Genomic DNA, 144,179 nt, shown 5'->3' with positions numbered 1-144,179 from the left:
TTTTAATTAAAAATCAATAAAATAAGATATACGATTGTTTATGGCCTGTCTCTTATACACATAAATTTCAGACTTGTATCTTATTTAGGAGGAGAGTTATTGGTTGCCTTCATTGTTAAGAACCCTCATAGGGATTAACGCGCCTGGCGGCCGCTCCACCGGCCTCTTAAAGTGAAACTCTTACCTTCTTAAAGTGAAACTCTTACCTTCTTTTTAAAGTGAAACACTCTTAAAGAGTGTTTCACTCTTAAACTTTTTACCTATTATACCTACTTTGAGAAGATCCACCTAATACTTCGCAATGACAACGATCAAGCATGTTTCGAAAATACTCAAGAATGTTCGATCAATCAACTTCCTGTAGATATTTTCAGTACTAGCTGCAGTTCAGTCTGTGCTGCTAATCCTTTCCCGAGACTGTATGTCCTGATTACAACACCTGCCAGGTGTTGTTCAGTGTCCTCTTCTATTATATCATATCACAATATACAATCCATCGTTCTATCATTTCATACCTTTATTATCAGCTAAATTGGACCCCAACTTATGCAATTACCTCGTGAAATTAATGGGAATTATATTTACGCTTTTTAACTATAGAAAGAATTCACTAGCTGTTATCATTTTCTTCGAACCGCCTAAAAGTTGTTTGCCTCGTGTATGATCTGGAATAGTTAAATTTTTTCACGCTATTTTCCATATGCTACGAAAATTTTAGGTGGTCTGGTTGAACATTATCGATATCACCGTAAATGCTACAAGAATTTCACGAGTACCAGTTCAGTCGTTCGTGGGTTCATTTTGCTTTCCATAACTTTTGTAATTCAACTCGAAATTTCCTCCTTACCCTGGATATGTATTCACTTGACAACGGAGAAAATGCCGTATGAATTTCAAAAGTGTCAGTTCAGTAGTTTCAGGATCTTTTTCATTTTCAATAATTGTGGAGTTCAACTCGAAATTTTCCCCGAACCAAACAAATGCATTCATTAATAAAATTCAATGAGATTTTTTCTCTGTTCCTAATAGATAAAATTTATAAAACATTTATCATTTGTTAACTTAAAGCTTGAACGACATTCTAAAAACTCTTACAAATGTTAAATGCTGACTGATTTTACCCATGATTCAGCGATGTCCCACTCAGAAACCATGCTCGATAATAAATAGGTTTCAGATTGTCCGAATATACCTTTCGCCATCGTAGGTAGCTCTGGACCCGGAAGAGACAAAGGGAAATCTCTTACAAATGTACAAGTCCGGAAGAGAAACAGTTAATCTATTGCCTCAACATGAGTTTTATGTAACGCACAATTAATTACTTAATTTATAGCGGCAGAGGCAATGGCAAACTCCAGTCTCAGACAAGATACGCAAGGCTTTTAAATTCTTGCATGCAAAATTTAAACTTTATCTTCATAATTATGTGACCTTTTCCATGTGGACGACAAAATATCAAGTTAATGCATTTAACACTTCAAAATGCGCGGCACGACATTATGAAAAATTTTCTGCTAAATGTATGAACTATTTTTCTTCGATCACTGAATGTACTAAGTAAAATTGCGAGTGAGTATTTACAGAAGACTCAACTACTCAAGTAATTCATCGCTTTCAAACACTAGTATGACTGTTACGAAGCATAAATTTATTCTGAATCAAAATCTTACTTGTACTGTTCATTTAGAACAAATGACAAGTATCTGTGCTAAAATTCAATTGTAGGTGAAAAGTACGTCCAAATTCCCGTCATTAGTTCAGCTACCAGGAGAGAGACGAGAGAAACCCATGCAATCAGTGGTGATCATTATGTTGAGATAATGATGCCTGAAATCAGTTGAATGGAAGCCTCCTTCGTTGGAACGTTGCTTCGTTCAGAGCATTATAAAACAACAGTTTGATTTTTCTACAGTGCCTAATTTAATCCTGATTAATTTGAATTAACCGTAACATCGGTTACAGCTTTTATAATTACTAGGAAGTTTCGACTTTGCTTCGGTTCAAGTTTCAATAGGAAGGATAAAAATAAATCAGAAAAATGTGCGACAACAATGTTCTTAACTTCTTTCTTACTATATTGTGTTTTCCTGTGCTTGGGCACCAAAACGCGAGAAAATCTCTTTAAAATCGGTGCACAAAAACTAACAAAGCACAAATAACGATGCGATTATTTCTTAACACACATAAATATATACTATGAGATGAATGTAACAGTATATAATGGCGTTTGATTTGTTTGTTCATCAGCGGCAGCGTAAAGCAGTTGTACACGGCCATTTTACATTCTTTGTACTCGCGCCTGGAGCTTCTCTAACTCTTCCCAAATTTCGTTGGGAAGATCTTCGCCGACTTGCTCAGTGAAATATTTGCTGATTTGTTTAACTTCTTGCAGCCAGAACTCCTTGGGGAGGCTGAAGAGCTCGTCCATGTCGACTTTCTCTTTCAGACCACTGAGAGGGATTGCACCGGGTTTTGGAATGAACCCTACGGCGCTCTCCACAGCTGAATCTTGTCTGTCAACCCTTTGCAAAATCCAGTCAACAACTCGAACGTTGTCACCGAAGCCTGGCCACAGGAAGCCACCATTTTCACTCTTACGGAACCAGTTAACATGGAAAATTTTAGGCATTGGTTTGGTAGTTCGTTCTTCCATACTCAACCAGTGTTGAAGATAGTGGCCAAAGTTGTAACCGAAGAAAGGCCTCATTGCAAAAGGATCGTGCATGATTTCCTTGCCTTTGTGTTCAGCAGCGGCCGTGGCTTCTGACCGCATTGCAGCTCCAACCATGACTCCGTGCTTCCAGTCAAAAGATTCATAAATCAGCGGCACTCCTTCAGTCTTTGCCAGATAACAGTTGCGGTACTTGGGCAGGTACTCGATCATCCCGCATTGCTGCATGACGTTCAGCAGGTTGCGCATCTCCCGCTCTGAGCCGTCGACGAAGTGCACTTTGCTTGGCTTACACAACGCAATGCCTTGATTGACGAACAATCGGACCTGTTGTAATAAAACTTTGTTAGGATTGTTTATGGCAATCAAACATATATACTAAATATTTGTTTAATAGGCAGGTAATCACCTGGACAGATGATTTTTACAGTGCACCCGATGATTTTTCACTGCCATAAGTGTTATTTGACCAATATCACATACCTATTTGTATCCTACATTTTATATCCTTATTATTGATTCAATTAGTCGGAAATCAAGTAACGGATGTTTTTATAGAATTCAAATTTGTCACTAACTTTTTCTGGAAGGTCGTCCAGCTTTCCGTTGATGCAGGGGGGCTGCACGACTTGAGCTTCCTTCTCCTCCAGGCAGGCAGCCTTGCGGGCTGCATACACATCAGTGACTGCCTCATGCATCATACTGAAAATTGAGAATCCAATCAATCATATGTTCAAAAAATATTCCGAATGAATATAAAAGAGGCTAATTAAGAATCGCAGATGTTGTCCTCCCATTTGCAAAGCGTGTTAGCCTAGTTCAGATTTTTTTAAAGTTCATGAAAACGCAGTAAAAATGCAGATGAAAACAGATATATAAACACTGCTCAAACAAGAGACAAACCAGACTTATGATTCTCAAAGGATAAATTAGCTAATCGTTATGAAAACTATCGCTATATATAAGCATGGTAAAACATATAATAAATACGAGGATTTTTAAGAAATCAACAATGAAAACTTGTTGACCTAACTAAGCACTTGTTGACAACTTGTTGATAGTAACGTTCAAGACCATGCAGGTGCAAAAGTGATAGAGAGTTAAAATAATCCTGAAAGTTTATGGCATCGGATAGCTTTTGAATCATCTAAGCCACATTCGATCTCTTAACTACTTTATTTCTAGCATCAAAAATAGAGTTGATCTAGAATTGAATCACGTTCACAACAGGTATTGATACAGTTTTTTACATCATCATATGAAGAAATTTTTGCGATGCCAACAACAATTACGCACGCATGAAAATTTCAAATTGCCATTGAATTAAAAAAAAAACACGAAAACGTTAACGTGGAAATTTGTATAACTGAACAAAATTACTTTACAAAGAAAAATATATAATAAAATAAATAGCCCCCCAAAAAAGAATTCGATATTCACGTGAAATCGTCAATAAAAGTTACGACATCGTAGGTACATAAGATATAATATTCTCACCTTTTTGTCGCCACAGGCGACGATTGATTGTCAAAAGTGATGATGCCCATGTTGATGGTTTTTGAATAGTGTTATTAAAGCGAGTCTGGGCATTCAAACTACGTGCGAGAGTTGCTAGAGCAATAATAAGGAACGAGCCTCGGCTTGGCTCTCTTTTATACCTCCAGCCTACGTCATCGAAGGTGAAGGGTAGAGGTGAGAAGTTGAGCTTGTTTTTTAGAGTCTGCAACGCATATGCCATACATGCACGTGTGGTTTGGCCCTCTCGACATATACTGCGCAGGTGATCCTGTCGTGCAGCATGCAGTGCTTTGTTTTCCTCGGCAACATTTGGTATACGTTCCTTGTTAAAATCTAGAATCGCTGCATTAAACACGTTTCCGATGAATATAAAATTGATTTAATTGGCTTTTGCTTGCTAGTATATTCATGTTGAACTTGCGATTTAAGCAGATTATTGATATTAGTAGGTAAAATACTCATATGTGTTTGGCTCTCATAATCTCAATTATTAGGCTAGACAAATCAATTGCTACGAGTGTTAATGAAGTTCCAATTTTTTGTCTACGGATACCTAAAGCGTAGACAATGCCTATTGGAATTTAGGGGCCTGTTAACAAGTGTTCCGTAGGTATAGAACAAGTTAAAGTCTGTTACTTAGCAGGATCGTGAAAGGGTAATGATCAAGCCATAACATTTTAATACTTGCAATACATGGAAGTTGATTTTTTAATTTGTTTAAAAAATAATTGGCTAAAGTTTGCTGAACGCCCATTTCATTTCAAATTTATATTGTCGCATTCTGGAGTTGGATTGAATCAATAAAACAATCATTGCACACCATAATTTCATTATTTCATAAAAAATATAGCTCTAAATTTACTGTATGATCATTCAGGCCTCTTTTAGATTGTAATATAGGCTCGGCAGAGGACAATCGTAAGGGAGGAAATTGATTGATTGATTGATTTGTCTTGCCTCTTGTTGATCGACAGCCAGTGATTAATTTGCAGATAGCGCATGTACAATATACTAATGCGCATATTGTTTTTCCATAGTAAACGTTTTCCAACGTGCCGAGAAATATAAAAGTAAATAAACAAACGACATGATTTATATCTTGGCGAAGATTTCTTTTAACTTATATATGTTAAGATATTGTCACCGATCACGTATTTTAGCTACTGCAACGGTATTTGAAATGGTTTGAAGGTTATTGAATAACTTTCTCGTTAAGAAGGTTATTGAAAATAACTGAATGTTCACAAAAGGAACTTCAATGCTTCTCCACAATCCTTTGGCGACGAAGATCAACCACAGAGACAGGCGGATAATAACAAAGTAGGAGCACGTGTCGAAACTTCAAAAGAGGTCTGACCGTTGCGAGCTTCAAGACAAAAATTGAGCAACTGTTGCCAAGGCTTGCAATGAATTATTACAGGCTGCTGGTTTACCGGATTTTTTCGGCCAATTTACTTCTCCAAGCCATGATGTGAGAGGAACATAGTTAGAAATGTCTTTTTCCACGACTTCCAGGCTGGTACTACACTAGCTTTAAGTTAACGTACGAAAAAGAGAAAAAAAGGCATATCTAATTTTGAAGTATACAAATATGAGTACCCGATAAATAATATAGTATTCTGTTAAAACACAAATTTTGTAACAAAGACTATAATTCAAAACATTATGTTTCAATTGAAGAAAGGATGCAAGGCATTTTACCCCGTGCATCTAACGACCTCTTTGTGTCATGTGCACATTGCTCCTTATTACGTGCAGGCTACAATCGTTTATCGCTAGTCTGAGATGATGCCTGATAAGCAGCCTTGCACTACGTAATATGGTAAAAGAAATTAGCGACTTTCTGTTTTTATGCTAGCTGAGGGTTTAAAGATCTGCTGAAAACGCGTCTTGATATTTGGTTTCGGCAAAGATTCAAATGCTATCAGGCTGAATGATCATGATCATGGAGAACAGGCAGCTCAAAAAACTGGTTAATATTTGCGGGTTGATTTTTCAAAAAGCTTAGACCTAATTTAGTTTTTTGATCAATTTGGATAAACTTCTGCGGCGTACAAAGTAAAATACGTAAATTTTTCTCTTCAGTTAACAAAGCTAAGGGCAGCAGTTAACAAAGCTAAGGGCAGCCGTTGTCATTCAAGTCTCACTCGGGAAGCCTGCACCACGACATCCAATGGAGGTTAGGTAAGCTATCAGCGAGCCAATCAAGCGAACGGATTGAGGAAGGTGTGTCGCCTGACGACAGCCAATAAGAAGATCTGAATTCACTTGGTAACCAAACATATATAACGGAAATTTTTAGTGATCATGCTTGGGCCTGCCTGCTGGCCTCCGCGATGATTCCGTTCAGGGTTGGTGCCGGAGCATCGCTGAGAGCTGACTGTGAAAATTAATTAACCAAGAAGTAAGCGTCAAGCTTACCAGTACCCTAACAAGATAATGATGTGCACAAAGTGCCCACAGCTATAAGTCTGTATTATTCATTAAAAATATTACTAAGTGCCGCAGATTCATCAGCAAGTTGATGTTGGCATCCTTCATCAAAGAAGCAAGGAAGAAGTGCTTCTTTCATCAGCGTTATAACATAATTCAGAAGCTAGCGATGACCCCTACGACCCGCCGCCTGAGGTGATGTGGCCTCCATACGGGCTGCCAGCTAGTAACGCGCTTGATAAGCCCCAGGACCTGCCACAGTAACGCAGTTCCGACAGTCTGTAGGAATCAAATTGTAGGAATTATAGACAATCTTGTGGGAAGGTTGTTGAAGTTCGATCGGTTGCCGAGGAATAGGAGAAACCTTTAGATTGGTAACAGTGTTACTGCGCTGTGAATTCAGTTAAAGTAGTTCATTATATATATATATATATATATATATATATACACCTTACAAAGGGCCTATTTTTTCAATGCCGACACTTCTATTCTATTGAAATTGAAGGTCCTAATCTCATAAGATTACTACATTGCGTTGTAGCGATCATGGAATATTCAAATTCATTGTTCGAATCTCGTAAAATCTTGTCGTAAATTATTGGTTAAAAATTACAATGACTTAAGTTATCAACAAAGAAATTAATGTCGATTTCGTCTGATTATTTTACAGTATCAACAGTTTTCAAGGTATCATTCAACTCAAGATTATGTTACAAGTCGTTAAAATAGCCTGGCAACACATATATGTAGGGTCAATTGGGGCGCTTTTCCAGGATACTAATCGTGTTGGAATATCTGAAATTTTAATCCTCATTGGGATAATAGAAAGGGATTGGATCATTTAATTAAATTTAATATGGAATTTGGTAAATGCAATTTTAATTTAAATGAAGCCAAACCCTTCTTGGCGCATTTTCTCATTTATAAAAAAAAAACGCTGTTATGCTCGTCATGTTCGTCCGTGATTCACGGACGGGCGGACGAGAAAATGCGCTCTCTGTCACTCACGGCAGTGAGTACTGATCTAATTTTTTCGTGTTTAGATATGAGAGTAAAATTTCAGTTCTATCTTCAATGTAAAATATGGGTTTGAAAATGTTTTTTATAATAAGAACACATAACATTTATTATTATCAACAGGCTAAAGGATTACGGGAACAGAGGGTTTGGGATATTAAAATTGAAGAAATTATCAAGCTCGGATAGCGCCAGCCTAACCATTTCATTATTGACAAGCCTTATATATTATGCACTTGCAAAATATATTTACATAACAATGACAATTTTATGACACTGAAGCGCACAGCACAAAATAAGGGAGTACTGTGTTGTATTAATTAAATTCGGCATGATCGCAGATAGAGTTTAAGAGTGTGCTCAACATGTCTGCTCTAACAATGTTTTGAAAATGTAGGCACTTCACTACTACAAGTACTTAACAAATGAACTAGAAAATACTTAGAAAACTGATTCAATAGCAGTAACTGTTCTATTTTTCATATAACTCTGAACGTTAACGAGGATGATCAAAGAATTAATTAGAATGTTGTTCAAATCATTATGACTGAGAATTTAGCACTCCTTTTAAAAAAATATCATATTATCAACCAACATTCAAGGTTTAATTTAGCTTAAAAACGCAAACTAGAAAAACATTTTTTTAATAAAAGAAGTTAATATTGAATGTAAATTATGCTTCCAAGAGTAAACGAATTTATTTATATATCAAAGACATTCTAAATAAATTTTAAAACATTTTTAATTATTATTTTACGACAAATCATTAAGAATAGGATATTCTGTCCGACGAAAATGGCATCAACACCTGAATTGCCTGGAGCAACAAGACCGAGAGGAAGATTAGCCCTAACAACAAAGAAGTCTTAACGAGCACACAGCAGTGTCGATATTTGCGGTCACCTCACCTGTTCAGACGAGAACATTCTGAAAAAAATGACAGTGTTCTTTTGCTAGGCTTTTTTTCTGAGCATAAAGCTTACCGCTGAGAGAAAGCTTACTCGTGAGCACAAAACCCACTCATGAGCATAAAATTTGTCTCACTTCTGCCATAGTTGAATTAATACATTCAACCATGACTTCTGCGTTCTGGGCATATAGCACACCTCACCGAAATGCTCTCTTCCGAGCAGAAATATGACGTCTCACCCGAAATTACACATCTTATTTAAAGGAAACGTTTTATATGCTAGGTTTTTACAGGTTACTAATAATAATTTCTGCAACGTATGTGTTTTTCCGTTATATTGCCGTAGGGACGGAAACAAAATCCATTAAATTCTCAGTTGCTCCCCGAGACGCGACGCTGTGGTAAATCGTTTTGCTCGAGCTATAACGAATGAGTCTCAACTCTCAACAGCTATCATAGCGGAGATTTTTGGGCAAAGACAGTCGGTTACAGTACACAAGTACTGAAAAAAATCTGCTATTGCCAGCACGTAATCAATTGCGCCAGAAGGGTGGGAAATGCGTGTTTGAAATTACGTACATTCAGGTTCCATATAACACAGATTATGCCTGCCTTATTTGCTGGAAATAAATTAATATAAATTTAGAACAGAATATGTAAAACATTATCTGAAGATACTTGCCGAGCTAAAATATGGATTTAAGTGGGCTCGTCGTTTTCATTTAAATTTGATCAAAGTTGTTATTACGAAGCGCTCGCCACCTGGATGCAAAGTCGATTGTTTCCATGTCTTGAAGTATATTTAAGATAAACTCTATTTTACCAGAAAATACAATTCTTTTATATCAGCATAAATATTTTAAAAGCTAAATTTTCTGTAAAAAAAACTTGATAGAACACAAGACTCGAGAACTTCGGGCTAAGGTTCGACGAGTTGAGATTTAAAGTTCGGCCAGCTTAGAGGGCTTGTTTCAGCTAAATATCAAGTGATTATATATAATACATTTCTTGCAGATGTGTGCAAATCCGTCCACATTGCTGCATTTAATGCAGAGTGAAATATGAAAACCAGACTGCATATGGCCCATGTACGCCGAGAAATGAAATCAGTAACTGAAACGTTCGTCGATTATAATTTTCATTTAATACGCGATTTATCGTCTCGGAATTCTTACGGCAGCCACATTTGTGAAACACCGTCTGGAGGCATGAAAATTCATCAATATAATCATTTCAAGATGCGTATTGCCTTGCAATAAGACGACACCCATGATTTTTGGGGGTAATCATAGTGAATTATGTCGCATGCTGCAACTACTAACTTTTAAGGTTAACTGGTCACTCGAACTAATTGAATGACGTGATCGTCTTTTTCAGTACGACACTTCTCCGACATTAGATGATTTTTGAGGCAACTACTCTATTAGCAAGTACCAATATTTGATAATTCCATTATCTGTATATACCTGAACAATCGGAAAAAAGTGTGACAAGACGGAATTGTTCACGGTAGTAAGGTTATATGGGACAGGAATCCCGCATGGTCAGTGAGTGACTCCCTGCTTCCAGTTCCTCATTTTGTTAGTGATTGGACTCTAGTCAAGTGGAGTGGTCGTGCACGAATAGCGAGTGCGCGATTCTATGTTTGCAAGGTGAAATCTCAGTGCTTTGGTGAAAATCGGCACATAAACCGGACCAACTACTGTCAATCTCGCACACGCTGCGGCGAGATCCTCTTTATGTTTTTGTTATCGTAAAAATATTGGGATAATAAATTAATTAGCTAGTTAAACCTTGACCTTATTACACATTGGTGTTGTTTAATAAAATTTGAGTATTGCTCATTTCTCAAATCGGCTTAGTGTAAAAAGGAATTTATTTTCTTTACTACTTGTTTCTCACCATCTTTTCTTTATACTTTATTGGAAGGGAAATAATTTATGGTTTAATAATCAGAAGCAATTTTTCTTTGTTTTTCTATCGTATACATTTTTAGTTAGGAAGATCCTCACGATTTCAAGGAAGAATGCTGTGCGCACATCGTGCAGTCACAAGCAGGTGAGCATTGTGCGAATTCATTATACAAGAGGTTTTGTACAATGTAAATTGTAAAGCTTTGCAAATTTGTCGCATAGCTATAAATTGTGTCCTTTCAACCAGAAAAGTTCACTTAGCCTATTAGAATGGCAATGAAGGGCAAGAAGTAAATTTCGAACTAAGAATCTTTATCCAGTGCTTTTTCATTAATCTTGACAGCTAAATTAGAATTGGAATTATGCAAATTTCATATTCAGAAGGCGTTAGTAATTATTGACCTAATAACCGTGGCAGACCAATAAAAGGGCAATATCACGACTTGGGTAAATCGATAACCGGATAAGGTATCCTTTAAACGCTTCTTAATAGTTTATTATTAACTAGTGACTAGGTGATAATATTAGAATTAGCCTGATGCTGGTGCCTGGTGGTAAAATGCGTTATGTGCGCGCGGATGCTAAATTTCTGCAGCAAAACAACTGTAGCTGGAGTCTCTAGAGATAATATTAGAATTAGCCTGGTGCTGGTGCCTGGTGGTGAAATGCGTTTATAGTGCGCACAGATACTAAATTTTTGCAGCAAAACCACTGTAGCCTCTGTACATCAAACAGAGGCAACATTTTTCTCAAACTGTAGTATCACCAATTTAATTTAAGAGTCAATCAGGCATCTTACCTTCTGTCATTTTAACGTTGAGCTGTCTGTCTACTTGAGCTTAGTGACGATTTCCGAGCCTTACCATAAATCGGCCGCCACACCCAAATCTGATTGGCGACAAATAATAGCGTTTTTGGACAGACAAAGATCTTAGAAAATTTCAAATGTTCTTATTTTAGATTCTTGTTTTATCAGCTATTATATCCAATGAAAGAAGTCTGTTACCAATGTTGTCGCGTTAAGGCCACTGAGATTTGATATTTACGGCGCGCTTAGCACATTAGTATTCTGAACTTTTCTTGATTATGCCACTACAGACCGGCCATTGGGAGCAATGCATGGCTCACGTAGCTTGCCTTGTCGACTTGAGGGTGTTTTGATGACGCAGCTCCCTGGTGCCGCCTGAATCTAGTTATATGCATCCTGTCAGTGATGGAGAAATTTTGAGTCCTGCATACGTGCACGGCTAGCATTACATTACTAATAATCTCACGTGGCTGCTATAAATGAGCGATATCATTATTCCAGTCACTCCTTGCTTCTGGAGATAAGTTATTTTGTACGGTAGGTACTGGTGTTATTATGATTGAACGATTGTTGCGCATGTGTAAGTTATAGCACATCTGCGTCGCGTAAAAAGAGAACTTTTTTCAGAGATGACCTAAATTACTTTAAACTGTTTGGATTCGGCATAAATATCTTGAACGATGGTTAGACTGTACTGAAATGATGTATATACTTATACATTTGTGCAATCTTCATGATGTCGAAACATGAATGAAGAAAATATCGTACAAAATCGAATTTACTAGTATTAGAACATCGACTGTGAGGACGGAGTATAACGTAGATAATGATTACGCAATTAATTTCCTTTGTTCAGAACAAATTAAACGAAAATTATTCGATTAATGCTGGTGTAGCGGTCCAGTTTAATATTTAAGATTTTGTATGAATATAATAAAAATATTTAGAAATTTAGAATTAGATTTAATTGTAATATTAAAATTTGTTTATATCTGAACGTAACCACAGCTGAATACGACAATATAGCCAACTTTATTCCAGCTTTTAGTATTTTTGATACCTTGGGCCAGAACCTCATATTAGAGTAAGTACTAAAGTGTTGCAACAGTCATCCTGTACCAATTACTTTAATAGCTAATTTGATTTATAGTGTTTATAATCGTTTTACATGTATTTGTATTTATGTAACTTGTAACAATCTGTTATTTTTACAGGGTTCTATACTGAGACCAGAAAAAGCGTCTATCATTTCCCCCTCTATCCTGATCGTGAGATGCTTTACTGGTTGAACAAAAATATTAATTTTTTAATGAATCGCTGGCTAGTGGCATGTATATAGATGGAAATTTATGAAGAATTATCCTTTGTAGACCGCTTGTAAGTTAGGCGAATTGATTCCGTTTATTGTGTCGAAATTTAACTTCTGATCATGAGTGGAATGTAAGAATTTGCCATGCACTCTATACTATAATCGTTTAAGTTTCATTATAAGGAATGAAGTAATTGTTAATTTATGCTATTAGTAGTTAATTATTTGTATCACGTACCTGGAGTTTGTTCCCAAGTCATCGGTGTCTATAATAATTTGGTATGCTGGTCCAGTACGAATTGACTTGGTGCCCCTCAAAATTTGAACTTTCTCGACTGCAATGCACTTGCCGCGTGGACGGCGTGGTGGCATTTCCAGAAGCCTTTCCTAGACACCTTTGATTTATCATGCAGGCATCGAAAAGTCACCTGCCTCCTTCAACACGGAGGTTTGGCCTTTTAAGAAATGCTGGCAACTGGATTAACTTGTTTACGACGGAATACATTTGTGCCGCATTGGCTTGCAGAATAATCTCCCAGCGAATGACGAGTGCCACGAGTTTGAATTCGACAAAACAATATTACCATTTAAAATTTGCTGAATGAAAACAAAATAATCCTTGTAATTATTTGTTTCTTCCGTGTGTATTCAATTTTACGCGTCCACAGCATGTTGAAAAAATATTACGCAAACATGGTCATTTTTCAAGTACAATTTAATATATATTTTAAAATAAAACTGAGGCTAAACAATTGAAACTTTTGCACCCTTATTCTTGATTCTTGCGGCGACGGTCATGCGAGCCGGCAGAAAGAGGGTGGTCACGAAGGCAACCACAAACACAGCACGGTCCCACATAGATAAGACCCTGAGGATCGCGGGAATGGAGGGGCTTGCAAAATAATGCCAGGCGGACTGACAATATAATGCCGGGTGAATTGGAAGGGTCTCCGCACTTGGAGCAGGCGACGCTTGGTGAGCTACGAGTGTGCCACCCAAAATATGTTAAGATACCGGTATCGGTGAACTGCAATAGCTAGCGCTGAACAGTATGACCGAGGGAACGAGGTCTCCTCAAGAGTAATCGGAGGTCAGCCCTATTGATTTCGATGGTATCGTAGATTTGGGCGGAAGGTCAACGATTCACATCTCCGTGGGCCGTAAGATCGGGCGAACTGAATACCGCTCATCATGAGTGATGCCACAATGTACGGGAAACCTGGACAATAACGCAGCCTCCACATGCCTGGGTCCTACGAGGCTGCGGGGGCAGAGACGAAGGAAAAGGTGGGAGGGCTGAAGGGCAGTGACAAGAAATATATAGTGGGCATGCTAGGGCATTTTTCTTAGGTATGGGGATGGTCATTGAGGCCCTAAGACAGTGACCTCCAGGATTTTTGGACTTGTATACAAGGAGGATGAGATGAGGCCATTTCAGACTGTAGCGGAAGAATAGGTGTTTAGGTTATTGATAGGTGTTTAAGTGTGAAGAGCGTGACATGATTTGGCAAGGTCTACTGTCGATTACTGGGCAGCAATGATGCCTATAAGACAAGCAGTGCAAGGTGCTTATCGAACCCTGTTCCCTGAGTTTTCTGGGGTTGATGCTAGGGATAATTATTTAGATACGAAGACAAAAGTGCGATATGAAGCAGTGAAGACAGATTGAACTGTTTTCACTGCCTCTGTATAGCCAGGCTTAAGGCAGTGAAGACAGAAATGTTTAAAGAGAGGTTCAAGTGATATCCTGGATGCCGGGGGTTCAGGTGTTCGAGATGAAAGCCGTTGGGTCTTGTGTTAGGATGAGGTAGAGCGGTGTACTTAAACTGTATATGCTGGTTTTGGCGCTGCCGGGGTTGGCGGCGGGAGCGCTTTCTATCTAGGGAACTAAAGAGGCTGCAAAGCGTTGACGGGTGAGTGCGTCTGTTTCACGATACGCCCAGCAGTTTCCCTGAAATGGGACTGTTAGAACAAGGTGATTACCCAGCTAAGATTTGGAAGCTGGGATTATTAGGTTAGCACTCTTTGATATCTCTTTGCTCAACAAGTAGCCTAGTGAGCTAGGGTTGGCGGAGAGGAAAGAGTCCTTCCTGAAGCTGAAGGGAATAGGATGTTTGGCTGCCGTCTCGAACGACGCTCAAACCGCGGCTGTGAAGGCAGGCCATTTGGCTTTCTCAATAAACAGCTGGCCGTGGGGCGGGCTAGGAAAGTGGAGTAGATGGAATCCTATATAGAGACGCTCAGTGATAATAGATCATAATACGGAGGTGGTTGGAGTTCAAGAATACTTAAGAGGCGAGTATCGTGTCAAAAAGATGCTCGCTGATAATGGTGTGATTTGTCGCAGTGAGAAGTCCATGGGAGGGAAAGCAGGAGGAGAGTCCTTGTTGAGGATTCCGAAGTGGGTGGCGGATATCTAATCACCAATGATGACCTCTCTCGCCGCAGTGCTCTGATCATCTGATAACAAGAACATGTATGTGTGGCGTTAGCAGTCAGCCATCCACTTATTGAGTGGTTGGCCGTGATTTGGTATCTGCAGTCGACTGAGTGTAGGCTTGGGCCACCGAAGCTAGCAGGATGACAAGGAAGTCGATGACGGCATAAATTAGTATAGATTACCGCCTTAGAGGTAATCTAGACTATACCTCATTTATTAGTATAGATTACCTCCTTCATTCAACAGTCGCCATAAATGACTAGGGAACGCGCTTGGTTTTATCCCAGAATTAGGTGCCAAATCTTGACCAATTTCAAGCAAGAATTCAGTTGGCCGCAATTTTTTTTTTTTTTGTATTGTATATTTGGGTTCTAAATCATTTTTGATTTATCATTGCATAGTTTTAGTTTCCATAATATTGTTCAGTATGAATGCATTGAATACCATGCTTCACACCATCGTATGTTATCCCTGATCACTCCGTTTAGAGTAAAACCCCTTAATTTCAAATGAAATTCGTGATCCTCAAATTAAGGCTATTTAAAGTCAAGGATCAATAATATTTTTACCGTGTTCTAAATTTATAGTCAGTTATTGATTATGCAAAAGTCTTGTACACTTATCCATTATATATTAATCATATACGGTATCAAGTGTACTAAGTCAGGGTATCGCTAGCTTCCAACAAGTGAAGTCGAAACCATACCTCGTGATGGCAATGACTTGCTGCCTGAAGTCTCCGCAGCTTCGTCATCAGTAACTTTGCAGCCAAAATGACACGGGGTTGATTTAGTCAGACTGTTCTGATGGAACAGCGGTTACAGAATAAAAAATCATGTATATAAATGTTCTACTTATTTAGAAAACTTCGAAGTCGATAGGTAAACCGTACTTGGAATACTAGTTTGACAAGAACAATCATCATTGATATTCCGTAAATTTGTTGCATCAGTAGGGATAGTAAAAGCATTGACGGTAATTATTTTGTTTTTAATGGCAAAATTGTTATTCGAAGTTGAAGCGTGCTGAAATATGACAGCTTTGTGCAGGGCTGTTGCCTCTGGGCTTGTGCTGCGTCAGGGCGTGAGATGTCTCGGCTCCATGATACCCACGCTGCAGCGAGATGCTGACATCGCAGCAAGCCGCGCGCTCGCTCAGCTGCCACCCAAGGTATGATACTTCATTGCAATCGCGGTGACTTTAGAATAACTATCTTCGTAAATGTAAACACTTTTTAGAGTTGGGAAATGGGAAACCTGTAATAATAGCAAACGTTGCATGGTAGTGTCTATGAATGATATGCACTAAAGGAATATTTGTGTGTCCCATTAATTGTCCTTCACCCCAATGAGAAACTTTTTGATTTTCTAATTAATATTATATTGCGAACTTTTTGTATCGTAAAATTACTGCTCATAATGTTTTTTTTCGTTCCATGGCGTTCATATTAATTAAACGTTACCGAGTGTAATTAAATCATTGCCGTCAACCTTGAGTGTCCAAATCTTGATTTAAAATATAAACTGATTTCGTAAAGATATGGAAAAATTATTGTTTTTCAGGTAGCTTCATTCGTGGAGCGCTCTGCCATACTCTGCAAACCAAAAGCAATCCATGTTTGTGATGGATCAGAGGCAGAGATGAAGAAATTTAAAGCAGAAATGTGCCGAACAGGGATGCTCGAGAAGCTGGACAAATATCACGAATGTTATCTCGCTAGGACTGATCCTAATGACGTGGCAAGAGTTGAGAAAAAAACGTTTGTTGTCACGGAGAAAAAAACAGACGCCGTGCCTGAACCTCAACCAGGTGTGGAGGGCATGTTGGGGAACTGGATGTCCAAGGAAAAACTTTTGGAGATCGTGCGCGATAGATTCCTTGGATGCATGGCGGGACGAACCATGTACGTGATACCATTTAGCATGGGACCGATCGGCTCGCCTATCTCTAAAATTGGGATTCAGCTCACCGACTCGCCTTACGTAGTGGCGTCCATGAAAATCATGACAAGGATGGGCGGAGCTGTTCTTGGAACGTTGGATGAAGAAGACTTTGTTCGGTGTTTGCACAGCGTTGGCTGTCCGTTACCAAGCATGCACCATTACAGAGAAACATGGCCATGCAATCCTGATCAAACAATCATTGCACAAGTACCAGACAGCAAAGAAATAATTTCATTCGGTTCAGGTTATGGGGGGAACTCCCTTCTTGGTAAGAAATGCTTTGCTTTGAGAATTGGCTCTGCTTTAGCTTATCAAGAAGGTTGGTTAGCGGAACACATGCTCATTCTTGGAATTACAAATCCCGCCGGTGTAAAGCGTTACATCGCCGCTGCTTTTCCCTCTGCGTGTGGAAAAACAAATTTGGCCATGATGACTCCTTCTTTGCCTGGTTACAAAGTGGAGTGTGTTGGTGATGACATAGCGTGGATGAAATTCGATGACGAAGGCGTTCTCCGAGCAATCAACCCGGAAAACGGTTTCTTTGGAGTAGCTCCGGGGACATCTACGAAAACTAATCCTGTTGCAATGAAGACAATCGCGTCGAATACTTTGTTCACAAATGTCGCGAAGACAGACGACGGCGGAGTTTTTTGGGAAGGTCTCGAAGAAGAAACGGACTTCAGTTACGACATAACTTCGTGGAGAAACGTTCACCCGTGGAGGAAAGAAACTGGAGGTCTCGCTGCTCACCCAAACTCGCGGTTTTGTACACCAGCGTCTCAATGTCCCACAATGGACCCTTCCTGGGAGGATCCTCGAGGAGTGCCTATATCTGCAATTCTCTTCGGCAGTAGAAGGCCTGAAGGAGTTCCCATGGTTTACGAGTCTCTTGACTGGAAGCACGGGGTTATGATTGGTGCAGCAATGCGTTCTGAAGCAACAGCAGCTGCTGAATACAGCAAGAAAGAAATCATGCACGATCCTTTTGCAATGCGGCCATTTTTCGGCTACAACTTTGGCCTCTATTTGAAGCACTGGTTGAGTATGGACGAACCTAACAGAAAACTACCCAAAATTTTCCACGTCAATTGGTTCCGGAAAGGTTCAGATGGAAAGTTTCTCTGGCCAGGGTTTGGACAAAATATTCGCGTTTTAGATTGGATTTTTAGACGATTGGATGGGAAAGATATCGCCATGAATTCTCCCATTGGATTGCTACCTAAACCTGGAACGATTGACCTCGTGGGCATTGCACACTTGAACATTAAGATCGATGAACTCTTTCATATTCCCAAGGACTTCTGGCAGAAGGAAGTGAGAGATGTTAAGTGCTACTTGGAAGGACAACTCGGAAATGATTTGCCTGAAGAGATCAGGAATGAACTTGAAAAACTGCAACAAAGGGTTGAGAACATGCAATAGTCCCAATACACAAGGCTTTCGACTTGCGTGCTCACGGAACACAAGTTAATAAACTTGATGTATTACGTCACATGCGTTGATCTACGAGTGTGCTGAGACTCGTTTTAAATATAGTTGTTCCATTCTAGGAAATAATATATGAATTTACAGAGATCTATGAACTTTTTATACGATTTCCGATTACATTAATAATTTTACAATACTCCATTTATTGGTCACGTATTTTCTTTGCGTAAATATGGGCAAAGTATTTCACAATCCGTCGACCTTTCTCAGTGCATTGCTGACTTCAACGTTTTGGTTGATTCGTTTGAATCCCACAGGTGGTTTTTAATTGCAGCTTATCGGCTGAGCATGATGGCCGTTGCATACATTGGGTTGGTAATTGGGAAAATTTTGATTGACATTTTATTAGGTATTGATGCAGCGATCAGGGCTAAGTTTATTTCACATATGGGATTCATAAGTCTTAATTTAATACATTTTAATCAAGAATGGTCTCGTAAAATTTGTAATTTTGAATAGAAGTGACTTCATAATTTAAGAGCCGCCTATAATGAAAACATCGTAATTTACTAATGGAGTGTTAATTAGTTAAAGCAGGATCACTTTAAAATGGATACGATCCATGTTGTGAAAGACTCAAATTATAAACAATTTGCTTTTAAACATCAAAATAAATGTTAGATTACTACCATGGAAATTCAATATTGTAACCGAACTTAAAATCAGCGCGGTTTATAACCCTTTTAACCTTAGCACGTTTGTGTTTTTTTTTTATCCAAGCTTGTAGTGGTATGTCATGCCGCTTCTGAGAGGATTAAATGAAAATTCACATCCACACGTAATAGTTTGAACACCCGTCTTTTATTTCTTCCCTTGAAATAGAAATTAAGAGTGCAGACTCGTGATATCTTTTCAAAGATTAGCCGAGAATGAAGGCTGGTCGGCCTTATGCTGATTTTTTCGACAGCGGTCCAACCACAACACAAGTGCGTACCTAGAAAACAAAGAAAATATGAGCATCTGTTTAAGATTATATACCTTTGTAACCTCAATAAAATCCCACTTGAATATTTGAGTGCATCTCACCGTGTTCCAGAGGTGATCCGGGGGCCTTCAGTTTCATTAGCCACTGGCTGGCGAAACCTGAGCGTATTTACTTCACCCGGGACGCTTTCTGAAGAAAATTAGATTTTAACAATTTTGTGAAAACGCTAAAATAAGTATCACTAAGAAGACTAGGATCGATCACCTTGTAATTAACGAGGCAACGTGGAATTTCCAAAAAAAAAAATTGAAAACTTCTTAGTTCTGAGTACATAAAGTATTAATGGCGATGACATGTTTGCTACAACACGACATGGGACTAGAGACAACGAACCTCCCGCCTTGTTGACAACGATAGCAGGCAGAGTTTGTGCAGTAGTTGAAGGCATCGTTTCTTTTTCTCCTCTATGCAACATCAAGGAAACTTGTTCACAGTTCAGCCAGACTCCGGCATCCACCTCCTTAGCTTGTAACTGGAAGTTAAATACACCAGTTCAATAACAATAAGTTGTGATTTAAATTATACTTTCCTATAAATGACATTCATTCACTTTATTTTTTGCGATTGTTTCCACTAAATAATTCAAAGTGTGAGAGGTATCATATAAATCATTTCATGTTCATTTGTTCTTAATATTTGTTTTTAACACGTTGACTGGGAAGTGGTACTTATGCGTATCACGAATTGTATTTCTCCAGGACGTACCTTACTTCATATATACTAGTACATTTGTAGGTCCCGGTGAAAAAATTCCATTTTTTTGCAGTTTTCACATTTAATTAGGGAGTACCCATCCATATCATAAATTTTAGCTGGCCAACGCAATAACCCAATTCAATTATTTCGACACTTATTTTTCAAATAGGTTTTACCATACTAGTTTGGATTTATTAATACATTATACATATTATTCCGGTAGTAGAATGCATATGACCAATGGAAAATCAATTTAAATCCTCAATTTCTGTACTTCCTGATCGTACAAAAAGCAAATAATAGTACAAGATGAAGCAATCGGAGTCAACGTTTTTAATGAAAATATCCAAATAATATAAATAGCAATGAAGTTGAAAGAGATAGAAAGATAAGAATTAATTTTAAACTAGCTATACTTCAGTGAAAAATTTGAGTTCTGTTGAGATTGCCTACAATCCTACATCATCACCAACCTGGACCTGAATGGAGTCAGCAGGTAAGGGCAGCAATGCCAACAGGTAGACCACAAGATGTTGACGGACAGGGTGGCCTAAGCCAAGAACTGGAGGGTAAACTGACTCCCACATCCCCAAAACCTGCAACAGCAATTTGAACACAAATGTCACTAAATAATGGATCAAATATGATAATGCAAAAATTTCAAGTCTATCAGTGCTCAAATTTTTTAAAAGTGTGATGGCATCAAGTTTCAAGCCATTTTACAATTTTATATCTCTTCAATTTACAGTTTTATCATTCACACATCAAGTTAAACAACCTGCAATTAAATATCAAGAGACAAATACAGATTAAAAATAATTTATAGATTAATTCACTATGCTAATTACCGGAAAATTTTACTAATTAAATGAATGGAGTAACCTCCAATGTTGACCTCCAAGTAACCTCCAATAATGAAAGGAGTAATTTCCAATGATTGTTTTGAAAATGAGAAATAAAAAAAAGGTAAACTTGGAAAAAATAAAAAAAAAATAAAAATTTTTTCATTGAAACCATAAACCATTATCACTATAGTGTGTGGGCTATGACCAAATTAATTGGTTCTTATTTCTACCATGATAAATAATTATACAACTAACTTCAACAGGGTTTCCAGGGCTTAGAGCCACTCCAGTTTCTTCCAACAGCTCTCTGGATCCCGCTGCTTCCATGCTCTCACCCACCTCTCAACACAACCCAAGTCATGCACTTAGATTCTCATTTAAAACATATTCACATACTTCCACTTCAATATTGCAGAAAGTTCATTTAGATTTGATAAATTAATTGTTAATTTGTTCCAGGATATGAGTATTGAGTACCATAAAAAATTATATTGTACATTAAAATCTTAAGGGAAACAGCATCATAAATATTTCTGGTCAGCTGGGTGATAGATAAATTCATAAGCACTTGAGGCCTTTAGAAAAATCAAAATTTTGTTTTTGAACATCACATCGTACAAAAAACTTGAATATGTAAGCATCAAAATAATGATAAGTTGCTCAGCTGCACACTCACCAACATGGCCTCCAGGTGGCACCCAAGCTCCTGGAAATGTCCTCATGTGTTTAGCACGTCTTGTGAGCAGCACCTTGCCATCTTTAGACTGTACCAAAACACTCACACCAACAGCAATGCCCTGGGAAATTTTATCATTGTTACTTGAAGTGTGACTGGTATTTCCTCTGTCTGTTAAATCTTCAGTCTCCAATCCATTATCATGCTCAGGGTGCTGCCTATCCTGCTGATGCTGCAGTCTTGCAGGACAGAATTCAGAGTGCTGAAAAACAAATAGATAAGAATTAACCTTTACATCAACAATGTAATGTTTAGCAAATTAATGAATAATAATTAAAATTTGATACAAATTATTGCTGGTTACACCTACTCTAGTTTAGAGACACCAACATTATTTTACATGATACAACAATGGGTACAATGGGCACAATTGCACAAATACTATGGTAACTTATCAGTAATTGACAGGCAGTACAAACAGCAAACCTTGAAAATCAAGCAGAAGACAACCATTGAACTGATAAGCCAAAACCACACAAGCCTGTGAACAATGGCTAATTTCTGTTAACAAATTTATAGATCAGCATAAATTAAAATAGTAATAGAACAGCATAAGTTCACAAGTGTTTTATTCTAGATAAAATTCCCATAACACTTGTAATCTTTTTCAACCTACCCAATATTGCAAATTAGGGTTTTGGAGACACTTGATGGCAAACAAGATTTTTTCTTTTGACATTCCCTACTACAGTACTACACTAGTAGAAAATTCAGCAAAAGCCACCTATAAATCAGACAACTATGTCCAATTATTGCCCATGAATCTGGCCAATTTCACCCATTCCTAGTACTTTCTCCCAATTTCTTCAGCAAAAAATAAAAAAACAGCCAATTTTCACCTGAAATTTGAGAAATTTAACTGTGAAACAATATTTCCTCTCATGATGATAGGAAAATTCTGCCCAAAATTCCAAAAAGGCCCTAGTAAATACTTGTATGTAGACTGTAGTTGTATATAAATGGGTTATGGAAGAATAATTATCATAACCCCGGCATTCACCTCAATTAGGCTCCATAGGGATAAGATAATGAATGAAATTTTGATCTAGATCAGACAAATAGAATTTAGAAACAAAGTGATTCTAAAAAAAAATCCCCCATTCGACAGTTTCCACTATGTTGGGACTTGGGAACATAACTTTTATTCCGAAGCTCAGGATTGTAGCAGTTAGCTTACCTTCTTGTGCTTGGTGCTTGCTGTGCCATAAGCTGATAAAAAACAAAAACAACAGAACAAAAAATAACAAGAATATCTATTAAAAACTTAAATAAAAAGTAACAGAACAAATTACATATAGGCTTTCAAAGACATGTTGCTTTCCCACCATATAAAAATATTATTAATATGTATAATGTAACTATAAAAATGTTATCAATATGTATAATGTAACATGCAAGAATTTAAGAAAGAGAGTTTTTTAGTCTTCACAAGTTCTACTATTAACACATCATCAAGTATTCAAGTTTAGGTCAAACTCATGGTTAACAGTTTCATTTTGTACACCAAGTACAGACCAAAGTCATAAGGCAATAAATTACTCACCCTCAAAGTGTAAGTTGCCTCATTTTGGATCTTGACAGATTTGTGAGCAATATTCATCAATGTTATAAAGTTTGTCTCCCAGCTCAATTTTATACTACATGCGTGAGGGTCAAGCAATGTTTGGGGCACAATATTGTTAACATCTTGATAGAGGCCCTTCTTTTCAACTCCCAGCACGTTTATTTCTTTTTTAGAGTTCGTAGAAGGATCGTTGAAGAAATTTTCTCCGAGTGATTGTGATATATTTGAAGTTAGTTCCTCGCATTTACGGTCACTCAACTCAGTCAGCTGATCTAGGAGGCAGTTTCCAAATCGAGCTGGCACACTGGCGCCTTCTCGATTCATCAAATGAACCAAAAATTTTGTATGTTGGTACATATTTCATCAGAACGATAATCAATACAGATAAAAAACTGTCTGACCACATTACCATTCAGACAAGACAAGAAAATTGTCAATTACTAGGCACTCAAATTGGCAAGAAATTAAGACGGGTTACCATGAAATGCTCGTGTCAACTCGACAATGATTACGGTAGTCATTACGCCAGTTTAGGGTCGAGAGTTGCATGAGAAAACGGCCATATACGCTCACAAAAGCAAACAAGCACCTAAATTTTATACATTTCAAAAACTATGTAAAACCGGTACCGGGTACGTGGAGCAACCATTCAATTCTTAGGAAGTTAGGTATATGTATGCCCCAACAATTACTTTAATGTTAAGGAGCTCCTAGATTTTTATTGCTGCCAACTCAGTGAACTCACTATTCACTATGCCAACTCACCCTAATCAACGAATTTCGCCGGCAAATGCAAAATCTGTCACATATTTGTACATGAGATTCTGCAGAGCATGGTTGAACTAATACAACTTATACAAGGGTTGACCTACGCGCAGCAGCGCCTTGCGGATGCCATTTGTTATTCTATCCGTGATGTCACCTTGGTCGTTGTGACGTCACAGTGTGATTCAAACTGATTTGCAACACCAGTTTGGCTTAAAATGAGACTAGTAGCAGTAAATAAATTCTTTTGGGCCATTTTAATGAGATAAATTTTTTTATGGTTGAACTAATACACGGTTTTCCTCACGTGCAGCTGCGCCTTGCGGATGTCATTTGCTATTTCAACTGTGACGTCAACTATGCTCTTGTGACGTCACTTCGTGACGTAAAACTGATTTGTAACACTGGTTTTACTTGAAATACGACTAGTTGCATACAGTAAATAATTTTTTTGGGCCATTTTGATGAGGTCAATTTTTTAAATACTTTCAAAGATGACATACGAACAATTTGTTGATCTACATTATTTACATTATGTGCCCACAGTGACGTCACTCTAGAGATGCGCAGAACGGCGAAAAATCGTCATCGCCGTGGGTCAATCTTATTCAACCATGCTGCAGAGCACAGCTCGTCACCTGCAACGATAGCGATTGACAATAAATGTACGAATAAACGTTTAACGATTTAATCTCTTCTTGTCTGTCAAATTCTGTAGATGATAGATGAGTTAATTCACTACGGAGGTTTTCCGTCTTGAATCAAAATAGTTGCGTAAAGGTGCCTGTACACGGGGACAGTACTGGCCGCCAGTTTATCCGCCGCCATTTTGGCGGCCTCATGCATAGAGAGGTTCAGCCGCTTCAGAGGTATGTGCCGGCTGCCGGCATGTGCTCGGTACGCGGCCGAGAGGGACAACGATGTGTTGATTTATTCGCTGGAGAAGCGGCCAGTAGCGCTGATTCAGCCATAGTGAGAGTAGCTGTGTCACTCTTGTGAAGTATCTTGGGTCAAGTGAATCATGGCTTGTTTGCACGATAATTGTTCTAAGAAGAACCCAACAAAGTTAAGTCTAGACGATATTCAATTGTTCTTTGAGATATTCCAGAAATATGAATTACTGTGGAATGTTTGCCATGATGGTTACTCCAACAAAATGAAGAGAGAATCGAGTACTTGCCGGATAGTCACCAAGCGACCGACATTTGCCAGATCTACTTGCCGCCTGCACTGTCCCCTTGTACAAGCACCTTAACCTTTAATATAATATACGACTAACTTTACCGGTTTGTAGTGTGATGTAATATACAGTAATGTAAAAGTGTTATCCGCATTTAGTAGGACAAATATGGCCTGTCGCCGACTCATGTCATCGCAAAATTCAGGGATTGTGGGGCTATAAACCAGCAACTCACCGAAACCGAAACTCCCTGCCCCAATCATGGGTTTCAACTTTAACCCCTGGGCCCTGTCTGAGCTTTTCAACGTAAGTAACATTTACATGTGTATATAAACTGGGACGAATTCAAGTTTTAACAAATTTTATGTATAACGAACCGATTTAATTCGCAAATGGGAAATAAAACGAGAGAAACGTTCAAGTTTATTAAATATTTTCTTAATCTCAATACATTTTTACATCATTTTCTGGTGAATATTTTAGAATTAGTAAATTAACTCTCGCTTAACTTGAAATAATTTGCTTTTGAAGCTTATCTTGGACGTGGTTATTGTAGTGCACTTTTACTTGCAAATTTGGACCACAGATGTTTTATATTTCACTTCTTTGTTTGCGTTGCTTGTTTGATGATTCCTTCAAGCTTTTTCTGAAGAGTTTGAAAGAAAAATTCGTTAACGAAAAATAAAATAAAACCGTTGAATGATGATCATGAACATAATATAAAACTTTCTAGGTTCACCATATTGTATGAAAACAATGTGGTCTCACCTTAAGAATTTCTATAGTTGATTGTTGGGCCTGCCTCGCTTCGAGGTGCCTTTCGCTCTCCTCTTGCCTGACTTGCTGCTCCTCTTGCCGCAGCTGCTCGATCTCACCCCTCAGCTGCTCCGCTCTCTCCTGTAACTGTTGCAGTTGCTGTCGCTTCTCTTCGCATGCGCTGCTAAGGCGCACCTTGTGCTCTTCTGCCTGCGTGAAACAAAACAAAACTTTTTCACAGTTACTGCTAAACGCAATGCGTGTTGACCCCGTTTTCGGAATACGTCGCGTTTTCACTTTTATATGTTATGAGATTACATGCGATTAAATGTTTAATATTTCGTGTAAGCTCATACAACTAATACAGTATGATAGGAAGCCCCGCATTGAAAATTAATATATTAGTAGTTAGTTGCATTATACGTCAATCAATGTGCTTATAATTAGCAAATAATGTAATGTAACACCACATGCCTAGAAATACTTGCGTATGCCTAGAATGCCCACTTGTACCAGTGATAGTTAGAAAACTACAGTTTGGGAATCACTGATTTAGAGGAAGATGAATCCTGATGACAAGATGGAAATGATGATACGTGGGGTTGTTGGAACACACGTGGGGTTGTTGGAACACACGCGGGGTTGTAGGAACACACGTGGGGTTGTTGGAACACACGGGAACACACGTGGGGTTGTTGGAACACACGCGGGGTTGTAGGAACACACGTGGGGTTGTTGGAACACACGTGGGGTTTGATACGTGGGGTTGTTGGTGTTAGCGTCTTTAGACATTTGGGACGAGCTAGTCGGGTTCAAGGCGAGGGGAGGACGAGCCACTGCCACTAAGAAAGAGTGGGAAAACATGAGGTGGCGCAGAGTGCCAAAAAGAGGAAACAGAAACGGAGAAGACAGTTAAATATGAAGAATAGATGCTTCTCCTATATTCTGCATAATTGTAAGAATAGGGAGTTGGGGTTGGGGGAGGTCTCGAAACTGGGGAGTGAAGCCTCTCGATTTAATCCTTGATTCTATCGTTATTACCATGAGCGCCTTGCGCACCCCATAGGCGCATGCCGAGGTGTAGAGGCGCTGGTAGGCGTGCAGCTCAGCGCTGAGTTGGTGGCGCACGCGGTACAGCAGCACGCCGCGCTCTGAGCAGTTGATGGTCACTTGTCGGATGAGTTCATCTGGCAACACATCCCTCAACCATTATATTGGTCTTCCATTTTCATGTTGTCTAAAATAGAGGCTAATTTATTTTAACAACATGAAAAATTGAAATAATTTTTAAATACATAGGAATACAGTACATTCTGGTTTCCGCAGCGTTACGACAAAAATATTGTTAGTGATATTAGGTTATATACTGGAAAATACAATACCGTATATAAACGATAAACAAGATAGTCGATTAATTCAAGGTTAATTACGCCCCAAAGTCAATCAAGAGTAAATTATTTACTTACCGAAGCACTGAGTGTACAACTCTCTTCTGACAGGACAGATGCCATTCTCGTAAGCTGCGAGCTGCTGCAGACGTAAGTCTAGCTGCTCCTGCAGCTGCTGCACGTCTACAGATGTGGCAGGAGTTGTTGACACTGACTGAACCCATAACTGACCTTCAGACGAAAAAATAATGTACTGTAGTGTACGGGTACGCTTAATGCTGTGTTATCTTTAGACTAGTAGAATAGTACTGTACGTACTACTACTACTGGACCCTCAACTACAGATGAGTAATGTCTTCATGACATGTGATATATAGAGCGTGAGAATAAAAAAAGGTTGATCTTTCATGTGGATATAAACGATCCCGAGTTCAATACAAAAGGAAAAACAAATAATACAAGAAAAGCTTCTTACAAAACTGGGTACAAAAAATTCTGAGGTAAAATAACGAGTCAAGCAATCCCATGATAATTGGTAATATCTGGTCTAACCTTCCTGCTCCCACTGCCGAGGAGGTAGGATGAGCTTGGTAATATCTGGTCTAACCTTCCTGCTCCCACTGCCGAGGAGGTAGGATGAGCCTTAGGACCTCTTCAGTTTCCATGTTCCTGAGCTCCTGCAGCCCCGGGACCCTGGGCTGATCCTCCGCGTCTGTCGTGCCCAGCGCCCCGCCTGCCGGGACGCTGCCAGTCATGCCTGGCGCGCTCGTCATGCTGCTCTCTGCCGCCATAGAAATGAGTATTATAATGCACGATGAATAAAATTTTTATAGTACACAGATAAAAAACATTCTATTATATGTGACTAGAATGGTACTGCTCGAAATGATGAATTATAATGTTAGAAATTCGGTCATCGGTTAGGAAATTGTTTAGGTTGTGGTCTGAGCACCTACTAAAATGTCACTCAGATTTTTATCATAAAGGTAGAATTACACTGTAGAACTGTCATAGATTGGAACAATCTTAAGCATAGACATCAGATTTTACATCGTCAGTTAGTTAAATGTTCAAATAGTGATCATTGAAAGGCACATGAGTATATATTATGAAATATTAATCAAAGATCGAAATCATACCGGGTAACATAAAATGTGGCACAATATACGAACACTGGGAATATTTTCAATTAAAATAGGTGGATATTTTTCAATAAGAATATTTTTTCTTTCTTTTGACTTTTGGCTACAAATGATACCATTGCAAAATGATACATTGGTAAAATTTCTTCGTTGATAGGCAAATGGCGTTCTCACCTGAAACATCCGTGGGTTGACTGGGATCAGTGGCTGAGGTCTGCCGTAAAAGCATAACACTTTTATTTATTCACAAATTCGGCTTAGGACGTTACGTATTACTTTCAAGACAATAGTTAGAGGTATAATCTAGTTATATATTTTCCAGTTGTGCGTTTCCGGACTAATTTTAAGCGGTAAATCGCGAAGTGTGTGAAATATTCCGAATATTATAAGTGTGAAATATTCGGAAAATAGATAATCACCTTGATTCTTCCAGAGCCTTTCTTCTTGGTTGTCACGAGCAGAGGTGTGTCGTACTTCACCAGAGAAGCTTGCCTGTTCTGAGCCATTTTTTCTACAGGAGCGTCACTTATTCTCTATAGGTACGTCTCGTATATACCCTTTATGTATAGAAAGGTCTCGTATCTTTTACGAAAACGTCGCGTACCTTCTTCAGGTAGGTCGCATAACCTTTATAGGGATGCCCTATACCCTTAATAGGAACGTCGCGTAACCTCTACTGGAGCCCTCGCGTGCCCTTTGTAGGAACGAATAACGATATCTTCAGTTTTTGTATAAAGTTGATGCAGATGTTGAATAGATATACAACAAAGTAAGTTACAAGATCATACTCGTTAAACTGTTAAAGACTACGTGAAGGAACTGAGTTGATTTTTGTGCAATTTGAAAACATTCGCTAGTATGAGGTCGGAGCAGAGGAGGCTGACCATGCATGGTCGTAATCTGTGCGCGCCGTAACCTAGGCACATATTGTCGCCATGGTAACAGCGTTGCTTCGACTAATCTAACTGCTGCTGTCGTTACGGAGAAATCAATACTTTATTCATTCGGCTACCTCTACAAGAATTGGGTGGGAATGTTAGTTGTCAGTATCGGTTTCTAAAAATCATTTCTTTCATCAATAATATTTTGATATCGATGATATATTAATACCTACATAGATATTTGCATCTATTGTTTTCTTATATTCATACCAAAACAAAATTATTGGTTGCCGTTTAATGGCTCGTTCATAAAAATTTAACTTTTAACTTTTTAACTATAGTATAATTAATGGAATTGTTGACTAGCTTTCAAAAGAAACTGGCGCACAGAGCAGGGGTCGAACCCGCACCTCTGTCCCGACCCTGTTAATCTGAACTGCAACCACTGGGACACCCTGAAACCCAGAGGTGGGCAGTAGCGCGCTACATGTAGCGGCCGCTACTAGAGGGCGCTACATTTTCAGTAGCAGTAGCGGCGCTACATTTAAGCAAATGTAGCGGCAGCGGTAGCGCCCGCTACACATTTAAGTAGCGATACGAGGTTTTGCCGCTACAGCGCTACCGCTACATTTATAGATAAAGCCTTTAGAGTTTACTTAATAGTATTAAATATTATATAAAAACCAGCATGATACATACATAATATAAATTACAGAATAAAACTGTACGAAAGATTTCGGTGTAATGTTGTCAACCTCAGCCTGTTACTAGTGTCAACTGTCAACATGTTAGTTGTTACAAGTTAAGTTGTTACCAAGGTACTTTTTCATGTTTCAGTTTGGTTACAGTTATTTTTACACAGTTATTTTTATGTTTCACCTTCCCTACATGGATGTCTACTTTAATCTATCAATCTCAAAAATAATCCACATACATATATACAAAAAATATAACTCAGTACTCACTGCAGTGAGTTACAGAGAGCGCATTTTCTCGTCGACGAAAACTTGAAGTCACGGACAGACAGACGGACATGGCGAGCACAATAGTGCTTTTTTTCCATAAATGAGAAAATGCGCTAATAAAAGACTGATTTTTATATGTATATGTGGATAATTTTTGAGATAGGTATATTAAAGTAGACATCCATGTAGTGAAACCACCTTATGATGTTCAAACCATAAGGACTTTCAGGGTAGAATAAACCATTCAATATTTACCATTTTTATACCTTAACAGAATATATTTATCAATTTTTTTTACAAACGAAGAAATTTCACATACGAATCAATATTAATTGCATTTATGATGCGAAATTGATGTAATTCCATCAATCACCTGTTTTACATTTTACGAGCAATGTTTTTCATTTAAATATGAGAAATAAATTTTCTGTACTACATACAAATCGTAAGTGAATATATGTGAATATTTTTTTATTTATCCTTTACTTGACAGTAGCTTAACAGATTTGGTTGAACTAAATAATGACAATTGGCGCTCATCTCATACTGACACGGGCGGTACACTGGCGCTATCGTCTGCCTCGTCATTTATCGAGATCACGTCATATGTATTCGTGTCGACGCCATCGTCTTCTCCGTTATCTTCCTCCGCGTCCGGAGACTTTGACACGTGATCGGGGTGAGGCGTGCCGCGACGTGTTGGTGAACGAATTTCTTCTTCTTCTTCATCGTCATCGCCGTCACGGTCGGAGACCACGACGCTCGAAGGTGCAGGGGACGAATGCTTCTGATGTTTGCCGGTCTTGGGATATGCGGTGGAGGGGAGTGCGCGCATGCTTCTTGACCGGCGCATGGACTCCTCCGGGGCGTGGCTAACGTTGCGCTGACTCTGGGACCTGCGCAGACGACGGGACTCCGAACGCTGCCTGGTGCACACGTTACGGAAAAAAAATTTACGGATGAATGTTTCATTCATAGAATTGTTTCAGAAATGTTTCACTAATGCACAAAATTAAGATTGGACGATAGATTTTCATGCATAAAATAAACGTTTTCTCAGGATATATTGAACCAAGTATGACCATTGTATTGCTTGACACGAACTTTGAGTTGAATATAGTACAAGAATTTCCGCATCTGAATATTTTATATTGGGTTAAATATTATGCAATGAACTGAATAAAAAAGTAACCTGCCCTGTTAGTGACAATGTAAACTTATCACTGCTTTCGAGAACACACGATATTATCTCCAATTCACTCGCCGGAATTGTGAACATAAAGAAATAAGTTACACAAAGAAAGCTTCGATGTTAGTTTGAACTCTCTGACACACCTTCTGCTGACTGGGAGCGCCTTGACTGGCGACTCCTGGACGAGTCGCTTCTTCATGCGCAGCTCAGAGGATCTGTTCTGGCGGGGCTTGCTGATCTCCACAGGCACCTCGAGCTGAAGCCACATCGTTCATGTTAAGCGCGTACAGAGTGCGCGGAACTAGTATTGGCGGCCACTGCAACTTTCAAATACTAACCGCGACTAATAATTTTGCTTCACGCCATGTTTAAATGATTAATTGGTCCTTCCCTACCAGGAGCGCTCAAATACGGTGCCAATAACACCGTAAATAATTGTGATTAGCATTCGAAAGTTGCACTGGCTGCCACTACTGTGTCCTTGTACAAGCGCCTTTATGAAGGCAAAGATGGCGCAGATGTTAAGTATGAAGAAGGCAAAAAAAGGGCCATGCTTGGTCAATTATTCAGCGTCGACATTATCATAATAGATGTTGATGATTACATATTACCTCAAAATTATCTAAAGTATTCTTGAGTTACACGGTAACGAAATAACAAGTGAAACATTTTAAAATTCTAGAATAATTCTGAGATTCGCAACTCTTTTTATTAAGGTTTCTTATTAGTACTTTATTGGTCAGGATTTTTTCAAAGAATACGAACGTAAACCAGATTAAAATTCCTTCGAACGCCTGAAAATTCACGGGAGCATTTGATTGTATTTTTTCTAAGCTTCTGAAGCACTTTTCTCTGAATATTCTTCATCTATCAAATAATTTATCTTCTGCAGACATTTCAAACTACAAATTTCACATTTTCACTATTGTCAATAGTCTTCCACCGCGTGAGAAAAAAACCATCTTTATCTGTTAAATAAAGTCCTGAATAATTATTAACAGTGCATGCATTTCATTCAGTCAGTGCATTAGCTCGGGTTGGCCGAGTAGTAAGGTAGTTAAGATCAACAATGAAGGTAAAAGCGAGTGGTGGGTTTGAAACCTTTAGCTCGCTATGAAATTATGGTTGAAATTTGCAAGAATCGGCTACAGGCCAACCTGGCCCAAATAAAACTGACACCTCAATGTTAAGTTATGTGCTACTTCACCTTGTCTCTCCTAACTGGGTGATGTGAAATGCTCGGCAACCTGCTCTTTGTCTTACGCCTGTACCTGTGGGGGCATAACAAGTTAAGCGCAATAACCGGTAATTAAGCGCCCTAACAGGTCCATGGTAGCTTTTGCAACCTCTCTGAATGTTAGATACCATGGCTTCCTATCTGTAATCTTTATATATTTTTCCAATTCCCGTGCATTGATAACATGAGGAATGTAAAGTCATACCACGGAAGTCGACGTTAATTCATGTCAATGAGAGTGTCGACTGAAACTAAGTTCGTTGATGTTATGAAGACAAAAATGTCGCTGACATCGACGTTTATTTCTCAACGGTCAACTTTCGGACCAATTAGAGCGTAAAATTACGCGAAATACGCAAGAGAAGCAGAGTCAGAAAAAGTTATTAAACCGATGAATTACACACAATGTCGGATGAGTGAAAAAGAACGGAACAAACTCGCGTAGGTCGCGGGGTTTCGACATCGGGATTTCCGTTGAATTCTGCGTAAAAGTATTTAACTTCCGATTCCGAATTCATTTCAACTTTGAATTATTTTGAATTCACTTTCCCGGATTCTGAACTGTATTTAAACTCACCGAAATTGTCTTGAAACATACCGCTGCTTATAGGATTACACAAGAGAAAGTTTTGGGATTTGCTATCGAAATGTTTATGCCTCAACGACGAGAAAATCTAGAACAGCACACGCTTAACATTTGCCATGACAAATTTGTTTTTATTTAGAAATTTGAGAACTACCCTTTATGGGATAATAAGTTATTAATGGCAAATTTAAATATATGAAAAACTATTTGCTTATATTGAACCTGTTATGATTTTAATAAGTATGCTTTGATTTTTGATGAAAAGTCCACTATATCTGGCCTAAAATATTTTTCACTCGCACCGCTGCATAAAAAGAAAAAAGTAAAATTATCTTCAATATTCAAAAAATTATATAACTTTTGCAAAATATCGAATAATTACGGGCGATGCCAAGAAAAGTGTAATCAATAAAATTGTTATTCACCTCTCGGGTAAAATGCTGTTGAAGAGAGAAGGCTTAGGTTGGGCGGGGACAACCTTTTCTTCTTTCTTGCGTTTGGACTTTTCGAGACGCTGCTGCCAGATGCCGTTCAGGCGCGGCTTGAACGTCTTCTCTTTTCCTTTGCCTTGCAACGCGCGGGAAGGATCTTTTTCCTGACAAATATCATAATTCGGTTTAAATACTAAATCACAAGAGTTCCTTCAATGTTCGTAATGGAAAATATTCGAAATTAATTGCTCGCAGTTACGTTCAGCTCTTCATTTCCATATCAACTCCAGGGGATTAGAAGTCGATTTAAAATATCCGCCCGAATAATAGATAAAATGTTTGTCACGTTGGTGTGTATAATTTTCCAATAATTTTTGTTCGCCTCGAAGATTTAAAACATAAAATAAAACAATAATCCACTGACGAGTACTCACCCAACGAGAGAAATGACCTCCCCTCTGCTTTGGATAGTCGCCCTGCACGATAATAATGCTGAGAAATCTTAACATGGCGTGCATACATCATATATACTCAATTTAATATATCGATTGAGTTAATATAGCATGCCATGCATCGTTTATACTCAACTTAATCTAGCGGCCGGGTTAACATGGCATGCATACATCATTTGTACTCAATATAATCTATCGACCAGACTTAACATGGCATGCATACATCATTTATACTCAATAATCTCTCAACCGGGTGTACTTCGCATGTACAAATAATTCATGTAAATTATTGACTGAATCACCTAAACCCGAGGGAAGTGAGGCCACAATACACCGTACGTTTCGAGTAACCAATAAATTAATCGAATTGCTCGATTAATGGTTGGAATTATTATAGCCAAAGTTGAATCAATATCAATTTGATATTATGTCTTACTTCTGCTTCAAGACATATGGATCCTGTATCTGAGTACGCCTCGTCTTCGTCCCCATGTTCGCTTCGATTTTCTTCCCCATGTTCTTCTTCTGCAATTTCGTCATGTTCTAGTCCTTCTTCTGCTGCATTATCATAATTTTCTTCTCCTTCTTCATTTACTTCTTCTCCGTCTCCTGTCATACTCGTCCGTTCCATTTCCAGTTCGTCTAAAAGATAAAAGAACTTTTAAAAGCGCCAGAATTAGTGACGCAACCTAAACAGTAATAAAAATAATAAAAATTATTAATTAATTCTCTCTAGGCTTTTACTTCTTCAGATCTGAATTTAAAACACCTTATCATGCTTGTTTGTATGAAAAAAGTTAGAAGGATCGAATGAACATCTATGTGGTCCTGAAAAATGTTCAGGCATGAATTTAGGCGCAAGTAAGAACTAATTTAATCGTTGTACTTATTGTAATAAATATCACAGCTTCCAACGCTGGCAACAGAAGCAGGAACCAATACACCACCAGGATCATCGCCGGCAGGACCGCCCTCGGCGCTCGCCATGTCAGCAAACATGGCCTCTAGGCGCGCTCGGTCGAGGTCGGAGAGCTCAAAATTTTCGTCGTTTGGGTCTTTGGTTTGGTTGACCAAGGACGACCAGGGTACCGTTTCAGCTGCCTCCTGCGAGAAAGGACTAGAATTCAGGGTATGTGTACTGAATCTAGGGTAAGAAATATTGTCATAATGTAACCATTATGTGCAGTGAATTTTTAGAAAGATAACATCAGCAGATGTCTTCAATTTATAATAAACTCTTAGTCTTCATGCTGTAATAAGTTTTCCCGGCATGAAATACCGATGATTTAATTTATAACCTCGGTAATGTCACGATTTTGAGAAACCATTAAGTGGCAAAGTGTCTTAAGATGTCAGGCGAGCGATAAAGTTTAAAAAATGTAAATTAAAGTACTGGTAAATCGCTTTAACATCAACTACCAACCTCAAGCAGGTCGGGATGATACTTCAAGTGGAACCGCGGTAGTTGTTCTGTTCGTAGAGTTTCCCGGAGCTCCTGCAACTCCCGAAGTCGGTCGGGATCTTCAACTGACAAAGTCGAGCTTTCGGTATCCAAGAGCTCGAGCACTTCAGCCTGAGAAAATTAAAATAGCGTCGGATAATCAGAAGCTTTTTATTTTAACAATGCAGTGGGTAGTTATTAGGTTAAGATCACCAAAATTGGAGCAGTGAGTTTGGGGTTCGAAATCCGTTATTAACTTATTAGTTGTTAAAATTATTGTAAAAAATCGGCAAGAAGGCCAAGTGGTTAAAAATCGGAAACACGACAACAAGGCCAAATATAAGCTAACACAAAGACACATAATGCGACTAACAGAGAAAACCAACTAACTTGTGCGATCTCAAACTGACATTTAATCAAACGAAATAAGAACGGTCAGATCAGCTTTATTTTCACAATTAGTTCTCCGCGAGTTAACCAAATAGCGCCCTTGTATATTATCATGGCAGTAGATCTTATCATTAATTAATCAACAATCGAGTTACTGATAATATTTGAATCCTTAGGAGGTATTCTAGTTTATGAAATAAATAATTATAAAAGTAGGGTAAAAATGGATTTTAACCTCTGCCACAGTGAACTCACTTCTTGCTTGCGTTTCAGCAGGTATGCTCCCAGTGTCGTGCCGTCGAAGAAAGCAGCGCACTTGGAAGGACGGCCTCTCTTCTCGATCAAATCTTCCCCGGAGTACACAAGCACCACCTGACGCATGGAACATCGCAACTTATATATTTAGCAAATAAGTCCGTATCAGCTCGAGATTAAGTTTATTCAATATGTTTGACATGCAAAGTTCATGCACCTCAATCAGAGCAAAATCAAATGCACAATTAAGGCTTATATTAAGTATACTCATGATACAAGGAAAAAAATGAACGAGTTTTGCACAGAGATTTTCATTATTAATATTTTTATTCGTACGTTTGCTAATCATTCAAGAATAGAGAAAAGTTCATGGTAATAATTTCACATAGCAAATTACAATGATTTCCTAGAATATTCGAAGTATGACAATGAAACTCACTTTTTCCTGCTTGCGTCTCGAGTTGCCCAGCGACTCGTCGAGCTGTTGAGGCATGAGTGCGGCTGGCGGTAGCGGAGCCTGGCTGGCGACTGCACCTGCTGTGCCCGCCTCACGCCGCAACCCTCGATCGCTCCAAACATCTTGTGCGGCGGAGTAATTTTGTGCGCTGGCAGCAGGCGAACAAACGGTGATTTGTTATCAGGAATGCAATCTTCTCTGGACCATGACGATCGAACGGTCAAATTCGTACGGAAAAATTGTTCGCCCTAACAATGGAATAAAGGAAAGTGTCTTTCTGTACGTGAACTGCTGTTTCTTATCATGGAATAAGTGAGTGGTAAGAGGCGGTCGAAATGAATTGATCGAATTAAAAAATTCCTGAATAATACGGCAAGTTCAAACACGAAAATTTATAAATATTACCTGAGGGGGTACCTTCTGAACTCGAGGAGTAGCGTGCAAGAGAAATCAATCAATAATGTCCGGTCCCCTTTCATGGAATTAGAATCTCATAAGGAGCTTAGACTAATGAAATAAATATGAATGATCGAAATACCAGCAATAGTTAAATAGTAAAGACTCATCATCTGATGCAAGGACTGATGTTCACTTCATTTCACTTGGTCTTAGACTGAAGCGCACCGAATTCCTGCAATAGGAAGCCAAAGGTGATGCACATGATCACAGGGGTGAAATGATAAAAGAAATGATTAACACTCTGAAAGAAGGAAATATTTTGCACTTATAACATGTTCTGTAATTCAGCTTGTCAGGAAAAAAATGCCAGCACCAAAACGCAAAAAGGTTAAACAGGCATTTAGGTACTCAAAATAAAAATGTCAGCTATATCAGAGGAATGAAACAGAACCAATTTCAATTGACTGTCTAATGTGGCACAGTGGCAGTTACCAATTACGTAGGCAAAAAAAAAAGCGAGAAATTTAGTCAAACTGTTCTGAGCGGAGGAAATTAAGAAAGTTGTTAACCCTCTGTCAAGTCATGTCGACTAGACTCTATTTGCGATTGTTATTGAAAACTGCTAACGTATCAGTGGACGAAATTTAAGCAAATACAATGCGTGGTTAGATTATTTTCAACTGAACGCAGGTGCAAAGGAGCCCTGGCAGGTGCAGGGCAACTAGATTGAAGTCCGATAGCGCAGTATTTCAGGCCTCTCTTACTAGAACTATTGATCATCTGCAACAGATCAAGCCTTTAATCTGGTCAATGTCACCCCGTGGAGAAAACATGTTAGTCTTGTAACTTCAAGCAGAGGATATATGTACCAAACATGTCTATTTATTAGAAAATCTAAATAATACCTATATAGTAAAAAATTCACCATAATTATGAACGAGGACACTTTCCAAACTAAATCCCGGACGCAGTGAGCCCTGGATGAGAAAAACCTACAAAATATCGTAAAATGAAGACAGGCCAGAGAAACTTGCGCTCAGGAATCTATTCGTGAATATTTCTCAACGACATCGGAGACAACTTTCAAACGAGTGATGGGGACAGATCAATGGACAATGCCGCTCAATATACTTTATTTACAAACCATAACAGTTCACAGTAGTTGCAGTCTAAGAGGTCAACATAGTGGACAAAACAGGACACAACATTTACCATTATCGAATACACGATAGCACAATTTCCATTATGAAATGAAAATTATTTTTTCGATGTCCCTTTACAGTGATTTACGAAGATGGGTAATTTCTTCCATCTGCCATCAGCCATACTGCAATGATACCCAACAACAATGATGAAACCTAGCCAGGATAAATGCAGTTATCAACAAAATTGTAACGAGCTTCGATTGTACACCGCCGAGATAACTCTGCATCAGAACATGGGAACCTTAGCCAATTAATCGGAGAAAATCTCATAAATCTCAAGAAATCGGAGCCTAACATACTAAGCTCAATAGGAGGGACAATTTTGGCCACATAATCCAAAACTCATCCTACCAACACTAAATTTTGCTATGATCGCAATACAAGCTTTCAATAAAGGTGATCGACTTCCATGCATGAACATTTGAATCTGGCGGTAAAATAAGAACAATTATAACTAATGTGGTTTTAAAATTTGAGACCGAGACGACGCTCACATAAAAATGAGACATTTTTTATGGAAATTTTATGATATTCGTAGTACTGCAGTACTGCAGGGAGTTGACGCTACACTTAACTAAGAATTTCCTCAATTACTCTAACGAGAGAATTGGTTGGGTTTGTTATCTGACATCTGATCTAGCTTCTACTTCAGCTTCGTCAGGAGGCTTCTTGACGCCACCGTCTTCTTTGAGTTTCATCTCAGCATCGATGCGTTCCTTAGCCCGAAATACCTAGGAGAAGAAGATCAAATTTGAGGAAATGTTGAGCTTGCTATAAGGTTTCTTGAAATGTCGAGTTCATCGATCAAATCGAGTAAATAGAAATAAAACTTGTTGTATATTGCAATAGAACTTGATTGTATAGAACAACCTATCATGAATAAATATTCTTAGAAACAGAGATACTAAATCAATTAAAGACTCATTTACACGTCTCATGACTCATGGGGCATTAAATTACTGATAATTAAAAAATTGGTATAATTGCACGTGATTTCGATTACAATTGATTTGAATAAAATACCATAGACCATCGTCAACCAGGACAAAAATAAACTATCAATAAAATAGAAACTCCCAAATAAAACTAATTGCGACAGACTCTGGTAATATATACTGCAGAAAACCCACAACCAGGACCAAAAACATCCAAGTATTAACATAATTAAGTTTAAAAGAAAAGACATAATACATTAAATAAAACCATCATTCAACAGCAGAAACTATTAAATAAAATATGGTTAAGATAAAAATAAAATACGACTCGAATTATAACCGATTCCTATTATCTCTCTCAGACAATCCCAGCATGATTTAATGCTGTACAGGCTGAAAGAAAGCATTTTGACAAGTGCGGTCGTTCGCACGCATTGCTGACTACGGATAACACGGTAGCAATTTGGTATTCAATTTACGCACAAAGTTCTTCTACTGCAGTGATAGATTATTTTGATGCAATGCATCTCCAGAACATGAATGCAACCTAAATAAGTACTCTACTTCGCAGCCTTTAGGGCACTAAGAAATTGCATAATTAGTAATTTCAGTTGCAATTTTACACAAAACATTAAAATTGTAGTCGTCGCTTTCAACTGTCCCGGAACACAATGATTAGTATTTAACATTTAAATAAAACATTAAATATTGAAAGAGAGCAACTGAGGTAACATTCGCAGATCACGCTTTTAATCTGCCCGAAATCATGAAGATTGGATAAAATAAATTATTCCGATTACGCGATCAGATAACAGATATGAACGGCATGCTTTTCAGGAGCGTCTAGAGCTCATAGCTGGCGAATGTATCTAAGTTCATGTTTATAGAGTCCAGGCAGCAAGACTTTGAGGGTCATGTGCGTGAACATGGCGGTGAGACCCCACACTTTAGCATCCTTAGTGAAGAACACAGGAAGAGCATAGCCACTGCCGTACATCGAAGGAGCTCGAAACTGAGTCTGTCCAAAATTTTCAGGACTACAGAGATGCTTGAGGGACACTGCGAACACTTTGCTCACTTCATCCTTGCTGAGCACAAGACGATTAAGGTCGATATGTCCAAGGTAACCCAAGACCCCTAACACATCTCCCTCATTTCTTCGACGAGGCACAAGCGGGGTTGGCCCCCATATGTCTATTTTAGAGGAGTCGATCCCTATTTCTTCATGAGCTTCTCTGAGAGCCGTCTTGACGAGGTCATTTCCATCACACTCATCCATCATACCACCAGGAAAGCTCACCTCTCCTCCGTGATTAATCAAACTATTTGATCTCACAGTGTAGAGCAATGACAGCTCCCCAGCAACGTGACACAGAGCAATAAGAACAGCACTTTGACGTAAATCTCTTTTCTTTTGATCGCTTGTGTTGAAACCAGCTGAAACTTCGTCCATTTTCTGTCTTGCTCTTGGCGGAATAGCTTTTGCTATCTTTTCAATATAACGCTGTTTGTTGCTCTCGGATAAAACCGTGTCAAAAGTTAGTCCAGGAGAAAGTTGACTAGTAGAAAAAAGACATTTTGGCAACGCCTTCTCAACATGACTGATGCTCTGTGTATCAGTGAAGCAACGGCCGTGGTACAATGTTGACATATTGAGGGCTAAGGAGGCAGAATCATTGGACTGAGGAGAAGCTGCTTGTAGGGCTGCAAGAGACGATGCGACACAAGAGGTGAAGTTAGCAGCAGGGACATGTTGAGCGGAAGATGTGTCCAGTAACTGAAGAACGAGAGGTGCCGTCGTGCGGTCTAAGCTCCAGAGCCCTCGTCCAATAATCTAGGGGCAGACAATGGTAACCTCAGCCTTCTTCGAATCTCACAAACTTACATCAACTTGGTAGATTTTTTGCCACATTTTCTTCATCTTCATGTGGAGCCTTCCTCAAATATTTTATTCTCCTTTGCTACCATGCAAAGTTTGACTCATCTCTTGATTATCAGCAGATTATTATTCACATTATATTCCGATTTACGGTAATTTATTATTATTAATTAAGAACAAAGATCAAAATAAGAGACAAATGTAAGAAAATTAAGGGGAGGTTACAAATTACAATTTGTGAATGGAACGCAATACATTTACCTATCATCTACAAGCATACAAGAAAGAGATAGGGAATGTAAAAGAACACTTTCATCTGACCATGAAGAAATCAACAAGGCAGCTTCATGACACACTTGAATCGAAAATGTCCAGCTTCATGAGTATAATTAATTATAGAATATTTAAAAAGTACAGCGCAAAACATTTTAACAGGAAACCACTGACAGACATTTTATATAATAAGAACAAACTATTGTTCTTGTTTCTGCATAATACAACACAGTCAATACCTCCAAAATTGCCAGAACAAACAGAACTTTTATTGCAAAGTTATCAAAAATTGTAGAACAAATAAACTAACCACCACCTTTCAGATGTACAACTGCTTCTCGTTTTTAAGTTCAAAGTTTTCAAGTTGAAAAATAATTCAGCTTTTATTACTTTGCATCAAGAAATTGGTTCTTATTTGACGGATTGCACATTCAGCACACAGAAATCAGAGCAGAACCAGTGGTGATCAGTGAGAGTCACATTCAGAATATTTTATATTTCAAATAAAAAAGTTAACTATAAAATCTATGGATGAATATGTATAGTTTAAATTTCAACATTTGAAGGTGAATAAATCATTTAAAATGCCTAATTTTATTCAAGCAGGAGACATTTGACTAGTTTAGAATAACAAAATTCACAGCTACAGATTTTGCCAACTCAGTGACTCATAAACTTTAGACAGAGAATTGTAAGCTAAAATTATCATCCAGATAAAATGCTATTCTATTAGCAGTACATACCATACTGTTTGATATTACTAAGTGATTTACTACTACTACTACCAAGTGATTTATTTCAAGAATTAAATTAAATGACAAAACATATTTTTTGAAAAACTTCAACTTTATTTTATACTAGATGAGAAAATTTTAGAGTGATCAGTTCTTGCTCATTAGCTCCCATTATTATTGTTATTATTATAAACTTGGAAATAAGAATTCATATTTCCCAACACAGCAATCAACCATTTGAAAAAAAAATGACACTACAAAACTTCAAGCACTGCTTACCTTACTTTGAAGATATAAAGATCCACCTTTGGCTTTATCATTGATGTTGAAGAGGTATTCATAATTTTTTTGAACTTGTTCTTTAGAGAGTTCCTTAACATTTAGTATTTGTTTAGCTTCATCTAGTGTCATGCCAAGCTTAGAATTGGTGGCGGAGTGCTCAGCTCCCTGTCTGCCTCCGCCATGACGAGCAGCAGCAGCCTGAGATGCTGCAAAAAATAACTCAATTAAGCTATAGTCAGGGGAAAAAATGTGAAAATCTTCCCACAACTTTTAATAAAATATACCTACCTTACGAGAAGCCAAAAATGTTAAAAATGATGCATATCATATATACATGCCATAGACAAGCTCTTGAGTATTTCAAGCAGTTTTACTAGAAAAAGATTGATATACAGATTTAAGTTATAGTAAATAAGTAGAGATAAAAAAAATTAAATAAATTTAAATTCAACATTGAAAACTTACTTATTGCCAAGATATTGTGGTTATAAGTCACTTATTTTCACTAAATTTTATATTGATCATGAAATTTTGTTGACACTTATATGGGAGACAATTTTATCTACCATCATTACACATTATTCACTACTCAGCAGACATATACAGCACTTGTCATCTTACAACTTGCTACTAAAAACCATAGAATACTGGTCAGGACTCAGAACTACACTCTGTAAGATGCCAGTGTTTGTGGTTAATTTAGTGTGCTCTAATAAATCCTATGACGGTATGACCCTAAACAACTTCTTTACAAAAATTCAATAAAAATCATATTTTGGCTTGTTGTTTTCAAAAATCCCCTATGAAATGGTCAATTTTAAATGCAATTTTTGGACAATTTTACCAGATATTCTATACGTATTGGATTACTGGAAAACATTTTCTAACCAACCAAATTCTGTCTCTGTAGACTTTGAATATAATAAGTTCAAATCAAGCTTTAATGAAAACTTGAGCCATACACTAAAGCCAATTCAGAATATTGAGCAGAAGTTTCCTAAAATAGTGTAAGTTGTTTCACAGGCAACTTTCAGCAATTATGGGCAAATATAGGCAATTTTTCTCATTTTTTTACAGAAGAAACTAGGAAAAGGCTATAGATATAGGTGAAACTGGCTAGATTCTTGAGCCTTTTTGATAGTAAAAAGCCTCCAGTGAACTGGACAAACTGGACAAATGCTTTTGTCCAGTTCACTGGAGGCTCTTGCCCAATTTTTGAATTTAGCCAAATAGGGTAAACCCGGTATATTCCGACATCGTGGGTAATTCCAACACCTCTCTAATTTTTCCTTTATATTAAGCTTTGTCTTAGTTCCACGCATTTGTTGATGGTTGAAATAGTGACGTCGTACCTTTGCGCGCCAAACTATTGCCAAAACACTAGGTTTGGGCCGTCTGGTGGGAAAATGTTGAGATCCAAAGAGAGACAGTGCATGCCACCCAGTGAGATCATCAAAAAATGTGTCAAAGTTGATAGTTGACCTTGCTCTACCAAATAGTGATAAACTGTTTGTGTAGAAAGAATATTATGGCTTGAGACTTTTAAATACATCTGTGCAGTGAATATACGGTATTAGGAATCCTTTAAGCAGGTATACTTGTATTTGCTTATTTCAAGTGGTTAAATAAATTAATAGATGATTAAGTTAAGAAACGGAATTAGACACATAAAAACTAATTACGACACAACTTGAATTGGACACACACAGCTCGTTCCAAGCTGTGTGCAAAAATTAAAATTTTTTCAATTAAAAGCTTAATAGCTGTTAATTAAAAGCCTAATTAAATAGTGTTCAATATTCAATAGTGTTCTAATTCAAAGCCCTGTCATATTCCAATACAGCTCACACAGCGATCGGAATTCGAACACAAGGATGTCAGAATTACGTATCAGTAGAGTTTGAAGCCCGGCCGTAATTTGTCTCACAACTTGCCATATTTAGTCACACACAGCGTCGGAATATAGGGATTTGGTAGGTTTGCATTCTAAAGGCTTTTAATAAATATGGCAACACTTTGTGACGTTTCATTGTTGCTGGCGCATAGTGTGGTGTTTTGAGAGTCACGTAAAGCAAACAGAACTTGAGTAATGCATACGGTTATTTTTTTTATTTTTTCATTTCTCAATGCATCCTTAAAAGTTAATGTGTTGGAATATACCGCGTTTACCCTATTACAGCATACCATACATAAATTTTATGGGAATGTATTGTATGGCTAGGTATGGTTCAATCAGAAATTTAGGATCAATATTTTTTAATATTAATGCATACCTAGCTAATATATGATGAAGCTGTTTAGAGTGAGAGGATTTTAATATAAAGTTAATTTTACCTGCAATTTCTTGACGGACAGCCTTCACAAAAGCTCTTCCAACAACTTGTACAGCAGCAAGGGCAGCTTGTACTAAATGCTTTGCCTGAAAAAAAATGGAGCAAATTTTATCATCAAATCAAGAATATAACATATCAAATTCATATAGGCCATCATATAATCAGAAAAAGTCAAGTCATCAATTATAAATAGGCCTACATTGATCAATTACAGATTTCTCATTAGGCTAGTTAGGGTATGAGCCTATGAGGCAACACTCACCATAATCTAAAATTATTTTCAGAGTATCTATAAATAAATTAAAGCCAAAATTAGTATTCTTCCGTTTAAAATTGCCCCATCATTCAGCCAAGATGGGGATATCAAATATCAGCGCTGAAACGCTAATGGTTCGACAACTTTCCAGCCGGCATCTGTTAAGTGTTCACATTTATTACTTCACAACTTGTTCTTGATGTCGCCGGCTTGAAGGTGCGGAAGTAGCTGAGTGCTGACCACTGATCACAACTTACTTCATACACACGTTTCTTAGGTACGACCGTACACACGTTTCTCCGTACAAGGAACGAGTGGGGATTTAAAACCTTGGAACAAAACGTCGGAATTGATTTGGTCAACAGTGAATCGACATTACAGTCAAAAAATTAATTTTATCACCTAAAAATGCTAACAAACTAACAATTTTTTATTTGAAATTTATTTCAGAAAATAACTGGACCTATTTTCATAGGAGTGCTGGAGCTGCAGTGACTGCCAGTTTTCCGCAATAACGGATTTATTGATAACACGTTATCTGGCTGTTGATTGCTGTTCTCGTTTTTGTGGAGAATGTGACATTCGTATTTCGTATGAATATCCAGTGGCATTGGCAAAAGTCATCTGATAAAATTTAAAATATGGATGATAACGATCCATTTGAAGAGGACATTGTATTCGACCAAGCTGGCCTACTTGGAGGGAAGAACACCAGAAACCGTCATCATTATAATGCAACTGGTTTTCTGCCAACATTTATGCTCTTCAGCCGGACGCTGTTTTTGTGCGTGGCCTTTATTGGACTGGTGAGTTTACATTAATTACTAAATCTGTTTCTTTCTGAAATATATCACTGTATTTTAAATTTTATTTGCCTATCTCAATCTGCAATGTAAATTCTAAAAATTTTGCTTTAGAGAATCCATGGTCAGGAAGGTGCAGCGTGTACGCCGGAGGTTCGTTTTCGGATGTACGCCAGTACGCCAGGATCCAAGGCAAGCCAGATGCGGACGTACGGTACGTCAGGACAAGCCAGATCACCCAGATGCAAACGTACACCAAGGCAAGCCAGATGCGGACGTACGGTACGTCAGGACAAGCCAGATCGCCCAGATGCAGACGTACGTCGAGGTCGAGACAAGCCAGATGCGGACGTACGCCGGGCGTGTGCGCCAATAACGTTATTTTAGCTTTTTGTACGCCGCGTTGTACGCCAGTAGAAGGGCTTGGAGTCTCGTTTACGCCGGATTAATCCGCGGAAAACGGCACCATCCTGGGTATGGTAGAGAATGAATGTTCTCAATTTTATCTCTAATTTCAAAATTTATAACTCAATGTAGGCCTTCAGCAGGGCTGGAAAAGTCCAATTTTTTCTGAAATATTGCAGCTCTAATATTGCAGCTCTCAACTTCTGCAATCTGCATTAGGTACTTTACCCTTCGTCCCTTCCCACCAAAATATGCAGAACATAATCATCGTAATGTTAACAAAATAACCTTAAACCTTTTGTTGAAGATCGCACATAGTTGCAGTCAATTCAGAGTTCAGAGGGGTCAGAGCGTCAGACTGCATTAACACAAGACTGAAAAACATCTATCTTTAGGGCCTTGAGCCCGTGACTAGAGGTTTCCTGCCATTTCTGGAACTGCGAGATATCCACCATATGAATTACCGTAAAATGGGGTAACTTAGACCGGCGGAGTAACTTAGACCACTTTTTGTTTTTTTTAACAAAAACCCCACCCAAAACTCAAAAACTATTTGACATAGAAAAATTTTGTCAATGGGCCTGAAAGGCCAAATACTGAGGCTACATAACACAATAGAAAGATTTAAAAATTTTGCATATCTAATAGGTTAAAAAATTAAAAATGTGACCCAAGAAAATAAGCTATTATTTAAAGCCTGTCAGATTACCCCCTCCAATTTTTTTATTTTTTGGTTAAATAACTCCAGGTTTTGATGCATTGTAGTAGAACTCTTCTAACTGATTGAGGTCTCAAAAATGAACAAAACATCGATGTAATTCAGAGTCCGCCGCAGCTAATGAAGGGTTCTAGTTACATATGCAAATGACAAATTTTAGGAAAGTATCATAGTTTGCGAATGGGAGGTGCCGCCCCCAAATGGGAGAACTTAGACCACCTAATGTCAGCCCTGACGGGGTAACATAGACCGGCTTGGAAGATAATATAAAATTACCATATATAACATATTTTATGTTTGACAGCCTATTTATGTTTTTTCTTAGTTATGTTTATCTTCTTTCAGAGTCTTATATATGGTAATTTTAACTTAATTTCCAAGCCAGTCAATATTTACCCCATCAGGGCTGCCATTAGGTAGTCACATTTCCCCCATTATGGGGCAGTGCCCCCCATTTGCAAACTATGACACTTTCCTCAAGTTTGTCATTTGCATATGTAACTAGAAGAGTTCTACTACAATGCACCAAAACCTGGAGTTATTTGGAGTTATTTTACCAAAAAATATAATTGATTTTACCACCCGGTCTAAGATACCCCAAAAGCTGGGGTAACAAAGACCATCACTTTTTTGAAATTACATAAAGACTATGAGAGGCAGGAGCCAGCAATTTATGGTGAGTGAAGCTAGAGTATAGACCTGTATTTTGCGTGTTTCAATTCAAGTTTAATTTAGCTAGTAAAAAAATGGCATCATTTATAAAAAAAGTGGCCTAAGTTACCCCATTTTACGGTACCTCATATCCAATTGTTAACAAAAGTGCATGATTCCAATTGTATTAAAAATTTGTCACGTCAGAGCCACAAAATTTCAAAAACAAGTTGGAAAATTCCAATCTTGCATTAACACATGTTCAGCTAACAGTAAAGACAAACGTTATTGTTTCCATTTGACTGTTATAAGGTAAAATTAGAGATTTGGGGTAACATGTGCATGGACTTTGTCAATAAATTTGTGCCTCGTAAATGGCTTTCCATGGCCAAGATATGGAATTCACGGCTGAAAAAATGGAATCACGGCTGGCAAATCCATAAAACCACGGCTCAAAAAATTCAGTCGCGGCTTGCCAAGTAGATATATTCCATGCCTGGCTCCTTCCCGAATTCGGTTCCCAGTTCATATATTGATAATTAGGAAAATGATAATTAATTTATTGTAAATGCTGCTCAATGTACCAGAGCTCTCATGTTTCTAGCTCTGAGCCTGAGTTCTCTATGGAAATGATCTATTTAATAAATAAATTTGCAACAATTTTCTAGTGTAATGTCAAAGCAGAGACTTTTTTCAGACTCTTTCTGCAGTTCATTTTTGAGTCCTGTAAGTAAACTAGTAAAGTATCATGAATACCAGCACTATCATACACAAGAAATTATTTTAAATGATGAGTAGATGGGGGAATTGAAAATGAAATTATTCTAAAAAATTTCTAGTTCGTCACTATGCTCTAGTGCTCAGAATTCCTAAATCAGAAAGTAGATATTTTCCTCTTAACAAACCTGCTTCAGCACCAGCATTCTTTGAAATAGGCAGCAGCCCAAATAAGTAAAAAATCTCCATGCTTGTCAGTTGTCACCACTTAATTCTACCCATTATCATGGTCTTTGCATAATTTATTTTGTAAAAAATAAAAAAATGGCTCAATTCCAATTTTTCTTTTAATTTTATCTAATATTTAATATTCCGCATTAGCCATATGATAGCCAGCTTATTAGTCACTATTGACCAATTGGCAGAGGTCAATAATATATTTATTATGAATAGGTATTTAAGCTCTTTGAAAATTCAAGCTTCTAAAGGGACATGTATATAAATCAATCAATTTGTGTTTAATGTAGAATCTTGGCTTCCTAGCAATCCTTTTCTGTGTTATGCTCAAATTAACAGTTTGGAATAGTGTATAAACATTGATTCTTAAATGAATGTCTAGCAAAGCCAATCAAATTCTGAAAATTCCTACTTATTACTATATAGAAAGGCTTTAAAGTCATATATGGTATTTTTGAGAAATTTCAAATTGCATACCCAATTATGCTTTTTGTGAATATTTAGGAAATATTACATCTAGTGGGATTCCCATGGCTACATAGTAGTAAAAAAAGCTCAAATCATGGCTTGGAGAGTAGAGACATTTGATGCCTGAAGCCAAGCTGTTATGGTAATTGGCCATCTTTTGTGCAGATTTGCTATCATTTTTTAGTTTTGTAAATTTTAATTAAAAAACCTACAGTTGTAGGGTTTATATAGGTACCGTACTTGATGTTAGCTGGAATTTTAATGTGTATGAGCAATCTGGTGTACATAGCATATTGAAATTAATGAGCTATTTATTTGTTCCAATACAATCAACACTGAAAAGTGTGCACAAGAACTCTTGAATTTGTGTATAATTGCAATGCTCAGTCATGAAATTAAATGTAAGGACAGGATTATCATTTTATAATTACTGTAATGATGAAATTATTCTCAAATCAAGTATATACCATGTAAAACTGCTGATTTTGTAAATTATTAACTTATTGCTCTTATATATGCAGGGTTTGTGTGGCTCCATCAGTCGAGGTCCTGTAATCAAAGTGCAAGAATGGCTGGGAGTTAAAGAGTGGGAAGCACTGCACACCTTCACTGCTCACAGCATTGGAGCATTGTGTGGAGGCTTGCTTGGTATGTTCATGTCAGAAATAGGTAGGGTTCAATCACACGAGAAAATAAGTTCATATTCATCATTAGTACCTACCTACCTATTAATTACTTATGATTTATGTTATGTTGTCTATTTAGCAACAAATCCTTGTATTTATATTTAAGAAATAAAAATCAAGCACAATTTATGGAGACATCTATAAATAATTTTAATTCTCTTCTTTATGTTTTGATTTCTTACTTGCAGGCTCCAAGTTATTTGACCGGTACAACCGTCAGTTCCTAGTGTTTGTGTCACTTGTGTGGGTTAGTGTGAGTGTCTCTATCCTGCCCTTCACTATCCCTGTGAGCCTCTGGTGGATGCGGTCTACACTTGTGGCCATCAGTGCAGGAATTGCTTTCCTCTTCACTGGTAAGCACTTTTCACCATTATTGAAATTCCTGTGCAAACCAAGGACCTTTCACTATTACCAAAATATCCAGGAAAATAAATGATTTCCCCATAAAAATACCATATCAAGACTTTTTTTGCCACACAATCTATGCTATATGTAGTACATCTATTTAGTCACAATTCTATTCATTTTGTACTTAAACAATGAGTCGAATTGTTTACTGTCATAAATGAATCATTTATTTTTATTTAAGCATTTAATTTTAATATTCAGTTGCATATAAAGGAATATTATGAGAGAGCTTGTTTGTAACTAACAAATTTATGCATAGAATTGAACTACTTTTTCAAATGTTGAAGGTCAAGCCAATGTCATTCAGTCTGATGTGACTAATAATGTTTATATAATTTTCAAACCTCCTTCTTCTGTTTTCAGGAGGCAACGTCCTTTGCTTGGACCTGTGGGGACGTCAAGGAGGTGGAGCTTCTCTGCAAGCTCTGCATTTCAGTTATGCTTTAGGCGCCTTCATTGCACCGGTTATCATCCATCCTTTTTTTGCTGGCCAGCATCTGCCGGTGTTGAACAACAGTGTTGCTCTTGCCACCACCACCACCACCACCACCAGCACCAGCACCATTATGCCATTCACTTTGCCCTCAGGCGGACCAGCGACCACCAGCCTTCACAGCACCAATAACTTGCTGCCTTTTGAACCGAGCTCACATGCCGCCTTGCAGCACACTGCTCAGGATCTCGATGTAATCCCAGACGCCAGAAGTGATGTTTATGAGGATGAAAATCTTGTTCGCGTTCCGAGGACTCTCGTTCCAATTCGAAGAATAAGGGAAGCTGATCTTATGACATATAGTCAAAATGATCTATTGAAACTTACTCTACCACCTGTGCAAAACCATTCTGGAGTTGTTCAAAATTCAACTTTTACCACATCTCAGAATTTGAATAGCACGTCCAACAGCACAGACGGGACTCTCTCTAGTTCTAGAAGTGTGGACTTAGCTGTTGCCACTGCATCTACGGTCGCAGCTCCTATCAATAATAGCACCAAACCTGTGAGACCGAAGCCTTCTCACACAGGCGCCAGTGTCAAGAACGAAGACACTTCCCAATGGAAGAAACCTGCACCAGGTGCACAGTCTGGCGACGCTCCTGCTGCCGTCTCTATCGCCGTTACCACTGAGGTGTCCATTGCATCTAACGAATCTCAAATCTTAACGAAAAATGAGAGTTTGCTTCCTGGTCCTATAGTCAACGGTTCTTCTTCAGGAACTAAGCCTGAAACTGGAAATTTTAGTGCACCAAACAATACAAAATTTGAGGCCTTAATGGCTCTTAATGACACCGCAAATAAATCAGTATCTATTGATCCGGTGCAATCACTGGAAAGTTCTACAACGCCTCGCACTGCGGTTGTCATTGAAAATCAAATGCATCCGAAGTTCCTTAGCACTACTCCACTGCCATCCCGTGTAGACGTTACGTCTCCAGCTGCTGTCGACGATTCTCCTTACGGTGCTGTTGATGCCCTTTATAAACTTCAAATGTCCAGTAAGTTGTCACCTTCCGATCTCCAATTGAACAATGCCGTATCCGAGTCTATGAGTTCAACGGCTGAAACTGACCGAAAACGCGTTTCTATCAGCCTATCGCCGTCCCGCTTGCCTGACGCTGTTAGTGTTAGTAACCATTTGTTTGAGAAGCCTATGAATCAACAAAATGTTTTCTCGGACGAACAAATGTCGATCTCGGTTCAAGGTCCTGAAGTGCTTGACTTGAAAGAACCTGAAACCGAAATGTCGGTCAGCCTTCCTCTTGAAACTAATGATACGAAACCACTAAATGATACAGAATCAAATGGAAGTAAAATAATTCATTCAATTGTTCGATTGCTAAAAAAGCCTGGAACTTTCAGTAACATCACTGATGACAACAAATTTATAGAGACAATTGCTCAAAAATTCAAACGATACGGAGTTACTAAAATTCATCTTGCATTTATTTGCATTGGCGTGTTTGTGTTGATCAACTCCATGATCTTCGTGGTAATACTTTGCCACAACCCACGAGAACCGCGATCTAAACAAGAGGAGGGCAGTCTTGACAGGTCCTCTCACTCGCGCTACGCCTTCTTCATGGTGCTCTTCTCCTTGTTCATGTTCACTGCCGAGGCTTTGGAAGGAGCCATTCACCACTTGTTGGCATCCAACTCGGAAGGAAGCGGTCTGGGAATTTTAGACAAGGGCATCGATGGACCAGCTTTGTTTTGGGGCTTAGTCTGCATCGTAAGATTTTTGTGTATTTTGTTTTCCGGCTGCCTTCGTCTCAAGCCAGGCAAGTTGCTTGGTATTTCCATCTTCTTAGAAACATTAGGAACAATTTTCTTGTGTGTTGGATCGTTCGGTAAAGAAGACTTTCTTTGGTCCGGCATCATCCTTTCTGCGCTTGGCCTCGCTCCTATTCTTCCTACTAGCCTGCTATGGATGGCCCAATACATGCACGTCACCCACAAAATGTGCGCAATTATGATCATTTTGACATCATTCGGCAACTCGTTGACTCATGGAGGCCTGACTCATATCGCTGCCAATTCACATCTCTACTCCTACATCTTGGTGATCATGAGCCTTGCTTCGATGTTGTTGCTCCTGGTCTCGTGGTGCCTGATTTACTTCAATGGAGGCAATAGCAGCACAGGAGGACCTGGCAGCACCAGGCGTGCTGCAGGCAGCATGACCACTGACCCATCCAGTGATGGGTACCACCTCGCACGTCAGCACGAGGAGGAGGACGAAGACATCGACTTGCACGACCGACTGGAGATGTCACGTCAGGGAATGCGACGAGCGTCGTCACTTGCTGGGAGTTTCGATGACGATTATGGAGCTGAGAAGCCCGCGTTGGATCGTAGTCAGCACCGTCAGCTTCATCACATGCACAGCCTCGAGCACGAGGAAGCTGGCCAGTCGCTCCTCATTGACTAAATGCCACCGCATGGTTCTTGCGCAAATACGCCCACTATTTTTAGTGATCATAATCGTGTCTAATACAATGTAGCTGTGCTATGTCGTTATTGTACAATGGCTTGTTCGTAAGTCGTTGATTTGATTTACGAACGTTGATTACGTTGATTTGTTTCGCGAGCTATACCAGTTATACCACTCATTGTTGCTCAATGGTAATAAACTTTCCATCTTCTTAGCCTTTCGAAAAGAAGCGTGAATTATTCAGGTCAAGCCTGTAATTTTTTAAATTCTTATTCCAAAGCAAGCTGCTCAGTTCTTTCGCAAGATTCACTCACAGTAACAAAGCCAAGATATTAAACTTACTTGATCTCTGTTAGTTTTTACCCGAGAAAATGTTAATTTGCCATCAAATTTTTGCCTGCTGAGCTCATGGCCTCTGTTATTATCATTATGTTTGTCCTAGCATGAACGCTTGGAAGTACGCAGCTTGCGCAAATGTAATACGTTGTTGATAAAAAGCGTTCATCACGATTGTTTCATGGTGCGATAGACACCACAAAAATGGCGAAATCTTCTCATAATCCAACTGGTCCTTGATTTTTATTAAAATTGTCTGAAAAAATTACTGGATTGCAAGACCGCATATTGTTTCTGTTAGCTTTACGTTCAGATTTTTATTGACTTACGGTACTCATGTGTAACTTGCTATATTTTATCTGTGATTAGATTATTATGACGAAAAGGTGTACGTTTCTAATTTGATATTTTTATTTATTTTTCTCGTATTGCAGCGTATATTACTTGCTTCTTATTATTTTATGGCTATTGCATACGCTCCATGGTTCGCGCTGCAGACTTGTGCATATTTTTCTCTGCGCATTTATTTAGTTAAATTTCTGTGGTTCCAGGAGGTTGTATTCAGGATACAGGATCGTAGCGCTGAACATCTGTTTGCTGTTTGCGTTGATATTCACTCTGAAAATTTCCGTTCTTCTGTTCTGGAAAGTCGGCATGTCAGTATAATTCCTGCGTTTAAAAATTACACTGATTTTTCTTCGAATTTGAGTTTGGGACGAAATTAAAAAATTGACTGCTGTAGTTACTGCAATCACCATCGCCATTTATTACGCGGCAATATGCTTTTATTCATGAATTATCTGAAGAAAGGGACGATACTGCCAATGCTATTCTTTTTTATATCAGTTTTAGTTTTTTACTAATTAATTTTTGGGATTTGGTTTTACTTATTTTTCCTTTTTTTACTTATTTGGCAAGTCTTTTCGCTTCTGCGTCACAATTAGCGAGCTCTGTTCTAAACAATATCGTTTTTTTCTATTTTGGTCGATATAATGTCTGTATAGTACCTTTGTATTAAGACCTAAGCCACTAGTCAGTTGTCATTATATAAGCCTTGAGGTAGCGATGTCCTTTATACTCTCATGTTAGCAATAAATGTTCAGTGTAGAAGACCCACATACTTTGTGTAGATATGCTCTATAGGTCTGCATGCACGAGTATTTAAGACCTATGTACTTTAAATAACATGTCCTACATGCCTTTCCTGAATATGGAAAGCCTGTATACTTGACATAAAAAGAACCTGATGGCCTACACTGAGTATATAAAATCAAGATACTTGGTATTATATGTCTCCTGCAGACCTATATTATTTACCCTCCTCTTGTCTTCATTCCTGGTATACGCCTCATGCCTCCTGGGCATAGTGTTGGAATTGCGGGTCATTTTGATGCCAAGACAACAGGAGGGTTAAGTATACATGGGCCATAAATACTTGCAATATTAGAGTCGTCTCTAGAATCGTAGTAATGTGCTGTACACTTCGTAAGCATTATTTTGTCGAGGTTTTGTTTGCCTCTTCAAAGTAAGGAAGAAACTTGCGTGTGTTGCTGGGGGAACGGAGCTGCGGAGGCGGGAGGTGCGTGCGAGCGCTGAGCTTCCTAAAGACAATTCAGGCGTGGCAGATTTGCTGTAAATTATAGCACATTTTATTTGTAAATTATAGTACATTTCTAACGATAAAATGTAAGCTTTCATATTATTGTTGCATTTATTTATTTCTTAGTAAGTTTTAAGTGCGCTTTTATTTTGTTGTCTCTATTCTATGAAATGAGTTTTGCTCATAGATTTATTGAATTTCTATCTTCATTTATTGTAAAACAAGTTTCACATACTTTTTGTATGTGTCTATGCTACCTAAGGGGGTTCGTTAATCAATTTATTGTATTTGTTACCAACATTTTTTGTAGTATAAGTTTTTCGACTCTATCTACATAAGGGGAGATAATGTAAACCTAGAAATAAGGTTTACAGTTATATTTTTATTATTCCATGTCGTAGTTTCAAAGCCTGCCTCTTAGTTTCTTAGAACATTTCAACTTTCCATTAAATTTTTCGGATCAGTTAGAAGTTTTCTGTAAATTTTAATGGGGCATGAATTCATAACGTTCTGAATCAGGGGTAGACAAACTTCACGAGCTGCCTTCCGTTCATTTAACAGGTTGATGTATCATTTTCATTGCGTTCGTATAACATGTTGATGTATAAACTTCATTGCGTTCACATAATATGTTGATGTATCAACTTAATTTCACTAATTTCTCTTCTGGATCAGAACGACGAAAAGTAAGACGAGGCTCAGCTAATCAGTGCGCATCAATGGGTGTTTGATATTGTCTTCACAAGATCAATTGTACCATCATTGTCTTCGGTATATCTATTATACCATCCTTTTGTTCAATATAACAATTGTACCCATCATTGTCTTCGATATAGCTGTGGTACGCAACGTTAATGTCATCGTAGTTTAAATGTAAGTGTTGAATGATTTTTTTCAGTAGGTAATCCCCCTCAGGGTGATTATCAATCCCCCTATCGGTGTCTGTACTCGTTGGAAGTCCTATAGGATATCGCGTTCCTAGGAGCACTTTTATTGAGCGCCCAACCAAAGACCTCGCAGTGCCTGACCGTGGGTCTCCGTTGTGCGGTCAAGTTATTATGAAGGCAGGGCAGTTGCGGGGTTAAGTTATAAGAATGATTTACATTTCTCTTCTTTGTCTCTCTCGTGCTGACGGCCGACGTCCCGTGTAAGCGGCCTCTTGTTTGAGTGTCTTCGTTTCTGTTGCTTGTCACCTGTCCCTGCTTTTCACTTCGTCTCTTTGAGATGCTAACGCTGCTTCCTTCGAGCCAGCTTCAGCGGGCTGGACAATTGAGACCTTCCACCCCTTGTGGAAGGAAAAAATGATTATTTTTTATTTAAGAGACTTTCGATAACTGAGATCTTCCACTTCTTTGTTGATGTTCATCTTGACTTCCGGGCGAGATAGCTAATTAGCTGAAGCCCCAGTAAATATTTTGCCACTATACTAAACTCATCTCTTTTCTACGCAAAACTTACGATTCTGCTTTTGATATGTTCCTGGTAGAACACATGTATAGCCACGAATATTGGAATACAGGCCATGAGTATTGGAACGGTTGAATGCAGGCCATGAATATTGAAATAGTGGAATGCAGGCCATGCATATTGGAATAGTGGAATGCAGGCCATGCATATTGGAATAGTGGAATGCAGGCCATGGAAATTAGAATTGTAGAATGCAGGCCATGCATATGGGAATAGTGGAATGCAGTCCATGGATATTGGTGCTGCTGTACAGCTCTCATGTATCGGTGCTGTGCACAGAGCTGGCACTGCGCTTAAGTAATGTGATGCCGTGGTGTTTACAGTATCTCGTTATGAAGTCATCACTTGTGTTGATAATATCTTGTTATGCCATCACTTCTAAGCCACATTACCAATCCTGAGTGTGGCTGCAAAGTACGATTGGCCAGTATATGTTGATGAGTAAATATCTTTCAATTTTCATCAGGCCAGGGATTAGTGTTTTTAGCTACTGGATTTCGTGCATAACCCAGTTTTTTTTAATTCCGTGTTTTACTGCCGTAATAAGCTACGCTAAGTTTCTTTTGTATTGAATTTTCCGTCATTATTATTCTTTGGGGATTTTTCAGCTCATCGCTCACTTATGAAATGCTTGCGCTGCTGCTCGCTCTCCTTAGTAATAATTTTGCACGGTGTTTTCGAAGAGTTCAGTAATATTCAGTATTCACTATTTTTTCAATAATTTCCAGTCGCTCTATGGTAATTTTTACTCGCTCTATAAAAATTTCCATTCGCTCTATGGAAATATATGTATATTCGCTGTGCTAAGGGTTCATTTTACAGCTCGCCCCATCATCTCTCAGTATATCATACCGACCATAAAGTTATATATCCCATCGGCAACAGAACTGGTGAAAACTACTGTTCATTATTATTTTACTCGCAGCATTTATTCACTTCACGTTGTTAGTAAAACTACTCGGTGATGTCACTGTTGAGGACCTGATAGTTACTTTGAATTAAAGCAGCCTAATCTTTCCTGAACTTTATTTTTCTCGTAACCTTGCCCCCCGTGCCATCTCGCCCTTGTCGTGGGGGGGTCAACCAAACAACTTCCCGTACAATATCCCGTCATCCGAAGACTATGAAACACTGCTTGCAACAACGCAGGCTCATGTACTAGAAGTCATACCAGTCATATTTGAGGATATCCCTACATGGCGCATCCCAATCAACACATTCTGCCCGGACCAAAACTACCCACTGAAGCAAAGCTCACACTCAACCGAGATGAGAAACCTCTTTCTCCACCATGCATCCACAGAGCATGCAAACTCTACACATATCTACACCGACGGCTCTAAGACGAACGGCGCAGTGGGATGTGCGGCTGTGGCCGGCGTAGCTGCGATGTCAAAACGACTCAGTTCAAGCTCGTCAATTTTCACCGCTGAGCTCGTCGGTGTCAGCTGCGCCCTTAGCCTCATAGACCAACTGCCCGGAGACGATTTTACAATATTTGTAGACTCCAGGAGTGTGGTACAGGCTTTTGAGAGCTTATAATAGCAGGCACCCCATCGTCTGGGAGATCCTAACCGGGCTGGTGCGCCTGGCGGAGGCTGGGAGAGCGGTGAGCGTCTGCTGGGTGCCCGGACACGTGGGGGTGCGAGGCAACGAGAGGGCGGATGAGGCGGCGGTAAACGCCGCCTCTTCGGACCAGGCGATCTATAGCGAGCAGGTCCCTTGCCGTGACCACTACCCTATCATCAAGGCAAGCATCCGCCATATTTGGCAGGAACAGTGGCTGAACGTGAGAGAGAACAAACTCAGAACAATCAAGGATTGTGTACGAGCGTGGAGTTCATCATATCAGAAATCCCGGAAGTTGGAGGTAGCGCTGTGCAGACTAAGGATCGGCCACACGCGCCTCACTCACAGCTACCTGATCGAACGCCGTCCGATGCCGTATTGCAATGATTGTTTGGTACCACTGACGGTCTTGCATGTTATGGCGGAATGCCCGAGCCACAGTGATACTCGGCAAAACTACTACCCCAACACCACTGCTCTCAGCCCAAATGAAATGCTGTCCAGGATGCTAAGAGAAGTTCCTCGAAGCATCTTTGGGACTGACAATCTCAGACGATATATAATCGAGTGTAACCTGCTACCGGATATCTAGCACGGCACCATGACATAGGTCTGAAGAGACCCACACCCCTGACTAAACACCATACTCGTGTCATCATGTTACTGGTTGAGATGAAATAGCAGAAGACGGATAGAACCTGCGCCTTGGAAATAGAAAAGCATATACCCTAGACCAGATGGATCAGGCCACGAGCCTGAAACCAATGAAGAAGCCTGACCCTGCAATACGAATATCGGACCTTCGGCGCGAAATAGACTACCTGATCTGAAGCGCTAGAAACCTCTCCCTACTACTACTCTCGTAACCTTGCGTATTTCAAGAATAAATCTCAAACTTTCAGCTTGGAGATTTAATTTTTCTATCATTTCTAGGCATTTTCGGACTTCGGACTTTGTTGTATTTAAACTTGCTATTCAACCGCGCCTTGGATGTAAATATTGCTTGTGTGCAGCATAAACACAGAAATAGTTCATTTAATTATAATGTATACTCAATCGTCCTGAACAGCTCTAGTGCATTAATTGTCTCCTATTGTGGCTGAGGTCTCCACGTAACGCAGCTGCTGTGTCATTGTTGCTGAAGGAATCGTGAATGAAAGAAAATGTCTGAAGTCGAAAGTTTTATTATGACTTAGTTATATAAATAGAACTTCGATGATCTAAAACAGTAATAGTCAACTTGAAAAAACTCATTATTTATAACAATGAATTTTCTTGCTTGTCATAGACCAGTCAATATACTCCTACTTCAAACTTTGATTATATCAAGCACTTTCTTTAACCTGTGATATTTTCAAGTGGCTTCTTAATTATTCATGACCAAGAACATTTACATTTGTGTACTCTTGTTTTTTATTCTTCGAATGCGATTATAAAGTTTAAATATTTAAAATAAGACAGGCAAGCAGGGAAAAAGAAAAAAAAAATACCCGCAAGAGGCAAAGAATGTTGATAAGTAAAGAGGTCCTGAACGAAATCGTGCATGTCTACATTAGCTATGGCGACGATGGTCGAATTAGGGCTACAAAAAATTTTTTCGGCAAATTTATATCAATAAGGTTTTTTTCCTACTTTCGTTTAGAAATAAATACCTTATGTGAATGGACAGGTATAGGAACGGAACATTTTAGGAAGTGTGCGCAGATATATGGAAGCAACTAAGAAGAATAAATAATACTTTGCACTAACACTAATGCTAATACTAGGTAAGAAAGCGCATGAAACTATGACGGTTCATAAACGCACCTCGATAAAGGATTCGTAACTCCTGAACGTGATTGCATACCTTAATATAAGCAAGTTAATCCAAACCAGGCCACGAATAATGGCTAATAAAATTTTTAATGAGTTTCATCACGTCAATAGTTGTACTACACACAAAACTTTCGAAATGTTTATTTACGAAAATTTATTCAGGGTTGCAATTGCTTAGAAACAAAAACAACTGTCTCATCAGCAATTATTATTATAGTTCGGAAGGTAATTTGTTCTGTAATTATAGCCACCGGTAATTTGTTCTGTTTTAGTTTCATTTGAAGAGGCATCTTCATTATAAAATAAGAGCTTTTCATGCTAGCTTAGCGCCACTAACAACGCTAACATAACGCTAATAACGCTTCAGTTTATCTACATACGAAGAAAATAATTGCATTTTGCCATTTCAAAAATCCCGGCACATGCTAACAGAAATATAATTGCTGTAAAAATAAATAATTTAGGAGCTGCGCGATGAAGACAATGCCAGGGGATCCCGCGGACATCTTGAGCTTCGAGTTTGAGTCATAACATCCGGGCCACGAACATCAACCCGAGAAAACATCCGGGCCACGAACATCATCCCGAGCTCGATTCATAACAACGGACCACGAACATTACGCTGAGTTCGAGTCATAACATCCGGGCCACGAACATCCCCTCAAGCTCGATTCATAACAACGGGCCATGAACATCAGCCCGAGTTCGAGTCGTAACATCCGGGCCACGAATATTACCTCGAGCTCGATTCATAACAACGGGCCACGAACATCATCCTGAGTTCCAGTCATAACATTCGGTCATGAACGAGTCATGACCGTCAGTACAGATATATTGAGACGAAGTCGTTACTGAAGGCTAAGGCGGGGACTAATGCCAATTTAAAACGGAGTGCTGGTTATGTGCCAGAGCCGTTCAAACTGTAATTAGATGCACTCATTATCTCTTTCAAATCGGATTACTCAGCACCATTATAAACACATATGAAAATTACGTACAACATAATTTCCATTTCATTCATTCTACCTTCAACGTTCAAAGAGGGCTATCTCCCCAGAGAACAGATAGCAAACTTGCAATCAAGATTTATTTTAGTATTGCGGAGTTTATTAATGTATTACTTTAAAATTGCGGCACCACTGAGATTTAAAAAATAAAACTGGCTTCGGTCCAATATTTTCAGTGTAAAAGACTGGAGCGAAAAGCTCTTTACAGACTGCTTTTAGCGAGCTGTAACTCGTAGAATAATTCTTGCACGTTGACTCATATTCATACGAAAATGTTGTCAGGAGAAGATATTGAATACCGATAACTTTTGAATGAAATTTTTCCTATAGTGACTACAATTTACAATATTTTTCAAGTAGTTGCACTGTGCCGCATAGATCGAGCCTCGGCTCATTCACATTCCAGCTTTGTCTACTGATGGGAACTCCTGTTATATACCAGGTCTTTAGATAGGAATATCATTGACGACGGTTAATGTATATGCCCACAAACGGTTAGCATGAAAATTATACATTGTCACTAAGCGAGGAGCTTCTTGTCTTTGAATAGCGAGTACGTTCGAGTTAGCCGTATTAATATTTAACCGATTTTATTTCATTTTCATTCAACCGAGTTAAATGAGAACAAGATTAATATAGCTCTGTCTCGTAAACTTGCGTAAGAAAATTGAGGCAATGTCTCACTCAATTCACTTTACCATTACGTACCTGGTAGAATTTTAGATAAATAATAAATTACTCGGACATGAATGGCTACATTGAAACAAAATTCTTGAGAATAAATGAAATGAACCTATCCTCTGGATCAATAAAAAATACATATCACATTTGCGTTCGGCTATATTAGTTTGAATGCAACGGCCGCAATATCGAAACTCGCATTTACATATGTAGCGGCCTAAATACACGTAGCTGCTTAATTCCCGTTTGTGATATGCGGGTTTAGCTGAAAAAGCCGTCACTGATTGGCTGCCACAATTACGAACTCTTATTTATTTCTGATAATACATCCTAAAGGTCTATTATGTCCTGAATTTGTGACGAGAATACAGCAGTGAACTACAGGGAAGACTTATCATTGTTCCGAGTAGCTGGAGACCGGGATCTCTTGGTATGGCAGATACTGAATCGGTAATCCGGGGGCCAGGAAAGGACCCATGTGCTGTAAGTCCAGCCCTGTAAAAGTTCAGAATTTGTTTTATGAAATCGCACTGAGGAAATCAAGCTAACAAGTGCATAGTGGGGATAATTATTAGCTTTGTATCCTGTACCTTCGTTTTTTATATTCATCCGTTAGTCGTTATAATTAGTTATAGTCTCCCCCTTACAGAAGTCTCGGAGGAGAAGATGCGTTATAAATTTAAAATGATTTATAACATTAAATTGCTTATGTCACCAAATAAACACTAATTTCAAAGCGTGAAAACTAAAATCAACCTGGATTCTAAGTTCGAAACACATTTCAACGAAAATTTAGCTATAATATCATTAATATCGGTTATTCAATGAATAACTTAATTATTTACCTCCAATAATTGCATAATTAAATTGAATTATTGCCTCTATTGGTTACTGCACACGAAGAATTCGCCTCTTGCACATATATTAGTATACGACCGTTGTGTCGCACTCACTCACAACTGTTATGCCACAATAATAATCATTAATAACGAAATATCTTGCCTCAAACTTTAATAAAACTTTAATAAGACTACATTCCTCGTACCGTTCGCGTAGTAGGGTGCGAACGCCCCGGAGTGATGTAGAGGAATGGGCGAACCAACGAACGGCAGCTGCGCCTGCGACAGCGTCCTGGGTGGTGAGAACAGTGGCAACGGCAGCTGTTGTTGTTGCTGTTGCTGCTGTTGTTGATGATGTTGCTGAGTCATGCTGGGCACGGGGTAGGGGCGGGTGTCCACTTGGGGGGCGATGGATGCTCTCAGCGCCCCCGGAGCGCTACCTGAACGTTACAAAGAAGACTTAGAAAATAGGGAAATTTTCAATGCAATTAATTCAATACGAATACAGGCTAATTGCATAGAATTGTGCCTAATGAAAGGGAATTAGAATACAAGCGAAGTAAAGCACACACGCAAATAAATTAGTTTCTATCATATTATGATTATAAAATATTATAATAGTGACAAAAAAATGTTCAACAACGAAGTAGTCTTAATTATTTATTTGTTAATGATGGTAGGCTCGGTTATTATTTTAATTTATGCCATAGTTATTAATTAAGTTAATAATTACAAGTCGCGTTTACCGAGCTGATGAGGGCCGTGGGCCGTGCGAGGGCCGTCTTCGAGCAGTGATGTCGCCGTTAGCGCCGCGCTGCTCACTTGCTGCTGTGGCGCCTCGAACGCGTGGGGACCGAGCGGCGGCGGCTGCAGAACAGCGTTCGTAAATCTGCCCGGTGGCCCCTGGCGGGAGTGATTTTATAATGTTAGAACTTTTTTTAGACATTAAAGTTTATTTTTTAGATTTTTTGAAAATTTTGTTTGTCAAGTATTTATATTGACAAACAATTGTCAAGTATTTACAAATTTATTTGTCAAGTATTTATATTATATTATTTTCAAGATATTGAAAATAAATTAGTTTAAAACATGAAATTTGTTCTTAGAATATCATTATATGAACTTCGTTCTGTTTCTGACTGGTAAAATACTTCTTAAAAGTGTGAAGAGCAAGCCACAAAAATTTCCTTGGTATATTCCAGCTCTGTTAATTAACAAAAAGTATTTCTTGCAACGACAACGACAAAAATATTTATTTCAATAACTCATGAAAGTTTATTGAAGCATTTTACTCTCGGCGTCCGAGAAAGAGTTACTTACCGCAGGCATCAAGGGTTCTCCTCTGTACAAGTTCACGTTGCTTATGTGGCTGCTGTACAACGGATGGCCCTGTCGGTCGTAAGTTGTAATTTATTTTTTGTTAATTTATCTTTGCTTATTTTTATGAATAAAGAGCTTATATATTTTGCTTATTCTTATTCTTTTGATTATTATGTTGTAAGACATTAATGTTCTAGTTATAGAAGATAGAACTATACATCCGCTTTAAAATATACGTCCAATCCAAGTGTGTTTTAAAGCTGAACTTCTATGTATTACCGGTGCTAAGCGAGAGATTAGTTTGTTTAATAGTTACATATATGGCACATCACAGTCAATTGTTTATGGAAAATATTATGAATTTTATGAAAAATTATATGAGTTATGCAGTATATAAGATCTGCCCAAAATATTGAAGTTTGGTGTATGACGTTTGCCAAAGTAGCGGCTTCAAGCTAATCCCTATGAACGAAGAATCAACTCTTAATTACTTTAAAAAATGAAAAATAATGAGAGTGTTTCGACTAACGTTTTACAGTCATCCTGCAACCAAATCTCTCGTAATAGAACTAAAAATATCATCCTATAATTTAATGGAAATTCTGCTAAATTGTGTGGTGGTGGTAATGCATTGCCAGGCATTTCCGCGAATTGGAGTCACAAGATAAGAAAAGATTTCGTTAGCCTTGAGCTGTGTCTTCTGTACAGTTGTCNGTACAGTTATCGACACAACCATGAGTGGTGTCGTTTGTATATTGGTAAACTTTCCCAGCCCGAGCCGAGCATCAAGTGACATAAGAAAGTAAAATAATTAACGCAGTGTTATAATTGGTAATAGTTGTTTTTGTGTCATTTTTAATTATTTATCCTTGAGTCCTGAGGGTGAGACTGAAGATTTGAGGTCCGGTTGAGACGAAAAGAACACTTCGAATGAAAATATTTATGGGTGAAAATTTATCCTCAATTCCGAATCTTGGCTTCCATTAACATGGTAGGTGCACAACTCGCCACATATTTTACTACAAATGAACTGTCGATGTGATGAAGAACAACTTGAAATAATAATACATATTACGTATACTACAGAATGTCATAGAACAATAATATCAGATTTCACGATGCAAGCTTGCGATGAACAAGGATTTGTCTACCTGATTGAATGAAATGTTTGAATTTGTTAAATTGTAAGAACATTTTTATCTTGAATGCATAAATTTAAATGAATGACAAGAAGCATAAATGACAAGAAGCATAATTATTGTGGTAAAATAAAGGAAGTTCTCACCTCGATGTGGGGCTGCATGACTGGCAAATGTGTGGGCAGCTGTGGTGATAGGTATTGAAGGTGTCTGAAACGTAGAACGTCTTTATTTTACGAACACAAGTTACTTGTTCTGTATGGATTTTATGCTTATAATGCGTATAAACCTGGGAATATCCTTAAGTTATCACTGTAAATAACTTTGATATCAGTTGCATGGTTACGATTGCCGACTTAGGAGCGAAACGTAATTGTGTGTATTATGAATACGATCCAAATATAGGCACATCGATTACGTGATAAGAAGTTTTTGCTCTGATGTCTAAAATAATTATTAATTACACTTATATTTGTGTGAAAATATGAAAAATGAGCTATACTCGCCAATGTTGAATGGATCCTAGTCCATAATATTTAGATCATATTTTTCTTCTAAATTATTTATTCACTAAACAAGTCAGCCTTAGAACTTTTTAATGATATCTTATTATTAATAATAGTTTTTCTTGACCACCAATTGTTATAGACTGATCTGCTGCATTAACCAAAAGCAGAAATGCAACAACGTCTAGTACAAAGCCCAGTGCAAAAATGAAAAATATGATGAAATCTCTCATACATAAGTTATAATATTGTATATTAACCGCCATGTGTAAGTTACCCTGTGTTCAAAAATGCATGCGCGAACATCGGAAAGTTTTGTTGAGGTTTGTCTCTTCTGCGCAGCTTCTGTTGATCTCGGGTGACTGGCTTCGACCATTGCACTTCAATGACGTTTCCGTCCAACTTTGTGTCTGCAAAATAACTTTTATTTAACAATTATACCCTGGATCAGCCAAAGAATGTTCATTCCATCATTTAAATTTAAAAGGCCAATCACAGAGTCAAAATCAATCGACGTTTAAATAAGGAAAGTCATACATTTTTTGGAACATATAATCAAAACGAAAAGCTATACTAAGATTGATGTTCTTTCGCATCTATTACTGGTCCGAATATTGAATGTTCGCACATGAAATTATTAAATATACGACAATAATTTCTGTAACATTAATACAAGAAAGAACCAAATCCGCAGATCCTCAGTGATTGTGATGAGAAAAATTTAGTATGTTTACGCTGATGAATTTTAGGTGCTGTTTAAAAAAACGGTGATAATAAAATTTATTGTGAAAAATATGCACTCATGCTCATGTCTCACGAAATCTGGCTTATCGAAGGGAACACGAGGACATATGTTTATCTCTGCTCTCTTAATATCGAACTTGTTTGGTATAACAAAATTGCATGTGCTCGTAAACGGATTAATTTTGACGGCCAGAGCTCAAGTTCGGGGAAATGACTGCCCGCCTGCCATATACATGATTTATGAGCTGAATGTGAAACGCAGATTCTGCTTAACACAAAACAATTTGGATGCTCGCACCAACAACAAAATTGAGAGAATCGCAGCAATGAAATCATTTCATTTCAGCACATGAAAGTTAACGTGAGAAAAGAAATGGATACGTCTGCATGGGAACCTCTTTGAAGCATACAAGTATACTAATGATTTATACAAGGTCCCCGAAAGATTACTAGAATTTGAAACAAGAACCAACAACAGGGGCCACGACTATAAACTAAAAAAATATAACTCAGTACTCACTGCACTGAGTGACAGAGAGCGCATTTTCTCGTCGACGAAAACGTGAAGTCACGGACGGACAGACAGACTGACGGATAGACGGACGGACGGACAGACGGATGGACGGACAGACGGACGGACAGACGGACATGGCGAGCACAATAGTGCATTTTTTTTCATAAATAAGAAAATGCACTAAAAACTGCGCTGCAACTTCTTTACGCTACAACATTTATTCTCGCTTCGAATCACCGACATGTGGAACAGCCTCCCCGAGTACATCGTTGGCGCTCCGAGTATGAACGCTTTCAAGAACAGACTAGATATAGCTATGGAAAAAATATGTTCAGATTTGAAATGCCTACCACCATATCGAGCCCGGTGGATGTCTAGTAGCTATTTCAAACAATCGTCAGTCCTGAAAAGATCCGGTCAAATGACAAGATTTTAGATCTTCTGTGAATAAGGCACGAAAAGTAAAAGAATCGGCGACAGGCCTACACTTCAATATCAGGCCTACACTTCAGCGCCGACTTCACTATGTTATGTTATTTTATAAATGAATGTCTCGCAGAATAACCCCCACATTGTAGTTGAGAACTTTACATTTTTTTGTGTATGTGTAACACACGCTATTTCATAAGAAATGTTATTTGCTACGGAAGACGAAAAGGAGTTAATAGAACTGAGCAGAATTACTCACTGTTTGTCTGCTTTAGAGCCTCCGCAGCGTGTTCCCGCTCGTTGAAGTGTATGAAGGCGTGGTCGTGTTGTCGCTTCACTCTGTCCAGGGCACCGAACCTCTCAAAAACCTTCCTCAACTTCTCCTCGGAAGTTGACTGTGCCAACTGCCGCACGAACAACACCTTCACCTGCAATGTTATTATTATCATTAGTAAATTATTTTATCTGGGCTATTTTCGCATGAACATGGTTGAGAATACTCTACTCTAAAGCGTAGCAATTGCACTTTTATATCGAAGGCGAGTGGAGAACCGGGGCATGCACTTTGTTCGGGATGCCCGTGAAACACTTCACTGGAGTTTCCACTTTATCCCGAGGAAGCAGAGTGTTACATTCAGGGCGAAGAAATTTTATATTTTTATTTGTCGACGAATAATCCACATCTACGGTTTTTAGCGCATTTTCTCATTTATGGAAAAGGAGCTATTTTGTTCGCCATCCATGTCCATCCGCCTGTCTGTCCGTCCGTGACTTCACGTTTTCGGCGACGATATAATGCGCTCTCTGTCACTCACTTCAGTGAGTACTGAGTTATATTTTTTTAACTTTAACTCGTTTTGAAATAATACTATTATGTAATTAAATACATTCAATTTCAAATATTGGTGTTTGAATTGCAAGTAAACTACTTTACAGCGATTATATTTCGCCTGCACAAAGTCCATTAATCTGGCTCCTACTCCCGAAACTTATCTCAGCAGAGACTCACTGTGTACCAGCTTGGAACCTTTTTATTCTTTATTACGTCATATACTTCCTTGGTACCGTTTCACCTGGTGGGAAAAGCAGCCCGCACCACCGTATTTTGAGCAATGTAACATGAATTTGATATTTATGAAGCATCACATGCATGCCAGATTGTCTAACTTGCAGTTATTAAATTGCGATGTCAACCTTAAGAAAACGCTTGCTGCTTTTTCTGCGCACTGATTATCGATCTATTGTAGAACATGGCGATACGTTTGAATATTGACACGTTGGCTGCAACAAGCCAAGAACACTCTGTCTTTATCGCAGATATCGCGTCCTGATATGAGACGCTATCGCATGCAGCTTTATGCCGTGCTCCCTATAAAACAGCGTCTAAAATCAAACTGAAGCCGGCAAACGGCAGATTTAATTTGACATATTTCAAGCTTCCGGAACGCCACATTTGCTATATTTTTAATTAAATGTTTGCTGCATATGACACGAAGTGGTTTTCTTATACTGAAAATCATAACTCACAGAATGCCATCTCTAAATTTCAGCTTAAATTATATTCAATTATTACAAGGTCTCTCGATGTAAATACTAAATAATTGAGCCAAGATTATCTACGAAGTAACTACATGCTGTAGCATGTCTTAAAACAACGTTACGTCACCAGTCTGGTGACGTACAATTCTTGCGTGGGAGTTGCTCTAAGTTATATATACATACCATGAGAATAAACCATACGGAAGAGCCAAGAAACTGAACTCAATTAACTTGTGTATTATTCAAATAATCTAAAGGATACTTAATCCTTGAATTAAGAATACATTAATTATGAACAGAATGTATTCCTCTCTTGCATATGTTTTGTTTGACACAGTTGTATGCACTATTATATTCTTATCGAAATCATTTTAAAATACTCTTTCTCTAGATATGGATTTACAAGAACTGAAATTGATTAAATGTTTAGTAAATGTACTTATCGCATCACAGAAAATAAAGTTTCCCACACGAAAATAAACCAAAATTTATTCAATTTATGCTGCAAGGATTACCGCGGATCTTATCGATCCTGCCGCTTGCCTATATGATTGAAAACAATTGAAAGTTCAACGATCAACTTGGTGGCTCGAAGATTAAACTTTGAAGCATAATAACAGACTGATGATATTATCCCGAAATGATTTATGAAAGTGAATGAATATAAATTTATCTTGTTTTACAGTACCAAAGTAGAAAAATTTGTCAATCTGAACGTGTTCGATTATTTCATATGAGAACATTGGCCGGGCAATGCGATTTCTTTTCGAGCATTGTTCACCTAGCATAAATATATTGCATACGATTTTTAATGGAATGCATTTAAAATTTGCACAAATTCATCTGCCACGTCAGCCGGGTACAGAACTTGTCATTTACTGAACACACTGACCTTGCTCATGGTTTCGGCGTCCACTTCGTTTTCAGGCTCAGCCCAATCGACTTTTATTTGAGACACCCCCCACAATTTCGGAGGATTGTTCCTGAGGTATTCACGAGCCTTCACGGCGTTCTCATGGCTGTCGAATTCGACGAAAGCGTAGCCTCTGTTTTGTGTTTTTTCTTGCGGCGAAGGATACATGATGACACTGATGACTCCATCGACCAGTTCTTTCATGGCTCTAGAAACATCGACGTCTGTCTTGGTCCGGTCCAAAGAACCAACGAACAGCCGATTATTCTTTTTATTTTCGTCTCTTCTAACAGGATGACCTCCTCCTATCACAGATATTGATTCCGCCATTGTTTTTCGATTGTTCCACAAGCACAATAATTTACAATTTACAACTAATTTGCAAGAACCCTCGTCTTAGGTAGCCCTGCGATGAAGTTTATACTACTGGAATGATTATGTCTGTTTTATTTTTTTGAACAGACTTCCATAACTCAACTGAGAAAATTATTTGTTCATTTAATTCAGATATGCAATTGAAGAAATACTAATTTATTAATGAATGAAATAAAAAAAATTCGGATAAAAAATCTGTTGATTTTTGGACGGAAAATCTGAGGGAAAGATCAGGGATGCTATTTATCAAAAAGATTTCAGTGCAAATCTTATCTTAACATAGTTAAATTGGGAATATATTCTGTTCTTAACGTGCTATAGTTGAAGTCCGATACTAATTGCCCTATTATCGATAATATTATTTCATTATTGTTGTTGTAACTATTGTTATTGCTGCAATATTATTCTACAATGGATCTTATGTCACATTTTTCCGCCATCAAAGATCATTTGAAAATATATCAAAAATCATGTGGATCATGGAGCGTTGACTGTCCTATTCAATTTTCCTATTCAAACATTTCACTTGTAGTCAATTATATTTATCTGTCATGAATCTGATTTGCTATATACTAAAATCTTCACTCAAGTTTTTTACGGCAATGTTTGACCCTTCGTCTGGCCTGAAGCATTTACTCAGAAGGATTCTTCAAGTCAGGTGACATTTGCTTGCCTTGGTCTTGGAAAGTTAACATTGTAGCCAAAGGAAAGCGAAAATAGTTGAGCTTACGTTTTTTGCGTATTAACTCTCGATGAAAATACACTGATTTTATTGTAATATTATATTTGTACTGAAATTATTTTATTTAATTGATGAACTATATATCTATGAGCTCAGCAATATATGTTTGAGAAACTCGTTATAAACGCCATGCTTCCCTCCCGCATATCGGTGGCATGGTTTCTCACTTCGCCAGCACGCTTGCAGCGCATGACGCTCGTGCTGAACTAATGTGGAACACTTCACTTCCATGGATGTCAGGCCCACTTACTAGCATCCAAAAGTGTCACAAGTCGTACTCTATTTAAATATTTCACAGCCATCGTCACTAAGACAACGGGCCAAATTCTGACGTGATATTATAACAAATGAATCGAGACGCCATGTGCAACAGTGCTCTCAACTGCAAGACTTGACCACCACTGTGATCAACATGCTGCCAACTCTCTTTTTTTCTGATAAGTACAAACGCTATTGTATGTCTCGGGCTCGCTGCTACACGCAGATTGCTTATCGGGCGTTATCATACGCTCCTGGGCTGCGCTATCAAACTAGTCTCACACCTCCTCGGAGGCTTTCATCTACTCAGGAAGTTCCTCGCTTTGAAGCCCTGGAACCTTGAGACAGGAAATGGATGCATACTGTCAATCCAGTACGTTACTGTCAATCCAGTAAAACCTCAGTATAAATTGGGTAGATGAAAACCTCCAAGATTGTTGCACGTTGTTCAACTGCAGGCAAAGCTTCAACTGCCCTGGTTTGAAAGACCAATGTCTGGCAAGAGGCTTGACGTGAAATGGACCTCTTCTCCATAGAAATGGATCAACTCAAGAAATGTATACATTGTCGGATTAATTAAAAAGCTAATTTTCCCATATCACAATTGAAATTGAATGAGTCTCAGCTCTACCTGCATATAGGCATTGATTCCACTCGATTAAGTCATCTCAGCGTTGCCAAGTATCGACATCGATCACGCCATCACTTCGATGCCCAGCATCGACAACATATTATCTCTTTTTTTATCACGACATTTATTATCAAAAGCAAGGCTCGGGAACTCCTGCCCCGCGGGAGTTCCCCCGTAAATGGAATTTAATGGAATTGAGATGGAATTAAAAAACCTGCAGAGACGTATTAATACAGTATACAATTTCATTTGATGCCACTGAGATTTGAAAATAATGTTTTAAGTCATATTTCTCGCTGTTGCAGCTTATTAATGCAGTTTAAATTACAGCTCACATTATTGAGACGTATAAATGCAGTTTTAAGATACAGTTCATGCTGTTGAGCCCAGCCGTGTGAGACATGGATGAGGAGACATGCAGCCGTGTGGAACGTGTAAGAAATGACACGCAGCCGTGTGAGACATGGATGAGGAAACAGGCAGCCGTGTGGAACGTGTAAGAAATGACACGCAGCCGTGTGAGACATGGATGAGGAGACATGCAGCCGTGTTTAACGCGCATGAAATGACACGCAGCCGTGTGAGACATGGATGGGGAGACATGCAGCCGTGTGAAATTCGACGAAATTATCAACTTTACGCGCTCTACGGGAGCGACCAATTGAGATCATTGAGCGAGAAATTAACGAAAGGAACTTTTAAAAATTCATAAAGTAATTAATAATTGCTTAAGAATTTTTATGACTTCATACGTGGCAAGAAGTTTATAGAGAAAACAATACGGAGTTTGAAATAATCCCTGAAACACACACCAGAGTCATTTGATTTTGATAAGACATTTCAAACATTTTTAGAACTTGTAGTGGATTTTTCCATATCTTCGACTTCAAAATAAATAATCTTGCATATATACCTATGTAATAGGTGCAATGCCCATAGAAACTGTTCCAGGGAAATAGCTCTTTGAAAGCATTTTAGAAGAGAGACGTAAAGGATTGTGCATTTGATAATTGAAAATTATTTCTAGAGTGATTTCGGTTTTTAGATTCTTGTTAATTTTCAAATTAGATTACGCAAATCATCGGAAATTTTTACCTAAATTAATGCACCAAGTCTCGCCTCCACTCACAGGGCTGCCTTTCGTCACAATGTCTTTAAAACTTAATATGAAAGATGAATAAGCATTTGTTGTCCGTATTCCGACATAGCAATGAGTGTAGGTTTTTTCGTCAAATATTTTTATTTCCAAAAGTATGCCTGAATTTTTTTCCGAAATAATATAAAGAGTGAGTCGCTTTTAGAAACAGATTTTGGAACTTGCAACTGATTAGGTAATTCCTATTTACGATATTTATTAACTTTTTAATGTAATATGACACATTATCATAGCTTTTATGTTAATTCAACTTTATCCTTCCTGTTGGAACTGATTTTTGCTTTCAGCGAACGCGTCTAACCATTGCCGTTGGCAAGGTGACAATTGCTGTTCACGGTCAGCAATCTGTGGTGGATAAAGATGATCATGTGCAGTAGTCCCTTTCTCCAATGAACTGCATTGTATCTTCAATACGAAATCTTTTTAAGGTTAACATGAGATTTAATAATTAATGCACATAAGAAGACCAAGTCGATCAGATAAGAAATCTAATCTTGATAAGACTTTGCTGGCAGAGTTGAGCTTACTGCTTCTGAAATAAGCTTGCTGCTCACGTAGGCAACTTACTGGATGAGTGAATTCAGTCAAACAAAATGTTAAAAATAAATTTTTTATCAGCTGCCAATCAATTAAGCTATGTTTAAATCTGCCAATTATATTTCAACATATTCTGTAGTCAGAAGCGTACAAATTATTTCCATTCAATGTACTATCGCAAGACAATGAATGAAAAAATTCAGGGCTGAGACCAGAACGTGTGTTTAAACTACTGTGTTATAGAGACGTTCGTTCTGGTGAAGTGTGTTCAAGAAACGTTCGTTCAAGAGACTTTCGTTCCACAGACTTTCGTTCTAGGGACGTTCGTTATAGAGACCTTCGTGATGGAGACGTTTGTTCTGGGTACGTATAAACCAGCATCGGAAGTCTAGTGACGTTCGTTCTGGTGACGTTAAGTTAAAGAAAAGTTCGTTCAAGGTATGTTAGTTCTAGGGACATGCATTTTAGAGACGTGTGTCCTGCTGACTTGTGTTCTAGCGACGTACTTCTTAGTAATGTGTATTCAATAAATATGCTTTCTAAAGACGTACGTTCAAGACGTGTTCAATTTCCCAGCAAGATAACGATTCGTGCGCTGCACACGAAGTGTGAACGCTGCCACTAAGGGCGTTAGAAGCAAGTCCTTATCGGCGAGCAGCACTTGTTTCTAATAAAATGGTCGTCATCAGTTCTTAGAACGGAGAATTTATCGCAGTAACTTCATAGATAAATCCCTTGAATGCTTTTTTCATGAAAAACACCAGTTCTGAACAAATTGCACAGACATGAGGTGACACACACTATTTTATTATCTAAACGAATCAAGGTGTATTTTTCTGTGGATCAAGCATGAGCTTGTCTCTGAAGCATTAAATTAATGACGGTAGAGATTTTTCAACTAAGGAACTAACCTCCTTTCGATAAAACTAACATACCAGTAGTCGTTTTATTCGATCTCATTTTCTTGAATAATAAATATTATATTTTTATCAATAAATAATTTTTATTGGCATATTATATATACTAAGCAACTCGTGCCAATTTATTTCTATAATGACTTTAGCAATATAAAACGTGCAAGGAATTTGTTAATTTATCGCGTGGATCATTTCTAAATGATTAGAACAACTTACATTAACTTATATTGATGAATATTTGGTACTATGTAATGATACAAATTTATATTACAGTAGGCATTTATTTAATTAGCATGAGCAAGTATACCCTCACATTATGTACATGTTCGAACTGTGCACTCATGATATAGCGTAGAGAGCAATAATTATGTTTTGTAGCACAACAGGTAATCACGCGTAACATGATACACAGATACCGACATATTATATTCATTAATATTAAATAATATCACACCATCACCATCTCGATGCTGGGGATGTTTTAACACTTTGGTATCGCATGACATTCCGACTCATTTCGTCTTAGCATGAATACCGGCATCCTGCGTAGTATGAATACCGGCATCCTCTGGACTATGAATGACGGTATACATAGAATTATTCATGAGATGAAAAATTGATAACAAAAACACCGCAATTTTAAAGCTCCAATTTCCTATCACTCCCATCGAAACTGTAACATTAAAATTTACTGTAATGCTAAAACTTACGTTTATGGTGAAGATTCAAAAGATATTTCTAAAAAATGTCTCATAACAGTAAAATAATTATTGTAAAATGAAACTTTTTTCGCGCCCAACGCTGTGAGTTTAGTTTCATACCTAATCTTCATTTCATTTTGCGTCAGTTTTTCCAACGATTTCCTCAAAATTCACGTTGAAAATGTTATAATTAATTTAACGGAGATTAATAAAATATTTTTAGAATGAATTCATAAAAGTAATAAGAAATTTAGGTTCCATTGTAAATGATTTATTGAGCCTCGATCGGCTGAAGACGTCTGCTAGAATGTAATTTTTGATCACAATTACCAGTAAATTAATTAAAACTGTAATAAAAGTATGTGATTGATGATAACTAAATATGTGATATAACTAAATTCTTCGTTAGATCACGAACGATTCAATGTCGAGTCTATATGCTTGAATGGTCAACGATAATTCTTGCAAAGGAGTTTAAATGCATTATTAAATTTCACCCGGTGCGTCTATATAGCCCACTTACATACTTTCTTCAGCGCATGTCGGTGCATAACATCTGGCATTCAAACTCGTATTCTTATCACTAAACAAATTTGTTATTCACTTATTCTACACTGACTGATAAATACCTCAACATTTATAAAATTATAATCATAGCTGGAATGGTTTGAGATGGAATGTATTTTAAATTTCTTGATTGACATTTTAATTTTTTATGAGTTTATTATATTGACCAAAATTTACATTTTAAATCTTCTTCATCATAAACTGCACTACGTAGCATTGTGAAGACTTCATCATAAAAGGAAATCCCTGGTCACATGATATCTGTTTCAAATTTTTTCGAAGGAGATTTCATCTTTGGTTGTTCGTTGAGTCGCTGGTAACTCTGCTTCGAGACTTCCCGTCTACTGAGAAGCGGTGTAGTAATTGGCTGACGTGTCTGAAGTGGCTGACGCTGGTGATGTGATGGTTGTGGTTGAAGTGATGGCTGATGAGGTGGCTGATGTGGTGGTTGTTGTGGATATTTTTGCTCGTATTGTTGAGTTGAGACTTTCTTGTGGGCAGGCACTGATGGCCGTACAACGGCACTGCTTGGCTGTATTCCGTGCGACTTCTCGATTGCGAAGTGGGAGCGCAAGGAAGGATGAATGGTCCTTGGCGGGACGGAGGCCGGTCGCTGCATGGCCTTCGATATGACGGAAGTGCTGTTGCTGGAGGAGGTTGGCACGCAAGCTATAGGATGGAGCACGCAGCTCGAGTTGGCCAAATTAACCTGCTGGAATAAATTGCCTTGGGACTTGGGCCGCTGCAGGTTACTGTTCGGTTCTTGGCTCAAATTTGGCTGGGTCGGTCTCTTGCCAGTGCTGTTGCAACGCTCGGCCGGGGCGTCACCCTGTTCCTGTTGCTCTGAATTTGCAAGTGATGCAGAAGAGTTGGCTAGAGAGTGTGGTGCAGTGCGCGCACCGGTCAGTGCCGAATTATTATTCAATCTAAATTCAGGGGAATTATTCTCAAGAATTAACGATGAGCACTTTCCGTTCACGGCCTGATCTCTCCAAGTCACGATCGAAGTAGAGCTAGAAGCGCACCCTGAAGTTGATAAATTCGTTTTGCCGGACGCATGACAGAGACTAGATAATCTATCTCTTGATTCGCGATCCAGCACCGGAGTTTTTAGAATACCTCCCACTATACCGGACGAATACGAAGGCTTACAGGAATTAGAGGTTTGTAAAATTTGGGAAAAAATTTGATTATCACAGCTATTGCCTGTCTCATGTTTAGCGCTAGGATTTTTCCTGTCGAGTGAAGAAATGTTATTGCAGAGTTGATGAGCCCCTGCATCATCAGCGCTGGCCTCGGAAGAGCATAAAGGCTCATTTGAAGTCAATAATGTCGATTTAACAATTGAATTTGGATTCACAACAACATCGCACGATATTGCACTTGTTTTCGATGTTAGAGAAGACGGTTGCAGTGATACATTAAATATAGTTTCATCTCTCATGCCGGTGCTGGATGATGACCCCGGGGCGTTGGAGGTGGAATTTGGTGCTGTTAAAGGACGAGCGGTGCACGAGGTCTCCGCAGAGACCGACATCTTTGCCGATGCGTTCGTCAACGATCGCTTGCGAAATCTCCGCAATTCTCCGTCTTCGGAAACCTGACAAGAGGGACATTAAAGACAGGTTAAGAGGGACAAGTTAAAGTACGTCTTCTTGATAATATAAATAGTTTGTCGACATTACCATCATAAAGATTTCTAAAATCAAAAACTGAACCATAACTTTGAAATATATAAACAGTAATGTACATATTTTGTATTTATTTATCTGGATACAAATAAAAATATATCTGATAATGACAGGTTGAATGCCATGTGACTTATTCAAACAGATGTGGGTTTATGACGAAAAATTACACCCAAAAGTAAAACAGGTTAAAACCCCAATTCAAGCCTCTTCAACAAAATACGAATATGAATGTAGGATTTTGCCCCTGTTTCAATGACCGAAATCTCAAATGAGAATCAATGCTGGTACTCATGGATATATTTCGCTTTTGATTCGCATGAGTATTGCCGTTAAATTTTTTCAACATTATTCCTCAAACTAACCATCAAACAATATAGCATTATTAAGCATAACATAGTGATCAAATGTTCCAATAAACAATAGCGTGCAACAACAACAACAGCAAAACAAAACTCCACGAAATCCGCCCCTGGCTCATGGACGGAAAGAATGATAGAGCAAATGAAAGCAACGCAGTAAAAATAAATATAATTAAAAATCAGCTAATATATGTATTAAAAAATTCTGTAGGTTTAGTACGGCACCTGCAGACCGCCCGTTGTGGCGTCATCACCAACGCTGCGCCGCCGTCGGATCTCCGACAGCAGCACCGTGAACTCCTCTTTCAGCAGCTGCACGCGCGTCGCTAGCTCCTCCCGAGGGGCAGGGCCCCCTGACACGCCTGTCGCCGCTCCTTCAGCCACAGACGCCTGAGTCGAGACGTTACTCAGACCTCGAATTGCTCACTCAACTTACAAAATTTATTAAATAACACCCAATCTATCACAAATGTATTTTATCAGTTTTCAAAACCAAAACAAAAGGAAAGAATCGCTCTTTCATTCGCAATATTGAGTTCAACTCCCAAATCTATCTCAATTGTAAAATCTTTCAAGCGTAAAATTTATTACAGTGTGAAGTCTATTTTAAACGCCAAGGTATCTCAGCTGGCTTAACTATCCTAACTTTAAGTTCAATGAATAGCGATGAATTGTTTCAATGTAAAGAACTCATTTTTAATATTATAAAGCAAAATTTTCATAAATCGAAAAATGTCATAAATGGTTGGCAATTAGTTGTCGAATTCTTTATGTAAATTAATAAATTATGGTCGTTTTGACAAAGGCGAAATCTATTCATGAAGAAGACATTGCTTGTATTGCTTTTAATAACATTTTGCGACTAACAGCAGCATAAATAACGGACGAAACTAAATATCCGCGCAAATATAAGAATAGGCGATGCTCTACAAAATATAATCTACATAATTTATATAGGAACGGATATGTCATAAAGACATGTAAATATGCCAAGTTTGTTGAATGGCATATGAACTTTGAACTGGATTAACGCTACAGTTCTTTATCAGGACACCTAGTCACATCCAAGGCTAGCTCGCTCTTTTTATCGTTATTTTACTGAATAGCAGCGGATATGTGCGTGCTCCGTTGCATGCGTTCACTGCATGTATGAGTGATACACCAAAAACCTGCCCAGAATAACAAAAGGACAAGAGTAACTATTCTTTGAGGCGGCCAATATGTCACCTTTGCGGGGTTTTTGTCGATCTGCTCGAACTCAACCGTCACAGCGTGAAGCTCGTGCTGGACGGCCGAAAGTTTTGCTTGCAGCTGTAAAAAGGCATACAGTAATTCAGGAGCGCATTTTGAACTGCCGTGCTTGGGCAGTGTGACAACAATAAACAATAATGTGCATTGAGTTTCTGTAATTGGATAATACATTAATGCAATAATATTTTATTGCCCTGAAGAGCAAATTCAAATTTTTTCAAATTATATGACTATTTGGAAAAATACAAAATTGACGATTTGAAGTGGAAGAAACTACTCTTAAAAAGATAATAAGGTAGGGAACTGTTACGCTCTAAATTGAAGTTGGTATTTAACCTCAATTTCGGATTCAATGCCAACGGCGCAATATTATTACTGCAGAGAAATACTCATGAACTTTTAAATGGATAGCATGACCTAAATTTTTAAAATGCGCCCATAAAAATTACAAGACGGACCGTAAACAGGTGTTTTTATTTTCTCTAAAGTGACATGATAGGATACATGCTAAATTTTTACAAATTAAATTGTTTTTTAGTGTCAGATTCCAGCAGAAGATGATTTAGTTGAAGTGAGGGTGTGAAGCCGGCGAAGAAGAAATCTTGCATCGTGAGGCGGAAATGTGACCTGTAGCCCCAGGAGGCGTGTCAATGACAGCCAAGAAATTGATGCTCTGCCCAGACTGTAAAATACGAGCTGGACAAATGCAGCTGCTTCGATGAGAACGGGCGTATGTCATCCTAAATAAAACCTTGCCGGCCGGAAAATCATTTGGGCAAGTGGAAACATTTTTATTTTTTTCCGGGAAAAAATTTAAATACGATCAAGATTGAATTGTATTTATACCAATAGTTTTTGCCATTTATACCCATATGAAATTTGAGTTGCGATCTATAAATGTTATTTTATAATTCAAGTAATGATCATTCCAAAAGTTTTCTGACATCTCACAACCAGCGAATTAAGTTGATTTACGCCAATGTCTCCTTTAAAATCAAATCAATTCGCAGGCTTATTTTACGAATATATTTATAAACTTCTGAAAAAAACTTTAATTTCTTTATTGAAGAAATTTCTTTCTTGAAAAAAACTTCAATTTCTTTATTTTCTCTGCCGTCCTCTACGGCCCGGCCGTCCTAAAGTATCCTGATAAGGCACAGCTCACTGCCGTCCCCTACGGCCCGACCGTCCTGAGGTATCCTGATAAGGCACAGCTCGCTGNTGCTCCAGCTGCACGCAGGTGGTCAGTTACTAAAGAGGAAGCTGCTCCAGCTGCACGCAGGTGGTCAGTTACTAAAGAGGAAGCTGCTCCAGCTGCACGCAGGTGGTCAGTTACTAAAGAGGAAGCTGCTCCAGCTGCACGCAGGTGGTCAGTTACTAAAGAGGAAGCTGCTCCAGCTGCACGCAGGTGGTCAGTTACTAAAGAGGAAGCTGCTCCAGCTGCACGCAGGTGGTCAGTTACTAAAGAGGAAGCTGCTCCAGCTGCACGCAGGTGGTCAGTTACTAAAGAGGAAGCTGCTCCAGCTGCACGCAGGTGGTCAGTTACTAAAGAGGAAGCTGCTCCAGCTGCACGCAGGTGGTCAGTTACTAAAGGGGAAGCTGTCACGCCGTTATTTTTGCCTCCCACTGCAGCGGAAAAAACTACCAAAATGAGTAGCCGCGAGCAAAATTGATGATGTCCACACAACTGTGGGGCGGGTTGAAGGAGGCCTAACTCTCTGCTACACGTGAAATAAAATTAGGTATAAGTGAGAACTTGGCTTATAAAATTGCCGATCCACTTGAGAGGTAAGAGATTCAATCGTTCATTCCGGAGCAGCCGATGACCATGTGGCGCTCCCAAAAATATTGCGCAGATTATCGAAGGGAATTCTGCATGCAAAGCTCGAGGCCCTGGCAGCGATGGCCTCCGCCGCATACGATATGGGTTTCTTCTTAATGTTCGAACAAAAGCTTATGCCTGGAGTGCCAGCCAGCCTGGTGCTACGACGAACACTCATTTCTTATATGTATTATGGCCCCTCGAAAATGAATTTATGCCTCTAGTTTACGACTGTATTTACATGTTTTTCAATGACGCACTTGAATAAATTTGATTGATAATTTAAAATTTTGTCTTCAATAACTAAAAATGGTTTTACTAGGCATGCGCATTTAGGTCTCAACAAGGAACTTGAACGTAATAACTAGAGAAGTGTAATGAAACAAACGCCATGGATTTTGAGCAGACTTGAAAGGCAATTTATTGTACCTCTGGTCTCTCGTTTATTTCCAATGGTTTTGCCACCAATTGTCAATTCCTTGTTCATTTATTTCTATTTTCTCAACCACTCTATTTTAAAACCTCATGCTACATCTTTTTGTAAGACTCATAATTCGTGTTTGTGAAGACAACTGCTGTAAGCTAACATTATTGTGGTTGCACTAAATTTACTGTACTTCGCTGTTTCGCAGCATCGACAGAACAAATTTGGTCGTTAAGTCAGAGCTCGGTGAAAACATGGCTTTACAGTCCAAATGAAAGTTGGGGGCGAGATACGGTGGGTCGAATATCCTCCGTTTACTGGTAGCTGGAATACCGTTTAGGATCCTCAACGAAGAATTCCGTGGATGGGAATACCGCGAGAGCTTCAGAGACACTCATTGGCGTCCGGAATCTGTTGATGGAAACCGTGTGAAAATCGAGTTTTTTTGTGAAAAATTGAAATTTCTTGTGAAAATCACTCTTTATTGTGCAAATCGAGATATGTTGTGATAAACGAGCTTTCTTGTAGAAATCGAGATTTATTGCACAAATATAACCTATTTTGAAAATCGAGATTTCTTGTGAAAATCGATCTTTCTTATGGAAATTTAACTTTCTTGTGCAAATGGATTTTTCCTGTGAAAATCGAGCTTTCTTTTGGTAATCAAGCTGTAATGTGAAGATCGAGCTTCCCTTTGGAAATCGAGATTCCTTGTTATAATCGAACTTTCTTGTGAAAATTTAGCTTTTTTGCGGGAATCGCTCTTTCATAAGAAAATTGTGGTTTATTACGAAAATCGACCTTTCTTGCGGATGTAGAACTTTCATATGATAATTGAGCTTCCTTGTGAAAATGGAGCTTACTTTTAAAAATGAAGCTTTCCCGTGAAAATTGAGTGTCTCTGTGAAAATTGAGCTTATGTATGAATATTGAGCTTTCGTATGAAAATTGAGCTTTCGTATTAAAAATGAGCTTTCGTATGAAAATTGAGCTTTCGCATGAAAATTGTGCTTTCGTATGAAAATTGAGCTTTCGTATGAAAATTGTGCTTTCGTATGAAAATTGAGCTTTCGCATGAAAATTGTGCTTTCGTATGAAAATTGAGCTTTCGTATGAAAATTGTGCTTCCGTATGAAAATTTAGCTTCATGCGAAAATTGTGTTTTCGTATGAAAATTGTGCTTTCGTGTGAAAGTCGAGCTTACGTGAGAAAATTGGGCTCCCTTGTAAAATATATGCTCCTTGCGAAAATCAAGAACAAAGACTTTCGTGCGAAGTTCGAACTACATAAAAAAACGAAATTTCCTGTAAAATCTCGCTCTCATACGAAAATTGTAAGCCCATATGAAAATCGATCACTTTGTGCAAATTTTGATTCACACATGAAAATATTGAATTTCATTAGAAAATAATTTCTTTTTATTTTCGATCGACACAGTTAAGATAGCAGGTAAAACGTGAAATTGTTTATTTCGTAGAAATTCTCTGGACCCCAAATTTTATCTTTTAACTTCGATTGTAGCCAAGGTATTATTTTTAACACAATTGTTTTCACAAGGCCATTAAAAATAATCTAACTTCAAAACTTTATTGCATTCATAAAGAAATATAGATACTAGCCGGCGGGAATGGCTTTCATTGTTCGTTCCTGACTCCATCAGAAAGTTTGAAAGAATTAATCGCATTGAGTAAGAAAGTAAAAAGCATGATGATTGATCGCATTGAGTATAATAGCATTGAGTAAGAAAGTAAACGCATTGTGATTAATGTTAAACTGCCAGATTTACACATAGAACCAATGAATAACAGTACAAATAAAGTGAAATATACTTGTATAACTCTACATATTTATGGTGAAGTACATGCACATGTACAACTATGCAAATACATATGGAGAAGTACTCATATAACTGAACACTTTCATGATGAGGTACTTTTACAACAGCGCATATTTAAGGTAATGTTCTTTTATAATTCTACACATTTATGGTGAATTCATAATAACTTTCCTCAGGGAGGAAAGAGTTATCGTAAAATTTCAACTTTAGCTCGAATTGCGCGCCGTCAGTCACTCGGTCACAATAAAAATTATAATGAAAAATTTTCTATGAATAAAATAAATTTGCTGGGAGTTCTACGAAAATTTGGACAATTGAATTTCATGGCAAGAAATTCCATCTAGTTGACGTAAGTGAATCAGTGTAATCGTAATGTAACTTTATATTTCGGCTGTGAAACAATCGTTTCAAACCTCACTATAAAAAATAACTGGAAAGTATTTAGACGCCAAGCCAAAATTTTTTGACAATTTGGTACCAATGTCCTCGCTGCATTTTTGTACATCAGGCTAAGAAATATTCATTATTCGATCAGGCATGCAGTAAAGAAATCTTTTCTTGATGGTTCTTCACATTTGAAAAATCTTTTTTCTCGTATTATTTACCATGTTTTTAATAAAGAACAATGTTGTGCAGAATATTTTCAACAAACGTCCTTCAGGAAAGATTAAACTAAGAAAGATACCATGACTTTAGGAGAAGCCATGGCCCTAATTCCAGGTCTGTTTAGATCGCTGGAAATTCTGAAATTTCCGTAGGGCAGAGAACGAGCCTCGCTGGCAGAAGCTTTTCATCAGTAAATCAGGACAAATGATGCCCGCTGCACGGCTTGCAGCAGAACAAACGACCGGTCGCCGGTGAATTCTTGCATCCCGCAGCAATTAACAGAACCAGAAATCGACTGAAAATAAAACAAGTGAAACTGTACGAGTGATTTCGATCTCCATTTTTGAAAAATTAGTGATGTTGCTTGTACAGCGTAATTAATCAATCTTAAACATTTGCGGACTATAAATTGTTTAGTCGAAGTGAAGTTGAGATTAAGTTTCAACTCGTAATTCAGTGATTAAATATGTTTGGGCATTAAAATTAAGATCAAGCGCTGAATTCCAATATTTTTTGCTGACTTTTTCTGAAGTTTTCAGCTCGAACATAACAACGCACTACGATATCTGAAATTTCTGCTGCAGCAATATAACAGCTTGACTTTGTAACAGCTCTATCAGTTGCTGCAGTGGCAGCTGCAGCAACAAAAGCAGCTACAGCTGCGGCAGCAACAACAGCAGCAGCAACAGCAGCAGCAACAGCAGCTACAGCTGCGGCAGCAACAGCAGCAGCGTTAAAGCTGCCGTCACCAGCGAGGCTGGCGCGAGCAGCTCACCTGGATGCCTAGGCGACCGCTCACATGGTCGATCTTTATCGTGCCTTTAACAATTCAATGTCTTCTTGAAGGCCATCTCAAGACTCCATTAAAAGAACCTCAGTGCTCTTACATTCCAATTACCCGCCGCACTTCTAATGCATTCCTCCATAACAGGGCTTTACTCGAGTTCAAACCACGCAATGAAGCGCCGCTGCACCGGCGCACTAAACCGAATTTCCCGACAATTGCTGCGGGTTCTTTCGCCATTTCTTGCGGCGCGAACGATTACGGTTCTCCTTCAATGAATAAAACAAGGCTTTTGATCAGGATGGTGGAATTATGAGTTGAATGTAATTTTAGCTTGTAGGGCATATGAGCGTTAATGCTGAAAAAATATAACAATTATAGGATTTATAACCATTTATAAATAATTTACGTTAATATTCAAATAATTTTTTTTAAAAGGTAGTTTGCTTTTCTCAGGATCGTTCAAGATTAGCACTTTTTTGCGATGACCTTTCAGTGTGTCGTATCGGTAAATATTTTACAGTCACTGCAAGTAAAATGATTATTAAATATATACAAACTTTGCAATGGGGAAACACAAAAGTTTTGTGGACACAAAAAGAGCAACTTTAGATGGAAATTAAATAGTAAATGCAAAGCATGGAAAAGGAAGACGACAAAACACAGTTTTTCCGTGCGAGTTTCTGCCGCTTAAACTGGGCAAGGAATTTATTACTCAAGTCGGATAAGATCTTTTCCGTGGGAATAAACGAGACCGCCTGAGCCACAGTGCAGGTGTTAAAAGTTAACTCTACAGCAGACCTTGTGATGTTCCGGACGCGTAAGGCAATAAAGAAATTTATTCCATTATATGTATATATTGCGGAATTGTTTGGTGCTATATTATGATGAAGTTATAACCAAGGTCAATATGAAGAAAGTTGGCATCGCTTAACCTTGCTGTCCGACTGATGATTAGAAAATGCAGAAGATTCATGTTCATAACTACTAGAACCTGATATTTGTTTTGTTTGAATCGTCAATTCAAGAGAACTAAATTCACTAGTTTTCTGAAGCTCAAAGGGTGACATCAAATTTTTTCAAACGACGTCGCACAATAATTGGCCAAAGCTAGAGAAATAATATATTCTGTACTCTTAGACAAATCGCGACCTCTGAAAACAAATTCAAAGCAATACACGCTGGAGTTACGGGAGATAATATTTAAATACTTGAATGCATGCAGGAGCCTATTAAATCACGGCATATCAAACAATACGAGGTGATTTATTACATCGATTGTCGTAGTTTTGAATAATTCGTCATTGATTTGGGGAGCCAAGAACGTGTTGTACATAAGCTAAAAATTTACTGCCCAGAAAATTCGCTTACCATGCAATAATACATAATGATAACAATAATGATTTAATTCGTGAGCCTTTCACGAATTCATGAAGAAAACAAATCTTTGACATGTAATGGTGCGCTAGACCGAGCATTGAAACTGTTCTATAAATCACTGTCCAATCAAAATTATTTAGTCAAATTATCGAAACTATATAATAAAAGATCAATTTAAAGTATTCGTGGTCTTCGAACAAGATGGAGCCCAGAGATTGTAACGTCTAGGAGTGTTATCACATGAGTAATCAAGTTATTATAGGAGGCAGCGAACTGAGAGCCTCCGACACCCGAATAAACACGAGTGACATCTGAGGTCAGGTTCTGATTGAGCTCAGACGATGACACTACAGGTTGTTAATGCTGCTGCAGCGCGACAAGGGACACATGTCGACTTGAGGCTGTTGATACTCAGGTCTGGGTGAGGTCCATAAATCTAAGATTAAGATTGACTGAATTAATAACATGAAGAGACTTTTTCTTACATTAAATAACAGCCGTTTCATTTTTAAATTTATATCCCATTCAGAATTATTCAGACATTTTACTAAACTCTAAATTCTTAATTATTTATGAATGATTAAGAAAAGGATGTACGGTTTGATTTCATCTCAGAGCGATCACTTACAAAAATTAGCATTGAAGAAACTGCCCGCGCGCATAGTTTTCAAATATTTAAACGGACTTATAGGGAGACGACACACTCCAACATAATTAAATCATGCAACATTCCACCTTAAGCAAGCAAATCCTGTGAATTTGAATTGTTTAAATATACATTAAACACAGGAGTTTCCACTAACCTGCCGCTCTGTGTACTTGAGAATGGACTTGGCGAGGGCAGTGCACCTGAAGACGTCGCGGCGCACCGTGCAGCTGATGTGCACCTGGTTAGCGTACGTGACCACGGACACGGTCACGGGCCAGTGAGTGGGTGGCACGGCCGTGTACACGTGCTTCACGGAGTACCTGCACAGCCGTGTTAGAACACTTACATCACACGGTCGTGTACACGCACTTCACGGAGTACCTGCACAGACGTGTTAGAACACTTACATCACACGGTCGTGTACACGCGCTTCACGGAGTACCTGCACAGACGTGTTAGAACACTTACATCACACGGCCGTGTACACGTGCTTCACGGAGTACCTGCACAGCCGTGTTAGGGCACAAACTTACATCACACGCTTCAAAATGACAAATATTCGTGAGGTCACAAAAAAAAATTATTTTTACCGCTAACGATAGGAGTGCAGTTGCGCTTCACCATTCCTAACTCAAGGAATTTGTGAACCATAGCAATAAACATAATCCGTGTTCGTCTATCATGAATGTGCATTAGACGCAGCTGGAAAAAATCTTATAGAAAAAACAGGATTTTGGAAAAGTCATAGGAGTAGATTTGGGCGGAGAAGCTTTCATACGAGGCTGCCGGGCGCCATGGCAATGCGCCGAAGTCCATTGCCGCGCTTCTGAAACGAGCGAAACCTGTTCGCCTCGGGCACGCAATCGAACGACCGTGGCGTGAGCGGACTGCGTAGTTCCCTTAAATTCTTCGGCTGGTGACACGAACACAAGAATCTTGAAGGGACCGTGGCGATTTCCAACGACGGGAACAATCTTCATTTTGTCTTTGACAATAATTTTTTCAGATTTGGTTGCTCGCATTTATTTTAGCAAATCTGTAATTAATTGAATTCAAGTCTTGTGTGAAACACTTACTGGGTAGAACTGTGAAGAAATTATATGTTTCGACTAAAATTTTACCTTATAATCCAAAGTCAGAATTCACAGGTAGAATTAGCCATTCAAACGAAAAAATGGTAAATTCTAATAATTATTTGATAGCATAATAAGTTGTTTTATGTCTTGGTTCAGCCTTATCTTGATGAAGAATGCACCCAACTCTTTGATTCACGGAAAAATTAGATACCATTTTTTTAAAATCAAGCTTCTATCCTCACTGTAATCGCCCAATAAAGCAAGAGGAGCGATGCCTGCTGCATCCTATTGCTTTGGTATTTCAGCGCCGTAGCTCAGCTCGTTTGATTTGCAGGACAACTCAGAGTACCTTCATTACTCAGGAAGCAACTCTTCACTCGACGGCTTCCACGGAAGCTTTTCAAGCGCTTGTGAATTCCAGGGGTCGGCGAAGCTGTAATTCAGATGGCAGGAACCGAGGAAATGTGAAATGGAAATTGCATGCATGGCGTCTAAAGTCTGCTTTAATGGAACATTTTGAAACGTTTCCTAGTATATTTTCATTTTTGTAAATTTTTTTCTTAGTCGATGAAAATATTTGCTGCCATTTCTGCTTTAATGGAACATTTTGAAACGTTTCCTAGTATATTTTCATTTTTGTAAATTTTTTTCTTAGTCGATGAAAATATTTGCTGCCATTTCACTTTGAATAGATACACAATTTTTTGTTGTACACGGTTCTATATTTGAGAAAATTCTTTCAATAGACTTAAGCAATTATACTAGAAGCTGCCGTGAATCGTATACGTCAACTGATTTCACAGCAGCATTGGATTCCTTTTGCGACCTTGATCCGAAATTGGATAAGATTTAACGTTAATTTAGATAGAGGAGCGTCGAGCAGAATGACTTCTGAAATGTTCTGGGACGTAAAGCAATTCGGAAAATCTGCCAAAAGCGTCCTTGAAATATCGAGCTCCAACAAGTAGGCAGTTGTTGAGGATCTTTCATTGATCAATGTGCACGTAAGTTCGGTTGATAAATTAAACCGTTGATTTAATGCATTCATCACGTTGATAAATTCGGCTTTTGATAATATTAAATTCGCTGCGTAAATAAATAAATTTGCTGATCTCAGTGCAGTGACCGTGTTGATAAATTCTGCCTGTGATGTTAGTGCATTCATGGAATTGATGAATAAAGCCAAGATTTGCATTGTATTTACCGCTACTGATCTTCATCTCTATAAGAACGAAAAATTTAATCATTATTGATTTTCCCACATGGAATTTTTTATAAGGAACAGATGAGATGACTAACAATATGACTTTCTTCCGTTGAAGATGGACTTTTTGCAAATTTCAAGCTGGTTTTGTTCTCCTTCGAAGTTTTCATCTCATTCATAAAGTCTTGATGATGCCTGCCTTCGAATGTAACTGAGCCGCGGGTCATTATTTGTCGGCATACAAAATAACGGCTGTGAAAGCCACAGATTGTCGGAAGAAATCTGACAGGACGTCGTAAGAAAGTCTTCAAGATCACCAAAGTTGCACTCATTAATCCTCGGAGAATCGGAGCTCGGTGGCAGAAATGACTTATCGGCTTAATTATCTCGCGCTGATGGAGTTTGGATCACTTCGTTGAAATGTTCGCCCTCAATAATAAAATATAGTTTTGCTGAACGACTTCACGGCCATCTTCCGGTCTCTTAATGCAGTGAAATTTCTTCTCGATTACAAATTTTCTCTCGTATATGAAATTAATTTTGTGCGTTGACAGTGTCCGTTAGGCGGCGTAGTAAATTGTTATTTTACGAAAAATGTAAGAACGCGATTGCTTTCCTTGTAGTTTTCTTTTTGCCATTGTCGACTTCTTGTCAACGGGGCTATAGGGATGCGTAGTCACTAAATTATATCATTCAGAATAGATTTAGTATCAATGATAATAATAACTTATCGTTGAGAAGTTTAGGGTGATCAAGTCAAATATTAAGAATGCATTTATAACATTATCTCTAATTTTCATATTTTCAATGTTATCAAATATATAATATTCACGAGACTTAGATGTATACAACCGACATTAAACAACAAAATTAGAGCCCTTGCAATTCCTATAACAGTATTTTCATGCGAAATTTACATTAATTCTAAAGAAAGCGGTAATTCATTAAAGAAATTCCAAGTACAAGCATTCCATTAGTAGTCAAAGGAAAAGTCGATATTGCGCACATTGGCGATGCGGAGGCAGACGCAACGTGCGACACGTCCACAGAGGCCTTTGTTATTCTCCACAAAGAGAAAATCAAGGCAAGGCTGCCAGTCTTCCTTGGATCTCAACTCACACAGAGAAAATTTCTTGAATTTATTACCTGGACTTTCTTGTCTCTTGTTGTGAACTCACTGAACGCAATTAAATCTGCAGTGAACTAAGCCTATGTACAGGTGAGAATCCCATTGTTAATAAAGTCCAATGATAAACGATCGATAGAATTTTTAATTTCATTTAGTACCTTCAAGGAGGGACTCTTCTCACATAAAGTTTGTTTACTGATTTTTTTTTAATTTTATGATGAGAGATATATTTTACATATACATATAGATAAGTATATTATTATTATTACGTATCATTTTCACAATTATATTATAAAAGATGGGAGTGGAAGGCAAAGAGTATTCCAGTCTAGGCTTTAAATATTTTGACGATGCAAAATCAGATGTACAAAAAAGCACAAGCTTGTTTAGTTGCAGCAGAGCTTATTTGTGATCATCGCATAATTTATTTATGATAAATGTTGAGCATTTTCTTCTAGCTTTCATTTCAGGTCAAATTTCTTGAGTTTAAAAATGCTTGTGAACAGATTTTGTTAAATTCAATTTATGGCGTAGGAAGTAGCGTGAAGATTGCTTCACAATTTCACCCAAAATATAATGCGGAAGTGGAAGGTCTGAGCGTGCACTTACTTAGAAAAATCTTTGCAGATAAAGCAAAAACCACATTACCTTAATTTTTGGATTAAACTTCAATCTTACTAATATTCTAAAAAATTAACCTACTAAGAGCGCAAGTAAATTGCTGGTCAGTTTAGAAAAGTTCTCTCTCCTTTGAATTCACATCTTTAGAGATATTTAAATGCAGGTATTAAAATCCGTAGATTTGTCATGACAGGTGCTATTACGTATTAAAATTACTTTTTTTCATTGTTATTTTTTGCCCATTTATCAATGAAAGACATTCAAATTTTTTGAACAGCACAGATAGCATGTGAATATAGAGGAGAACTGTTAATAGCGAACATGATTCTTTTTCTTTGGACTGATGGCTTTAAGCAGAAAGAGCATTATAAACAGAGGAAGAAGTAGAACATATGTACATTGATCTCTGGAGTATTAAGTTTCCTCACCCTGCAACTTGAAGCGCGTTGTGAGGCCCTGGTAAAGAGGCGTAAAGCAGAGACCCTCGTGAGGCTAGTGAGGCGAGGAGGCGCGTCGCCCAGCCTCTCGGTAGCGCCCAGTGAGCGACCCAAGCCACCAGCCACCACACCACGCTCTCGCAACCAGCCTGAGACCGCAACCAAATGATTGGGAGGTAACCATCTGCCACTGGTACGTAGAAATATTCCTGTCGGGCTGAGATTGATGGTCAAAAATCGACCATAACACACAGCGAAAAGATCAGATCCTAGCAGAAGTAACGAAGATCCGGAGAGGGTCCTATCAGCGCCCAGAAGATCAGATCCTATCACCCAGTAAGACATCCTGTTTCATGACATATTAGAAGCACCTTCACCGATGTTCATTGATGAATGAATATGCGTCAAATTTCTATTTCCTGTGCATCAATAACGAAATTGTAGTCATATTACACGCAAATCATAAGTGAATTAGAAGACAATACAGCCACTATTGGTGAGACGCGCATCAATTTAATGATGAACTCGCTGCTGTGCGGCACTGGGGGATCCGAGTTATATTAATGATGAATAACGCGTTGAATAAGGAAATCATCATCGCGGCCACCAGCACTGAGAAGACGCGCAACTTTCAGAATTCAATATAAAAAAATTCACTTGTGTAGGGTCAGCCGAATTCGGATTTCAAATTAATCTGAATTTTCAAAAAAAGACAGAAGCAACAATTTGTTTTCTAATTATTGAAATGGCATAAAGATGCAGGATTTATTTGCTATTCAAGTTTGGTTGCATAAATTTATTTCAAATTGAATTCCCGCAGCTTTTCCCACTTTCATTGATTTGAACATTCCGTGATGAATTGAACTTTGCTATGTTTTTTGTGCGAGTGTGTCAGCGACCTAAGTCAGTCATCCGTTGTGTGGCCAGCGCCGTGCTGATGTCAGCGGTCTTCCGTCATTTCTTATCAGGCAAACAAAGCGAGGACGTCTTCGACTCACTCACTCAGTTTGCTCTTCCTCCATTGGGATAAATGCGCTTGTCGGATGGTCCGACCGCGCCATTTAAATAGAAAGTCAAGGGAGCGACAGTCAGATTGTGCCCTGTGATAGCCAGCAAGACAAACAAGGCTAGCGTGCATGCAAATAAATCGTTAGGAAGAGCAAATAAAAAAAGAAACCATTGCAACAACGAAGTTTTTAGGCTCGGGGATCTTTTGTAATGCCCTAAGATTATCATTTGTAGGTTCTCGTTAAAGTATTCCAGTATTCGGGCTTCTGTAATTGATTCACCAGAGGTCAGAGTAGCCTTCTTAGGAATACAAAGTGACAAAATTCTCACATTTTTTCATTGAATTACTGATAAATCTTGTATACTATTGGAATTCCCTATTCATAGCAGGTTTATTTACCTCAGGATTGTCTTCATCAATAAATTTGTGAAGACTCTGGATTAGTAATCCCTGATAAAAAAAACATAAAAAATAGAAATAATCTGTGATTTTTTCTACCGAAATTAAGTGTTTACCATATGAGGATGAAAAACTGTTTTTTATTTAGAGCGCCTTCAAGTCTTGAAGACATGGTCTAGTTTGGTTTAAATCGAGACCTAAGCCACAATTTGGCGCAACCATCAAGTTCTTGAGCTCTTTTAAACTTTGAAACTTTCTGTTTAACTTCCAAACTTCCGGTTCCATGCTTGAGTGACCTCAGGCCGGTAGTTTACTTATAGGTACTAGGCTATTTTTCTCCATTCTATTAGCGTGAAGAAATATTGCCTCACTGCATCGAAAAAATTCAAATTATTGCTTGGCTATTTTGAACAAATATAGAAATTTAAGCTCCAAATAAAATTCATATTTTTTCAAATCGGGGAGGGAATTAAATTTAAAAGCTGTTTCGACAAAATTGGCGTTACTGAGGCACAACAATATACAATATACATTAGATATAATGTATACATTATAAATTCAGCCAGTGTATACATTAGAAGGTCGGGAAGAGTTATTCCGCATTTTATGAAATCAGAGCATTGAGTTCGCGTGAAATATTATTTGCAGCAGTTATAATGTGGAAATTTATATACACTTGATTTCTAATCTATTTACGTTTTTTCTTTGGGTTTCGCATAAACGGACATTAATTGCTTATCTTTACATTTTTAATTTGAAATTTTACTCCATGTCATAAATCAGAAGATCGTTACACCTTTTGCATCGGAAAATTTATTTCAGAACTTTAATTCGTAAATATCAACAAAAACGCAATGTTATCTGCTACCTGCCATGATCAAACACCTATATATTATTAATTTAATATTAACATCTATTATTTTTACCTTCAGCGTCTCAGTGAAGGCTTTGATTCTCCAGAGTCTAGGAGGAACTTCATGATATCTGTTACATGCTGTCATCAAACGACTTTAAATTATTAATTTAACATCAAGATCTATTGTTTTTACCTGCAGCGTCTCTGTGAAGGCCTTGATACTCTAGAGTCTGGGAGGAACTTGATGATATCTGTTACATGCCGTCATCAAACGACTTTAAATTATTAATTTAACATCAAGATCTATTGTTTTTACCTTCAGCGTCTCAGTGAAGGCTTTGATTCTCCAGAGTCTAGGCACGGCAGCGTCGCACTCGAGCGGCAGCTGCACGGGCGCGTACGACGCCCGCACCCCCAACCGCACGCGGCTGAACGACGGCGGCCGAGAACGCAGGTCAACCGCAACGCTCGCCTGCACATACGCAACATTTGTTAAATAGTTCATTCAAGAAAAATTTTAGAACTGTGATTAAAAACTGAAATATAAAATAAAAACTGCAAATGAAGAAATATAAAATAAAAACTGCGAATGAAACAGAAAATTTAATATGGGAGACTACAATTAAAACATGACAACAAAATTAAAACTAGAAAAATACAACGATTCATATGCGACAAATTTTTTAGGAATAATTTAGTGATCATTTGAGATGTGTCACTTAATGCAACTGGATAGACAAATACATTTTCAAATTAAGTTAATTATTAAAATGGAAAACATTGCAACAAGGTTTTCCGTTTCTAGTTTATTCTGTCATTTATTTAACTGCTACGAACAGTAAACTTATTAGCACAAACTGCACGTCCGATCCTTCGTTGAACCAGCATGAGTCTTTTGAATTTAAAACCTTTCGGGTGTGCGCGGAAAATATTCCATTGCGCGATTTTCATCTTGTAATTATCATTGTAGAAATATTTTATTATTGAGGTCAGAATTACGTGAACGGTTGCAAATCATTAATATTGCTAAGTATTAATAAGAAGAAAATTGCAGGAATAATATTATAATATTGAATAGAGAGAGAATGTTTAAATAATGCATCAATTTTTATAACCGCTTTTTAAATTTAGAAAGTAATCGTTCCAGATCATGAGGATGAATGATCAACCAAATCATGGAAGCACCATCATTCTGTTTGGTGACGTAAAGCCATTCCATCTCGGGGTCGAAAACAGAGATTGTATAATTTTCGTGATCAGAACGGATTATCTCGCCTTTATTTCTAGTTAATAAAGCCAACTAATTGATCCTCCTTTATTGAAGAACTAATTGGTCCTCACCGACAGCAGTTGCTCCGGGGTTCTTCAAGTAATGCAATAATAATACGGTGTTAAAAAAATAATTGGTTACGCAGAAGTTCTAATTTAAATTCAAAATATTTTTACCAATTTTTAGAATATATTGCTAAAAATTCGACTGGATTGACAAAGAAATTCTTAAATTAAGATAATAATTAAATTAATTAAAATCTACATTAAGTTACCTTCATTCAGTTTTACGCCCTCTAGCTCAACAGTGCGACATGCCTGCGTTATAAAATGATTTCAAGATTTTAGCTTCCACCTCCGGGGCTTCAAAATTGGGGATGTTGGAAATTTTGCATATCTTTACACTAAAACCATGTGTGACTAACGAGTCTGTTTCATATCCACAATAATCATAATAACCGATACAGTTTAACATTGTAATAATCGTGTAGTATTGACTCTTTAACTAATGATGGAGCTGCTCTTGAAAAAATATCATTGAAGATATGATACATTTTTTCGATATTTTCGTTGCTTTTTAATTCTCTTATGTGATTTGTGATTAATACAAACAAAATATAGGAAACCAGAGATAATAACAATACTTCATTAGCGGATTATAAAGCCATAAAATTCTTTGGATATTGCTAGGCCACAGGATATGATCACTAAATGTTTAATTTTTCGAAAAACATCATCGGCTGCAATCGATATCTGACACCCAAACGACGATGGTTTGTAAGACGAAGGAGATGCGGAGAAGACTTTCGTTCGCGAAAGTTGGTAGAAGGACTAAACAAAAGCAAGAGACTTTCGCTGGCGAAAGTAAACATTCGACAGAAAAACCCATCGCACGCATATAGCGACAGCTCCATTCTCTGGCACTGAAGAAAAGATACTCGGCGCGACAAAGACTCTTCATAACAGTGGCAAAGTTGGCAGAACTGCGTCAAAAGAGCAAATTTATGGGGCCTATTTTCGCCTGAAAACCTCCTCCTACATGCCTGCGAGGAGTCTCAAAGGTGAGAAAATTACCATAAAGCTATTGAAAGATTTTATCCTCATGCAAATGAGAAAGCACTCAGTCAATGTTGAGCTTCTCAAATTGTGTTTTTTCCGAGAATGACGATACGTAAAAAATGTGAGCCAGACCTGGCGTATTTCGGGCCATAAAAACTCTCATGACAAGTGATCAGCGTTGATGATACTCAGGGAACATTGCATTTGAATTTAAAGTTTGCTAACATATGGTTATTGACGGGCAATTTATTTTTAGTTCTTTTCAGCAAGGTATAATATTAATTGTTCATCGATGAGTCAAAATTATGTGGAATAATAACTGAAATTTTACATTACTAAATTCTGCGAATGAAAGCATGCATTGGTTTAATTTTTAATAATTTGACTATTATGTACGTATTATCAAATTGTACGTATTATCAAATAACATTTTACTACAAACAAGTGTTGACTATTATGCTAACGTGGTCTCTGTGAATCTTTTAAAATAATTTCATTCACTTTTTACAGTAATACGATCACGATGAACCAATATCAGCTTAGCTCGTTTAGTAAAGGCAGGCATAAATCTTCAGGAAACAACACCGCCTTTTAATGCTATACATTGAGCTGCCAAACAAACATAAAGTTTCCCCGAAATTGTTGACTTGAGTTGATTAATTGCAATCGATTTTCCATGGCCCAAGCTCAGTCAACAAAAAAGTCCTGCAGCATTCCGGCCCGACTTTCAGTCAATCCATCCTCGAGAAGTTCAAACTCGAAATTCTTCTCCAGGGGCCGAATTGAGCGCCCAAAACTTGGGGAAGCCTTTGGAATAATTATCGACTGTGGTGGAGTTGCAACTTCGATAATTACCTTTGACCGTCGGTCGGGGGTCTCTGAGAACAGTTGAGAACGACAAAAGACAGCGTTAAGACCGCCTCATTAATACACGTTAGCACGTTTGAAGATTTTGTAGCAAACATTGTTGAACGAGCACAGTTTGCAAGTTTACGCATTTACTGTATTTTCAGGGGCTAAAACGCTTAATTCTGAAACTGAAATCTGTTATTGGGTATCTTTACCTCATTTGGTCAAACTATAAAACTTACGTTCAAAAATTTATTTTTTGAAGTGAACGTTAACGTTTTTTACCACGTTTTTATATTATAAAGATCCTAGAAACTTGAAATTTGGCATGCATGCTTATGCTGCCTAACAATTCAAGATTTGATCATCAGAAGTAATAACTATAAATTTTTTTGATAAAAAATAAAAAAAAAACTAAAAATTCACGGTTGGGAATCGAGTTTTTTTTGTCGAACATCCAGAACTGCAAGCCTTGGAAAAATGGTTTGAATTGCTAAAATTGCTAAACTAAAATGTAGAAGATAAATATATATAAAACTATTTCTTAAAACCACGCTTTTGGGTGTTTACAAAACTAAAAACAAAGAAATAAAACAAATAAAAACTTTTGAAAGCCACGCTTTCTTAACGGACAAAAAAGAAAAACATTAACTCTTGCATAACATTACATAATATTCTACATAACTTTGATGTTATGTAAGAGTTAATGTTTTTATTTTTTGTCCGTTAAGAAAACGTGATTTTTAAAAGTTTTTCATTTGTTTTATTTCATTGTTTTTAGTTTTGTAACCACCAGAAAAACGTGGTTTTTAAAAATGGTTATATATATATTTATTTATCATGCAAATGTACAAGCAGGTCGCAACAGTAGCGGTAGAAATGGAAGCACTATTCAGATCACACACCACACGTCTTTCAAGGCACGTCATCATCTCACCACTGCTCATGCAGATCACACACCGCACGTCTCCCACTAACTCGTCTTCAAAGCGAGTCGTCATTGTCATAATTAGACTCGCTCGTCATAAACTTTTCCATCTCGCTCATGCATGTGTAGAAGTTGGTAAATTACCACATGAAGCTCAACACCGTTGCTAACGTGAGGGCTCCCCTCACGTTAGCAACGATGCTGAATAACTAACTGACAATATGCACGATGACGAGCAGCGTGCTATTTTGCTTGTATGCTAAGGTGAGAAAAATATCAAAATATCAAGTAATTACTACACGAACGCAGGGATTTAAAAGGTATCGAAGACAAGTTCTACATAAACTTAACTTCACATTTGAACCTCTCATAATTCAATCGTAATCAACTGATGCGGTTTATGACATGATCGCGTCATTTTCCTGATGATTCATTCACACGTCAATGCGCCTCTTTCTTTGCCATTTTAATTGAAAGCTAAATTAATGCAACGGTGCATATATAACGCACGCAATTGAGGCGCGCTACTCAATACAAATTTTTCCGAATCTTCGCGCTAGTCAACAAAGCCGCATTAATCTTTTGCATAATCTCTTACTGTCTCGAATTTCATCAAGGCCTTTTTGTAGGCCTGCGGATGCGCTTGATAAGCGCTATGTTAGGCATGTCACGCTCCCGCGATTAGTGATGAAACGAAGACTAAATTCCCTTATAAGCTCGACATAAAACGAGACAACTTCTTATTGAGGCAACCGACTTACGCTTCATTTCTGACAATTGGTAGGTATGACACGAGACTAGTAAACGCCGGTGACATTAAATGCAGAACAATGAACAATCTAAGATTAAAGAAAAAAAAGTCGAACGTTCGTACAATTTCAAGTTTCACTAAGCGGAGAGACGTTGTCTAATTGTATAAATGTTGCTACATTAACACTTACACGATTTCCTAACTAGATCTGTACAGAATTAAAGCAGGTAATGATTCATCATTGTATGTTTTCTTTGAGAATTCTTTAAACACAATTATTTTCAAACGTGTCACGTTGCGCAGACAAGTGCACATGATGAATCTTTGTTAACTTTCATAGTAAAATTTATCCGTGCCTCAATAAATGTTTTATGAAGTATCTCGGGTTACGGTTCATGTGATTGTTTCCAATGGAATTTTTAAATTCTTCCCGTCATGTATTTTCCAGCAGCCATTTTTAAATATCCAGAATTCCATTGCCAACGTACTAAAACTTTCCGTTAGATGCAGCGACTGAATTTATTCTCGAATATTACAGCCTCGAATATTTGTCTCGCACAAACTATTGTGCAGGGTATCGTTTTGCCCACCTTTCCTACACTAGTGATTCAATTTTTAAAACGCAATTTATAACGCAGTAATGGCGTGTTAAGGAGTTCGACATCAAATTATTTGATGAAATGTTTGAGATTAATTTTTTGCATTACTGTAAAAATCTATTTGAAAGAATTAAGACAAGGAATAATCAAAGAAATAGAGATCAGTAAGATATTGGGTTCTTATTCAAGTGAAAGAATGCATTTCGAAGGGCGTAGAGATTTATAGAATTTTACTATGTCATCGAAGGCGTCCGTTAAACATTTGATGCGTATTTTTTAAATCACGAAAGATTTTTCCTGACTTGTGACTCATATAGAAAAAATGCACAGATCCTCACATGAAGCTCATGAAAAAGTATAAGAGATCTTGAGCTAAAAGTTACCTTTCATTTTTGGCCTCAGGTCAACAAAAGAGATGCCGAAATTGCGGTCGGCTTGTTTTCTATCGCATGTTCATTAGGGACCAGAATGAGGGATCTCAATGAGGTCTTTCCTTCCATCCGGTCTTGGTCAGACCAGTCCTCCCAAGGCTGTCTGGCAATGAAAGATCTTTCGTTAAAGAAAAGGGCTCTGGCATGCCCTCAATCATACGTCACCGATGGCCTCCATCTAAACTCTCCACAATTGACAATAACTTGAAGATCTGCCCGTCGATTCTGATGGAGAAATGACGCAAGACTTCTTTGAATGACGACAAGGCAGCAGCTTAAGGCTAACGACTGTTATGTTCGAATTGTGCTTTGAATTCAGCTCTTGTAAGTGCATTTATAAGATGTAGTTAGTCAGCAGCTCCATGTTGAATATAATTTAAAGATATGATATCCGTAAATATTAATTATTTTTCACGAATTTTGAATCATTTGGATTGCATTGCAAGAGATTTGTTCATCGTTTAATGAAATAACTCATTTTTATTTTAAATTTCCAGTTGAATCCTACCCATGACACAATTAAAAAAGAAATAATAATAACTAAACAGCTCTATTCAGTTAAAAATATTCCGGAAGCGAAATATTGTATGTTGTGGCGGGCCAAAGATTTGTTGTCAGAGTAAACTTATAAGCGCCGGCTGTGGCCGCCGTGAAGCCAATGCCCCCAGTGCCCGACTTCTATCGGCATTTCGAACTAAGCCCGCGATGGCTAAGAGAAAGAGAGGAAAAAAACGGCTACCTTGAGCCATCAGTTTGCTTGTCGTTTTTGCGAACAAATAAAATCCATCTCAAGCATTATTGGGTTTTCTCAGCCGTAGCGCTATTTTTGGTCAAATTTGAGGAGAAATACTGCCTGGAAGACGCCAGTTAACCTGAATCATAGTCGTGAAATGAGAGCCGCTTCTCGGACCTAAGTTAAGGAGGATCGGCGCGCTCATGGCAGTGGCAGGGCATTTTCTGCTTCAGATTTCATTTTTCAAGAGTAAATTCGCCTTTGGTTAATTTTTGGCTGATATAGTATTAATGTAGAGTAAATAGTATATTTTCAATATATTTTTGGAAGAATTTTCACTCTGCATATATAACTAAACTTTCAATAACTAAAATCTTTAGTCGCTGTAAAGTAACCCTTCGAATATCAGTTGGTTGAAATTTTCTGCCCTATATTATTCTTAATATCGCTCGGTTAGAAATTGCGCTCCCCCCAATATCGTTGAGTGGGCGCTCCTTTCAAAATTTTGTTCCTAATAGCGCTTGGTTGGAAATCGCTCTCAAGTAGCATTCCTAATATCGCTCAGCTGGAAATCGCTCTCCAATAATCTTCTGAATATCGTTTAGATGGCATAGCTCCAAAATAGTGTTCCTAGTATCACTTAGATGAAATAAAACTGAATCGCAAAATACGAGTACAGCCTAGCCTTTTCCTCATTGCATATCAGCAATGGCATGAATGTTATTGTGATTTGCTAAGAAAACTCTCATATTGTCAAACTTTTAAGTTTTACACAACTGCCGTGTCTGATATCTAACGTGTCTGAAGTGGAAGAGTTTTGGCCCGAAGTGAGTCCAGATAACATAATTAATTTTGCCTGGAAGAAATTTTTCAAATAAAAACCAAATGTCAAGCAAAATATCGTGTCAAGCAGGAGTGTTATCGTGAATTGTGCTATGAAAGAGAAGTTGTCATACCAGAGTGATCGATACGTTGCTAACAGAGACCAAATGACTTTATCTTCCATTTAAGCGAAACCTCCAACACAAATGAAGTTTGCTCACGTCATTGATTTGTTGCTACAGTCAATGTTGAAGCTAAATTATATTTACTGAACGAACTTTTGGGGTAAAAACATTAATTAAATAGTTTAACTGAACCTTTGAAACAAAATAGAGCCTGACACAAAATGAGAACAGAAAAAGAGTTTTACACAAACACAAATTAAAGGCAGGTATTGCAAAATCATCAATATTGGAAATGAAAAGCTCAAAACAAATTTAGATCACTTCATGCCAGTTAAAACATAAACCATTTTGGCGGTATTCGATTGGTCTCGAGCATTCAGGGCCGGCACTGCCGCGTCAAAATTGGAACCAACTTTTCCTTTCCTGCAAATTAAATTGCATGTCCAGAAAATGCTGCTCTCCTCATTTCGCAATAACTCGATTTCCACGAGGATCTCGTACGTCCCGCGTGGCACCCGAAATGCAACTCGGAAATAGTACGCATCTCGGACGGTGACGCCTGCACGACATTCGACACGAAAAATGGAACACATTTTGAATTACTCCCCAGAAGAAAACTCAACGAGAACTCAAAAGTGTCAAATTCAGATGACTAGTCGGTCTTATGAATATTTCAGCAGGTCGGACTAGGCAAGATGTTATCAGTGCATAAATGCCGTATTTTGAGTCTGCCTTGTCAAGCTAGCATGTTAGCAGACATTGTAAACGAGGTAATTAAAACATTTTTGAGGCACTGCTACTTGGAAATTTTGGCTAATTTGTCAGCTAAGTGCTGAAAGTACTCCTAGTTAAAAATCTATCTATCAGGTAGTAATACCAGTTGTTTTACTAATAGTAATAATATTTCATTGCTTACTCACTGAATCAACCACATTTTGTGCATTTCTTTTAAAGAGATAAAAAGTTATTCAGAAAGTTTTTACAAGTATCAGACATGCGCATAAGCTTATTAGACTAAGACAAAATTTGCAAAATTCTCAACCTCTGAACGATGTAACCATAAAAAAGTACTGCATCCGAGAACCCCTTCATCATGTTTGCTCTGCCACAGATCAGAGCTCAGCTCGAGCGATGAAGGGAATGCGTTTGATGACTGCATTCTGAGGCTCGCTGCATCACAATGGGACTGCGCACCATGATTCCGCGAAGCTTTGTGCTCTGGTATTTATTATACCCGCTTCATTCCGGCGGTATAAAGCGTAGGGATTCAATCCCGAAAATGAATGGTTTTACGCACCTGTTGTCAGCAAGGCCTGGCAATGAAGAAATGAACTTCGAATGACGTTCAAAATAAAATAAAATTGGGGTAAACTAAAACATAAATACAAGCCGAATTGTAAGACGGCTTGTAAAATGAATACTCCCCTATTCCTGTTGTCATCAGCTTCTTGAGGGTAATATCAAATTCCCAAAACATTTTAGGGCAACTCTGCAGCAGTTCTAGAAAATTACACTAAAGGCAGACTCGTTTCACAGCTATCTTAGTGAATAATCTTTGAAAGCCTAAGCTTTGAGCCGCGCTACCTGCAACCGCGCACATAATAAGCGGGATTTTAAGTCCCAAAAATGCGCACTCAAATCCAAATCAGCTGCCGAGACTTCTAATGCGGACAACCATGCAGAGCGGTGCGTGCGTTATACGATGACGAATCAAGACTCCCTGGTTTGGGGTTATGTTATATACTGATTTGGGAGTTATATTATTTACTGGTTTGGGAGTAATGTTATATTGTCCATGCGTGAACTGTAGAGAAGGCTGCCGTGTGGAGCTACAAATAAAAATTTTATTGGGTGGCGTGAGGTTTTTGCGTGCGAGGATTGCGAGGACTGTGAACTAACGTAGCTTTTCAGAGGTTCACAGAAGGGGGCAGCGACGTTAATTTGATTTGAATATTATTTTATTTGGGTGTATTTGATTGTGAAGCAAGGTCTTGAAGCAGCAAGGGAACAGTGCAGATCCGTTTATCGACTGCTTGGGGACGGTGGACGTTGAAGGCGGTGCATCCAGCGTGACCGTGGACCAGGAAGTCTTAAACATGACATAAGGTGGGAGGCGTTGATGGAGCTAAGCCCAAAGTTGAGGAGCTGGAGGATGGTGGAGCAAAGCCCAAAGTTAGGGACACCGAGGGTGGTCGAGCAATGCCGGAAATGAGGGAGCTACGTCGCTGAGATCAAGGCATGGCTGGACGTCTCGTGGTCACACGCCAGATGTCACTCTGGGATCACCACAACACGCAAGAAGAGGGCCAAGAAACATAGGGGAAACTTATGAATTAATACTCGGGATTAGATGGGAGCTAAAGAGTAGCTTAAAACAGAGTTTTACTGAATTTTTTGAAACGATTCTGGCTAGTTTTCACCCATGAAAACAAAATTTTTCGAAGATAAATGACTGCAGAGGATGAATAGGAACGGAAAAGTAATAAGGACGACAGAGACACAAAAAAGAATTGGGACAAAATATACCAAGGAGTTTCTGTATGTTTTGTCCATTGATAGAAATAACTGGAAATTTTCTCGAATGACGAAAGCATTGGAAATCAATTATTCAATATCATCCAGCAAACACTTTCGAATATTATTAATCAAATGTTACAATATAGGTGTAAACTGTACACCTAATTCAAATTCAGTAAAAAAATGCATCAAAAGGATCAACCAAACATTAAAATCATTTGCAACGCGACACAAAATGGGGCGTAAATGAAAATGCCGCACAGTTTCCGTTGCTTACTCAACAATTGTTTTACCGGCAATCTGGAATTTTGCAAGCCTTGCATCCGACTTATATTGCATGAAAACGACAACTGCTAATTCAACGTTTCGCATAGAATCAATTGACTTGAAAAAAAAACGTAAAACGCGGGCAAAAATAATTTGTTATAGCTTATGACCTGTCAGGTAATTAAATCTTGTGTAAATTAGTTGAGTATTTCTGGAGTAACGTCGGCCTTGAGGACCTGAAAAGAAATGCATCACAGAAATGTATAAACCCTTGCATTAAACGCAATTCAGTTCGTCGCATGGATTATGTGTATTTTATTACGTGAAGATTCGAGAATTTTGCAGGTACGAATCTTTATCTAATCGCCTTAAATTAGAAATAATCTCATCCTGCAGAACTATCGTTTGACATTTAGAGCAGAACATATAGCTTGTATTAATAAATAATTGAGAAATAATCGCAGTTACGAACATGAATTACGAATTTAAATTTGACATGTTTGTTTAAGTGATTATTTTACTTATGCTTGGTTTTGGGTTTTCATTTAAAAATTCCAACATTCTAGAAAATACAACGTGTCGTTCTGGCTGACTTCCTACGTTCGTCCGCTGGGGTTAGTGCAGCTTTGGTCCGACAAAGAAGCCGGACGGAGGATCAGGGTTTCCATTAGTAAGGATGAGGAGAACATCCCAAAGACGATATTTACGTAACTGCTGCCCAGCCTCTTCCTCTTCTTCTCATCTGAGAGAAATAACGGATAAATGATGACTGTATCCGCACATTTAGGTAGATCGCCACTTCCAGCAAGTAGAAACGATGGGCAGACAAACAACCATTCCTGTAACTGTAGGCAGGAGCTTGCTGCTGCATTTAGCGGAAGCGTGAACCATGAATATTTGATTGATTTCGAACATGATTAATAAGTATTTAAAAATATACTAAATCGTGTTTTCAAAACATACTACTGTTTATTTTTACTATTTTCATGTAATGTTACACCATAATTCCATCATTATTCTGTTCCCTCCATTCTTCGTTTGTTTAGATAATTACTTCGCGTTGAGAGAGTTTTTACGTTGCAGGACAATCTTTCATCGATCGATATTTCTTTGTTGATCCAATTATACGACGAAGATAGCACTCGTCCGATGTATTGTGTAATAGACATTAGACTTGCTCTTAAGGTTGCACTCTAACCGCGTACGTACACACATCTCCAGCAAGACTGGATAAATTTTATTCATGTATAGCCTTCTTGTTTCTTACATATCCAACAACAATTTTAGCATTCATTTGACCGGGCAGCTTACGCAAAATCCTTCCCTGATGGCCCCAGTACCAAGAACTCTCTCAGGACTGGTACTGCCTTGTGAACTAATGTCTTGTAAGTGTCTCAATAATGTCTTGTAAGTCTCAATGGGCACAGCGTGCCCTGGCAACTCTTCCACACGAGTGTCGGATAAGAGTTCAATGTCTATAGCATCAGGTTGATTTGGACGAGACCAGACGCGTCGTTGCTGTAGGAATTGTTAGCGTTTATATTGCAATAAGCCAATATTCGCGAAGCCACTGAGAGCACAAGGCCTTCTCGTGAGGCCACTGACAGTACTAGGCCTTCTCTCGAGACCAATGACAGTACTAGGCCTCTTCTCGAAGCCACTAAAAGTACAAGAACCCTTACGAGGCCATTAAAACTATACCTGGCCTCATCACAAGCCCGTTGCCTAAGTTTTTGTTCTGGATAATTTTCGTCGAAAACTTATTATTTTTCGGTCCTCCACCAACCCACATTTACAGGAGCTAGGTTGTTGTTATTTTTTATTCCTGCCATTTCTCATTTCCTGCTATCGAACAAAAGTCAATTCAGTTGTTTGCGCCTTGAGGGGCGTTTCTGGCTCGCGAGAGGTCGCCTCATGACCATAAACCTAAGCATCAGAGAGCATTAAGAAGACTCAGCAAATTTTGAGACACTCTCCGAGTTTTATGTCTAAGAAGCTCCATGCTGCGCTTGAGGAGATTTTGGTCCACTTGAACTTTCTTTTCTTGAGTTTGATGGAGAGTCCGTTCAACCAACGGTCATGGCCACCTAACGAGCGCGAATGCCCTCCGCAAATAAATAGATAAAACTTCCCCAACCAGTATTTTAAGGGAAATATATGACGCTCGAATTGTCACATATTTTTCAACGGCGAAAATGTAGAATAAGGCTCGAAAAACTGCGTATGCAGTAACTTGAAATTTCTCTATTTAACGTTTAGGGGTATCGATAGGCTGAATTTAAAGTTTTTTATCTCTGTATCGGGATTCAAAATTATACAGGTAACTGGACTATATTCCAACAGAAATTTTCTTCGCGATAAATTTATTCAACCTAAAAGCGTATTAGACGACTAAATTGTTAAATACGTGCAATCATCGTCCAAAGTGGACAATTTGGGAAATTTTGTTTTTAAATTTTACGTGATTTTTTCATTTTTCTAAGGACACTCCGAACAGTGATCTTTCCTATATAGTACAATTAATCAAGCAGCGTCGTAAATATTTGCTACGACTCCTTGATTAGACCGTCGGCTGCCCGCCCGCCACAAAAGGCCTAAACGATCGGTCAAGCACGACATTTTACCGAAAAAATGTCTTTTAGGCGCAATTTTTCTGTAACGTCAGTCAAATCTGAGGGGCTGGAGGCGGTCTATCTCAAATTGCGTTCTGGCTTCTGTTGGACGTCGGCCGCCGCGGTGATTACGCGCGCTGAGCTCTGGCTTAACTCTTTATCGGTCATGACCTACACAGGAACTTTATAGACCTCCATAATATAAATACTTTTTGCCTCCGTTCGAGAGGCCGTTGATGGTTCAATATATCCAAAATTCTCTGTTTCAGTAGTTACACACTTTAACTGTATAGGCATTACCAAAATAAAGCAAGTTTACACGAACACTCTTCGTCACAAAAAGTCTTGGAGGCATTATCTACAAGTCATACAATAATTAGAAGCTCTGAAAATAGTAATTTATACCGAGCAACGTTTTTCGATCGGCGCCGAAAAATTGAAAAAAGCAGCCGCCTTATTTTGCAATATGCATTTATTACTTACAGTGCCCAGATTTTGTTTTTTGACAAAACACCCGGTTCATGGATAACGAATGCATTCATAGTTTGGATGCACTTGCGATCTCCTGCCATTAAATACTTCTTACGGCTATAATCATAGAATTCAAACTGTTTAATAGGAATCATCCTCAAACATAAATATCAGTGCAATAATTCTACGAATTTCATTGCGCATGATTTGTAATATTATCAATACAGAATATAAGACGAACTTCGATTCAAACACTGAGCAAAAAATCAATAAAAATTTCTTGTTAAAGTTTGTAAATGTAGCTCAAAAATTTATTCCATCCAAGAAGAGCAATATTTTGTAAAATAATGAGCCTAAATACTTTGATTTAAAAAAAATTGACGGAGCCTTAAACTGCAAGACTGGCATTCAAATTTTTGGACAGAGTAACTTGTATTAATTATGATATTAGGGAATATTCTTTTCTAGTGCGAGTTTAGTAATTTTGGTTAACTGCAGTTTTCTAAAAAATAATGAAATTTTCTTGCTTCTCCTAAAAGAGGTGAAGCAGGCTTCTAAAAATTACTTTTTCTTTAAATTAACTTCCCGATGAAATACCAATCACGACATATGCAAAGTGAATACACATTCATATCAAATATTTTTTTTCAGCGGTCTATATTTTCGGGTCTATAATATAATATTTATTATAATAAAATAATAATTGTCGTTTCTATATTATATTCTGGAAATCCTTCCTTCGCATCGAAAATAAAATTAGAGTGTGGAACCTGAGTGATAAGCAACTCTTCGATGAGAGGGTCTGTTGCCTGGCACACTTCTATCATTTGATTTTCCAATCCTTGTGATGTGCTCTGGCCATGCGCTGATGATTATGTGAACTTCTACGGCAGGATATTCCTAAGAATTTCTTAAGGATTAAGAGCGACTCTCGCACCAAGGAACCGGATTTTCTGAGTTCCCTTTTTGAACGTTTTGGGCTCGCATTTCCTGAGATCTTATTATCGACAGACTGACCTATGAAGGATCATCAAATCCGTAGGTCACTTAACTATTCAATAATTCCTTCCTTATCTATAAGATCCGTTTGATAATTAGAATAAATCGAGCAGCATGATATTTTGAGGTTCGAAAATATATCATCTAAAGAATTAGTTCGATCTTATTTACTCTTCCAAAAAATATTTCTAATTCCAATCCTGAAAATGATGTAGAGATGTTGTTTCCCAGTTGATTGAAGATATATTTTCAGTTATTGCTATTCAAAGTTTTTCATTAAGGTATTAGATTTAAATGTTTAAGTGATAGTATCTGGATGATATCTCACCATGATGTCGGGAGGGTTGGCGAGGCCACGTTTCTGCATGACTCTCCTGAGGGCGCCGGCGAGGGCGGCCAGCAACACGTCGTTCAGGCAAGTTCTCATCACGAGTTTTACTCGCGTGACTTTTGCCAGAGAAACTCCGGCGCTCCATCGTACGACGTGACCATCGCAGACTGCCGAAGAGCCTCTCTTTTGGAAGTGCAAGCGGATATCCTCAAGTGGCTGCGGTGGGTGATGGTTGTGCTGGTACTTATAAGTGTGATTTGCTCGATTATGAGAGTATGCGTGTGGGATGGAATTGGAGATCCGATTGGGATACGATGACTTCTTAACGAAATGGTGAGAGTCTGTGAGTAGATTATGTTCTCTGGGCCACCACCATAGCCACTTGATGAGCAAAAGAGGGGCGGAAAAGAAAGCCTGCATTACACTTGTTGCATAAGTGGTGGCTCCAAAGTGTGGTTTGGGCGGTAAATGAGGCACGTGATTGTCTGATAAGGCTTGGCATAGAATCCTCATGAGTGAGATGCCGTCACCGATACAAGGATGCACGCGGCACACGAGGACGGTATCCCTGACTCCATCGTGGTCTCCACCTCCTACCACAATGATTTCCCATAAAGGCCGTTCCAAAGGAAGGGGTTTCGAGACGATTTCGGATACATAGTTTTGTAGTTCTTTCTTAGACTTTAATCTTGGCCCCAAGTAGATATGATGATGCACTTGAAATGCCCTATCAGGAAGCCACACATGCCCCAGCGGCAACTTCACAACTCTACTGGTAAATCTTGGGTAGAGCAACTCCCCGGAGCCATTCTTGGCATCAAGAACTCGAGCCGACACAACTTGTCTGACGCGCGCCAGCGGCAGCATCCCATCCACGATGAGAACGCTATGCAGCACTGACTGCTGAGGCTGCGTGAAGAAGTGGGCATCATGAGCTGATAAATACTCATGACTGCCACACGAGGGCAATCTTGGATGAAAACATGCAGTTCCGAGTGTTTTGACCAATACCGCCATTGGCAAGGTCAGTAAGACTAGGAGCGATATCGGAACGCTTAAAAATAATGTCAATGCTATGCTAATCAAGCCTGATATTAAACTCTGACTGCATGTAGTTCCTTCCCCAATATATTTAACTCTGCCAATCGGTGCAGATACAATCTCGCTGTTGGTCCGTCTTTTCTTTCTTTTCCATGCATGGGCGTTTTGCGGAGAGGCGCTCGACGAAGGAGTCATGTCAATCCGACTCTCCATCTTGCGTGCAGAGACGATCAGAATGTCCGACTCAACCGCGTCATACGCGACCCGCATCGGTGACGACGATGTCGCGCGCGATGGCGTTTGTGGAGACGACTTCTTTGACGGTTCTTTAAACTTTTCGCCTTGCGTTCTTTTTGATTGAGATTTTTGAAGAGATGATGAGGCAACCGGCGTCGTTGGGACGGTCGAGGGTCGAGCTGAGGATTGGCTGGACTCGTGAGGCTGACGAGGGAGAGACGTCTGGTCCCCATCTGTGCGCCGGGCCATAACAGGCGCTCCAAAATATTCATCGCATCCTGAAACAAAAATTATCTTTCATTACGTCTACGATGAACAGCAAAATTGGAAATGAATGAATATCAATTGAATAAGTAAAATTTATTAATATAGAACAGTGGAGTAGCATACTGAATGTTTAATTCATTTTTAGTCTTTAATCAATTCATTTATGTATGCTGGAAACTCGTTTTTGTTCAATATGAAAACATTGAACAGCGATGAGCGTCCATTAATTTTGAACGTAATTATCGTTCGCTCCTCAATGCACGTGTGTGCCGTACGCATGCATTGCGAATTGTTTCTGCGCTGCGACTAAACATTGAAATTTGCTGTGGGTAACGTTGACATGTACGTAAAATTGGCACCCACACTTACACTCCCAGTCCCACAACCATACCATATTCCATGCACTCAAACCCACACACACAGTTCCCCATACATTCACACCCACACAACCACAACCACACACCCATACCCACACCCGCATCCACAGGCCGGCTGAGTGACGGCTCACCATAGAGTACAGACCAACAAAGTAGAATGCGATTTTTGTTTGGCAACCTCGCCGGCCTGTGCAGCTGGCGAGTGCATTGATAAGCTCGTCCTAACGAGCGTCTTTTAGCAATACCCTCTTGTGATGCTTCGTTACGCATGCAGGGCAACGAACCAATATGCTGGCTGGTAGGGGACACAATCTTATTTTTACGGGAATATTCATAATGCTGACAGCTCCATGACGGTTATGTAACTGATGAGGTTAAGGTGAAAGATTAATTCGTGAAAATACTTCGGAAAATAATGTAAGTTGGGTTGCGATTCCGTATTTATATTATTATGTAAATGGATTTGGAACTGTATATAAATGGATTTATTGTATAAATTTTTGTAAATAAATTTATCTTTTCTACGATGTAAGACGTTTATATTGTAAAGCTGGTCAACTATAACATTTCACTTCGATTGAAACCGTAAATGGCAAAATATGTATTCATGTTATTGTTGATATATTTATTCATGCATATACTTAATGAACATTATTTGCATTCCTTTCTTACTCTATGCTAAAAATTACTCGATACTGTAAGCTGAATAAAGACTATATATGGTTTACTGCGGGCTGAATTAAGCAGGAAAACCAAGCGTTTAGCGCATCGAGTTCACCTCGGAGGCTCTTTGTCTTTGTTACTGTAATCTTCTTGGTATCTCTCAACCTCCATGCCGGACATCAGGGTTAGTAGATAGACGGTCTTTCATTAGAACCCTTACAGTGCGCTGCACCGGGCTGCTTCGCTCATAATAATAAAGCCTCCCGAAAAAGACTAGGGCATCTCATTAAATCTGCAGAAACTATAGAGCAGTTTTTTCTTCTCATTTACCGTTCCTCATTTTTCATCTAAAGAGCCCAGCTCTTAATGAGACAAATGCTTCACAAAAATAAATAAAATATATTTTATCGTGACTTGAAGTTGAATTAAATTTGATTGAATTTGACTATATATATATATATAAATCAATTTTATTTTAATTTAGTAAAATAATTTACAATTTTATTAAGTCAAATTTTATAAATTTGACTATAAGTTGAATTAAATTTGGCCGAATATTTTAAATTATTTCGAATCTAATAAAAAGCGCTCTAGGTTTACTTAATTTCAAAAATTAACGTTAGAAAAGTTGTGCACGTCAAAAAAATTCACTTATACTCTTTAGTACGTTCCATTAGGTTTTAACAATTTAAAAATTAATCAGTGCTGCTGAATTTAAAAAATGTTTAAATGAAATATACTCATTTATAAACTACTTCTTAGCATCCAAGTGTTTCCGAATGCAGCAAGCGATTAATAAATCTACGAAAAACTTACCACTCTCACAGAAAGAGCTTCAGGATATATCAGATAAATTTCATATCTAATCGAAATCGCCTCAAACCTGTATGTTCTCTCGGGGAAAAGAGACGCCAAGGCTGCAGAATTTCAATAAAAATAAGAAATTTGAGGAGTTTTTCAGCCTTATGAAGTGTAAAACTAATTCAGGTATTAAAAAGAAAAAAAATAATTTTTGGCACGAGAAAAATCCAGTGGAATTTATTGGATCATTTAACTAGTCTGAATGCTAACCCGAACTGTGCGGCATGCTGCGCATGCTCCTTGCACAATTATTGTCATGTTCGAATTCATAAATCCAACTGTCAATTGCGGAGGTTATACGTTAAGCCAATTTCCTATTTTTCTATTGGAAGATGAAAGCTTAAACCTTTGCTTAAACCCCATTTGTTGTGCCCGAGCCCCTAGACTTTGACTGCTGCCTCTAATTAGAGCGCTCCGGATATTGGCTTGAAAATCAGCTTCGAAAATATACTCTTCTCACCCAACGCACGCTGACATGCTCCCTGATACTGCGTATTTTGCCTCTCTCCTAATTAACTCCTTAATGAGTACCAAAAGTATAGGGCCTGCTTAGATAGTGTGCTATGACATGCAGCAACCGAGCTGTGACTCTTCTCAATCATTGTTTGTTTCAAGCGATTAATAAATATTTAAAAGCTATTAATAAATATTTAATTAATAAATATTTCAAGCGATTAATAAATAACTTAATCGGGAGACTTATAATTTCCATAACTTCAGACATAATTCTTAAAAACTTTCAGCACCATATTTATGAACTGCAGTTTATTAAAGCACACAGCTGTTTGCCTAACATATATGTACTGTGATCCTGAACCCAAAACCCCGGCAGCTCGTCGGAATGCAGGGAAGGCATCATCACCCCGTAACTTATATACTTTATGCATACTGAACTGACAATTTGTCTCACCAAGCACCGCTGAAGCGGCAAATTGAAACTCCCGTAACTCCGGAGTACTGACGCCAAAACTTTACGATGAACGATATGCGTTGGGCTTGCCAAGTTGCATTTAGCATCATCGCATTCGATCGAGCTGGGACTTGGATGACCATGGACTGGCCTTGGTGATCAAAGTTGGAACAGAGTTACACATCAAGGTTTCAACATATCAATTGAAATATGAGCAAAACAATGATTATATCGTACATCTTCATAATTCCTACTTAATTATCCAACAGAATAAGTTTTTCATATAACACAATATATTTATTACAGGATAATAATACGTCTATCAATAAGTGAAAATTCGAAGCAGTTACACAGGGTGTAATTACGACGGTGGGTGACCGTCGTATGAGCTGAGCCAATATAACCGCTTCACTATCTCCCGAGCAGCCACATAAAGAAAGGATTTCGGGGCTCCAGAGAAGAGGAAATCGATGTTTCCGGCCCAGCGGCTCACAACCAGGCTTGGTGAGACGAGCCTCGACTACAGGAGCCTTCTTTGGAGTGACATTCATGTCTGCGACTCCTTCTTTGGAGTGACATTCATGTCTGAGACTCCTTCTTCAGGGTGACATTCGTGTCTGAGACTCCTTCTTTGGAGTGACATTCATGTCTGAGACTCCTTCTTCAGGGTGACATTCATGTCTGAGACTCCTTCTTCAGGGTGACATTCATGTCTCAGACTTCTTCTTCAGGGTGACATTCATGTATGAGACTCCTTCTTCAGAGTGACATTCATGTCTGAGACTTCTTCTTCAGAGTGACATTCATGTCTGAGACTTCTTCTTCAGAGTGACATTCAAGTCTGAGACTTCTTCTTCAGAGTGACATTCATGTCTGAGACTCTTTCTTCGTAGTGACATTCATATCTTAGTTTTTTTCTTTGTATGTAACTTCCAAGTTGAGTCCAACTCTCTCAAATTACTTCCACCAGTTGCGAACGTTCCACGAATCGCTGCCACCAGCTGTGAACGTCCCTCGGATTGCTGCCACCAGCTGTTAACATGCCTCGAATCGCTGCCACAGCTGAAGAAGCTCCTCGAATCGCCGTCACCAGCTGTGAGCGTCTCTCAAATTGCTGCCACCAGCTGTGAACGTCCCTCGGATCGCCACCACAGCTGTAGTGACGGCCCCAGAAGCACCTGTAGCTGCCATGTCTCATTGCTCATGCCGGTCTGCGCGTCTGCCATACGCTGCGTCCGTTAAGCCTGTCGCCTCCGCCTCAGCGCCCTGCCGTGATGTTGGGAGCTGCCTTCCCAACGCTCCATGCTCAGCAGGTATCATGACTTAAATCTTTCTATTACGGAACTTTTCGGTACAAATTTTTTACTCTGTATTAATTTATTTCTTTCATTTCTATTTTCATGAGTTATTATTAGCGAAAAAATAATGTCAAAAAAGAACAGCTGATTGATAAAATAGAAAATTGATTGAGAAAATTTAGAACTTTTTCGAGACTTCATCTTTCTCGTAACTTTTCGAATAATTTCGTAACTGTTCCATTCCGCTGACTTTATACTTTATTTATTTTATATTTGATTAATCAATGCATTAATATCATCTTAATATGTGGGTTTACACTTTACAATAAATGATGCACATGACGTTAAAAACATGGTGGAGCCGTGTTAAAATTTCAGTATGGGAACGAAAGCCATCTTGGATCACCGGAACAAACGATCAATTATCAGGGACATTTTGCGTGCATCGTTGACCGTGGGACAGAAAAAAAACACTTTTCACAGAGAGAAGAAAGTACAAAAGACTAAACATTTATTTGGTATCATGCCGAAAATTTTGGGCTCTTTATGAGAAGTTACATGAACAAATTTAAACATGCATAAAACATATTCCTCATTTCTTTCAGGTCCACGCATTCAACGGAAATAGTTACCCAATCTTATATTCTTAAACTTGTCCCCACTCAAGTAAAATTAAAACACAGCAAATTAAGGTTCAAGCAATACGGGTTTCGTCAAAATCCTATTTGATGACGACGCTCGTAAAGTCAGGCAATACAGAGACCGGCACGTGGGAGCTTATTGCAGGCTCGGCGCTGGAGAGAAGTTGGAAATATTTTAATGTGACCGGAATTTGCATAATTCATGAGGTGAGCGATGTACTTAAGAAGAAGCCGGGCTCATTTTACATAATAGATGGACTGCGATAAAACTTTCTGTTGCGTCATAAGATCCTATATTTCGCTACACAGCAACGAAGAGGTAATTTTCACTCTCAGCTACTTATTTCTTTGCTAAGCCGAGCCTCGCTTGTTTGTTTGAAAGATCACAGGTTCTTTTGGTATAGATATCAATTATGCTGAATTTAATTGAGTTCCGTATCGAGTAATATAGTCATTAAAACTTCAGCTTTAATGAAGTTTTTAATAAAGATTTGGTCATTGTACGAAATCTCTGTAAATAAATCTACGGATTTGGTAAACATTACTTTAATACAAATTGAACGCTGTGTATTAATTTAATAAGCAGTCAAATTTTGCAACATTACAAGAAAATCATTTATTTTAGATCTCATTTGAATTCAGTTATTGATATTAGAATCACTAAACGCAAATAATTAATTAAAAGTCATAGAGTTTTAACATCAAGTCAAGAAACAAAAGTGTTTGCACAGCTGTAATACCTGCAGTCCGGCTTCACGTGGAAGTTCACGGCAAACAGAATGGTTTCTCCTAATTCTAAACAGCAGCAGCAGTCCTCCCAATACTCCAGACGAGCTCCATAATAATAACAATATCGCTAACAATAATAAGCTCTATTGCTCTCCCTCCTGCCACCCGCTGGTATAGTCTCATGCTCGCTGGAAGGCCTTTTATTAATATCCTATAAATATATTGAGGTCATGATTATATTTCAAGTAATTGCATTATTAGATTACGAGTAAACAAAGCGAACGCTAAGTGACGTAACTGATGAGCCTTTTACTGTGATACGATATAATGCATGATGCAACTCCATGAACAGTTTTTCTTCTCCATTAAAATCCCAAATTATGAGCTACATTTCAGTTGGCTTTTGAGGTAAATAAAGTACGTTTACATCATGACGTTATTAAAATTTGTAGGTAAATTAATCACAATTAATCTTAATTTAATCCGAGACTCAATTGTGTTTAATCCATTATTTAATTGAACACAAATTATTTTTTGAAATTACGACTCGGGAAAATCAAAATAAGAACAAATCAGAACAAAATCTGTTCATTGTTGATAAAAGAGATGTTTCAACAAAACATTAATTCTAACCAGCCTACATAAATAAATATGCAACAAAATAAATTTATGAAAATAAATATAAACATGAAAAGTATACACATTTATATAAATGGGGCAAATTAGCACTCATTTTCCAAAAAAGAGCAACGAGAGCAGCGCTAGAGTCCACGCTGTCGTTGAGCCGCGCTAATGTGATAGCTTTAATAGCGTCACTAAAGTTAGGTTTCCTCGTGCTACTTGATTACTTCTTGCTCATTTTTCCGCCTAAATTAACAATTCTTAATGCAAGTTGATGGCGAAGTTAGATGCGATGCTTTAATTACGAGACGTTTTATTAAGGACTCTGAATTAAGCAAGTCTAGCTGGTGACAGTGGTTCTGATGCTCTCACGCAGAATAATCATTGGGCCAGGTTGTCCAAATGGTGATTCACTTTTTGCACGTAGCACTGGAACGTTCTTCTGCTGGGCGAAACTGGCTCAGGATGATATACTGATAGGCCAAAAAAGTGCATCGCGATTTGAACACTGCCCCACTCATTCCTTTGAGAAATATTACATTAATTAATTAATTGTCCCAAGACATTTATTGCGTGAATGTCCTGGATAAGAAATGTAAATGTCCTAAATTAAATATTAATTAGTTGACGGGTAGCGATCAGAAATCGTGTGTGACACCAAATGCTTGCCTACTCATACGGGTGATCTTCGAGTTGGAATTTTCCTAGCAAAATGTTGATGATTTAGATGATTGTTTAAATAAAAAATAAAATATGCTGCCCTTAGAAACCACAGATTAGTTTAGGATAAAATCTCTTAATAATTATTACTCCTTCTTCACCTAAAATATAATACGCGGTGTAGGTGAGGATGGAATTAACGCTCATATAGACGTATTTATTTATCAGATAAGTGTCATCTATTTAGAACATCGCTACACAAAGATTGATTCAGAGTGGCACAAAGAAGTTAATCCATGGTTGAATTAATACAATATTAATATGGAATAATATTAATTCAACCATGGGTTAATCAATCATAACCTTCATAATTCATTGCCAACAAAGAATTACCATATCGATTTCCAATCGTTTAAACATAAAATGTTAAAAAATCCCATATTTTTTTTTTAAATTGTGTGCTCTCCATAATATGAAACTTTCTAACATATTTTTATTTAAATCGTTCGACACAATGTAGAATTAAACCAATTTATATTTAAATATTTAGAGCTTCAATAAACTATTTATAGTTTTCAAATAAATTATTATTGTAGTCCATACCGACAATCAGCATTTAATTACAATGGACAATTTAAATTCCCTTCATCAGTTTCTCTTTGAAAATAATAAGTTGTTTCCTTGCTGGCAGGCAGGAGGCCTCGCTGGTAAAGAAATTTAAGGAGACTCGGAGGGCTCAGTCCCAGCCCAGCTCTGCGAAATAGAGAAGTCATCAAGGCGAGGCTTTTTAATAAACTCCGGAAATTGTCTCATGAGAGGCATTTTTGTGAGGGCGCTGCTGAGTTTTTTGTGGCCGATGTGGCGAGCGGCGCGCCTGTGGCGGGCAGACATTGTGGAACCGTGAGGCTGTGGCCGCTGCAGGAGACGTACATTCTGCTGTGAGGATGGCAGGGTCAACTGGCTTGTTATTGCGACATTGTTCGTATATTCCAAGGAAAATAATAACATAAAACAATGTTATTTGGGCGTTAGGACTATCGTAATACGCGAAAATAACAAAGCTAATAATCTCAAAAGTAAGTAAGCACTATCGTTATTTCCTAAGTTGGAAGTAAAACAACACAAATCAATGTTTTTTAAACATATGGACTATTTTAATTGCCTACGAACAGTGTTGGGATATTAGCGATACTAACCAATGTATATATGTGCACCTCAAAACTATCCTAATTATATGAAAATTGTGTTGGAAAAAAGCATCAACCAACCTACGCCGTATGGGTGCTAGGATTATCTCAATTACCTAAATATAGTGCATGGAAAATAATGAAGTAAATCATTGTCATTTGGACGACTTGACTATCTTGATTGCCCGCGAATAATGACTCGGATTATCTCTATTTATTGGTAACAATGACGGTATAATATTGCAGAGAACTATGTTGTAGATTCTTCAAATAGTACAGGATCGTAAATAACACGCTGTTGCGTGAATGTTACCGATGCATTCACTGAAATCAATGCAATAAAATATAGCATAAGAAATAATACGAGAAAATCTGTATAATAACAAAATTCATATTCGAAGTAAATCAGTTATGAAATAAATGAATCATCGAAAATTATGGATGAAGAAAAAAGTTTCAAAAATAAATAGAGGTTCGGCAGTCCCAAGTAACTAAGCTAACAGACAAATCAATACTAATCCAACACGCACAGGTAAGCTTTAAACTTCTTTAAAGTCAGCTTAAAAGTAGTGTGGAACGTTGCCCTTTAACAAACATTGCATTATCAACAACCTGTTCGACCGCCGTGACGAGTTACTCGTGAAATAAAATAAGTGCGTTACAGCTGAACTAATATTAGAATGAAACACTATTGCATAGAGAGATTGATTTGGAAAAAGCAAGCGAGGTCTTGAATTAGTATCCCAGAAATGATTCAATAGTTATACCACTAATAGAATTCTTTTTAAAAAATAGCTTTGATGAAAATATTATAATATCAATAACACTGACGATAGAGTTATGTGACTTGAAAATTGGAAAAATAAATACCACAAAAACCTTTATGTTGAAAAATAATTTTTGAATTACAAGTCACATTAATTCGGTATATCAAAAAATATTGTCTGTATAACTTAATGAAAAGTCATATCTTACTTCGCCACTACATTCTGCCAATGTAATTACTTTCTATTTCTTCATGCGCTTCTCTATCTAAACCAATCGTTTTAACCTACACTTCTCCTAAACCTATAATATCAATCTTTCCGATCCAGCACATCCCAAAATTGACTGTATCAACTCCATTGAAGTGCAGCCTTAAGAGACCCGTCAAAAAAGATTATGATTGCCTTCACAGTTTTAAGTTCCGTGGACCTTCGCCCCGAGTGAAAGAGAGCAATTTTAGGTAGGCGAAAATATCAGCCGGAGCTGGAAACGGAGATTTGAGGTGGTTCGTGAATTCTCCTTTGCAGCACCAAGTACTGTAAAGTCAGTTTACTCCAGCTTCATACAAATCTCCTTTGCAGCACCAAGTACTGTAAAGTCAGTTTACTCCAGCTTCATAAAATTCTCCTTTGCAGCATCAGGGGCTGTAAAGTTAGTCCACTGCAACTTTATCAAAAGTTCTAAGTTCAAGCGCTTACGTTCCAGATCTTCCTCAGCTCAAACTCGAACTACGTGAGTGATCGTCCAAAGCTGCGAGTGAAAGTGAGAGGAAAATACGAACTAAAGTATGGACTTTCTCCCTAAAACGCTTCTTGAACAAAAATGAATAAATTATATATGAGCCCATCTAAAAACGATGAGAATTTACAAATGAAGAGCCAAATTCATTTTCAACGTTCGCCAAGGTGCATGTCTCATTTTGGTGTTCACGTAATCGTCATGCGTAACAATAACAACTTCTACTCACGAATAATTCATAATATGCAAGTTGGAATACTTTCATCGATAAGAAGACTATTTCCTTTGATAGAAGGAAAAAGCAGAACAAGAGTTGCCGGCGAGTTTAAGCCAGGGCTTCAGGAAACCTGATACAGTGCGTTTAATAAATCCCAGTCTAAAACAACGGCAATTTATTGAAAATATTAAGACGATAAGAGCTTCAAATAAGGCTGTGGCCACAGCTGCGGCAGCGTGGTGATCGTTCCATTAATGCGGTCTTTGTTTCTCTATGGCGGCACTAACGTTACACGAAGCCTTCATACATATATTTCATCACGACATGAATTTTGAAGAACAAGGCCTACACTGTATATGGCTTTCAAGGAGTTTTACAATACATATTTTTTACAGCGAGTTAACTCGAGTCAATAGGCGCAATAGTAGCCCGGACTCGAGTCGAAAATAAAAAAAATAAATGGCAAGAAAAAAAAATTCGCTAAATTTCTCAACAAACTTTAATTCAAGATGACAGGTATTTTTGGCACGAACTATAACAAAATATGAAACGAAAGACCAGCGAAAATTATGTATAATTGTAACAATCATGCATGACTCAGCATTCATTGGAGATCAAGATACCAAAATAGTTATACGTAAAATTCTGAATATTGGAATAAAACAAAAACCCTGAGGTAATAACTTGCAACAATTGAAACTTCATCCTAGCTTATTGCATATAATTTGAACTCAGCTAACGCCAATTATGCCTTAAATAAAACTACAGAAAAAGGTCTGAAAAATCATATCTAAAAATCGCACATATAGCTATTATTGTATAAAACTTAGGAACGAAGGCGTTTGAGTTTCATAATCACGAATAACTAAAATTATAATAAATTTTGGCTCACCAGACGAAAGCTTACGTTCACGGTGACTAGTGAAAATTTACTCTATTAAATTACGCTAAGAATTCGAACGAATGATTTTTTCAGCCGTTTTAATAGCCTCCGTAAAAATAAAAAGGACGAAACGTTTGCAGCGTTGCTTGCTCCAAATCAGGGTTTTGTGTTATACGATGCAGTTAAATAAAGTTTAAATATCATTAATAATTACTAGTCAGGTATTAATATTGGAGAGAGAGTTTATTATGAAAACATTCTCGTCTTCTTCATCATTTCAGATTCATTTCGCATAGATATTATAGAGACAAAATACAACAACAGTCTACGGATGTTGAAACCCTCCAAAACAGAGCAGAAATCCAAGCTAGCTAGTGTGTATAGATCTGTAGGGTGACACGCTAGACCTAAGTTACTGTTATGAGTGTAACCGATGCAATCTAACTGTAAATGCTATCATTGAATAGAACTAACGAAGCTATTTATGTGATTAATTACTCAATTACATCCGCTTTTGAGAAGACTGTAACTAAATAAATGGAAGCTTAGGTTGATCGCAAGATAAATAAACTCAGACTCTCTTTAATTGAATTAAGTTCAAGTTCGATGACGAGTTCTATACTAAGCTTTTCATAGCTTTTTGTAAGCATATTATTTACCTGGGACCTAAGGTCAATTAAATAATTTTTTATTAAATATATCGATATCTCATTCATTGCAGTATCTCTGTTAGGTGCTACTAGCTGGGTAACTTAAAAATACATGTACATGGTGAGACTGAGGCACTTATTAGATCTTAAATTTATCAATGGGTAATTATTTCTTCTTGGTATTCATCGTTAAGACTTTCGAGTGTCGGTAAGATGTCCAAAGATGTCAAAGCGCCCTACAGCCTCTCCTGAAACTATTGCTTTGGCATCAGCAAGCGTCTCGCCATAGCCTCCAGCTAAGACACAATTGCTGACAGTGTGGCATGACCTGAGACATGAGTGCTGACAGTGTGGCTTGACCTGGGACATGAGTGCTGACAGTGTGGCATGACCTGGGACGGCATGAGCTGAGACATGAGTGCTGACAGTGTGGCATGACCTGGGACATGAGTGCTGACAGTGTGGCATGACCTGGGACATGATCGAGTGCTGACAGTGTGGCATGAGCTGGGCAATAAATGCTGCCAGTGTGGCATGAGCTGGTAATGAATGCTGACAGTGTGCATGAGCTGGATAATGAAAGCTGACAGTGTTGTATGAACTGGTAATGAATGCTGACAGTGTGGTACAACACTATTCAGCGTGTATGACACGGCGACTATAGCACAAAACTACAGTGCATCTCATATACTTCTTTTTCACATTCTCCAGGGAGAATCGCAAGTTTTACACCGAGTTTAATGCTGACAATTCAAAACATGAGTTCAATTTATATAGTAGCAAAGCAGTATATACAGATTTTCGCTTTTTCTGTGCACTTATCGCGTAAAGAATTTAACCATTATTATATCTGAAGAGCTGTTTGAACTGTTTATCAAATTTATTAGAAGTATCCCAACGTACATATAACTGATAAGTTCTTATCATACGAGAAATTAGAATCATTCTCATCAATTTATTTTCAACGGCCTGCCGTTACTCAAAGATCATATAATTTACAGCAGAACGCCCCAAAAATTGTGTTACAGATAGTTCTCTCAGAGACGCTATAAAACTTTTGTTCGAGCACCTTCGAGATTTCAGTTTTCTCGTAGTAGAACCTCTATCAATATTTTATCCATCTTTGCATTTTTTTCCTAACAGCTGAAAAGTTATGGCCGAGCGATTCCATGGAAACTCAAGCTTTTAGCGAAAACTCCTGAAACTTGAGACGCCCAAGTTCTGGTCAAGAAACGCTTCAGGACTTTACCGGTCTGGCTGAAGGGCAGACTGATGTACATTTCCAGTCGTACCTTCGATCTTCTTGTCTCCATTGTATTATATGTTCTACCGTGGAGGACCTGACAGCTTTTTGTCAATACATTTCAGGCTGATCCATTTCTCCGTCGCTAGGCTCGGAGAATTACGCGAAGCTACAGGCTTAAATGCCGTCAGTTTATTGTGCGTCCATTGTGCGGAGAACTGAGCCTTACATGTCATTTTCATCAATCTGGATTCCAATGTTTTTGTTACTCTACTCCCCGAAAGTTGTCTAACGTAACATTTTATTATGGTGGAAAACATTTAAAACTTCCCGATATTATCAGTATTTTGAAATATTATTGATAATCCAATTAGATTTTTCAATTTTTACATTATTCTTTGAGATCGAGCTCGAAATTCACGTAAATGCGGGCCCGTTAAAAAGGCGTGTGCTCGGAAAATTGAATATGAAGAATTCTTTTAACATGATCCTCACAGTCAAAACCACGCATCCAATTTGACAACAGAGACCAGGAGTAATATTTTTAGGCAGCTAAAAAAACTACTGTATTAGAGGTGCCAAAAATGTAATACCATCAAATTTTCATACAAAATTAATAAACTTCATATTAAATTGAGAGACGATAATTCAAACAACATTAACATTTCTACAGACAAGTTTATGCAATAATTTTAGATGACAATGTCATTCAGCAAACACACACGCGGTTATAATGAACATTTTCAAGTTGTAATACCCGTAATCTTCAATACAAAATTGTATCCCAAGTAATTGTTCCTAATTGAGGATAAAGTCATTATTGAAATTGCAGCCGTGTAATGAATTGAGATTAGAATAACGTTAGAACCGCCATTACATTTGATTGCGAGTGCTCTTGTCGGGCGCAGCAGCGGAGGCGGAATGCGTACTGCTCATCGATGCACGGAGAGCGCATTTATGCAGAAGCCCATAGTCAAGGTATGCGTTAGGTAAAGGCCACGCATCCTGCCAGGGAGAGGCTCAGTATCGGGGTATGCGTTAGGTTAGGCCACGCATCCTGCCAGGGAGAGGCTCAGTGTCGGGGTATGCGTTAGGTCAGGCCACGCATCCTGCCAGGGAGAGGCTCAGTGTCGGGGTATGCGTTAGGTCAGGCCACGCATCCTGCCAGGGAGAGGCTCAGTGTCGGGGTATGCGTTAGGTCAGGCCACGCACCCTGCCAGGGAGAGGCTCAGTGTCGAGGTATGCGTTAGGTCAGGCCACGCACCCTGCTAGGAAGAGGCTCAACACAAATATGCAACATAATTTCAAATCATTTATTGCCAATTACGTAATATTTTCATAGGTTTCGAAAAGATACGGTAGCTTTACCAAAAGAACATAAAATACCCGTGATAACATTTAACCTTGATCAGCTTGCAGCAATAATGCAAGATTAACGAACGAATGATCAATTATTAATGAATTATTATCATTAATATAATAATGATAACAATTCATTAATCGGTATTTAACAATGATTAATGAGAAGCGTGATGAAGAACGATCATTCGTAAAGTGAATGGAACGAACGCAGGAAGTTTAATCACGGCTTCTTATCTCTTAATGACCTCCAACTTTTCCTGCCACAAACAATGGCCCGAAAGATATAAAGGATTTGGGTCTCATTTGTGGGTTAATTACGCCATAACCAAATAATGGACGTCCATATGGCCCCTGCTGTTGTTCTTAGCTTGCGTTCTCATTTTGTTAGCTTATACCGTGTTAGAAATTTCCACATTCCTTAGGATCTAAATTTGTTCTTTTTCTCCATGCCTATCGTTAGGCTTGGGTTTGTAAATAGTAGGAGTTGGCTGTAAGACTTGGTGGTGAAAACATCACATTAATGTTGCTCCGTTAGGAGTGTATAAAGCCATTCCTTCCTAATTGCTATTTATTATTTTGAGTGATCACTCTTTGTTTTTCGTTTTATTTATTTTCGTTAATTATGCATGTTCGTGCTTTCTTTGATTAGGATAGGACCGACTCCAGTGTTGAATTTGGGCTTTGCCTTTTCTTGTGGTATGACCACTTTGACTTTTGAGCTTCGGCTTTTTACTGAAGATAAATATTTGTTCCTAATCTTTTGGGAAGGCTTAATGCTTTCCTAAGCTCGACTTGCTAGTTAATTATTGGAGTCTGTCCTCCCTTTCTACTATCATAATTTCCCTTTACATGGCCTATTTACATGCCTCTTAAAGTTGCAGCTTAACCGCTTGGTGGCTAAAGATTTTAAGGTGGGTCCGTGGCTGTTATAGTGACATATTCCGTCTTACATTTATGTTCATAAAACTTATGATTTGATTACCAACTATCTAACAGCTATTTATTCTTTCTATTCGATAGAATAACTGCGTATCCGATGGGGAACAACATTCTTTCTATTTTGGGTGACTTTCAGCGTCACTGTTTGCGATAGAAAGAGCCTTTCGTACATCACGGTGTGGAAAACTTGTAATGATTTGCTATATGAATGTATTAGATTGAAACTCATTGCGACACTGGAATACTACTACTGGATTGCAGAATTGTAAAATGTATGAGATATTTCTTGCTTCTACAGTTATGTTGGGCCGGGTTTATTCGTCGGCACAACGGCGATAAACTGTATTGGAACCGCTGCCAAGCGTCACTTTTCGCGACTTGGTTCAATTCTAGATTTTTATGAATACGTCTGCTTTCTCAAGATTTGGACCAGTCATCTCTGAAATAAAAGTTCCATTTTGTTTACTGTTTTTTGTATCAAGCCTAACATAATTTTTTTTTTTAATTAATTCTTAAAATCATGTAAATAGGCCATGAGGCATGTAACCCAAGCCTAACGATAGGCATGGAGAAAAAGAACAAATTTAGATCCTAAGGAATGTGGAAATTTCTAACAAACGAGACAAGCAAATGATCTCAGACAACAGAGTGTAGCGACTGCTGATCAAATGCACAGAGATTGAGTTCACGGCATGCAAAGATTCAAAACTCATAATTCAGAAATGTAAGTCAAAGCACGCAGAAAAACGAGTCACAACATGCAGAGATTCAGGGTTCAGCATGCAGAAATGCAATTCATAGCACGCAGAGATGCATGTCACAGTATACAGTGATTCAGGACACAGAATGAGATGGTGGAGAATTCTGTGGCTGTTATCCATGATGTCGCTTTCATCATTGATACAGGATGTTAATAAAATTATTTATTGCTGGCTTCATCAAAAGAAAGCAATGCTGCGACTTCGAAGGCACAATTTCTATTGTTTGGTAGCAATGCTTAGAATGAAAGACAAGTCAGGTAATTTCTTACGATGTCGTCCAAGTTAGGTCGATGTTTTGCCACCTGGCAGAGCTGGCATCAAGCCTCCCGGCAGAGCTCTATAGCTCTCTTATTCTCCCTGCAATTTCTTCGGGTTACTCCTCAAAAACAGTCGACCTAACTCCTCGCATCCAAGTTTGAATTACCCGCAACGTCAGGCAGATCTAAGTTGCTGCTAGCGCATCTGGCAACCAGGCAGAATTTTGACGGGCGGTTGCCTTTTAAATTGACCCGAGTTATGAAGCTGAAGTCCTGGTTCTGTGACAGTTATGACTCTCTATTGGCCCGCTGATGGCCCTCCTACGGAAGCTCGGACACATGCTACGGTTCATTCTTCTGTGACGGACCTCCACGCTGGCCTCGGATCCTCCACAACACTGGCAATGTGACCCCAGGACACAGGAAAAGAATCCTGCTATAACAAAGTAATTTATGAAGAAACGTCGGTGATATTTACGGACACAATAACGCATTATTGAAGGGACTGGTGCGTGATTGTAATCGCAGTTAAGGATAGGTATTATTTCGTAGCGAATATGATGATGTTGAGAGTGAATAAGAAATATGGACGTGGCCAGTGAATCTTCGTAAAGATTTGATGCAAACAACTTTGAATCTTTCGTTTATAATTTACTATACATCTTTGTGAATAGATTTCAGCTATTTTCGTATACAATAAGTATACGCTAGGCTCTTTAAAAGTTATTAAGGGCAGCAGCAAACAAATATTTCTCGAAGACATAAGATATCTCAAAGACTTAAGAAATCTCAGTGATATACAAAGACATAAGATGTCTCAAAGATAAGCAAAGATATAATTATTTGTCTCGTAATTCGATAAAAACACATGAAACGTCTCAAAGGGAAGTGAACCCTTTTCTTTTTCCTATGAGAATAGCAGCTAGGCACCGCGCTTGGCCCGGTCAACCAAACAGGAAGGAGGGGGGACAGAGGAAATAAATGTGACCGTCACACGGAGAACCTAACGAGGTTAGCGAGAATTCTTCAAAGTTCCAGCCTGCAAAAGCAGCCGCACTAAAGGGATAAGCCAAGCGGAGCCAATGACCGTTAGCGTGAGCACCCCCGTCACAAAATGGACCAGGACTCTTAAGGCAGCGCCAGTCAAGAAGCCTTCATTTTCAGGCAGGGGTAACGCGTGAATATTTTCTTACCTTTACTACGTCTGTGAAAGTGTATGGTGCTTCAATAAAATGAAGGCTGGCCGTAAACTGAAACGGCTTCTGCGATAAGGTTTGTGCGAAACAAAACATAAGCGGGCGAGTGAGAGGACTAACGAAGGTTCTTGCTTTTTATCGTGCATGTCTTTAGACAAGATAATTTTTTAAAATTAGGATCATCCACCTTGTTTCTGCATCTCTCTATTATCATAACAATTTTGAAAGGGATAAATGATATGGTTCCACAAAAATGCATAGAATGTCAATATGAGTTCCGAGGCAAATCCCATTAAAAAATCAGCTCCAAATTCAAGTTCGGGGAAATTTTCCTTTAATTTTATAATAAATGTTCTTCTCCAACAACATTATTCAAGTTCTGCATGACATTCAGAAATGCGAATCTAAATAAATTAATATTAACGAAATTTGTGTTGAAAAACACGAACGAGTGCAGGTTAAATATAGCGAGAATATCGCTGAACTAATTTGAGTGCTGAAAATAATTTTTCGAAATTAAATTTGAGAAAACCATAACATTATTATCCGTATTATCTTGACAATTAAACTGTATTATTTTCTTATATTAGGTATATTGACCATATTATGTGAGTAAGACCTTAAAATATTAGGTGTGGGAACGCCAAACGCGTCATTGCGTCCAGGGGGTCTGAGTCGCGGGTTCGATTATCGGTGAGCTGTCATATTATTGCAGCATAAACATAGAGGTACGTGAAATAGAATAGTTCTCAAAATCTTCGTTCGCTCGTTTCGATGTGACGCAACACTTAAGCAATATTACTAGTGAATTTTATTTTCATGTATCATTAATCAAACAACTTGTCTCGCTGCAATATCTTGATGATTTCAATGTATTCAGTTGAACATCGACAGAGCATCGAGCACTAACATGAATGCATTGATAGATACGAGTAGAATTTTTACCTTACCTCCTTCCCAAAACTGAGTAAAAATCGAAATGATTGCAATGCCGTTATTTGAGCGTTGAAGCATAGTCGTGCTAGTAACAGTTATACAATATTGTACTGTACGTCAACACAACGTTCCATGAGTGATGTTTATTCAATTTTCTTACTAGAACAATCATTAACATTATTTTTAAATCAAAATTCGCCCAATGAAATTCTAAACGAAATTCTAGATTCGCCCAATGTTAACCAAAAAAAAACCTTTAATATAACGAAATACCATTAATACTTGGAAAATTTACTTTTGCAAACGCATCAGCACACCATTCAAAAAACGAGGTTAATTCAAAACTGCACTAAAAGAATTTTCGTCACGACCCAAGAACAGGTCAAATGGGAGTATAAAGCTGATATTTTTCTACGCCATTTCTCTGTGCGGATGAATTAGAGCTCAAGAAGTTTAACCGCGTTCAGAATTCTGACCAAACTTACCAAGTCAATATGAACTTGGCAAATAATTGAATAACTCTGCGGGCAAGTTTTGTTTCATTTGAGCTCGCACAATAATTGACGGCACTGCAGTGTGGGCCTGCGAGCCCTGCGCACCGAGAGGAACATGAACAAGTTTTACATGTCGAAGAAATAACGCAAATGTCATAATTATTATCATTTCGTATCGCACGAATTGAAATATGAAAGTTTGTATTCAAATTGCCAAACAATTGTCCACGTGAATTTTTGAAATAAGAGCATTTAAGCAAGTAATTCGATGAGAAGTAAATTAAACATTTCTTCATCATGTTTGTGCATTCCGTCAACCGTATACTGGACATTTATAATAACTCACATCAATATTACTCTCATTCTATGAAACCTCGAGCTTTGTCAGTCAAAATTCTAAGGGAATTCAGCAAAAAAATTATTATTTAAACAGAATAAGAGCAAATTAGATGTTCGGACTAAAACTGGTCAGATATCAACAACATTTAAGTATCTGTTAACGTGTATCATGTATATGTACGAGTACGTACATATGCATCATTACGATATTTATATAAAATTTTGCAAAATTTTGGAATCTTTCATAGCAATCTTATAATAAATTGATGAATAACGCTAAAACAACACTATATTAATGGTTAAAAACTACCTATAAGCATAATTGAGAAAATAACAAGCATAAACACATAACACGGCCATAACCCACACCAACATCCCCACATAACACATCAACATCATCATTACATAACACAACAATGTCCTACACCAACATAACATGTTACAGCGCCAACATCCCCCCACATCCCCCACATAACACCGGCATATCACGGCGGTCTTGCACTGTGGCGCCGCCCACATGAGCACAACTCAGCGGCAACTCATCTAAACTCGCGACGTCGGGCGTCGTTCAGGAGACCTGGATAACGATTACGAACTTGCAGCTGCATCCCACGCAGAGATGAGTGACGGTTCGTGCCACGCAGAGATGAGTGACGGTTCGTGCCACGCTGAGATGAGTGACGGTTCATGCCACGCAGAGATGAGTGACGGTTCGTGCCACGCAGAGATTAGTGACGGTTCGTGCCACGCTGAGATGAGTGACGGTTCATCCCACGCAGAGATGAGTGACGGTTCGTGCCACGCAGAGATGAGTGACGGTTCGTGCCACGCTGAGATGAGTGACGGTTCGTGCCACGCAAAGAGTTGTGACGTTTCACGCCACGCAGAGATTAGTGACAGTTCGTAGCACCCAGACATGAGTGACGGTTCATGCCACGCAAATGTAAATGACGGTTCGCGGCACGCAGGGCTGAGTACCGATTCTTAACACTCAGACATGAATGACTGTTCGTTCCACAGTGAGATCAGCTACGGTTCGTTTCACGCACGAACAGCAGGATGGAACTCATGAGGTAGTGTTTGTACTCACAGAGACATGTGGCTATTCGTATATAGCTCGCAAAGATGAGTGATGCTTCATGCCATGCCACGCGGAGACGACAAAGGCTTCATGCCACGCAGATACGAGCAACGGCCTAGTTCTGAAATTATTCAGTGTCATCTCGAGTCAAGACCTGCAACAACACTGAGCAGAGGCTCAACAAATTATGCGTTTTTTTTCAAATCTAATTAAGATTACATAAGTTAATCGCAACTATAACAGATGCAACCAACAATCGTTTTCGTGTTGGGCATTGGACACTGTGATGGCTGTAGCGATATTAAGATGTAATGGGAGGAAATCTTCGCAATATTAGAGACGTAATATTCGCAATATTGGCTAGGTAATATCGCATAGTCGGCGTACACACAGGTTACGGACCATTGCCAGCACTATATTTTCACTGCAAAGAAGAGCCTCTTTTTCTCTGTTCCGAACCCAGCCTTGCATGTACGAGTTTGAGCGCGGGCTGCCGGGTGGTGAATTATACTCAGTTGTACGTGAGTGATACTCAGTGTTGTATGCGAATGATACTTATTATTGCCCGTGAATGATATTCAGTGGTGTACGTGAATGACATTCTGTGTTACACGTAAATTATACTCAGTGTTACAGGTCATATAATATGTGAGTGAGTGATATTCAGCGTTGCACTCGTGCGATGCTCAGTGTTATACTAGGACGATACTCAGTGTGGCATGAACGTGTTGGGCAGATTCGCCCAGGAAAAATTTATTCACTGAATACACTATAGTTCTTATGCTCTATTTTGTTAGTTAATTGGTAACAAAATCTTTGGTAATCGTTATTCCGGATCGTTGGTAATACAAGCCGTGCAGACTAATAAGCAGTGTGTGAGACTACGATCCTCAGGAGGGGATTCGCAACAACTGCCACAGTCTGCAGCTTGTCGAACATCTGCTATTCATATAACGTCTGCAGCATCTGTTATCTACAACGTCTACTGTGTATATTACGTCTGTAACATCTATTGCAAATGAAACGTTTGCAGCGTCTGCCGCCGCCACAACCCTCTGCTGCCACATTTCAAAAACGCTCAAAGCTGTCAGAAACTACACATACTTTGAAGGCCTTACGTACTGTCCCTTCCGCATCTATTGCCTCCGTAATGTCTACAGCACCTTTAATGTCTGCAGCACCCACGATATTTAAAGAAGCCATAGGTAATGCTGGAGGCTTCCACAATGTCTGACCAGCCTTAATGTATGTAGCAACATCCCGCCTGACTTCTTGAATCAAACCACCTAAAAAACAGTTCATTTTTGTGTTAACTTTGTCATACCCGTTTTGCTCCATGTCAGTTCATCACCAGCCCTGTACCTGTGAACAATAAACTTGCCTCACACCTTAGTCCAGCCTCTCCCTAGCCTCTGAGTTTCAGTAAACTTTATTCCAGCATTGTCACCATCAAACTTTACATTTCCAACGCTTCAAATACGTCTACTGCAACCATTATGTCCAGTGACTCCATAGTGTCTGCACCTGCCATAATGTCTGCAGGCGCCTCATTGCCTGGTTCGCTACAAAATATATTCAAATTCCAAAAAGTCTGTCCGCCCAATGTTTGCAGCAGCCCCGATGTTTGCGCCTCTGCAATGTCTACGTCTGAAAAAAATCAACAAATCACTCACGTCAAGAACTCCTAAATGCCTCATGGCTTTATGACCTCTGAGACGCATTAACGTCTGGTGTCTGTGCTACGTCTAATCCCTTTATAACCTCTGCAACACACTCACGCCAGACGCAATTCCACAAAGTCGAAACTTCTCTGCAACCCTACACAACGTTTGCAACCAAACACAACGTCTGCAACCCTACACAACGTCTGCAACCCCACGCAACGTCTGCAACCCCCACACAACGTCTGCAACCCCACACAACGTCTGCAACCCTACACAACGTCTGCAACCCGACAACGTCTGCAACCAAACACAACGTCTGCAACCAAACACAACGTCTGCAACCCTTCACAACGTCTGCAACCCACACAACGTCTGCAACCCCACACAACGTCTGCTACCCTACACAACGTCTGCAACCCACACAACGTCTGCAACCCTACACAACGTCTGCAACCCCACACAACGTCTGCAACCCTACACAACGTCTGCAACCCACACAACGTCTGCAACCCCACACAACGTCTGCAACCCACACAACGTCTGCAACCCCACACAACGTCTGCTACCCTACACAAGGTCTGCAACCACCACAACGTCTGCAACCACCACAACGTCTGCAACCACCACAACGTCTGCAACCCCATACAACGTCTGCAACCCCACACAACGTCTGCAACCCTACACAACGTCTGCAACCCTACACAACGTCTGCAACCCCCACAACGCCAGCAACTCCAACTCCTGCGAACAAAAGTCTGGCAGTAGCTCTTCAGTCGCAACGTTGTCGTGCAGCCCAGTTTTACTGTCATCAGATGTCTGCCGCCGCCTAATTGAAGGCAAAATAATGGTATTAGTGAGCGAAGTATTGTCTGCAGCAGACGACACTGAGAATGTCCTCTGGCATTCTTCTTTTTGTTTCGGTTTATATTATTTGAGTCCTCAGAATTGAGGTCGAAAAACAGCAAATAGAAATAAAAATTGCAAGAAATGACTCCTCGTTATCAGTGTTTTTTTTGTGAGTATTTTTTGCGCGTTTATTAATAAAATTATGCTACATAATTTTATGTTCATGAGCTGGATAATATGTCAAATCAGACTCCTATATTCAAACCAATCAAAGTTCGGATTGAATCTCTTGTTCATTCATGAAGTGAGTAGTGGTTAGCTTTCATCGTTGTTGTTTATTTATTGCACTAATGATGAATTCGAAATGTCAGAAGAAAGACTGCCACATATTTGCAACTCTGAATTTACTGATTACGTCCGTTATTCGGCTCAACTCAATATAATGCGCTGGGTCCATGACATGACGAACGAAAACAAAAAATGTGGCCCGTTGCTCCATCACATCACGCACCGTTTATGTTGATACAAATTTAAGTTTACGCTTTTTGACGTTAACTCAACTTTAAGTAGGCAAACTTTACGTTGACACCAGTTTACGTTGACACCAGTTTACGTTGACACCACCTTACGTTGACACCAGTTTACGTTGACACCAGTTTACGTTGACACCACCTTACGTTGACACCAGTTTACGTTGACACCAGTTTACGTTGACACCAGTTTACGTTGACACCAGTTTACGTTGACACCAGTTTACGTTGACACCAGTTTACGTTGACACCAGTTTACGTTGACACCAGTTTACGTTGACACCAGTTTACGTTGACACCAGTTTACGTTGACACCAGTTTACGTTGACANCTGCTGTGCTCTTCACTGCACTGCTGTGCTCTTCACTGCACTGCTGTGCTCTTCACTGCACTGCTGTGCTCTTCACTGCACTGCTGTGCTCTTCACTGCACCGCTGAAAGTACTGCCCCACTATTAACCAAACTATTCTCATCTCATCACTGAGCACGGCTGAGCTCTGCGTTGCAGTTTGCAGTGATGAACAGTGAAAATTAATCAAAGTTTCAGTTGATCAGATCAGTAAGGGCTTGATTGAGCGGTGATAAAGAGGATTGCCATTTAACGACTTAATTGCCTGCGATGGGGAAATCGTTCAGTTATTCGACCACCCATTCACACATACATTTCATTCATGCGTTCGCTCCTCATACACATACGCTTTATTCATTCATGCACTTCTTACACAAGTACGCTTCAATCATGCATTCGCTCCATGCACATACAATAAGCTTCATTCATGCGTTCGCTCCATTCACACTTACATTTCATTCATGCATTCGCTTCATACACATATACACTTCATTCATACATTCGCTTTATACACATATACGCTTTATTCGTTCATTTATTTTTACTATGACATTCTATTTATTCAAGAGCAGCCCTTAGTTTCACTATTACGTAATCAGGTGCAAATTTTGACAGTGAGCGTAGCCACAGCATCACCGTTGCAAACAGGATTAGTGAAGAAAGCTTTGGTGTTGCAGCTGTTGATGTTGCAGGTATTGGTGTTATAAGTGCTGGTGTTGCGGTGTTTTTAGGTTGCTGCGTACGAGTTAATTTTGCAGAATTTGGTGATGCGGGTGTTAGTGATGTCGGTGTCGGTGAGTAAATGCTCTATTTGCATTTCTTGTGTTTATGATTTTGATCTTATTTGTACCGATGCTGCACTATTTGGGTGTTGGAAGCTTCAGTATTACAGGTTTAAGTATTGTGGGATAAGCGAGGCTGATGTTGTTGTTGTAGGTTCTTTTGTTGCAATCGTTTGAGATGTACGTCTCTATGTGGGTATTATAAGTGTAAATGTTATAGTTGCTCTAAATGTTAGAAAAATATTGCACTCTTCCATCGCCCATACTTCATAGTCCAGCGCAATACACGACGTTTAGAGCAGTGAAAAATGTCCGCGTTAATATAAATCGCTGAGAAAACCCGCGCTGCGAAACATCGAAATATATATGTTGGTTTCTCTAAGGAAATTAATCTTAATATTTTACCAAATTTTAACGCAGCATGTTTTACTGTCTGATTTAACCGACCGTGGATTGAAGAACATTTCATTAAATGTGTCGTCAGAGGGTTTACAATAAATTTTATAATGAAATTTAGTGAATGATTCAGTTTTTCTAATGAGGTCCTTTCAAGTTTGGTCATTATCCTCTAGTGAAAATAATGATCGAATAAGCTTTACAATAACGATATGATTTTCACTAAAGGTATCTAAATAAATGACCCCAAAATCTCACCCCCGCTCCAGCCATTGTGCCAGCGGCAGGCCTGGCGGTGCGACCCAACCTCGGCTGCCCTCATGCCGCTATAAATACCCAGCCTTCCAACGCTGCCTTGTCCAGCTCCTGCTTGCCATTCTTGCTGCCTGCGCTGCCACCACCTGCCATCGTGTGCCCAGCTCCCTCCTGCTATTATTGCTGCCTGCGTTGCCACCACCTGCCATCGTGTGCCCAGCTTCCTCATGCAATGTATATACCGCTTTTATTGGCACCACCTGCCACCATCTGCCACCATGAGTCCAGCTCCGTCTTGCTATTCTATATGCCTGCGCTGCCACCGCAAGCCCAGCCACGCCCAGCTCTTGCCTGCCATTCTTGCTCTAACTTTTTTTCATTCTCAATCTGTTAATGAATTAGTAAATTTGCATGTTTCCTGAGTGCTAATGGCAGTCATTCGCTCTTAAGAGTTGATCATTGCAGCCCAGTAGCGATGCAGCGATGCATATACGAGGCGCAGACATCAAGTTTCGTCCCTGTTCAGTTCATTGTTTACGGTATCCGATGGTCTACACGGTATTGTCAGCCTGTAGCGTCTGATGAGGTGAGGGATCTGTCCACTTTAAGGGTAAACTCGGGGTAAACATCATCGTTTATCTGGTATTTTCATGTGTTAAAGATTGCCGCATTTTTCTGATTTACGAAATCACAAAATAAAGCCAGCCGAGGTGCCCGTGGCAGCTGTCACGCTTCGTTAGGCACGCGCCCCTGGACGGCGGCAAGGCAAGCGAGCTTCGTAATGCTGTTACCGAGACAGCCCTGCGACTGCAGTTGCTGTTGCTATATTGTTGTTTGTATTGTTGTTGCCATCTTGCATCATAAACCTCTGTTAGAGTAGCTGCTGCTATTGCTACGGCTGCTGTTACCACAGCACTTACTGATGAAACTAATGCTATTGACTTCGCTACCTTGTTATTTTTCAGAAGCAATCTGCATTGCTTCTGCTGCTGTTTGCAGCGAATTGCCTCGATTTTCCAAAAAGCTAATGCTAGTGCTGTCTCTGATATTGCTGACACAGCTACTGCTGCAGCAGCTACATATATTATTACCACTCTTTCATTTATTGCTGTCATTACCGTTGCTGCGGTTTTCGCAATTGCTAATACAGCTGTTACCGCATCCAGGATGAAATTACTTCTGCTGCTGTTAATAATTTCCTTTCAGCTGCAGCTGATGGCCCTGCAGCGTCTCTAACTGCTCGCGCTGCTGCTGTTGCCACCAACAGCTCTATTACATTTGCTGTGTAACTGCTACTACTGCCACAATTTAAAATGATGCTACCGAAGGAAATTTTGATACTGCTGCTGCTGCTGCTGCTGTTGTGGCTACTGCCGACAATACTTATGTATAAGAATGACTTTTGCTAACACTTTTTTTACGGTTACCTTTGATTCATGATGAGATACCTGAATTATAGTGCAATGACAGCAATATTTAATGTATGATGAAATATCATCCTTGTAGTGTGGTGAATGCAATATTTAATGTATGATGAGATATGGACCTCATATTACAGTTATTGCAATATTCAAGCAAGTGCTCTGTTCGTATTCACCCCCGGTGAGCTGCAGCAACAACGCCATGCATTTCTCGAGCGGACGACCCCCACGGAGCGGCCGACGCGGCGCCCCGAAAATCACACTTAATTTCCGGGATAGAGACGCTCGGCATTCCGTTCAGCAGAGTGTAAATAGAGCGTGTAGCCATGACGACTACTGCAACGCAGTGTACAGTGTACTGAGTACAAATACTGTCACTAAAATGCAGTACTAGGCTTCTTGGCACGTAGACATACTGCCACTGAAATGCGGATGACAGTGTACACGTAAATACTGTCTATATGATATAGTTTAGGCTTCCCGTTTACAGGAGTCAATGCTACGGTAAAATATGGTTGGTTAATTTTATGTAAGCGTTCAATATCGTGAGTTCATGAGTTTATATTTGATGAAAGCCTTTGAGAATGAGATTTCAAATCCACAGTAACTATAGGCTGCAATCTTCGATTGGATTTTTCACCTTTTGGCTCCGCAACAATTAGGTAAAACAATATTTAGCTTTATAAATGAAAAGGATTTCTTTGTGCTATATCAACCAAAGACCATAATCCATCTCTACCTAACATTTCTTTTTTCAGTTAATTATCTTTTATTTTGAGCGCTTTTTTTTCATTTATGGAAAAAATTGATTGTGCTTGCCATGTCCGTCTGTCCGTCCGTCCGTCTATCTGTCCGTCCGTGACTTCAAGTTTTCGTCGACGAAAAAATTAGCTCTCTGTCACTCACTGCAGTGAGTACTGAGTTACATTTTTTTCTTTTTTTCCCGTCAATATTGTGGGTTAATTATGGTATTTCAAAATTTCAGGAATTTTTACGTCATCATTGTCACGTTTCAAAAAGTTTCTGTGATATAGAATCACTTCTCAAATATCGAAGAAAAATTCCAATACTGAAAATTCAAGATCGCGCTGATTTACATCGCCCCAATAATCTTCTCAACGGTTGGGTGTCCGTGAAAAATGTTTCAAATATTCACGCCAATCATACATGACCTTCAGAGCGAGATCAATCAACGAGGCATGATGGCGTCAGACTAAATGCTATTCTCTTCATCATTTTTTTAAATGCTAAATAATAGCTAAATGTCGCTTACATGCCTGAGATATCAAAAGTCGCATCGTTCCTTATTTCTTTTATAGCACAGATCCATATATTTTACTCGTGATTTTAAAGCTTCTCAGCCAATATCTTAAGAAGATTAAGCCAATATCTTAAGCCAGATTTTTTCTCAGCCAATATCATCAAGAAATCACCGGATAAAAGAACATTGTCTTCAGAGAGAACATCAAAAGCGTTTTAAAGAATGGGAGGAAATAATATAAGTATACTATAAGTCACCTAAACCAATTTACGATGAGCAATCAGAGTGGCGGTGACCGTAAATAAAAACGTTACGGCGACCGTAACTTATTACGAGGCTAATGAAAAGTTTCTTCTGATTGTAAAACGCTAAGGAAGAACGCAGTGCCTGAAGAACGCAGGAGACTGAAGACTGCAGTGCCTGACGTACGACTCAATTGATGACCCGAGTGCGAGTGATGAGTTCGTTCCATTACAGTCGTCTTAGCATTGAATGAAAAGAAGATTTTCCTAGCTGCAATTTATAAGAACGGTAGGAGTTTAGAAGATGAGATTTTTCGGCCTATTAGGTAACTCATATTTTAATAGTGTTCAGCTTGTAGAAATAAAAATTTCTATTATGCGTCAAATCTGCATTCGATGTGCAGCGTTTACGGAAGTAAACCATCATATACGTTCACAATAAAAACATTGTTCACGTCTTCAGCGTATATCGCACGCAAAAATTTGACGGTCTGAAAACATTAATGGACTATATTCAAGATCAGATTACATTTTTATTGGTATTGCAATAGGCATATTACAAACATTGATTTTAGATAAAAAAACGTAAAACTGTGCACCCAGAGATATGACAACACAAATGTTAGAGGTCGGACGACGCGGGCGTGGTTGGCACTGAATATTTCACGGGGCACCACTGAGCGTCAAGCTGGCACGGTATTCTTCCGACGGGTTCATACTGCCTGACACAGTAGCGTGGAGTTTCTCAAATTCAAGGAACAAAAAGCGAAATTCGTTACCCATGACGTGATTAATTGTGAGATGCGTTCAAGATAATACCAAGATAACAAGATGATCAGTTCTGCTACGGGTGGTAGAGGTTCAGCGGAAAATTCAAACGCTTGCATTCCGACTATATTCTATCACCCCTAATAAGCGCCAAAAACAGAAGCCTCGAAGAAAATATCACAGAACAAGTAGATTTTTTGTATTTGACTGTTTTTTTAAACTTTAGTCTATTGATTTTTGACGAGACTTGTAGTCTTTACGTTAGATTCTAGATTAATCTACGGAATATGATGTTTTCATTTGAGGCAGAGGTGATTAATCTCAACTCTCAATGGGTAATTCACTGATTATTCGTGAACATTTTTACATTCTTATCATAAATTAATCGCGACTACATGAACGGAAATACGTATGAGCCAATGAACGTTTTCCCAGCTTTGTGGCTGCACGCACGTAGGCTAGAAATTTCAAGAAAAAAACGACGTATAACATAAGTGAAAAAATATAACTCAGTACCCACTGCAGTGAGTGACAGAGAGCGCATTTTCTCGTCGACGAAAACTTGAGGTCACGGACAGACGGACGGACAGACAGACGGACAGACAGACAGACAGACGGACAGACGGACATGGCGAGCACAATAGTGCATTTTTTCCATAAATGAGAAAATGCGCTAAAAATCAAAAATATTTTCTACATAAGTGAAAAAATATAACTCAGTACCCACTGCAGTGAGTGACAGAGAGCGCATTTTCTCGTCGACGAAAACTTGAGGTCACGGACAGACGGACGGACAGACGGACGGACAGACAGACAGACAGACGGACAGACGGACATGGCGAGCACAATAGTGCATTTTTTCCATAAATGAGAAAATGCGCTAAAAATCAAAAATATTTTCGCCGTTGCCACAAATTTCAGAGCACAAATGATCATGAAAATCACGGCAAAAGTTCCACGTCCATCGCTGGAAATGAGTTTGACAAGTCATGTCTCTCGAGAGAGGGCCTAATTGCCGGCGTTTTATCTTTCAAAGCGGACCAAACTTGTTTCAAAACTTGACAGATTTTCCATCAATTCATGAAAAGCGGATTGATGTAGGAACGCTGGTGGTGCATCTGTCAGCTTTTCACGGATGGGCAGAGAGAGAGGGCGGGGAATATTTGATGAAGAAAATATTTAAAATAATCACACGAAGGTTTGGAATGACTGATGCATCTCAGTATTAAGCCTTGATATGTCGAAAAAATTCCTTTTCGACGTGAAACATCATCTATTACGCTAAATATGTAGCACACTATTTGCAATATACGCTGCTACCTGTATAAAAACTGTAAGCTTAGCACTATTAAACGACTTCAAACATTTAGATTTATCCTGCGTACTCTAATCCTAAGATAATTTGAACTAAACCCAACAATTAAAGTAGAGTAGATTTTCGGAGCAAAATAAACCAAATCACATGGATAAGTGGGAAATATAAGAAATAAGGAAGAAGATGTGGGTAAAACAGAAGTTATTTCCTAACCGAGACACTCACCCTGGGAAGCTGAGATCAGTGAAGGGAGATGTGACGAGGGCGACGACGGACATGACGTGTTATCAGGTACAGTTCGTTGCTACATATCTCTGGTACTGTTTATCATTCAAATTTCAACGACAAATTTCCAATAAACTTTGGTTGAAGAGGAAGGAAAAAGTGGAAAAATAATTTGCAGATTCTCTATCTGAAGCTGGAAATGTCTTTTATCAAAACACTTGCATTCAGAATCTCATCAAGAATGTTATGTGAAGGAACAAGCAACATTCATGTAACGTATGTTGAACTCGTACGATATCTGTCCAGAAGTAAGAAAATCAAATTATCATTGGAAAGATGACCTATATGTGCACTTAATGAGAGCCTAAGTATTATTTTTAATTGCCGAGCAAGGCATGAAAGTAACTCGCTGCAATTCATAAAACGTATGTGTTATCATTAATTTCGATGCTTAAATGAAAATTATTATAAATTTAAACACAGTATCTTTAAATTATACAGACAATCAGGATACTAAACTAAAACTTATTGTTAAACAAATTTATCCCTTGCAGTTTTGTTATTAAGTTATTCATACGGGGGTGCTTCAAGAAAGAAACCTCTTAATAGTGTAAGGCATCCCATTGATAGCCTCTGCAATAAAGCTGATCCACACAAATGCTTCATTTTTAGCTCGCCGTGCTCATGTTTTGAAATCATCACTGTTCATTTGAGTGGCACCGCTTGCTCTTCTGTGTGAAATTTATACGGAAATTTTCCGCTCCTGTAATTTCAGTGTCCGATGACGAACTCTTAATATTATTATGTAACCTCAGTCTTCATGTTAATTACTACTTGTCATAATAATGTAAAAAGATCCCATGATAACGGAAACCTGTTAAATTTTTTAGTTTAGAAACTTCTCGATGGATTTCATTTGTCACGCAGGCTTCAATTCTCACACCTGGAAAGGTGACGGCGGTGGAGTGTGCGCCGGTCAAACGGAGATCAATAGCCTACGTAGCCTAGCGTGTTGCAACTCCATGCTTATCACCGCATGAATTAATGCAGTTGTGCATTGCAAATGTCGTTCCTCGCCCTTCCCCTCGGCCGCACTCTTCACTGAATGTCGCGAGCCGCCCCGTACATCACGCAAACTTCCGTCACTGCCTGGTCATGCCATCGTGACCAGCCAGGGCATGTATCGCGTCGCTGACACATGGTACGCAATTGGTTCAAGTTTCATCACCTTGGAGAAATTCGTAAGTTTTAATAATCTTAGTTGGATCAGCTCATCATCAGGCAAAATTTGCAAGAAAGTAGAACCATATTAAACTCAGGGGTTAAATAGGGTCATCGAGAGACCTGGAATGCCTGCAGAGGTGAAATTAAAGTACAACGAAATTCAATGCCCAAGCCATAATACAATATGAAGATCGTCTCGAAAAATAAACGAAAAACTCTTCAGTCCGTAGCCTAGTGATAAGAGCACGCTAGAAAGACGAGAAGTAATCCAGCGGTAGGAGCAGCCGACGAAGCAGGTAAAGTTTGCTCGGTAGCGAGAAACCACCACCAGCTACCGCAACCGCTCAGTGAGAACTGACGGAACTCGCACCACTTGCTGAGTTCTCTTTAGCCTCCCACTCTTCAGCTCTCTCCTCACCTCCTCCCTCTTCTCTCGAGAAATTTATGTATAGTCTTTATTTCTTCGCGATGTTTCTTAGGTTTATAATAGTTCCCATAAACTAAGATGCCCAGTAGTATTCTCACAGAGCCATTATTACAGCGAAAGAAATTATTCGACTGAAAGCCATTTAAGACCAGAATGGAAAATCTTTACTTGGAGTGCGGCGAGCGCCCGACTCCCGACCCTCTGTACGCCGTTAATGGAGCATCAAACAAGTGTCTTTCGAGGTACATCTTGCGCACAAAGCGGAGGCGCTTCTGACTTAGCGTAATTTGAACGCTTTAACAAATATCGTTTACTATCGGCACGAGCTCGATAAATGATTTTTCTTGAGGTTTCATTAGTTTCTTTTCGTGCGCTGGTGTCATTCGAACCCCCTGAAAATGCTTTTCTTCTACTTTAATAAATCCTCATTTCTGGTACGAATTAATGAGGATTTTGATTAGGCTTATTAAGTAACACAATAAATTATTATTAAAAGGGAACTATTGACAGCCAACTAGAGGCAGTGACGGTTTCAAAAATGCTGATTTGCTTTAATAATTAATTCTTCTTTGCTTTGTTTATGTTCATCTTGAATGAGGCGTTGATATTAGGTGATGCCCAATTAAGGATTACGTACGATTATTTTAAGAACATCTTGTCTCTGGTGAATTTGGCATTAATAGATTTTCTTTGAAATATTTTCACATTTATTCAGCGCTGGAAACGTTGACTTGCTGTCTACTTTCACCGGTCGAGCAATAGTTGCGAACACGTTTCTCAAAAACCTCCGTACAAGAGATTCTGGTTTTGTGTGAACTCTTAGCCATGTCGTGCAAGGCTTACAAACTTGCAAACCCTGTTCGCGAATTCTGTCGGCAGTTCGATGCAATCCTCTCGAATGTTCTATAGATTCAGTTTTTGGCAAAGTGCTCAGTGTAAGAAGCATATTTTTAGAAAACTTTAAAACTGAGATATTTGCATTGTGAAAACATCACCGCAAAATAAATTAAGCAGTCGGTCAATAAGTGGCCATTACAGCTCCGATAATATCAAGATTTGAGGGAGAACCTTTTCATGACCCGGCAGCTCCGCTGGAAATTTTTACAAATGCTTGAGAACAACTGGCCGTGAGAGTGGGGAAGCCTTCCAACATGTCTTAGCCGATCCAGTATGTCCCAGCCCCTCCAGCATGCTCCAGTCCTTCCAGCATGCTCCAGTCCTTCCAGCATGCTCCAGTCCATCCAGCATGCTCCAGTCCCTCCAGCATGCTCCAGTCTCTCCAGCATGCTCCAGTCCCTCCAGCATGCTCCAGTCCCTCCAGCATGCTCCAGTCGCTCCAGCATGCTCCAGTCCCTCCAGCATGCTCCAGTCCCTCCAGCATGCTCCAGTCCATCCAGCATGCTCCAGTCCCTCCAGCATGCTCGAGTCAAGTCATGAGCCTGGAGCAAGCGACGCCCGCGCACCGGCGCAGCAAACAGTGCTCGGCGAAATGCAGCCATGAGCATCAATGATGCAAATTATTTCTGTAAAATTTTAGCCGATGAAGGTTCTCCCTCTACAGTCTCCCCGCAAATCTACTCCTTCTATGGTATTTAGAGAAAACGATCTCATTTTCTAGAAGTAACTGTGAAATTGGTCAATTGATGTGTAGGGCCATGAACAAACTAACTAAAATTCGCACTAATAATTACAATTTTTGGTAATATAAGTATTTTTTACAGGTGAATCAATCATTAAAGAATGGTTCTTCTACTATTCGAGATGGAATTGACAAGTAAATGAAATATTCGGTACTAATTCCGTGGACTATTTAGTCGTACATTTCACCTGGACCCAAGGTATATATATAATCAACAATCATTTTTTTAATGCTTTCGCAAATCAGTGATCGTGTTTTGTCATTCATTCCCCATGGGGCATTGCAATCAGGTAAGGCAATCATATGTAGTCTTCTGTCCCAAAATTGTTAATAAGTAACAAAGTTTATAATTTATTTCATGTCATATACTGGTTCAGAGAATAGTCGAACATTTCGAAATCAATCTTGTAGATCTCGTAGAGTTTCAAGATGAGCTGCTTTGGTAACGCCTGCTCAGTAGAAAATCGTGAAAAGAACTCATAATATTCCATGAAAATACAGGCAAAAAATGTGTATAAAAATAGTAAAATAGAACCAAGTTTAACAGGTAAACAAGAAAATTTTTAAGGTCATTGACAACTATGCTAAAAATTGTTCATCATCTTCAAATTTAATAGTATTGACTGACTTTTACTTCTATTGGAATATAATCAAACCATCTACCTGCTGGATCATATACACAATAACTTAAATCAACAGAATTCCCAGCTCACCCTGATGTATCGATATGACACATCGGTTGAGTTCTTCGCGTTTTCGTGCACTTCGTTCTTTTCATCCATGTTGAACTTCGGCAACAGGTACCTGTTGACATAAAGGCAGTCCATGAATCTTCAACATACGAATAGCAAGATTAATATTTCTCCGACGAGTATAAAGATATCGCTTTGATTCTCACAATGGAAGCATATATGCATGCGCACGCCGATGCCTGGAAATTCATTGAGCGATGATATGATAATAGTTAACCTTGAAAAAATTTTCCCGAGCAACGCCTCATACTTTAAAAGTAATACAGTTATATGTGGGCAAGTTAATATTTCATTTATTGGATTGGATTTTTCCAAAAAAAATTTTCTTGCCCGAAATTTTTTACTTCCAAGTTAAAATTATACAAAGGCTTATTGAACTTACAATTTAGATACATTTTACATTCTAAATTGAATCTTCGCTGTGAAAAGAAAATTAATTTTGTCAATTCAACAAAACTAACGTAAATCATGTTGTTGACTACCTCAAAGAAGCAAGTCACTCGATTTCTTACGTTGACGCACCTGAGATCCTCGCTCCAGGTTTCCATTTTGACGATGTATTCGTAATTCAAATCGCACGCTCCGCAGTTCAGGAAATACGGACGCCAGTGACGGTCAAACGATCTGAACGCGTCCATGTTAGCACGGACCGGAACTTGAATTTTATTAATCAGAAACTGAACGAACGCCTGGAAATCCTGCTTAGGAGTAGGTTGGGGATGCCATCCTTTTGCGTAACATTTCCTGTTGGGTTGAGAACTACTTTTTATCTGAATTTTCGAAGCAAGAATATCCCAAAGTAGGTGGCGTCAATAAATAATTAGGTGACGTTAATAAATAATTAGGAGGCGTCGATAAATAAATAGGTGGAGTCAGTAAATAATTAGGTGTTGTAAATAAATCATCTGGTTGCGTTAATAAATTAATAGGTGGAGTAGTATAGACAATAGGCCTATCGTCACACTTTCCATAAACAGCTTAAATCATAGGCTACCACAATCATTTACCCCGAATCTTG

The 144,179-nt window shown here is 38.6% G+C and overlaps 10 protein-coding genes across 13 annotated transcripts; 2 read left to right on the top strand and 8 right to left on the bottom strand.

The window, feature by feature from the left end:
* Positions 1-2,037: 2,037 nt before the first annotated feature.
* Positions 2,038-2,835, bottom strand: LOC108678751 (phosphoenolpyruvate carboxykinase [GTP], mitochondrial-like). The gene has a single exon (XM_018167216.2). It carries the CDS (start codon positions 2,786-2,788, stop codon positions 2,279-2,281), a length of 510 nt encoding a protein of 169 aa, XP_018022705.2. The 5' UTR covers positions 2,789-2,835; the 3' UTR covers positions 2,038-2,278.
* A 7,313-nt stretch (positions 2,836-10,148) lies between these two features.
* LOC108678744 (phosphoenolpyruvate carboxykinase, cytosolic [GTP]) lies at positions 10,149-19,241 on the top strand. Of its 2 annotated transcripts, none has more exons than XM_018167208.1 (3): positions 10,149-10,607; positions 16,069-16,189; positions 16,582-19,241. In XM_018167208.1, the coding sequence occupies exons 1-3, from the start codon at positions 10,576-10,578 to the stop codon at positions 18,382-18,384; spliced, it is 1,956 nt and encodes a 651-aa protein (XP_018022697.1). In that variant the 5' UTR covers positions 10,149-10,575; the 3' UTR covers positions 18,385-19,241. The 2 variants fall into 2 exon arrangements, with proteins under 2 accessions (XP_018022697.1, XP_018022698.1); XM_018167209.1 differs by having other exon boundaries at positions 16,059-16,189.
* LOC108678745 (nucleoside diphosphate-linked moiety X motif 17) lies at positions 19,233-24,031 on the bottom strand. Of its 2 annotated transcripts, XM_018167210.2 has the most exons (7): positions 23,256-24,031; positions 21,653-21,914; positions 21,232-21,317; positions 20,605-20,727; positions 19,769-19,907; positions 19,477-19,564; positions 19,233-19,384 (listed from the first exon to the last, which is right to left on the bottom strand). In XM_018167210.2, the coding sequence occupies exons 1-7, from the start codon at positions 23,631-23,633 to the stop codon at positions 19,303-19,305; spliced, it is 1,158 nt and encodes a 385-aa protein (XP_018022699.1). In that variant the 5' UTR covers positions 23,634-24,031; the 3' UTR covers positions 19,233-19,302. The 2 variants fall into 2 exon arrangements, with proteins under 2 accessions (XP_018022699.1, XP_047740378.1); XM_047884422.1 differs by lacking the exon at positions 23,256-24,031 and having other exon boundaries at positions 21,232-21,315; positions 21,653-21,715.
* A 1,784-nt stretch (positions 24,032-25,815) lies between these two features.
* LOC108678737 (33 kDa inner dynein arm light chain, axonemal) lies at positions 25,816-29,036 on the bottom strand. The gene is made up of 7 exons (XM_047884421.1): positions 28,927-29,036; positions 28,682-28,721; positions 27,973-28,146; positions 27,444-27,596; positions 27,019-27,164; positions 25,990-26,187; positions 25,816-25,867 (listed from the first exon to the last, which is right to left on the bottom strand). Exons 1-7 carry the CDS (start codon positions 29,011-29,013, stop codon positions 25,820-25,822), a joined length of 846 nt encoding a protein of 281 aa, XP_047740377.1. The 5' UTR covers positions 29,014-29,036; the 3' UTR covers positions 25,816-25,819.
* A 1,591-nt stretch (positions 29,037-30,627) lies between these two features.
* Positions 30,628-39,009, bottom strand: LOC108678747. The gene is made up of 11 exons (XM_047884419.1): positions 37,200-39,009; positions 36,777-36,942; positions 36,338-36,454; positions 35,675-35,824; positions 35,199-35,355; positions 34,688-34,893; positions 34,234-34,275; positions 33,794-33,963; positions 32,753-32,816; positions 31,689-31,801; positions 30,628-31,279 (listed from the first exon to the last, which is right to left on the bottom strand). Exons 1-11 carry the CDS (start codon positions 37,271-37,273, stop codon positions 30,895-30,897), a joined length of 1,644 nt encoding a protein of 547 aa, XP_047740375.1. The 5' UTR covers positions 37,274-39,009; the 3' UTR covers positions 30,628-30,894.
* A 603-nt stretch (positions 39,010-39,612) lies between these two features.
* On the bottom strand, positions 39,613-45,552 carry LOC108678746. 2 transcript variants are annotated; one of them, XM_018167212.2, is made up of 4 exons: positions 45,097-45,552; positions 44,836-44,920; positions 42,499-42,707; positions 39,613-41,167 (listed from the first exon to the last, which is right to left on the bottom strand). In XM_018167212.2, exons 1-4 carry the CDS (start codon positions 45,097-45,099, stop codon positions 40,184-40,186), a joined length of 1,281 nt encoding a protein of 426 aa, XP_018022701.1. In that variant the 5' UTR covers positions 45,100-45,552; the 3' UTR covers positions 39,613-40,183. The 2 variants fall into 2 exon arrangements, with proteins under 2 accessions (XP_018022701.1, XP_047740376.1); XM_047884420.1 differs by lacking the exons at positions 44,836-44,920; positions 45,097-45,552 and adding an exon at positions 42,967-43,172.
* An 84-nt stretch (positions 45,553-45,636) lies between these two features.
* Positions 45,637-55,442, top strand: LOC108678750. Its single transcript, XM_018167215.2, has 4 exons — positions 45,637-45,896; positions 49,611-49,737; positions 49,964-50,128; positions 50,547-55,442. The coding sequence occupies exons 1-4, from the start codon at positions 45,732-45,734 to the stop codon at positions 53,108-53,110; spliced, it is 3,021 nt and encodes a 1,006-aa protein (XP_018022704.1). The 5' UTR covers positions 45,637-45,731; the 3' UTR covers positions 53,111-55,442.
* Positions 55,443-61,680: 6,238 nt separating this feature from the next.
* Positions 61,681-70,018, bottom strand: LOC108678749 (APOBEC1 complementation factor). The gene is made up of 8 exons (XM_018167214.2): positions 69,511-70,018; positions 67,339-67,507; positions 65,670-65,802; positions 65,033-65,096; positions 63,748-63,816; positions 63,174-63,330; positions 62,634-62,867; positions 61,681-62,083 (listed from the first exon to the last, which is right to left on the bottom strand). Exons 1-8 carry the CDS (start codon positions 69,859-69,861, stop codon positions 61,983-61,985), a joined length of 1,278 nt encoding a protein of 425 aa, XP_018022703.1. The 5' UTR covers positions 69,862-70,018; the 3' UTR covers positions 61,681-61,982.
* A 4,407-nt stretch (positions 70,019-74,425) lies between these two features.
* LOC108678736 lies at positions 74,426-139,399 on the bottom strand. The gene is made up of 9 exons (XM_047884416.1): positions 139,120-139,399; positions 107,710-109,268; positions 93,266-93,421; positions 90,677-90,834; positions 86,373-86,538; positions 85,910-86,005; positions 78,693-78,896; positions 77,691-77,855; positions 74,426-77,015 (listed from the first exon to the last, which is right to left on the bottom strand). The coding sequence occupies exons 2-9, from the start codon at positions 109,237-109,239 to the stop codon at positions 75,666-75,668; spliced, it is 3,825 nt and encodes a 1,274-aa protein (XP_047740372.1). The 5' UTR covers positions 109,240-109,268; positions 139,120-139,399; the 3' UTR covers positions 74,426-75,665.
* A 3,150-nt stretch (positions 139,400-142,549) lies between these two features.
* LOC108678743 (carbohydrate sulfotransferase 11-like) lies at positions 142,550-143,899 on the bottom strand. Its single transcript, XM_018167207.2, has 3 exons — positions 143,684-143,899; positions 143,123-143,213; positions 142,550-142,858 (listed from the first exon to the last, which is right to left on the bottom strand). The coding sequence occupies exons 1-3, from the start codon at positions 143,797-143,799 to the stop codon at positions 142,766-142,768; spliced, it is 300 nt and encodes a 99-aa protein (XP_018022696.1). The 5' UTR covers positions 143,800-143,899; the 3' UTR covers positions 142,550-142,765.
* Between the last annotated feature and the right edge of the window lie 280 nt (positions 143,900-144,179).

Source organism: Hyalella azteca, unplaced genomic scaffold (assembly GCF_000764305.2).
Source record: "Hyalella azteca isolate HAZT.00-mixed unplaced genomic scaffold, Hazt_2.0.2 contig15432, whole genome shotgun sequence".
Lineage (NCBI taxonomy): Eukaryota > Metazoa > Arthropoda > Malacostraca > Amphipoda > Hyalellidae > Hyalella > Hyalella azteca.
Note: the sequence above shows the minus strand (reverse complement) of the source record. Positions and strands in the feature narration are given on the sequence as shown.

Coding starts and splice junctions, on each gene's coding strand:
- LOC108678744 (XM_018167208.1), top strand. CDS start 10,576: ATGCTGTGCGCACATCGTGCAGTCACAAGCAG. Junction 10,608..16,068: donor CATCGTGCAGTCACAAGCAG/GTGAGCATTGTG, acceptor AGCTTTGTGCAG/GGCTGTTGCCTCTGGGCTTG. Junction 16,190..16,581: donor TCGCTCAGCTGCCACCCAAG/GTATGATACTTC, acceptor ATTGTTTTTCAG/GTAGCTTCATTCGTGGAGCG.
- LOC108678745 (XM_018167210.2), bottom strand. CDS start 23,633: ATGTACCAACATACAAAATTTTTGGTTCATTTGATGAATCGAGAAGGC. Junction 21,318..21,652: donor GCCACCTGGAGGCCATGTTG/GTGAGTGTGCAG, acceptor GGTTGTGTTGAG/AGGTGGGTGAGAGCATGGAA. Junction 20,728..21,231: donor GCCCTGGAAACCCTGTTGAA/GTTAGTTGTATA, acceptor TTGCTGTTGCAG/GTTTTGGGGATGTGGGAGTC.
- LOC108678749 (XM_018167214.2), bottom strand. CDS start 69,861: ATGGCGGAATCAATATCTGTGATAGGAGGAGGTCATCCTGTTAGAAGA. Junction 67,508..69,510: donor ACGCCGAAACCATGAGCAAG/GTCAGTGTGTTC, acceptor ATAACATTGCAG/GTGAAGGTGTTGTTCGTGCG. Junction 65,803..67,338: donor GGCTCTAAAGCAGACAAACA/GTGAGTAATTCT, acceptor GTTATTTTGCAG/ACACAAAGTTGGACGGAAAC.
- LOC108678736 (XM_047884416.1), bottom strand. CDS start 109,239: ATGGCCCGGCGCACAGATGGGGACCAGACGTCTCTCCCTCGTCAGCCT. Junction 93,422..107,709: donor CCAACCCTCCCGACATCATG/GTGAGATATCAT, acceptor GCGTATGTGCAG/GCGAGCGTTGCGGTTGACCT. Junction 77,016..77,690: donor CCACAACGGGCGGTCTGCAG/GTGCCGTACTAA, acceptor CCCTCTTGTCAG/GTTTCCGAAGACGGAGAATT.
- LOC108678746 (XM_018167212.2), bottom strand. Junction 42,708..44,835: donor TGTCCGTCAAGAAATTGCAG/GTAAAATTAACT, acceptor TATTTTTTGCAG/CATCTCAGGCTGCTGCTGCT. Junction 41,168..42,498: donor CTTTATATCTTCAAAGTAAG/GTAAGCAGTGCT, acceptor GTCTGCCCCTAG/ATTATTGGACGAGGGCTCTG.
- LOC108678737 (XM_047884421.1), bottom strand. CDS start 29,013: ATGGCTCAGAACAGGCAAGCTTCTCTGGTGAAGTACGACACACCTCTG. Junction 28,722..28,926: donor AAGGCTCTGGAAGAATCAAG/GTGATTATCTAT, acceptor CTTTTACGGCAG/ACCTCAGCCACTGATCCCAG. Junction 26,188..27,018: donor GGGTGCGCAAGGCGCTCATG/GTAATAACGATA, acceptor TGTTTCACGCAG/GCAGAAGAGCACAAGGTGCG.
- LOC108678747 (XM_047884419.1), bottom strand. CDS start 37,273: ATGAAAGGGGACCGGACATTATTGATTGATTTCTCTTGCACGCTACTC. Junction 34,894..35,198: donor TCCTGCCGGCGATGATCCTG/GTGGTGTATTGG, acceptor TTTATCTTTTAG/ACGAACTGGAAATGGAACGG. Junction 31,280..31,688: donor GCGCTCCCAGTCAGCAGAAG/GTGTGTCAGAGA, acceptor CGTGTGCACCAG/GCAGCGTTCGGAGTCCCGTC.
- LOC108678743 (XM_018167207.2), bottom strand. CDS start 143,799: ATGGACGCGTTCAGATCGTTTGACCGTCACTGGCGTCCGTATTTCCTG. Junction 143,214..143,683: donor ACCTGGAGCGAGGATCTCAG/GTGCGTCAACGT, acceptor TTATGTCAACAG/GTACCTGTTGCCGAAGTTCA. Junction 142,859..143,122: donor TGTCATATCGATACATCAGG/GTGAGCTGGGAA, acceptor TCTACTGAGCAG/GCGTTACCAAAGCAGCTCAT.
- LOC108678750 (XM_018167215.2), top strand. CDS start 45,732: ATGGATGATAACGATCCATTTGAAGAGGACATTGTATTCGACCAAGCT. Junction 45,897..49,610: donor GCGTGGCCTTTATTGGACTG/GTGAGTTTACAT, acceptor TTATATATGCAG/GGTTTGTGTGGCTCCATCAG. Junction 50,129..50,546: donor AATTGCTTTCCTCTTCACTG/GTAAGCACTTTT, acceptor TTCTGTTTTCAG/GAGGCAACGTCCTTTGCTTG.
- LOC108678751 (XM_018167216.2), bottom strand. CDS start 2,788: ATGGTTGGAGCTGCAATGCGGTCAGAAGCCACGGCCGCTGCTGAACAC.